Source organism: Leuresthes tenuis, unplaced genomic scaffold, assembly GCF_036924035.1.
Source record: "Leuresthes tenuis unplaced genomic scaffold, fLeuTen1.0.hap1 SCAF_14, whole genome shotgun sequence".
In the NCBI taxonomy this organism is placed as follows: Eukaryota; Metazoa; Chordata; class Actinopteri; order Atheriniformes; family Atherinopsidae; genus Leuresthes; species Leuresthes tenuis.
The window spans coordinates 7865378-7987273 of record NW_027325368.1 but is presented as its reverse complement, the minus strand read 5'-3'; the positions used below and the strand labels follow the sequence as shown (position 1 = coordinate 7987273).

The 121896-nt window shown below is 39.6% G+C and overlaps 3 protein-coding genes across 3 annotated transcripts; 2 read left to right on the top strand and 1 right to left on the bottom strand.

Moving 5' to 3' along the window:
* Positions 1 to 1308: 1308 nt before the first annotated feature.
* On the top strand, positions 1309 to 8791 carry napgb (N-ethylmaleimide-sensitive factor attachment protein, gamma b). Its single transcript, XM_072363891.1, has 12 exons — positions 1309 to 1478; positions 1705 to 1772; positions 1864 to 1948; positions 3294 to 3311; positions 3400 to 3430; positions 3523 to 3632; positions 4327 to 4393; positions 4484 to 4554; positions 5635 to 5713; positions 6098 to 6177; positions 6326 to 6455; positions 8142 to 8791. The coding sequence occupies exons 1-12, from the start codon at positions 1423 to 1425 to the stop codon at positions 8280 to 8282; spliced, it is 936 nt and encodes a 311-aa protein (XP_072219992.1). The 5' UTR covers positions 1309 to 1422; the 3' UTR covers positions 8283 to 8791.
* A 2899-nt stretch (positions 8792 to 11690) lies between these two features.
* On the bottom strand, positions 11691 to 99622 carry LOC140268915 (piezo-type mechanosensitive ion channel component 2). Its single transcript, XM_072363907.1, has 54 exons — positions 99050 to 99622; positions 92686 to 92781; positions 87826 to 87951; positions 80069 to 80111; positions 77189 to 77351; positions 74321 to 74588; positions 71380 to 71593; positions 65370 to 65544; positions 60624 to 60743; positions 59895 to 59930; positions 58985 to 59102; positions 57783 to 57952; positions 56987 to 57217; positions 56387 to 56507; positions 54514 to 54707; positions 53655 to 53803; positions 52038 to 52211; positions 49087 to 49373; positions 45917 to 46077; positions 45029 to 45199; positions 44305 to 44424; positions 42547 to 42747; positions 42259 to 42463; positions 40797 to 40892; positions 40201 to 40366; positions 35970 to 36213; positions 35650 to 35764; positions 35116 to 35272; positions 34034 to 34123; positions 31992 to 32113; positions 31661 to 31729; positions 30405 to 30508; positions 28026 to 28124; positions 26525 to 26645; positions 25609 to 25689; positions 25121 to 25287; positions 24838 to 25031; positions 23925 to 24098; positions 23019 to 23675; positions 22493 to 22751; positions 22109 to 22288; positions 20979 to 21285; positions 20575 to 20707; positions 19815 to 19962; positions 19512 to 19723; positions 19176 to 19334; positions 18107 to 18254; positions 17713 to 17901; positions 17289 to 17396; positions 16874 to 17040; positions 16274 to 16393; positions 15916 to 15989; positions 13603 to 13801; positions 11691 to 13373 (listed from the first exon to the last, which is right to left on the bottom strand). Exons 1-54 carry the CDS (start codon positions 99111 to 99113, stop codon positions 13121 to 13123), a joined length of 8919 nt encoding a protein of 2972 aa, XP_072220008.1. The 5' UTR covers positions 99114 to 99622; the 3' UTR covers positions 11691 to 13120.
* Positions 99623 to 112420: 12798 nt separating this feature from the next.
* On the top strand, positions 112421 to 117751 carry LOC140269210 (cathepsin Z). Its single transcript, XM_072364229.1, has 6 exons — positions 112421 to 112561; positions 114031 to 114194; positions 114338 to 114517; positions 116142 to 116292; positions 117229 to 117394; positions 117564 to 117751. Exons 1-6 carry the CDS (start codon positions 112437 to 112439, stop codon positions 117675 to 117677), a joined length of 900 nt encoding a protein of 299 aa, XP_072220330.1. The 5' UTR covers positions 112421 to 112436; the 3' UTR covers positions 117678 to 117751.
* Positions 117752 to 121896: the final 4145 nt, after the last annotated feature.

Sequence of the window (121896 nt, the reverse complement as noted above, 5' to 3'; positions counted from 1 at the left end):
TAACTAAGAAATCAAAAAGGCTGTTTTCATACATTTGTCTTGAATAAGTGTCATAAACACATGCGTAATTAAAAGCATCATGCTTTACCACATCGTCCAACTTCACCTCTTAAGTCGTGTGAAGGGTTTTGTGGCTTCTTAAAGGAAACACTTGATAATGATGTCTGCTTTGATGTGTTTAACATATTTTACCCTTAGATATGACCCACAACAGGATGCTGTTAAAGGTCATATTTATATATGAACAAAGGAGCTTTATGATCCTTTCAGTTGGACACTTTTTGGAAAAAAAAATATTTCCTTAGTATTTCACAAGAAGTGGACAGTTTTTGAGTGGGAGCTTGTTTGAGTCAGAGGTATTTTGGAGGCAGCTTTTGCAATCATCTTTCTTATCAAGACACTTCCAGTTTATGTCTACATCTCATCCTTGTCGCTGTGTCTACATTTTACATAAGATGTAATGTTATTGAAAAAAAAAAGATTCAGTGGTGTTGAGTTTTTCTTTTATGTCCGAGGAGACTTTTGTGGATGTTGCACATATTTCTGAATATTTCCAAACAGGACAGTGGTCCGCACTCACAGCCAGGAGGTTCCCAGTTTGAAATCTAGCCTGTGCCTCCATGGAGTTCCTCTTGGTACTTACACCTGGAGTCCAGAAACATGCACGTTAGGTTGGTGACCCTGAAATTACCCTAGATTATAGTGTGGTAGATTGTCTCTGTTAGTCTTTTGATGGAGTAGTAATGTGTAAAGGGTAAAATTTAACAGCAAAAAATATATATTTTCTTTTCAGATCATAATGGTACATTTTAGCAATGACAGATGCACATTTCTTCTTTCAGAAGTATATACAAGAAGTCACAAGAATAAACCGATCTTCAAGATACATTCCTGCACCATGACCAATAATAAACGAAAAGAGTTTAATATAAATGTTTGTTTTAATACAAAATAACTCGGAAAAGTAGTTTCTGTTTAAAACACACAGCACCAGTCCACATACTAACACAAACACACACGAAAAAAGAAATTACATAAAAATGCTGATTTTTACCTGAAATATGGGCATGGTAATGAGTTATTGTGCTCAATTATTGGTAGACATGTAAAAGTACATACAGTATTTTAAAAAGCAACATTGGCACATTAAAGATAAAACCATGATAAGGGTTTACAGAGCTGGGTGCTTGTTAACGATATCTTCATAGAAATTTCTGGAAATAAACGTAAACAAATCACAGCTTCCGGTCCACTTGCACTCCAGCCGTTCTGACGTGTTGTTTGTCCTCGGCGGCACCCGTAGGCTGCGACATCAGATGACGTTGCGGCAGAGGGAGGAGCCCCCGTTAATCCAAACATCGACTAAACAACCAGCCTTTTATCGATAACAAGCTCGTTTTATCCTAGAGATTAATCAACAGCATGGCTGCTCAGAAAATAAACGAAGCTCACGAGCACATGGCTAAAGGGGAAAAATGGTGAGTCGCCTTTTTTTTGGTCTGCGCAGGAAAAAAGAAAAACGGGTTTGTGTTACTACTGTTTTTTAAGCTAGCTGTAAGGCCACTGTGGCATTTTCACCAGGAAGCTTATGCGACATAAACAGTCACAGTTGTCCTGTTATGGTTCTCACACACAGATTTGATGGTGAGGCATTTCTCCTCATCAGTGATGAGAGTTTCTGATCATCTGATTCATGTTTTATAGCCTAAAGACAAGTCTGACCAAGTGGAAGCCTGACTATGACAGTGCTGCATCAGAATACGCCAAAGCAGGTAAGGCAGGTCTTTATTACAACTCAAAACTGGAGTGGAGGGTGATCAGAAATCTGACTTTACTGGTGATCGATCTGTGTTTTGTTTGCAGCTGTGTGCTTCAAAAACGCAAAGCAGTATGAGCAAGCAAAGGATGCTTACCTGAAGGAGGCGGAGTACCACACGGAAAATAAGACGTATCCTCTGTTTTCCAGAGCCGCAACTGAACCACGAGTTACAAGAAAGGCTTATACAGCAGTACTGTCTAAAGAAAACAGAGAATAGGTGCAGGGATGTTTAAATATTAAACATGTGCAAAGTAAAACGTTTTGAACAGTTTTAACAAGCTTGAAAGTCAGTATTTGGTCTGAGCTCCTTCTCCAACACAGCCTGAACCCTCTTAGACAAGCTTTCTGTCATTTCTTTAAGGAGTCTTCAGGAATAGTTCTCCGGGCTTCTTGAAGGACATCCCAAAGCTCTTCTTTGGATGTTGGCTGCCTTTTGTTCCATTCTCTGTCAGATTATCCCACACAGCTTCAATAATGTTGAGGTCCGGGCTCTGGGGAGGATTCATCCCTCCCCAGAGCCCGGACCTCAACATTATCCAACATTACCTCAACATTAGTCCACTTGGCATTAGTCATTTGGCATAGCTCAGCCTTTTCTCCCCGTTTCCCTTCCTTAAGAATGGCTTCTTGACAGCCACCCTTCCATGGAGACCATTTCTGATGAGGCCTCAGTGAACAGCAGATGGATCAGCTGAAGGTCCAGATGCATCTCTCAGGACATCACTTTCAGATACTGTTCATCTGCTGTAGATAGTTTTTTTATCTGCCACTTCTTTTGTATTCAGTTGTCCAGTTTCCTGGACACCATACTGAGATATTTTGTGGTAATAGCATTTTCATCTTGTTGGGTTGAAAATACTATTTTCTGTCTGTCAAACTGTGTCATCTTTGGTATTTTTCATAGATTTAACTAAGCAAATGTATAAAAAGTCTTTGTGACTGGATGCTAGTAACAAAGTAACTAAAGATACACTTCTTTCTAAGTTGTCTGTTGTATGAAGACACAGCACTGGTTCATCCTTTGAGTTTGGTGCCTTTTTTGTGCTGGAGTGATTCAAAAATATTCCTCTGAACTTTGTCAGGTACAAGGAGTGAAAATGAATGAAAATGCAGCCAAAATCCAAAGGAGAAACTTTAAAAGACATTCAGAAGTCTCAACTATTGCTCAAGACCACTTTAAAGAGATTACGAGAATATCTGTCATCTTGAAAGCAAAAATGAGTTGATCAAGACTTTGAAACTACTTTATATTGGGCACTTACGGCAAAAGAATTACTGCTTTTTGACTTTTATAAGGAAAACATGCTGCCTTTCTTTGTCATGTATGACACTTGGTTATATTTGTGTTTAGAATTGATTTATAGACACATTTGATGTCCCCTCATGCTCAAGAGCAGATTAATGGATAAGCAAAGTGATGGTTAGTTGTTGCTCTGCTGTACTCTTTCCATTTTTTCCTTAACTTGCTCCTCAGGCTTTTTCATGCTGCAAAGTGAGTATCTTGTTTCATGAACCCGATTCAGAATCAACTGCAAACGTAAAACCACTCGTTTGTCTCTAATTGTCTTCCTTCTCCTCAGGGCCATTGAACAGGCGGGCATGATGATGAAGGTGAGTGCGGCACAGCGAGGACAATATGAGGCAGATGGAGGCAACGCATGTCTCCAGCACAGTTATAAATTGTCTGATTTCTGCTGTGACAGGAACAAAAGAAAATGCCAGAGGCCATCCAGTATATAGAGAAAGCTTGCATGATGTACATGGAGAATGGGACTCCTGACACTGCTGCCATGGCTCTGGACCGGGCGGGAAAGTAATAAATGACACCTTCTTTTCTCTTCTTACTGCCTTTACTGACAGGAGACCTTAAGTTCAGCTGAAGCTCGCTGTTAACATTCTACCGTAAATTCCGGACTATTAGCGCACCTGACTATAAAATCCACCCTCTAATTTTAAAAGACAATCCATTTTGTACTTGTATAGGCCGCACCGGATTATAAGCTGCAGGTGTCCACATTGTAATATGAGATATTTACACAAAAAGATCTCATCTCAGATTGATCGCCTTTAATTTAAAAGCTGCATCATGTGCATTTCTTCGTTTGTTTTCCATGTTTAGGGAGAGAACAAATGACCGATTTACAATAATTTAGCAGTGTAAGTGTGTTTGATTTATCGTACAATTTCGTTGGACCACTGTGAACTGTTTGTTAATTTTATTGGTCTAATGTTACGAGGCAAAATGTTTTTGGCGGCATGAAAAAAAACAACACATTAGCCGCACTGTATTATAAGCCGCGGTGCTCAAAGCCTGGGAAAAAAATAGCGGCTTATAGTCTGGAATATGTGTAATCAATTAGCGGCTGGTTGTGGCACAAGTTTTTTCATGCATGCTGGTACTTGTGTTGCTTATTCTCATGTTATTTATTCCAGCCTTTTATTACTTCTTATTTAATTTCCAATAAAAAAGCTCTTTTCTCTCGACTAATACAAATTTTCCTCCTCAGACTGATTGAGCCTCTCAACTTGGAGAAAGCTGTTGACTTGTATCAGAAGGCAGCTGGTGTCTATGAGGTGAAAACGCCCCCCCACAAACCAGAATAATTAAGCCTTGAACATTTTAATTTTTCATCTAGCTCATGCATCCTTCTTTTCCTTTTGCAGAACGAGGACCGCCTCCGTCAGGCAGTAGAGCTGCTGGGCAAAGCCTCCAGGCTGCTGGTCAGACTAAAAAGGTGAAGGAAATGAAGACTTATGGGTCATTAACACTAAACCTGTCTCTGACTAGTTTAATTTATTTTCATTTCACTCTTTCTCTGCTTGTTTGCTGTAGTTTAAAATGAAAATGTAATCGCTGTCAGATACTGTACGGTCAAACAGTCTTCATCCACCCCTCAATTCTCAATATTTTGCTTCCAAGCAGACTTTCTTGTAATCTTTTAAAGTGTTCTGCAGGATTTTAAAGGTCCCAAAAAGTTTACTGTGGACACTGGCAGCTTTTTAACTACCTCTGTCCAGCCTTTGAACCATTTACAAAGCCAGATAAACAAGCCAAATAATGCGGTTGGAAGAACCCGGATACTCCACACATCCTTCATAGTTCCATGAAGTGGAACTGAAAATCAGTGGCAACAGGTCTTATGGAGGGATGAATCCTCCCCAGAGCCCGGACCTCAACATTATTGAAGCAGTGTGGGATCATCTGACAGAGAACGGAACAGAAGGCAGCCGACATCCAAAGAAGAGCTTTGGGATGTTCTTCAAGAAGCCTGGAGAACTATTCCTGAAGACTACTTAAAGAAATGACTGAAATGAAAGAGGGTTCAGGCTTTGTTGGAGAATAAAGATACAAAATACTGACTTTCAAGTTTATATACCATGATTATATTCATGTTTCCCTGTTTCTGTAAATCACTGCACCCGTTTACTGGCAATATATAAAGAAAAAGAGGGCTGAGTTTTTGCACAGTTCTGTATGGTCACAAGAGATTTTGTCTGCAGCTTTGTAAAAACAGGTGCGTCACCATCATTCAAGACTATTTGAATGAGATGAGATGTCCAGTATGTTCTAAAGCCATAAATTTGTACACATGCACTGCAGCTCTTAAATTTTCCAGATGTTCCAGACGGGGCTCCACAACATTCGCTCCTCACTGATTGTAGACATTTTTCAGATGAATTGTCCAGTTCACAGTGTCCATGTGAATGTAGCATCTAATGTTCTGGAGCATTTAATCACGGGCTGTCCAAGACTTTTGCACAGTACAGTCCACTACCGGTTCCTCATCAAGCTGGCCTCTGGTTTTGTCTTTCAGGCTGGACGACGCTGCAGTCGCCCTGCAGAAAGAGAAGAACATGTACAAAGAGATTGAGAACTTCCCCATGTGTTTCAAGGTGGGTCTGCTTGTTGTTTGGCACCATTATCAAAATTTAATTTATTATCAGAGTCAGTGTAACTATAGGCTGTAGAGCTTCCTTTTAAATTAAATACTGGCTGATTGCTTTATGCTCCTCACTCATCAGTACACCAACAGTGCAGTCTGCCTTGACTCTGAGCTACTGACCAGAGACTGAAAATGCAGTCCTGGAGCAGTTTTAAAGTAAATATCAGCAACTTTTATATGAGTTGTGGTCTCATAAGAAGGAAGACTGGGGAAAAAGACCAGAAAGCCTCTTATTAGCTGAATTTTTATTAAAAGAATTAGGTGAACATCGGCCAAATAATCGGTCCAGATTATTAAAAAACCTTTTTAATGAATTTATGGTCTCATTCCTTAGAAAACTACTGCTCAAGTGCTGATTCATCTTCACAGAGGCGACTACGTGGCAGCTGATAAATGTGTCAGAGAAAGTTACAGGTATGAAGATTCAAAACACAAGAAATCTGCAGCTTCGTCATGCAGAAGCTGCTTCCTGTGTCTTTGTCATTACCTCATGTTCATGTGTTGCACTGCTGCCTCTTAAACTGAGGATCATTACATGAGGTGTTGATTGATCTCCCACCAGTCTGCCTGGCTATAGTGGAAGTGAAGACTCCGTTGCCATGGAGACACTCTTGCAAGGCTACGATGAGCAGGATGAGGACCAGGTCCATCGTGTGTGCAACTCACCTTTACTGAAGTACATGGACAATGATGTGAGTACTATTGACACATGGTTATTAGTTCATAGAGTTTTTTTGATTGTCTTTATATTAAGTAAGTCACAGGGTTTAAAGAGGGTTGTTTTATTAGACAAATACTTTCCCACTTTCCTGTTTCTGTGCTTTGAGGACTACAATTTACACAGAACTGGAGTTACATTAAGTTCCTTCTACCACCTCCCAAGGGACGAGCCTATATTGGCACGAAGGGAGGACGTTACACTGAACTTGCAGGCTTTGTTAGACCACAGTTTCTCATAATTGTGACTTTCATGTTGAGTTTATTTCTTTTAACGTAGCTCAGTCTCTGTTATGCTGAGTGGGGCTGCCAGCCATCAACTATTTCAGTTCCAGAGCCTACACGTGAGATGTCAGGGAGTCGCTATCAATATGCGGGAGAGTTGGAATATTTCCTCCCGTTTGGCGCGCCCCACCTGTCACGTCTATTCCCCACCAGTGGGGCGCGCCCCACACTTTGAGAACCGCGGGTTTAGTATCTCGTACAAATGTCTACATTGAGAGTTGCTTCAAGTCCATTTAAAGGTGTGTCTAGATCACTATTTTCTTGAAGAAATATTGAGAGGCTTCTTTTTAAAATACTCTTAGAAGTGCTACATGCAGGCACCCAATCCCAGCACTTCCTGTCTTGCGTTTCCCTCCCCACAGCTTGGCCTGGTTGCTGTTGTGGCCGTCATTAATGTCATTCAGTAGCATATTCAGTGAGTCCTGCCAAGTCCCAACTGACCCCCATGGTTTCCTTTTTGGAATGAAGGATCAGTGGTCAAATAGCCCTAGTGGGGCACTGGGGCGCCATTTAGCTTCAGCCAGGAGGAGGCGACAACCTGTTTCATAGCAAAGACGATGAAGAGCCAAAAATTATTATGAGCAAAGAAGCTCAGCTGAAAAGCACAGTTTACATTATTTAGCACCTGCACTTAATCACAAAGCGTCTCATTGACGGACAACAGCACAGACTGTTCCACATGTTTCAGATACTGCCCCAAGATGCCAGCTAAATGCTATAACATGTGAGCGTGCCTTTGCAAAGCCCAATGCAGAGTCTGCAGAAGTATCTTCAGATCCTTAGGCAAACCATATCCCTGCAAAATAGAGGGCCAAGGCCAGAAGGTGGACCTCATCCCATGGACGGACTACAACAGGTGACCGAATCCTTGTTCTGCTCTCTTGGAGATCCACTGTGAACGTGTGACCCATTCCTGAACAGGAAAAACAATCATTAACTGTAGTCAAAAACGGCGAGGAGGCAGCTGAATGACGTCGAGAGAAACACGAGACAGGATGGGCTGGGACTAGCAAAGACTAAACTTTCAGAATGAAACGTTTAATCATCCCACCCATCATCATCACCTCCCCTGAAAGAGAGAAATCCAATCCAAACGGGGCTTCATTTATCTTGTACAGTTTTAACAGTGAAAACCTGCTTCATCAGGACAGAATGGGTTTACTTAGCAGCGGTCCGGCAGCAATGAGCAGTAACCCCTTAATTATGGTTAGATGTTTTTTTTTAAACTGATGCCAAACTCTGCTCGTGACTCACATGCAGAAATGTCTCATGAATAACTACAGCAGAACATGTGTCCATGTTGTATCCCATCATGGTAAAAACCAGAGGGATAACATTTTAATCTGAGAGCTAATGTCACATTTTCTTCCTCTCAGTATGCCAAACTCGCCATTTCCCTGCGAGTACCTGGAGGTGGAGGAAAGAAGAAGAAGGCTGCTGCTCCAAAAGGTGACGCCAGTGGGGCGCCAGCTGCTGCGGCAGATGAGGAGGATGACTACGAGGGCGGGCTGTGTTAGCCTTCAGACTCCAGAGTGTCGACTCCACCCATCCGCTGCCACCCTCTGTGTGCGAGTTTGAAAACCCTCTTAGCTCTGACGGCTGCCAGTTTAATCTTTAATGTGCAAGAATTAAAAAACAAAAAGCAATATTGGCACCAACAGTTATAGTAGATGTTGCAGAAGAGTTGACATTAAGCCTTTTGTTCTTCTTTGAGGTGGATCCTCAGCCTGTTGTTTGTACATGTTCTATTATTTCTCATCTCTGTGAAGCTGTACATTTGGCTGTTTTTGTTTGTGGGTAAAAATGTAAGATTACTACAGATGTATTCAAATCAGAGATACTCTAAATATGTATAATGACTTGATCAGTGTGTAAGTGTTTATTTGTACAGAGGTAATTTATTCAGTATTCACAGCTGCAGCCTGTTGAAAATGTTACTGGAGAAATATGCAATCACACTGTGTAAAAGCATGTTTGAGGAGATAAAATGGTTCAATAAAATCAACGCTATAGTTGTCAATGTTAATGCTTTAGAATGATACTTAAATAACACGCGATGACAACTTTTAGCCAAAAGTAGACGATTCCAATTTTGTTCGTCTACCTCGAGGTTTGTGCGACTTTAAACTAAAAAAAAATATAATACTATCCTGGCTGTGTCTTTGTTCTCCAGTTAAATATTTAAAACTGACAAAAAAAGAGACCGTGCAGTGAGGTTTTCAGTGCATTCTCCACGTGATTTCATTGTATATTATTTCCTTTTGTTGGTAATGCGAGAGGCCTACTTTAAGTATAATATTTGGTAAAAAAAGATATTCTAAAGTTAGGCTGCTTAAGGTGAAAAAGGGATTGTTTACATTTTTATTTATGCTGTTGCCCACTTCTTGTATATTCCTCCAAGGTAAAAGTCCAGACTCTGCAAATGCATCAATAAACATTTCCATTGTGTTCCACTTGATGGTTGGTTTGTGTACATTTTCTTAAACGAGTTAGCCGACAGGTTTTCAACATCGGTGAGTCTCGCAGCAGCAGATGTCTACACTAAAATGGCCTCCGACAGACATGTGATGACTGTGTAGCCTCCTAAGATCAATTTATCTTTGATGAGGCTAATGCTTTCTTCCTGTTAAGTGATGTTTAATGCACATGCATTCATGCTATTCCTTTGTGATGCCTCCAATCCTCAATGACTGCAATGCATCTTCATTATGGGAATCTAAGCTGGACTTGTGGGTACATGAGCTGTTCCATTGGTTGCGTCTGGGACTGAGTTTTAAATCCATTTTTTAAAAACAAAATATTTAATCACATTGAGAATTTCAAAAAAGATAAAAAGGTCCAAAACATAACTTTCTCTATGTATTTAAAGCTAATATTGGTTTACAACAAGGAATTCTTTTTTCCTTGGCTCTATTTAACGATCTGGTTCTCAAAGGGTTTTAATGATGGTTTTACAGTTGAGATACCCTCGTTCCTTTAGCATGTGGATTGAAAAAGTTCAAGAGCATAATTTCAGGTATGGAAAATCCAGTTAAATTGGGAACATGAGTCCCATGACTGCAATACAGATACATGTTCTAATCACTGACATCAATGGAGAGTTAATCCATTGATTTATATAGAAACGGGTTCCTGAGGCTGGTTCCTCTAAACTATTCTAGGCTGAAGTCATGTCAAAAAGAAATAAAGTACACCCTAAGGTTTTACTATCAAGACATTTTAAAAACCCATCTGGTCTTCACCAGATTTTAGGATTATGTAAATACAACCTTGGAAGAATAACATTAAATTACATATTACGCAGAGTTATAACACAGACAATTTAAGCCAACATGCCAAAATTAAGCCAACAGGTACAAGATAGCTGTATGTGTGCTGTGATAACAGTCTTTTAGCAGGCTGATTATTGCTGGATATTCTCCTACATATAAATGTCCAATACATTCTGAAATTATGGTTGCAGTTGTTATGACCAGACCTCAAGCTGCTTAAACAAAAGGGAGACACTCAAAGTGTTTAACTGCACAATAAACAATGTTATAAACCCAAATGAGACAAAAAAAAAAAGCAAAATCGAATTTTTATATCACAGGTTGTATAAATAAGTCTATTCAGTTATATGTAGTTTGCAAGAGTGGGAGATATAATGTGTAATAATGTGTCTAACTGAGCTAACATAACAAACCATAGTGGCACAGTACCTGTAGAAGAGGGCAGGGGCTGGTTAGACTGAGTCCAGGACACCAGTAACCAAAAGAATGTGCAAAGTGCTACAGATGTACGAAATCAGACTAATCAACTCCCAGCAGGCGAAACAAAAGCAATTACCACAATCGACCACAAGAGGACTCCTGGGGTCATCACCGAGCACTGTTACTGCTTTCAGGGAACACAGTGGTATGAAACCCGAAGATTATCTCATAAATAATAATAACATAAAAAGGGATAATCTCACTTGTGTGGTTGGTTGACTTCCTGACACATCTGAAAACTCTTCATTAAAAGATAGTTTCAAGTTTGAATCAAAATAAAGCTTTTCATCATCCTTTAACATCTGAAGTGAATGACAAGGTAAGTAAAAAAAAGATGAACATTGTACATTTCATTCATGTTTTTATGTAAGATCATTTAATCTTTCAAATGATCAATAAAAATGGAAAAGGGCCTCAGGCAAAAGTTCGGGTACTCTGCCAGGTCAGTGCCTTGTAACACCTCTTATTAACATACTCCATAAATATATGAAAACAATGTCACCATGACCCCAGCCACCGCTTTGTGACCTACGGTATTAAAGCACACGGTACCATGGAGCAACAGATATCTGGACAAGAAGACAGATGGACAGCTGCAGATGACACCTGAAAGCTCATTTGATAAAGTATGTATATTTGAAGTCTGCTACTAAATTCTGACATTGATAGAAGTAGCCCAAGCACAACGATCAAAAGTGAACATAGCCAGAAAGCCCATTATCACTGGTAGAAATAATTCTTTGCTTAGCACTTTGTGGTAGACGTTGATGTTTTTTAATAGTCTGTTGGAGCCAGAGTTTTAATGACAGCATTGAGGGCTCTAATCTCCAATATTAGCTCAAGATAAGCTATCACTTTTCATTAAATAGTAAAATGTCTCACTGTCACTTTATTATGTTTTCTATGTTCTATTGTGAATAAAATGCCGATTTGAGGTCTGCATATCGTTGTGTTTTGTTTTTATCTACATTTTGCACAGCTTTCCAACTTCTTATCTGTATTGAAGTTGTAATCTAAATAGTGGGATGTTCTTCTTCAAGCTGCAGAGTCCGAGGTTCAGTCAGCTGCAGCTGTTTTCCATCATAACACAGTTGAAACCCTGTAGACGGACACAGATTCTCTGCTTTCACTCACAGTCCTTTTCCACTCGTAAACAGCAGCCTTTCCACAAAACACAATTCCAGATATTTTATTTGCACATCTCTGGACCTTCATGATACCACACCACCTCAACATACAGGTACAATTTCACATTTCATCCCTCCGTGACTTGTCCCCCTAATGTAACCCTTATGTACTGAAAATTAGTCATGGCAATAATGAATTTTTTCACTCATGCTACAATGTCCTCTAATGCATAGTTTGGACCACAGGGCTCCGTTTCTCAGCCCTTTGTGGTTGGAAGTTATTTTTTTTGTGTCTGCTCGTGTCTTCCTCGATGACTGGATGCACGGTCGTTAAGTGTCACAGCGCTTCGATGTGTGAATGTCAAAAACAGAGGCCCAAAAAAGACGATGAAGCGCACGAGTCTACCACCTGATGCACATCATGATGACTCACAAACAGCACTCTGCTGGTCTCGACTCAAGCCAACCTGTAGGTGATTGAGATGATGGATGATTGGCAATAATGTCATTCCCTATGAAGTAAAACTTCCAAAGCGATAAATTTATGTCCCTGTGCACTAAACAAACTCCACATCAGTCTGTGTGAGGGACACCGACAGTATATTTCATGCCAGTTAAATAGTTCTCCCCTTTTCTACAATCTCATGTTCTTTTAGATCCATCAAAGCCTACATATGTTACATACAACACATAGAATGAATATCTGTGAAAACAGCTCTTCCTGAGAAAGATATGTAATCCATATGAGTTTAAGTTCTTCTCATACAAACAAAATAAGGCGAGATTGTCTGATGTTTTCAGGTGTTTTTGTCTTTGGAGTCCTTCTGATATTTAGGAAAAAAAAGTTGACTTTATGTTAAAGTTTCTTGGTCGCAAATGGCCTTTTTTTTTGTGCTCCCATCCTTCAAAATCTTGGAAGAACAAGAGCTCAGTATTGCACCATCCCACGATCCAAATGTTCCAGTTGGAGAAACTCCGTTGTGCACATATTTGTCAGTGGGAAGCCCTTAAAGAGTTATGCCGCAGCCAGTTCGTCTATCTCGCCACCTACCACACAGCCGTGAACATGTTGGAAGCAGGCAGGTGTGAAGAGCAGTGAGGGGTATTTAAAAATGTCCTCCAACAGAAGTGACGGTGCTCTCTATGTCTTAGGAAACTGTCCTACAAGATCTTTAACTGCACATCAGCTGCTTAATTCCCCCCTGGAGGCTGAACTTTTGCCAGATATTTTTAGCACCTGTAAATCTGTGCTCAATTTTCAAAAATGAGTTGTTGCTTTTAATCATTAAATAGTAAAAACACCAGTTTTTAACTCAAAGAAGTGTTTCTTTGTGAAGCTAACACTGTATCACTGCCACCTGAGCTCAACTTAAGAGGACAAAGTTGGTCCTCAGGTGCATTGTGTGCTGAAAAAGTTGCTCAGACCCACAGAGTGACCACGCAGCGTTTCTGAAATGCTCTGACTCAACGTCCCCCTCACTGCGTTTTCTCCCGCGTCCACTTGATCATAGTCTCTGGCGAGCGATAGAGGAAGATAAGTTTGGAGTACATGTCCTCCTCCAGATCCAGCTCCCCCGTCTCTCGGACCAGGAAGATGTCGGTGCAAAGCTTGAGGATGCGGTCCACGTTGGGCAGCTCCTCGAACATGATGGTGTGGGAGATGCCACTGAAGAACTCACGCACAAACTTGCCAATAACGAGAACCACAGAGGCGTACAGGCCCATGATACTTGACAAGAAAAAAAAGAAGATTATTACTCCACAGACTGTTAGGTTTAAAGTAAATTAAGATTGACTGAGAAGGTAAAAGGACTGAATCCTGTTGAGAAGTCATGGTACAATCTTAGGTTACAGACCTGTCACTGTGTGTCAGACAACATATATACATATTGTGAATACAGACACAGGCATTTCAGCGACGTGCTAAGACAAAATCATGTTTATCAATCAGCACGTACCCGTAACCAGCCAGAAAGCCCAAACTGGGTGGACTGACTTGGTCGCTGAATATGTATATCTGCAGGAGTGGCTCGTATTTTTGACTCTTCTTGTCTATGAGACCAGGTTCTACCTGGTTGACAATCCACCACTCTTGTACCTGATCCGATGAATTCTGGGCTCGCATCAAGGTCAGGCTTATGTCAAGCATCTTGTCACCTGCAAAGATCATGAAATAAATAATAAAATATAAATACAAATGCTACTGTTTCGTTAAAAGTTTCTGCACATTTAATTTGAATTTTGTGGACGATATGTTTTGATGATCTACTTCAAGTAAATGTGAAAAGATTAATCTCAAAGATTCATACAAGTAGTTTGAGAGTGATTCATTCATCAGGTGATGATGTCATATGGATATTCTCTCTACTGTCCGGCTCCCAACTCCCCAGGCTGTAGGTCATCAGCAGGGCCCTGAAGGCTATTGCCATCGTCAAAGACTCCTCACACCCCTGTCGCAACCTGTCCGCTGCCCCCCCAACCATCTGATAAGTGCTACAAGATGCTTAAAGCTAACACCTCCAGACTGAGAAATAGCTTCTTTAACAGAACTGTTTCCCTAATACATCCACAACAGAAGACTTCGCCTTTCATACACTAAGCCCTCATGTTCTGATTGCCCCTCAGAGTCCACGAGGATACATGAATAAGGTGACTTATGCCAGGGCTCATATATCACCTCCAGCTTTTGACCCTACAGTCTCTGTTTCATGTTCTGATGTCTTTCCCCAGTTTGAACCTGTGACTTTCTTCTTATTTCTATGAGATTGTTGGTCATCTGAAGTCATCGGGTTCCCCCACTGATGTTTTTTAAGGAGATTGTTTCTGTTTTGGGGCCGTCTGTTCTTGCACTTATTAACAGCAGCCTGTCCTCAGATGTGGTTCCTAATATGTTTAAACGTGCAACTACTGATCAATAAAACTGGCATGGATCCCCCTGTGTTATGCAACCATTTCTTACCAGTTCTGTTTTATAGTCAACAGAAAGCCGTTTTAGATGAAAATTATGGTTTTAAGTCTTGTCATAGCACTGAATCTGTGCTGCTCTCTCATTTAGAGCATTGTGGAGTAGAGTAGTTCAGGTCGTACCTAGCCCAGATAACTTTATGTGTTAGATTAAACAATTTCACATCCTCCTCTGCTCCATTATTATGTGGGGTCCCACAGGGGTCAATACTTGGCCCTTCTCTTTTTTCTCCCTATCTGCTGCCCCTCGAATTCATTCTTAGGGTTCTTAGGTCTGATACTCAGATTCATGTGCCCCTAAAACAAAAGGATTCCTTCTTAATTAAAAGCTTGGCCGCCTCAGAGTTTCTTAAATTCTAATGAAAAGAAGACAGAGGTGATCGTTTTTGGTCCTAGTGTCACCAGTGGGCTTTCTCCACGGGAACCTCTGGCACAGTATGAAAAGCCTTCTGTCACAAACCTGGTTTTAAGATGGACAAGGATTTTAGACTGGACCGTCAGATCAGTACAGTGGTGAAATCCAGCTTCTTCCAGCTGATAAAAGTTTAAATCATTCTGTCAAAGGTCCACTTTAAAACAGCGATCCTTTCTTTCATTACAACTAGACCGGATTACTGAAATTCTCCATGCTGATGCAAGCCAGGCCTCTCTGTCTTGTCCTTACCTGGTCCAGAATGTTGCTGCCCACCTTTGAACTGCAACACGAAAGGGAGTGCACATTACTCCTGTTTTATCCTCGCTGCTTCTCCATTTTGGAGTTCCTTTGTTTGTTTTTAAATTTTTAAACGGTCTTGCCTCGGCGTACCTCTCTGAGCTGCTGCACTTGGACTCCCCTTCCTGGTTGCTCAGATCAGCTGACCAGCTGATGCCGGATGTGCCCAAATTGTGGAATTTGTTGCTGTTACACATTAGAAAGGCTTCTTCTTTGGACATTTTTAAATCTGAGTTTAGTACCCACCTCTTCCACTTGGCTTTCAACCCAGTGTGTGATGTTGATTTTATACTAATTTTATTGTTTTAATTGACGACTTCATTTGTGTCTGCTTTTATTCACGCTTTTATTTGTGTTTTGTCCTTTTATTTATTTATTTCTATCTATTTCATTTAATTTTTATTCCTATGTTCAGCACTTTGGTCAGTGGTTGCTGTTTTAGTGCTTTATAAATAAAGTTGGCTTGGCTTGTTTATTTTCTATTCATATCTTTATATATATCCTTGTTCATATCTGTTCCATCAAAATCCCATCGTGCCTGCAACGACATTAAAGTATATCTCATTGTATCTGTGACAAAGTAAAGGTAGTTTACCCAGCTGCTCGACAGGTGTGGCATCTGAGTCGCTGGGTGCTCGAATGTAGCGAGGGATGATTTCCGTTATGATCCTGCAGACAAAGAGATGCAGTTAGTGCCGAGTTTATGTGTAGTTTCTCCATCTGATGGAGCATATTAGGACATTCTATTCTAAATTCTCTGTTCTGTTGAACATATTTAAGTTTAATGTTTTCATGTTTAATGGTGCTACTTCTGCCTTTAGAACATAAAGTAACACCCCAGAAAGTTGGTTTAAAATTCAACATGTTGTCTTTGTTTAAGTAGCAGACGGAGAAAGTATGTTGCCTGTGGGAAAGGTTAGAGCCAGCAAAGTGTGAAGAGATGATATACTTACACTTTTGATTGGTTTACAGAGCCATTTAGAAGCATTATGAGATCCTGCTTTGTTTCTGGGCTTAGAGGTTTTACGTTCTTTCCAGACGCAGTTTCAGCCTTGGCACCAAGACTTAAATTTCTGAGAAAAAGAGAAACCACCTTACTCGGTGTAAAGACTTTATACCTCACCGACCTTTAGCTTTTCTATTGTGTCTCTATTCTATTGTGTGTTTCAGAAGAACACAAGACAACATGACACACGTTTTGACAGCTGCCAATATTACTGAGAGTTTGGGCACAGTTGGAAGGTTTGCAGGACATGAGAAATAGCAGATCAGGGTCCTTGATGACTGAAAGTGTCACATGTGTCTGAAAGTCTCCAAAATACTGGAAGCGAGTGGAAAGCAGCATAAAAGTGAGCAGAAGAGTATGAAGTAGCACACCTGCTTGGAGTATCTGTACATGTGGTTATAATGTGCACATCTCACGCATTCCACAGATCATGAGTACACATATTTTTAGAGGAATTTAACCCCAATATGCAGTAGAAAAAAAAGAGTGTCAACAAAAAGTTTCATGGAGCTGTGGAGGATGTTTAGTAATATTTGACGTTGCATACCTTTGCACAGACCAGGACACAGTGATAGGGAACTCCTCCGGGGAGCCCAACATATCTATAAGGTTGGCTCTGCTGGGTGGGCTGATGGTCCACAGAGAGTTGGAGCTGCCTTTCAGCTCAGCAATGATCAAGTCCTCTGGAGAGTATCCATCCAACCACTGCAATGCCTATAATCCACAGCACAAAATCAAACAGAATCAATTAAATACTGTCTGATGGGGCAAATCTACACGAATCAACTGTTTAAACATGTCTAAATAAAAGTAAGTCTGTGTAAGATTTGCAGGTTGTTAATATCAGGCAGTTGCACTCTAACTTATTGAATTATTGAGATGTTTCTAATTACAGTGACATATAGTAGTTTTTATCATACAGTAAAGATTGAGTTTAGAAAACCAAACAACTGAAATCTTACATTTGTACCGGCTTCATCAAAGGTGTTAAATGTATCCTTAAAATTGAGAAATTCCTTCTCTGTGACACCTTGCAGTTGTTTCTGCTGAGCGCTCATGGTGAAGATGGGCTGTGAAGAGAAAAATCGCTTTTGAAAGAAGCTAATTTGTTCAGGCTGAAATCACTTCTACCTTCCGTGAACGACCTGTTAACGGAGAACTGGGTTTGTGTTTGTTTTCCTGCAGCCAGAATTATCACATTCATCAAGCTTCTCATTCCACCCACAAACCATCAGCAACACACAAACTTCCACTACACTTAAATACCAACCTGGCCATGTCCCACGTTTCATCACACTGGAGACATTCAGCTTTGTGCACAGCATCTTTGTTTAAGAGTGAAGTCATTTGTAGCAAGTGATCTGATAAAACAAGGAGCACGCTCACCTGAAAGCCGGCCAGTGTAATTTGAACAGAAACATCCAGTGGAGCGTTGACGACTCCAGCAACAGATTTTACAAGGGACATGAAGAGAAGCGGGAACCAGACAATGCAGATCAGCAGCATCACAATCATTCCTCCCATCCCGTACTTCACCACCTTTTTCTTCTTTTGACCTCGCGGCTGGGGGTATCTCTGCAGTGGGGGACAAGTGTGTGAGTGTCCTGAACGCAGGATCTACTATAACTTTATCATTTCTGTCAATGTTATTAGAAACATGTGCTCTTACACCTGTAATATTTCCCAAACTGAAAAAAAGCAAATGTGAAATAAATTTCAGCTTGAATTCCAACATGACACATGTTAATTCCTTTCACACTGATGCCTCATTGACAAACACCTTCTCAGACTCTCTCCAGCATTTGAGGATGAAGATGTGGGCGTAGATGTCCTCCACACAGATCCAGCTGGACAGAGAAAGCGAGGTGTCGGTCCAAACCCAGTCCATCACTGCTCGCAGCTCGGTCAGGAAAGGCACCAGGCGGAAACTGAAAGCCGCAGACATGTTCTAGTTAATCACACACAATGTGTGGCTTACATTCAAACAGATTCACTCTTTTACTCAGAGAATCCAGCTCATTCATTTGTTCATTTGGATCAGAGGAAGCCAGCTTTTTTCTATAAATCAGTAATACAACCAAATATACAGTTTCTTCCCTAAGAAAGTTTGTTATCAGTGATGCTAAAATACTTTTTAGTCCATGCTGGTACAATAGGTACAACAATATATAATACTAATAATACAATAATTTGTTAACTGGAGAAAAACTAAGCTAAAAAAAGAGGAAAAAATCTTAGTGACTTCGGGTTTTTAGTGTCTAAATATTTTAGGAACAAAATCTCTTCCCTAAATCTTTCATTTCATTTATTGTTTATTTGATATGAACAAATTTCTAAACCTCTCAGGAAACCTCTCATCCCCTTCATACTGTAAATATAAAAAACAAAATGCATTTTCTAATATATAACAGCAGCTGAAGATAGATTTATTGCATCTGATTTATTGAAAACAAAAGCTGAAATCTTAAATAAGTCTCTAGAGCCCACTGTGATGTTTTCAGATTGCAACATACAGAGCATGTGGAAGTAATTACACTACTTTACTCTTCTATTTACTGTCTTGGCTTTGTTATTAGAGGGTCCTAAGTTTACACTGATGAGGAAAAATCAGTTTAAATGATTTCAGCCTGATGCTGCAACTTAATATATGAAAAGACGTAAATAATTATAAAATGCAAAGACAAAGCAGAATAATTATTTTCTTTAGCAAACATTTTGGCTACACTTTCTTGATGCATGCTAGGTGCAGTCGTCTCTTGTTACTCTGGGGAGCTGGGAATAAATTCAGCAGCAGCTTGAAGACATGGCGCCTTTGTCCAGCTGGAACAAATCAAAGTTTTCTTGCTCACCCTTGAAACAGAAAAAGGTTGACATAATTGTAGCTCTTGGTGAGGAAATTCCCAAGGACACGGGTGGGATAACCACAGCGGATCTGATAAGCTGACAGCCCGAAGTAGATGCACTTGACAAAATACCACATCTGAGCGACCGTGTTCTCACTGAAACGCCTGTGAGAGGAAGAGCAGAGAGACAGCTGTAAAACTAGACTTTGGTGGCTTCGTCAGATATAAAAGTCAACTGTTCATTTGTTCATATCTTAAACCCGACATGCTGCTGAATATATTTCCATGTTACTTCTTGTATTCAGTACGCTTGATGACTAACAGGTGGGATTGAGTTCTTACTTCTCTGTCATGCCAGGCAGGATAAAGAACATCCAACAGTGGATCCCAAATACCAGGATGACCTGGAAGACGACCTTGCCCACAACCGTCTTTCTGAGGTAGAGAGCCCGGTCCACCACCATGGTGCCGAACTGGATCAGGACCATGACCAGGAAGGGTCCCGGCACCTGATCCTCCGACAGAGACGAAGTAATATCTGCTGTTGAATGTTTCTACAAGAGAAAAAGTACAAGTAAAAGGTTAACCTCTGATTTGTGGGACAAATCAATAAATTTTTCTTCTGCATTTAAATTCAAAACCTACACCAAATGCCCAGAATCCAAACACAATGATGATGAAGTCAACAGTGTCGGCGAGGAACATCAGCACATAGACGTCTGTGACCGCGCTGTACTCTGGATGGATCAAGTTATAGAAGAACTGCCTTATGGGAAGGTAGATCTCCATGAATCTACACAGAGCAGAAGTGGTGTTAGTCACGAGCTGAATTAATTAAGGACTTGCACAAATAAGTGTAACATTGTCTGTTTTTTTCTTCATTTCAAGCTTATGTTTCGAGTGTAAACACCTTTTGAACGCAAAGTGCCTACTGCCTACGAGTCATTTTGATATAATTTACTCCTTTTATCTCAGCATGTCTAGGTGCTGTTGTGTGAATGTTGTTTTTAATGCAGTAAAATCAAACTAAATGTAATTAGTCAGAAAACCACAGGAGAAGGATTTTGGGTTTCAGTTACTGTTCTAGGCACAACATCTCAGAAACCACTAGTTCCATCGTGATTAAATTTAGAAAAATATAACGAGTTTTGATCGTCTGTAGCAGCACTGAATGGCTGGACGGGAATGCTGTAATTAAAGGTCTAAATTTAGATCCATGAAAGGTTTTTTACTGGTGTCTCGCTGATATGATGAGTGTCTTGCATCATTCATCCAGAATACTTGCTGAGCACATTTCTCATCAATGCCATGCCATCATAGTATTTCCTGTATTCTACTGGTGGCCACAAAGCAGTTGGGACAAAAAATAGAGCTGCCGCTGCCATGTTTTTTTTTTTAATTGTACCGCTTTATGACGAAAGCTTTTGCTTTGAAGAGCTGCTCCCTCAGTTTCTCTATGATCATCTGTTTGCGGGTCTTCTGATGGATGCTGGCCTGGCTGCCATCCTTGAGGCTGCTGTTGTGGGAAGTGGTACTTCCTGTGGAAACAATTTACATTTTGAGCTGGAAATGACCCATGAGGAGGCACTGAGTCACTGATGCACCCGATAGAGTGTCAGTCAGAGAAGTGAGGGTTTTTTTTGGTAAAACAAGTACAAAGATAAATAAAATAACATTTTATTTTGTTATGGACACACTGACTTTCCTCATTTTTCTTTTTTTTGTGTCATGAGAAAGTCGTCTTCTTGTATCAACAATCCAACTAAAATGCAGAGGCAGGAAAAATGGAGAATAGAAAAGAGCTTTCACCTCTTTTAGATCTTGCAGAGGAAAGATGAGATCGATGAGAAACATGCGAGCCTCCACTGGAGCTCTTGCGTCGCTGGTAGGTCTGCGGCTGTGGGTATTGCACCTGGACATGTCCTGAATCTATGGAGGTCCCAAAGTTTATAGACCTCAAGGTGTGAGTGGATCCTCTCCTCTCATTAATCAGTGATGAAGCAGGCTCAGACTCCTTCTCACTCTCCACCTTGTCTTTTCCCTCATCTTCAGATTCACTCTGACGGGCGGCCTCCTTCCTTCCTTTGGGGTCGTCCTCGTCCCACAAGCCGTGGCACTGAGGATGAAAACAACAGGCGGTGTCTTATTCTGCAGTCGATCTAAATGAAACACAAGGAGTGCTGCATTGTGGGGAGTTTACAATTACATTCGATGTGAACACAGTCAGGAAAGATGTTACCTTCCACAAAAACTATTTTGTTCATTTATTCAAAGAGTGGGAAATCTATGCAAATATTAGCTTTATCTAACATTGTATATATAAAAATATTCTCTGCTGCCAAAAGATGATATGATGTGGGTCCATCAAAGCTGCTTTTTGTCTGCGCACTTATCAAACACATGTCCCGTTTTCTGTGACGTATTCAAAATGTTCATAAAACATTTGGCAACACAATTTTATAGGTAAGCATAAATTAAACCAACTAACAGTAACACTAACTGGTCAATAAAAAATACTTTTCTTCATGTCAGCAAATTAATCGACAAATAGTAATAATGTGCTAGTCGGTGTCTCTGTCCCTTCTTCTTCTTCTGTTTTTAGCACTCACTGGTTCCTACTAAAGATTAAACCTTTGAAACTATGAAAATACACGTAAATAAGAATACTTGCACAATGTCATATAAAGAAAAATCATAAAATACTTCCTAAAGACACTGTAGTTGTCAACAGAAACAGGGTAATGTAGGTCTTTCCAGCTGTTCTGTAGTGAGTCAACATAAACAGCATAAAAACTTACTCAAACAGCTGTTACTGACTCTTTTCAATGACACCTGGTTTTGCTTTACATAAGAATCCATGGCCATAAAGAAAAAAACTGGATCTCCTTGAACATATATAATCATTTGTGTCATATATCCACATATTTTGACTTGCACACCTTCAGGATGGACCTGTGGAAGAAGAGAGCCAGTAACTGGACCAGGTCATAGTGGACGTAACCATCTTTCTTCTCAACACCGATGATGTTTGGAGGGAAATATGGTTTATTTTTATTAACCTTGCCCTGGTTGAAGGGGAAGAATCCGAACTGGAAGAAGTACTTAATGACAATGGTGACCTGGAGGGAAAACAATGTCAGCATCAATCAGAGAGAGAACTGAATCAGAGAGAGCAATGATGCATTAATCTTTCTGTGTTCTGTGAGAAAATGTGAGTGGTGAACATACCCCTGTCATGTTGGGTTGAATTAGGCTATAAAACACTACTAATGCTAAGTTTACCGTTATTGTTTTTGGAGTTACATGTTCAAGTGTTGGTGTACCTCAGTGTAGATGATGGCAGTCATCCAGTAGCGCTTACTGGGCCGAGGCACAGACAGCATGGCCCAGAGGAAAATTGTGATGGGAAGGACCAGGGTTACACAGGAGGCTGACACCATGTGGTTGATAATGATGACCAGGTAGCAGACAAACTCTGAGTGTGCCACCAGCGTGTTGTAGAGGGCGTAGCACAGCTGCAGGATCAGAGGCTGGCTTTGGTAGAATTTATCCGACTGATCCAGCTCCTCGTCATAGAACATCCTGGACAGATCGATTGATAAAAGTTGTGATACTAAACACGCATTGGTTACTAATTTTTGTCCCACTTTGTTAACTTTGATGAATAAAATCAGTGGAGTTGTTTTTTATATATCAGGTGATGGATACACTGGATACTGTGAAGAGCTCAAATTTAAACATTTTTTAACAAACTATCAGCCATTTCTAAGATGAACCTGTAGCAAAGCATTTGAGACAGCTTGTTTTTGGTTGATCTGAGGCTTCATGCTAAACCAGTTTTAGACTTACTTGTTGAGCAGCAGCTCGCTGGCAGTCAGCTCAGTGGTCATAGAGGGCAGCATGATGTCCGACCTGCTGTCTGAGCGGCTGTCAGATGTCATAACCATGCGCCTCTTCCTGTCTTTGTCACTTTCATCATCGCTAACGTCCAGGCGGTCAAAGCTGACCGCCTTGCTGTAGCTGGGAGGCACGTCAGCGTCAGATGTTTTGGACGCATCAGTATCAGGGGTGTAGAGCACGGCTGTCTGACCCTCAGTCTGCATGAAGTCCCGCTGTCCTCCTTCATATTCACTCTCACTGATAGAGTCGTTCTCCCGAGCAGAGGGGCCAGACTCTGCTTCTTCCAGCTTCGAGGAGGGACCATCATCTGGGCTGAGGCACTCCCATTGAGCCCCTTGTTTTTCCTGCTCCTCTGGTGCCTCCTCTCCCTGCTGTCCCTCCTCACCCTCTTCATGCTCCTGCTCCCCCTTCTCCTCTTCTTCCTCTTTCTGCCTGGGTTCTCCATCACTCCATGACTCTCCCACAGGCCCCTGACTTGCCTCAAACTGTTGCGATTCCCAGGGAACCTGCTGCTTATCTTCCCCTTGATCCTGCTCGTCCTCCACTTCCTCGATGGTGTCTGTGGTGCCCTGTCTGGAGTACAGCATGACGCACTGAGTTGCTTCGCTGCAGAGGACAAACAAACACAAATTGTCCCAACTTGTGTTTAAGTGAATCCACTTTGTACTTTCCAACAATGTTAAACATAGATATCTGAAACCAAATTTGTTTTCCAGCTAAAACCGAACAATTCAACAATAGTCTGACATAAAAGCCAAGCAGTGAATTAGGTGATGATGAAAATGCAAGCAGGGGTGCAGTGATTTTACTGTGAGTGGAAGAGGTGCATATATGGGTGATGAAAAGGCCAGGCACCTGGATATGAAGCTGCTGCCACTGTCCATTGATGAGTTGGACATGTCCATGCTGTACATCTTTCGCAGTTTGGGTCTGGCACGCTCACTGGTTTTGGGAATGTTCTCTGACATTGCATCCAGGTCTTCTAGGGTGGATTGGCGGGAAAACAGTGTGGTGGCCTCAGTGAAGGCACTGACAGGTGGTGAGATGGAATGATCAAGGGAGAAGAATGAGATGGGATGCAGCAGAGTTTGACTGACATCGCTCAGTGATTTGATCATGAAAGTGTATACGTTAACTCAAAGCCAAAAGAGCATCTGCTGAGTTACATCTGAACTATTTACATCTTTGGTTTTGCTGGCCTGTGACGTCTGTTCTGACAAATAATGAATTGATTAAACCAATTCACTTTGTGGTAATCATAACTGTAAATAAGGCATTTAAGAATTTAAGAAGTATTAATGCTTCCTTCCAGAAACCATATGTTCCTTCTGACAAAACCTTGTTAAGAATAGATGTTTCAAGATTAGCAGCTAGTGAAACTTCTGCAGCCAGGAGTCATTAATCCACTGCGACCAAAGACTTTGCTTAAAAAGAAACAAAAAGCTCTGAGTGAATTTAAATGTAACTTAAATGAAATAACATAAAGTAACATATGTCGCATCAGTTTATTAATGCGTTAAATCACCAGAGGAGAAGACAAAACACACTTAGAGAGATAATTAGATAATGTCATTAAAAACAGCTTGTATCAAAGTTTATTAAGATGAAAAACAATGTTAGAAATGCAGTGAAAATTTAGAAATTTCAGTAAATTTGAATTTGCATGTGTGCAAAACACCCTGAACTTAGAGAAGAGTTGCCTTTGTCCTTCAGTCAAATGATTGGAGTTTAACTCCTCATGCTACAGCCACCATCAGGCTCCACGTACCTAGAGATGCTGTCTCTGGAGGCAGTGGAGTCTTGGCTCTCCATCCGGTAGCCTCCTTGCCTCCTTCGTACCTTTGTGGAGCCTGAGGCGGACTCATCCTCACTGAGCTGATCCAAGCTGGCCTGCCTGGACATGTTGAGCCTCATGGCCTTCTGGTAGTAGACGTGGATGCTCTCTCTGGACGGTACATTGCCCTGGAAGAAGCAAAGGAACTTATAGGGAGTGGTGTTCAGAAGGCACATTTTGATCTGCATGTTACACTCCAGCATGTGTGATTGTGTACCTTTTTGACTTCCCGCGTCAGCATGCAGCGCTCGATACGCAGCACTGTGGAGATGTCGATGTACTCCCTGCACATGTCATTCATCCAGTTGGTGAAGCTCTCCACTGTCGTCTGGAAGAGCACCCAGGTGAACTTGATGATGTTGAACACTCGCTTGATGATGTTGTCTGCAGGGGGGGGGGGGGGCAACATCAATGCTGCTATGGAACAGTGCTCCTCAAAAATCTCAACAAACTAATAGTTATAGTACAGATCAATAACTGACACTATCAACCATCAATAGATAGTGGAGAATAAAATAATGGGAACACATTGTGATGCTAAGGCAGCTGTGGAAAAGTATCAAAAGTAAACATCATGCATGGTCTTTATGTTCCTAGTTCAGTGTTTCTACTTGAAAGCTCAGAGCACATTCATGATACAATGCAAAAAAATTGATATTTTGTTTCCAAAATCTTGTGAAACGCTTCTTTGATGAGAAAACCAACCTGGACCACCAGACTTCTTGTTCTCGTCTGTTTTTTCCTGCCCGTCAGACAGCTCTCCCACTTCGATGGCCACATGACCTGCTGAAGCACAGCACAGACAACTTCCCTTTCTTTATCAGCTCCAAACAGAAATAAACACAATTTTAACAGTTATAACTTACAGAAACAATGTTCACCGGCTTAAGCCTTTTCTGAGATACAATCTCATTACATAAACTCTGATTTATTCAGATTTATAGAGGAAAATGTGAACATAAAGATAAAACAAGGTAAAAAATTCAAAATGATCAAATTTTTTGATGCAATAAAGTAAAATGTTTTTAGAGAGGAGATTGTTCGATAAGGGAAAATACTGTCAGCCACAACATGCTTTTCGACACGTTTTAAGGATTTATGGGAATATAGATATATATAATATAGAAATATAAATAAGTTTGGTGTATGATGGTTTCACATAACTGGAGATTTGTGGTTCAGTCTCATTTTAATTGTTCAATTCGATACATTTTTTCTGTAATTACAATTTACACATGAAAACTAATAAAAATCATGATGAAACGTTCCCAATTGGTTACTTAAATACATATATGCAAAATCTGCTCATAGGAGAGTTCAACACTCTACACCCACAAACACACATACATACACACACACAAGCTCATATATAAAACAGGATCTACAGCAGCTTAATCACATCATAATACCAAATGCACTAGAAATACTGTGACTGATGACGTTAATTAATCATTTTAACTATTATGTGCAATCAGATAATAACTATAACACAATGATAATTAATTGAACAGTATGGAACATAATATAAACATTGATCAATGGCAAAATAATGTAATTTGCATTATTGCATAAATGTCCTTTGCTGCAGAGAAAACGCATTAAAAAGCTAAACATCTCTTACCATCTTTCTTGCTTTTCCTGTGTCTCACTCTCTTGGTGTATTTCTTCCAAAATTTGCGTCTGTCTTTGCCTCGGGCCTTCAGAGCAGCTTTGGGGTCTGTGATCCAGGCTTGGTAAAGAAACTGGAGAACAGGAAGCAGCAGTTTGGTTTCAGTGTGAAGATATGAGGCACAAGGGTCACTGAGGGGAATAAGGCCAAACCGTTAATTATACATAAGGTAGTTCAGCACGTTTTATGGTTCGTACATCAGGTCTACTGTATGCTGCTGTAAAGCATTTTCTAAAACTTACCTTGATGCTTTTGAATCGGGTCATATATTTTAACTTGTTACCAGTTTTGATTCCTACTAATCCAGCATTAAAATGAATGTGCAAAAAGCTTCAAGCATCACTTATATCCTTCATACTTAACTTAGACTAATTAGTGTTGAGGTGCTGAACATAAAATCCACGACTGCTTATCTTATCAATTATAATAACCTAGACTTATATCATTATTATATTACACCTGTTATATTGATCTTCATTCCTTATCAATGATTGTTTTAAATACTGTTGTTTGTATATTGGCATCATATCAATATTTATATTATTTAAACTGTTTCACTTCCATTATTCAGACAATCGGTGTGACGGTGAGACTACAAAGTCTACGGCTCATTTTTAACTGTAACAATATTGGCAAAATATAAATGGAGAACTTTCTGGCAATTGAAATTGAAATATACTCATAAAACATCAATAAAATATTAATATTTTACTCTTTTAATACCAGAATTATTATCAACACTGGTATATCACAACACCTCTAATGTTGTATAACCTTGTGAACATAAACCCACAAAGATATTTTTGCACCTTTATTCCAGGTTGTTTAAAGAGAACTCAACCCCTAAATGTCCGTAAGAATAATTAGAATTTATGTTGTTCTTTTTAAATGATTTAGATATTAAACGTCTCAACATATATTCACTTTGAGCTTTGCATACTTAAACATAGTGGTAGAGATGGCTCAGGCATGTTTACGTTAACAAATTTGATATAAAATTCAGTAAAGTTACTGAAAAATGTGCCCTACCAAAAAGAAAAGAGCGGAATGGAACGTAGAAAGATATAGAAAAATACAGCTGTGTGGAAGGTAACGTCTTTCTGTTATTCCCAGAATAATCTGTTGAATGCTGAATATGCAGGGTACAATAATTATTTTACATCTTCCCAGAACAGAAGATGGCATGGAAAAGGCCAGGAAACACCAACACATTTCCAAATTTTGTCTAAATAAAACTTGAGTCATGCAAAAGAAAAAAAAGTCAGACAGCAACAACAAACAGCACAAAAGCATTTCTATTCCAGGTCAAATTTGATGCTACACATCTTCTGTTAAGATGAACCATGTGTACACCAAACAAGAGCTGGAATGACAGTTAGCTGTGGTATTAGTAGTTATTTGAGCGGGCAGAAGTTTACAGAGAAAGCAAGCCGTGTTAGATGAGTGTGAGTACCTTGCCTGCCTTGACTACATACTGCAGTACAGTTTTAGGCAGCTTAATGATAGACCTGGGTAAAGCCAGGACAGCGGAGACAAACTTCCCGACCGCTCGCTAAAGATAGGGAGAACAGAGAGGGAGAGGATTAGTGGAGTAAGACTGTTTCAAACTGTTAGAGGAGGTTAACTGTTAGGAGACAGTGAACAAGATGATTCAAAACACAAGTAATGGTCATCTCAGTTTCTCTAAACGCAGAACTAATCAAAAATCAGCCATTCTGCAAAGCAAAAATGCAGAAAAAGATAAGATTTTACAGTACAGCAAAGAAAGTCTAGAGATTAAACTCAGTGAGGCACTCTAGTATATAAAAAGATCTGCAATTACTTTTATTATTCTGCTTTCACTCATTCTTGGGTGTGATGGGGTGAGTGTCAGGGTTTTGGAGACGAGTTGAGGAATATGTCTGCGAAATCGTCTGCAGTTGTGGTTGCAACATGATGAAATAAAGGCCGTCGGCAGTCTTGTGGTAGACTCCACTCAAGCGTTATGTGCTGTGTTATGTCTTCAAGTGGAAATGAAACCTCAACAGAACAACATTTACTTGCCAAAAGGAAGAAATTTTCCCTCTGTGTGTTTTCAATACCAAGAACTGCGTCCTACAAACCTCTTCACAAGAAAGATGTAAGATTTTCTGAAATGCAATAAAACTCGAGTTTTAGACACAAATTTCAAAAAATTATTTTCATTGTCTTCACAGGTCAATTATTCTGTATTTAAAAAATTGAACCACATCCAGAATTTGATGCCAGCAACACAAAGAAAGACTAGTAAGTTCTTAGGAGCTAGGGGTTCTGAGAGGTTCTAGAGTTAGCAGATTAAATGGTGACAGGTGGCCTTCAGGCAGTCTACATCTGTCTCTTGTTGAAGATGTATGAAGCAACATGAAGAGAAGACTCACACATAATGACCACGGACTGCTGAGCAGCTGAAATCTTGCATTCAGCAGGGACAGAAACAGATATCTCTGAAAAACTGCAACGACTGGCATCCTTAGTTTCCAGGAGTGTCAGGATTGAGTATATAAGAAGCTCCCACCAAAGGCTTTTTCCAATCCCAGTTTTTCCTCTTCATCCCCACCAGTGGGCCCTAACCTTCAGTTTTGCAGAGGTAAGCTGCCCATTTTCTTTTGGAGATCAAGGAGCTTTAATCATCTATCCATCCAAATGGCCAACAACACTCATATTCAAGGGCTGTTGGATCCCTACTCCGAGACGCTAAAAGTTAAGGAGCATCTTACTCCTTCAATATAAAGGGGTGGTGCCCCGTGGTAGAGCCACGGTAAGGAATTGGGATTGGAAGGATGAGTTGTGCCAAACTTGGAAAAAAAAGTCTAAACCACTGTTAGACGCATGTGACCATCGAGCCCTCAGGTAGCACTGCATGAGAAACCGCCATGTTGGCTTGGGAGCACCTTAGAAAACCATTTTCACACAATACAGTTAGCTGCTGCATCAAAAAATGTAACCTGTGACTGTATTAAATAAGAAGGATGCCAGACATCAGCTCTGTGCAGAAACATTGCTGAGTTCTCTGGACGTGTGGCCATTTCAGATGGACAGAAAGACACGTGTTCTGTGGTCAGAAGAGTCAAACTGATGACCAATTCTATGTGCCAAAGATGAGAAAGACCATGCAGACAATATGTATCAAGGTAGCACTGATACAGAGGACTGTGCAGCAGTGATGTGCTCTCCCAGGAGGTTTGTTGTTTTATCAGCAACAGTGGCAGAGCTCATTCTGCACAACTTCCAAAAAGATGTATTATGTGTGCTTGACTGGCATTCCTGCAGTACACATCTATCTCTTATTGGAAATGTATGGAGCATCATGAGGTGGAGGAGAATCAGACAACAACCACTACGAACTGTTGAGCAGGTGAAATCTTGTACTCAGTAAGAATGGACTCAGATTTCTCTAAAAAAGCTGCAACAACTGGTATCTTCACTTCCTTAATGACTAAAAAAGCATAAGGAAAAGAAGGGCTGATGTAAGACAAAGATAAACAGGCCTAGGTCCCAAAGCGTGGTGCTGATGTGAAGTTTTTGATTTGTTCATATGTTGAACATACAATGAAGTTGTGGTGAAAATGTTTTATATCGCTGTCACAGTACATTCTGATCAGCATATGTGAAAAAGTTCTGTATTTAGATACAGCAAAAGAACTGGAAGAAAATTAACAGTATTTCTCTTTGAAGGAGCACATAATCACCCACTCCACCTCAGCTGTTTTTTAAGGATAAAAGCTTAAAACCCAGTTAAAACCAAACTGACTGGGCTGAGAGCTGACTGACAGACTTCTCCTTCCGGTTTGAAACCAAAGGATTAATGATCCACCTGAAATGCCGACTTCTTTGGTGGCTCGTCGTCTTTTTTCTCCTCCTCGTCCTCTTCCTCCTCACTGTCCGTTTCAAACAAGTAGTAGTCTCCACTTCTAACCACTGAGGGGCAGAGGGCAAAATGTTGTCATATGCTGTCTGAGGCTGAGGTTGTTAAACTTTTTCATGACAATAAATCAATGATCAGAGAAGATACACTTGAAGAAAGGAGGATGTAGGAAAATCAAACCACTTACCATTAATTCTATATAATTCACTACTTACTAAACATTTAAATGTATCTATGGTTAGTAATGATACAGACAAGCTTTTAGAAACATGATAAGATTAAAAATACAGAAAACACAGCACATCAAAGTTTTACTATGATGTCTATATAATTGAAGAATGACTCCTTTTTCAGTATGCACAGTCGCCTTTAAGCTACTTCAAATGACTCCAGACTACAGCAGTTAAGTGTCAGTCGCCATAGGATAGATAAGGCTGACTTATGTCCTTGAACAGAACCGCAGTGGGCAGGAAATGAGGGAGGATGCTGGGAAATGGAGACGAAACATCAAATGACAAAGAGATAAAATAATTTGAAAATGTCATGTGGGGGTGGAGTGAGACATGAGTTCAAACCAAACAGGCAACCATTGCAACATCTTGGAGAAATGCTGATATTTTTTCTTTAACATAAACTTCCTTATGTGATCACTGGTCCAATTGCTGTTTTTTTTCTTCTGTTTAACACCTGTTTGGTGATCATGTCTACTGACAAAGAATGAACAAACCCTTCCACCTTTATTCCAGAACGAGAAACAAAGGCAGGCCGACTTCATGTCTTTGCTTGAAAATGCTGCACAACAGAGTGATTCTCTACTGTGGGCTCTTCAGGAGAGACCAATGATGGAGTTCTAAACCATGTCAAGCACAAACCTCCAGCCATTAGTCCTTTTCTTTCCTCACTGTCTCATTGTGTCTATTTAAGGCAACCATGCTCTGCGCCAATTCTCACATTGTTTTATGGATCTTCATAAAACTGAAGTGCCTCTCCACACATGCAGTGCAAAGTTATACACATGAGCTATAGGTTGCAAGGGCCCTTAAATAGAGACAGAAAAGGATTAAAGTCTGGAGGGAGCAGGGCTACTGTGTGATGGCGCCTTCGGAGCCCAGGAGCAGTATGGGAATCCTCAGCGTTCTGGTCAAGGACAAAAGGGCCGATAAGAGTGGAGGAAGAGAAAAAAGAGGGTTTGGGGGTCAACCTACTGGAAGCATGGTCAACCCAAGGCCTCCACCACTGCTTTTTTTTGGTCTTGGCTTTCGTTCGCTGTGCTCCTAAAATTTCACAAATACATCAGTGCAACACTTTAAGAAATCAATTCTCTTCAAACTTCCAATCATATTTCCACTACATGAAGCTGCTCTTTTAGCTCAAATAGTAACATTATTACACAACATGGCTGCATCTCTGTTATCAATACGCATGAATCAGCGATACATTCATGCCCACCTTCTTTGAGCACCACAAGCTATCAAACAACTTCCACCTCAACTTTTTTAACATGGCTGCCGCAGGCTCCAGCAAGCTTTATCATACCGTCATCGTCCTCCTCCTCAGGTTGGACGACTGTCTGTCCTTCCCCAGACTCCTGCGCCAGGCTCAGCATTTTCTCCTTGCCCCTCTTAAACTTTTGCTGCCTCACCTTAATGCGATCCATCCTGATTAGATCAGAGAGATGGTGAAGAAACACAAAGTATCGACACAGAAGGACATCATAACAGACTGACTATAAACATCCTGAGGCCTCATGTGGAAATGAAAGAATGTTACATTACAGGGGAGTGCTCATTAGAGAGGGTGAGTGGGTATGATCAGAGCTCATGAGTAGCCCCTGAGCTACCTATAAGTCGTGGAAATACATTGCTTTTTTATGGTATGATGTACTAAGAGCTGGCTTCCAGGAAATGATAAAGTCTGAGCCAGGAAATGCTTTTAAACCACAACAATCATGTTTACTTAATTATGGACTAAATTTGACCTAATAAGGCTCATGAAAGATATCTAAGTAGATATAAGCATACTCTTTTAGTGTAGATTATTGTCAGAAAATCCCATGAAAAACATACAATGAACTGACTCTACCAGCAAGAAGTGCCAGTGAAGCTAAAGTCTCCGATCCTCTGTGCCAGAGAGTTCAGTGGCGGCCCAACAAGACAAGGAGGAAACCAAATATTTGGCTGGAACACGCATTTTCTTTGAGTTACAGTAAGAACAGTATGTTACAGGAATGATCATTGTCCATATTGTAATATAATAATGTACCATAATTCTGGACATTCCCTGTCTGATTTTCTAAAAACACACCAGCATGCAATCTGAAATCAGGCCCAATGACGACATTATGTCCGCTTTGTTTGGTTCAGTGGGATCTTGGTTGCATTGGTGAGAGTAGCACTCCTCTTACCAGTACTGTGTTTCACTCCAGTACTGTAAATGAGTGCATTAATTCATCAGCTATGACTATTTCAGCTCAGATCTGAGACCTGTGGACAGAGAATTAAAAGCTCCACCATGAACAGATGCTTGGCAAATTTTACTGTGCGGTATTTATAGTTTTATAACAACAGTTCAAAAGATGCTCTGACCATTTCAAGGAATTTATGAGTGCACTTGTTTTTTACTCCGTGTGTGGGCTCGACACTGATAGCATACTCAGGACACAGAGAAATTAACTACGATTTTCCACAGCAAAGGAAAACAGCACGATACACCATTAGTATGTGGTTCATTCTTTCCAGAGGTGTCCAAATGTAGATCACGACTCTATCTTGATAGATGCTAAACGCTGCGCATGTGGACACAGAGCACTGACAGATCGCAACAAAACATAAAAAAAAAAAAAGAGTATCAGCCAATGAGAAACCTCCAACATTCAGCTGGCTGATTAGTGCTGTAAGTCTGACTCTGCTGTTGCGGTCCAGCCAAAAACATGTCAGTGAAGCACACGCTCCTTCTTAGCATAAGCACACATGCTGAGTTTATTTCTATGCCTTCCCACATTTACAGCGTTCTGCTCTCCATATAAACAGGGCGTCTCAGAAGGGTTAATGCAGCAGTCAAAACAAGACTCGACAGATATTTGAGTTGCATTTAAGCTCTCATAAAAGTGAAACATTTGTAGCAGGTTTTCAAATGAGAGCACAAACGCTCAGGAGGTCAAAGAATTCAGAGCTAACTGACATTTTTGGTGACAATCTTTCATGGGATCTACTGACATTTTATTTGGAATGAAAGAAAAACAGCCAAATATAGTCAGTAATGAGCAGTTTCTAAGAAAGAAAACGGATAAATGCATCAAAAAATTAAACCCCAATAGCAGAAGTACTGATCAGGAGTGCAATGCAAAGAATGGTTTTAAATTCTAAGATGTAGAAGAATACTAAAAAAGGATGTTTATCTTCATAAATATGATGTTTCAACCAAAATCCAAAGAGTCAGCTGCTGTAACATCTTAAGTTATATGTGTTGCTATTAATCTATTATGAAAATAAATGTTGTGTAAGAGCAAGTGCTGTACACACATGGTAACCACAGACACCGTGTTGCGTAACATGAGGGTTAAACACTGAGAGTCTCACTGTCTCTTCAGCTGCTCCACAGATTTGCACTCCTCCTCCAGTCGGGCTTTCACCGCCTTCACGATGGTGGCCTGGAAAAGCTCCGCTCCCCTGAAACGCACAAACGCACAGCAGTAAAGTCTTAATCCTACGATTTTCACTCTACATCACCCTAAAACATGACTGTACCTAATTGTGCCTTATACCTTAATTTACCAAACTCATCGTGTATGTTTGAAATATTTCACCTCACAAATACTTAAAGAGCTCCAAAAACCTCCAAAATGTGTTTGCTTAGTTAGCATCACCAGGTTTTTGTTTCTTCCCTGCCAGAGGGAACCTGAATCTTAATAGCTTTCACACTTCATCATGAGAGCATTCTTGTTTCTGAAATAATTTCACATTGGTCAGACACACACGCAATGTAGCATTTGTACGTAAGAAAAAAATTGAATTACTGAGATGGTCCCCTGAAATCTTACTGGTGGTGGACTAACACAAACAAATAATCATGCTGGGAGTAAATTACTCCTGCATGTAGAAGTTCAGTTAGGCGCTTAATGTATGCCCCACATTTCCCATACCAGGTTTTGACAGAAAAAGCAAGTATCCAAAAGAAGAAAGAGCTAGTAAGAGCAAAAAATAAGCACAAGAGATAGTGTGTATCATTTGTAAAATAAATCATCCAGCATATACAAAACGTTAAGAGCTGTAAAGCTTTCCAGTTCAACGCTCGAAATGTAACTTATTCACTGCCAGCTAAACTGTTATGAAATTAAACAGCTCCACCTCAAAAAGCAACATTCTAACAAACTGTGAAGGAACATATCGTCACCTATCATAGCAGAGCTGGACACACGCTGGTAAATATATAAATACATAAATGAATTCCACTATCATGCTTGTAAACTAGGACAAGGAGCCCAGTTAAACGCCCCAGAACAGCTAAAATCATCCTCACTTAGATCAATGCAGCCATTCGACGAATCGCTGCAATTCTATGCAACTAACATTGTCATTTGTGATGAAAGCAAAGTGCTTCCAGCGTCAGCGTGCAACCCTTCAGTATAAACCATCTTTGTGCGACAGGCCTCGTCGATTACCGGGATGCGAGGACCTGTGACGCTCTGATATCTGCCACCACGTGGAGGAAGTAGTAGCTCATGAAGACTCGTCTCTGCACCAGCAGGAAGGCGAAGCAGATGCTGTCCCAGATGATGCCCGCCTCGTCCTTGGGCAGCTCACAGTACTTGCCAGCGTCTGGAACACACATATTAAACAGCAACTTATTCATTTGTTTGTACAAACTGATTGCAGTTCCTCCCTCTGAGTTTGAACCGCTGTATAGTTACTCTAAAAAAAAAAAATCATCACCAACACAACACAGAAATTTTCAGTTTAACAGCGATGACTTCTGATGCTAAGGGACATTTATGAGAGTGATTTACACAGACTCTCAGGACTGTGTAGACACCGTATTACGGTTTTACTGCTTATTGCTGCAGCATTTTTTTATTCATTGTGAATTAGTTTAATTATAATAAAGACTACACTGAATTCATAACACCAACTGGATGTCAGTGGAGGATAAAATGGAGTTTTTTCTTCATGCTGGACTCAAAATTAAAGCGACTCACCTGTAGCCTGATCTGTTTTTTGATTGTAACCCTTGATGGTGCACGCCAGACTGAACACCTGGATCAACCAACACTGGTTCTTCATCAGTGAGCTGATGTAGCCACAGGCCAAAATCTGCAAACAAGACTCCTTTATTATTATTACTGCTTATATATTTCATTTTATGACCAAACTAACACCCAGTTCACTAAGCCTTAACTATCAGTTAAAGTTTTATGATAGCATATATATAATTAAGAATAAAACATCTTAAACAGCTTTACTGCACACGTGAGCATTTTATCAACCCTTTAAATCGATTAATCAAAAGATTACTCACTGACAAAATGTTCTTCATAGTGATCACAAAGATGTTGTAGGCGATCAGGAAGTCCCAGTAGTGGAGGATCTTTTTGATTGGCTTCAGCAACAGCTCGCCCCCAAAGAGCAAGAAGTAGAAGCAGGCCACCAGGTAACCCATACAGAAGATGCTGATACGTGTGGTTCCGGTGAAGAAGATGATGGTGAGGACAAACCAGAATAAGTAGCTGAACATGATGACTTTCAGCATGTCAAGGTAGGACCTGGAGAGGAAGAAAGCTACAGGTGACTGGAAACTAATAACCAACTGGCCCTTTATAAAAATGTTACATTTTAAATCAATAAAAAAAATTAAAAACTGCAGTTAAAGGCTCTAAAGGAATGGGAAAATCTTCCAAATCAAGCATTTACACTTTATTTCACAATGTTTTTTCCCCAAGTAAACCCTGAGACTACACTCGTTTTATCAATGCATATATTGTAGCAGCTTGTTAATCGGCAGCACTATCAAACATTTTCTTACTGTGAACGGACAATGAACTGATCTCCAAAAGGCATCGAAACATCGAAAACATGCAGGGGTCATGAGGACTGGAACTGAGAAACACTGGCCTACTTCAAGAGGCATAACCTGAATGATTCTCTACGGCCCTCCTCCATACTAAACAAAACCAAACCTAGAAAGAGCAGTTAATTACGGGCATCTCCAAGAGAAAACTGGAAGACTTTGGCTACTTCAAAAAGTGTTTACAAGCCGTGAATCTTGAAACATGGGGGTGTTACTACATCTTGAACAAGTAGGATACCCAAACTTTTGTTAGGGCCCATTTAGTTACTTCAAAATTGTGAAAGCTGGAAATAAGAAGGTGCCTAAAGCATTAAAGAATCTTTTAACGAGATAATCTTTCACTTTGCCACCATGGAACAAAAAGACCAAAGTTAGTATTTTACTCCTGATAACTCTTAATGAAGCTTTGTTTTTCCCAGGCTGTCAAGCCTTCCACATTATTCATAACATCGCTGCTTTGGTCCAACGGTCTTCCAGTTTTCTTTCTCAACCTGCCAATCAGTCTGCTTTCCATCCTTTTAAAATCTAATTTCTGTGTGTAGCCTATCCCATCTCCTCCCTAACTCGCCCTTCTCCACTTGCCCAAGATAGAGTCTGGAGGAAGCCCACCACCAGCGTCTAGACTCTGGGCCTATTTTTGATAATCCATCATGTCGTGTTCCACTGTGATGCAGCCTCAGAGTCTAACAGCCAAACTTTTGTGTCATTTGGTCTCTTCTCGTATATTTATATCATACATTAAGAACGATTACGGAAGGCTGATTTCATACAACAACCCTCAAACATGCTCACTTACAAGCTAAGATGACGGGAGGACAACACACACAACGCATGCTTCACTGTTTTTGTGGTGCAAAGAAACTGTCCTGTTAGAAGAAAATAGGCACCACCCACTCATATTTTTTACCTTTGCGGTAAAAAAGGCTGACATTTCAGGCACACAGAGCTGTGTTGAGAATAGCCTATTGACTTACAAGCTTATCCACATTTCACGCCTGGAATTTCAGGCATCTCTCAGTATGCTATGGTGTGAATAAATCTTAATATTCAAACCAACAACAGAACCAACACCAAAATTCATGCACAAACCCGTGTGTTTGAGTTAATTGAAAGCCGTTGGGTTTAAACCTTTAAATAAAAATAATTTTGTCAAACACCTGAGCTAAAGATAAAGAATAAGCTTTTATCCTCCATTTAATGGAGAGACACGCATTTATATTTACATAAAGATCAAAGTTCATGAGTTGATTTTAGTGCCGCGGTGCTGGAAGTAGACGCTGCGCACCCCTGGCAGCTACTAATACAGGTGAGGATGCATTTACCACTCCCAGTGATAAAAGTCTAAACAACACCGCAGTTCATTCTGGTGCTGTGTGTATAATGTCCTCATCAATCACCCAGAGTGCATCACTTAGCGTCAGGGCACCGGTAAGAGTCTGATCAGCGAATGGGAAAAAGAGCTGTAACCCAATGCTGTCACATGTACACCAATGCATGTTCTGTGTGTCTAACATGTTAAAAGCATGTAAATGCCTCCTGCGTTACTATGTAAGAGGCCGTTAGAGTGATGTGTGGAGCGAAAACCTGGAATGTAACATGCATTAACCACAACAACAGCAGCACTGTTTAGGAAGCGGCTCTGATGAAGTGGGTTTGGATCGGACGACACGTTGATGGGCCGGAACAGCTGAGTGAGTGTCCTTTTTCATCAGGGGGGAGAAAATACCTTTTCCATACTTGAAAGCTATTTATTGAGTTAGAGTACAGGGCAAAAGCGTCTGAGTCACGGAGTGACGGACAGAGTGTTTTTGTGGATTATGGATTTCTCCCCCACCCTGTATCCGTAATTCGATCTTGGAGGGAAACGATGGAATAAGTGCAGAGCTGCTGTGGCGCGGACAGACGGGCTGTGCTGCTCTTTCTCTACTTGGGCTTGTTGATGGACACAGAGTGCGTTAATAAAAGACTTGTCCACTTTGCACATCAAAACAGTGGAATGTGAAGAGCACGTAATCAATGACTGTGGACAGGTCAGGATGCTCTCACCGTCTTTCTCACTTGCTCTCTACTCCTCTGTCTCAGATTCGCTTTTTTTTACGTGCTAAGTCAGTGTCTATCTCGGGATCTGAATATCGAACGACAGAATCCTAAATTATACAAACAGTGGGTATTTAAGAACATCTCTCACAAAGCCACTGACATGAGCCGGTGTTATCTGTCAGTTTATTTCTTACCATTACTTGTTCAGAAAAGGAGATTTGCTGACTGTTCATATTCACCACCACGCTACTTACATACTTACATACCATCTAGACAAGAAAGGGGTGCACAAGCAGCTCATCCCAGCGTTTATTGTTATTACTGGGACCCAGACTGGCTTTTATAATTCAAAATTCAGAAAGGAGTGTTGAATGTGCAGCCACTTATTACTACTGTTTGTGGACTGTCTATCCATGCATTAACTTTTAAAGCTCTTTCAATCTGCGGTGTTTTTTAAACACAGGCACAATTATCCCAGTTTGACAGAAATACGTGGACATAAAACAAGTTTGAGTACTTATCTCACAAATAAGTAGACAATAATAAAACACTGTTGGCAGTAACAAACAGTAGACAGACCATCTGTGTCATTAATGCAGTGGAAAGTTCCACAAAACTATTACTTTGACACTTTTTTGGGCTTTCTTTTACAGTGTATAAATCAACTGTTTCTCACACACACATGGATGGACAAGAAGAAGCCTGTGAGGTGAAACCTAAACATGAACATCAATGTCTTGTTGAGAGGCACCAACAGGAGATTGCCTTTTTACCAAAAAAAATTAGTTGAATTCAAGAGTTGAGTTTCTAGAAACTCTGTGGGGAGGTGGAGTTTGTGCAGAAGTGTGATCCAAATTTTGCATCAATTTCTTTAAGATTGCGACATAAGTTATAGAGTTTGGTCTATGTTTTGTTTTTGGAAGCACAATAGATATACAGGCAGGAAATATAGAATGAAAACATGCAACAAAGGGCACCGGATGCCCAAATCACCACAACTAGCTCCTTCCGCTGTAGAGGAGCAGCAACTCTAATCTCAGCCTCTCTGGGATGACAGAACTCCTCATCGTATACCTAAAGGCGAGCGCAGCCACCTTCAGAAGAAGCTCATTTCCACTGAATGTATTCAGGATCACACTCTTTCAGTCCCTCCTGACAGCTTATGACCGACCATACTGTAGGTGAGGGTTGGAATAAATCAATAATAAATAAACTAGTTCATCATTTTCAAATCCTTTCATTTTTCAAGCTAATATCTGACTAATGAAATTGTGTTATGCAGCTTTAAATACGTTACCACCACAACTCTTCAATCAAATAGTCTTAATAGCTCAGAGAGTCTGGAACATGTTACGGTTTGACTTCATTGCTGGCATTTCATATAATTAGACATCAATTACGCTGTCTCACTCACTTCCTTTCTACTTCAGTGTGTTGTCCTATTTGCTAATGGTTACCGAGCCAAGAACTGAAACCATAATGACTGTCTGGCAACTGTTATAAGTGAGACTACTTGAAAAAAAATCATTTAAAAATGGGATGAACTCAAATGCTATATAATTAATATGAATCTTAAAAGCATATTTGGAGCACCTCCTGCTGAGGTGTGAATGAAGCAGCGAGTCAGTGTGAGCTGCAGCACCTGCAGTGGATGAAGTCGGGTACGGGGTTGTGAACACTGAAGGAGGCTGCGTCCAGGTCTCTGCAGATCTCCACATTGTCGCCGGCCATGAGGCGGACCGCTGCCTTGTTCTCATCCTCAAAAACCTGCCGCTGGAGCGAGGCACAGAGCAGCAGCATGAAGTCGTCTGGGAAGAGAGGAGAGGAGAGCTTTTGTAACCAAGATATCCAGATGAAACAATCAATATACATTTAGCTCAAAAGGACATTACGTCTCAATCATGTTTCTTTTTCTCTACAAGCAAAATTTACTCTGCTCTCAAAAATTGGAGCTAATTTATTTGAGTGTTTCCATTTCAAGAAACGTTATACTTTTGCTGTAGTCTACAACAGTTAGGAAGGAATTACAGCAGTTTTTAAACCCAATAATTTAATTACTGCTTTAAATACAAAACATGATAAACTTGGGAAGTTTAAATCAGCTCCATCTCAAAAGCACTAAAAGGCTACTTACACACAAATGCATGAGTAATACTGACATATTTATAGGATAAATAACACTTTAACAGTCACATAAAGCACATTAGTTTATAATAAAAAAAAGTTTAAAAAACGTACAGATGAGGAACAATGGATTGGGGCTCATGTAGAAGTCTGGGACATAGAGCCACTTGATCACATTGGAGTTCGTAGTGGTGCTCCTCCAGGGATAGTCTGAAACGAAAACATTATCATAAGACATGCATATAAACACTAGAAAAATGTCAGTTGTTTTTGTGGAGCACCTTTAAAGGCAGGACTGACAATGGCAGCCTTAACATGGTAAGAAACACACAAAAAGTGTTTCACAAAGACAGCCACTCATGCCTTTCAAACATCAGACACAATTTAATCCAGAAACTTTATCTACAAGTGACCAACAATGAGACTTAAATCACCTCAAAGCAACACAAACTAACGGCCAGATTTATTATCATGTGCCTCGCACAAAATCTGATTTGCTGTTAATTAAATTACCGTCTGCATTAATTATCGAGGCACAGTAGGAAATTCGCACCTTAAGGCATGGATACAGTGATCTTTGCACCGGTGACTGTGGAACACTGGAGGAAAATCTAAGAGGACCTGGGATCTCTACTAAGAAGGAGTTAAAAAAAAACTCTTCATGTTTCGTTCCTTCTACAGATGGAGGGCAATTTCACACATTTTCTGCAATTATGTTTATGTTGAAATGTCTTCATATATCATATATTAGAATATAAAATATGTTGGAATATACTGATTGTCACTAAGTCCAAGGGTTTTTTCCTTATTACTGATATTTGGCAACAGATAAGGCTTCAGCACTGATGTGTGCTGTCCATACTGAACCATAAAATACCAAAACAAGCATGCACTTAAACTGAGGAAGTCTTGCAACAATCGTGGAATTAATTATTCATAATAAACCTGATAAACTGAGAGTTTTGATCTGAGCCTTGCATCGCATCTTAGATATTTGAACAGATTCCCTTAGTTGTGACTCTGATTCGTCAGAATGAGCTGTTGTTTGAAAATCAGCCTAATTTTAGAAAATCAACCACAGAAATCTGGGCATAAGTCTGTAAATTACTGATGAATATAAAATGACCTGGCAGAAATGTGTAAGTTATCATTAAGTAATTTACTACTGGCAAAAATACCAAAAACTGGCTGTTGTCAGCTTCTAAGAGTGGACAATATTTGTTACGTTTAACATTTGATAAAATATTTTATTACTTAACTGACTAAATAAATTAATTACAGTTTTTTAAAAAAAACAATAAAATAATCAATATTTGGTTAAAATATTGTGTTCCAATGAGGTGTGAATAAACAAAAGATATCACATCATGGAAATGACAGTCAATAAAAGATCAATCGAGTCATTTTTAAAAATATATCACCACTTTAAGAGACACATACGTGGGATAGAGTTTGACCAGTCGGGCATCTAAAACTTAACACAGGACCAAATACTTTCTTTGAGGGACTGAATAAGTGAATTACTCGAACTGCCTGGTTAGCGCGAGTACAATCTGACTTCATCGAACACACAAACCTTTACAGGCTGCAGGAGGGATCCCGATGCAGACGAAGTACTGGAAAGCGAGCATGCAGGACAAGAAGAAGCAGTACTTGGACCAGATCTCAGCGATGGCTTTCCTTCTACGTCTATACATGACGGCTATCAAGGCGAGGGCGTGCAGCATGGCGTAGAAGTCCATACGCTGTCCGATGACATTGACCACCAACAGCAGGCAAGTCTGAGGGACACAAGAATAACAAGAAGTGACGGAGCAGGGTGCGACGAGACGTGCACTTCTGACGACTTTATGACAATCTCTACCTCAAGCCCAAACTTGTAGAAGAAGTAGTTGATGAAGTATTTGATGAAGCAGATGATGCCGATGTCCAGGTGTTGGCGTGTGATGTCATGGAAGATAATTCTAGCAGCAGGAGGCGACAGTTTGTTCCTCAGCCTGAAGTATTCCTGATGGCGGTAGATGGTCACCTCAAATGCCAACAGAGCCAGCATCAGGAGGTTGTTCTGCACAGAGAGGGAATCATTACTATAAATATATTATATTTTAACTTTAAAAAATGCTTTCATGGTGGGTTTTGACAGATGTTTATCTTAAACAGGAGCAAATTAGCTAGAGGCTAAAATGCAGAAAGTGTTGGACTCCTGAAAGACCAAATAATTATTTAAAATAATAAATATAACAATAAATAAGGATTTGGTGAGTATGAAATATGAAATACTTTTTAAATGCAGGTTAATTTGGCAACATCTGATAGATATTGGTCATATTCTTATTACATTTAACATTAGTTTAAATGTAATTCTAGTAATATTTTTTCACAAAATTCATAATAGAAATACAAAAAAAAATCTCTTTATTGTATTCAAATGTTCAGAACTTGACTGGTTCCGTTAAAATACATTTTTAGAAACTTTTCATACTCTTTTTACACTTTTTTCCATTCACTGGTCAACTTTGGGATATTTTGTATCACGTTATACATTTTCTGAAATACACATTTCAGTGTATTACGACACTTAATCACTTCATGCAAATCAGCATCTATCAGCTTTTGTTCTCTATTTCCTTGTTTTAGTTTGATCTAAAGTTTGACGTAATCTGTTGTTCTGCTCTTAAGTTAACTTTATTTCCTCTTTTAATTTTATAAAAGCTTGTTCCATTGTCTGCAGTCCTGCTTCCTGATTGTGCTTCACGCCTGGATTCTGTAAACCATTTCAGCCCTCAGCATTTATACTTGCTTTGATCACTGCTAGATTGTTGTATTATATTATTGGCCTCATTTCATGTAATTCTCTCTCTTGCCCGGCCGTGCATGTGGATTGTTTTGGAGTGAGTGATTCCAGCCTATTGTGGCCTTCAATTAATGCTTTGATTTTTTTGTTAAAGCAGACTCTTGTCCTCCGTCTGCTGGCCTCCTGCCCGCAAACCTGCATTTGGGTTTCAGATCACACACACTTGACAGTCAGTACGTATTTACTTGGATGAGGCCTCATTGCGTATATATGCATATCAAATACTGCATATTTAAGCCTACAATTTCAGAACACTTATAGTAGAAGCAAAGCAACACAACATTTTGTGGTGAAATGGATTATTTAAAATGATTCTCCATATTAAAGCTTCACTCATGATCAGTGTGCTTTGACACATTCTTTCTCCAAGATTTTCAAACAAAACAACTTCTATCCATTAAAAGTGTCTTAAAAAGTGACTACTGGATCGTATTTACATGTAATCAAACCTTTATAGATAATACATTTCTAGGAATTTTATTATATTTTTTATTTTCCTTCCTGGGATATAATTAATTGATTTCGTACGATTTGTGTAAATTAGAATTTTTGAAAAAATATATAGACCGGTCTCTGCGATATCCACAGTTTGTTAAAAAGTGATAATAATATCACATTAATCTAATTTTGGAACCCTGCACCATCAGAGGTATATTTTTTATGCCTAAAAACTTCCTCAGTGATTTATCTTAAAGTCACAGAACTGACCCACCACCATGTAAAAGTGTAAAAGTTATATATATATAAAAATATATTTTCTGTCCTCACCCTGAGGTAGCCCAGCAGGTCGTCTGACTTCTTCAGGCCGACCCAGTTGGCTGGATCGCCGCCCTTATACAGCAGAGACTTCTCCATCTCATCCCTTTTCTCACCCTTGTAACTGATTGGCTGCAGACAGACAGCAAGTGTGGTTACCTCTGATGAAATCCAAACTTTTTATAGAAGATTTCAACTGCTAAATTACACCAAAATATTGATGTAATGTAAGTGCACTTAATAAATAAAGCACGTATTTTTGTTTTTTTTTTAAACCTGGACCTTATTTCTGGCATAAAATAAGCTCATCTACTCACTGATAACAGTTTGGTGAAAGTCGGCATCCTTCGGACACTATTTACATCACTCGAGATCCGCGTATATCCATATTAGGGGGTGAACAGGGCATTGACAATACAGCCTCTAGATAAGGCATTATCTGTCTTTATTTCACCAATACTTTTAGTACTATCCCAGTAGACATGTGTGTAGAAAGCTCCAGATAACAACAACACGGCACGGATCTCCAGTGATCTAAATAGTGTCCAAAGGACGCTAACTTTCACCAAACTGTTATCGGTGAGAAGATGAATGTATTTTATGCCAGAAATAAGGTCCAGGTTTAAAAAAAAAAAAAGAACTTCCCCTTTAAGTTTTAGCGAGAAATCTTTCAAAACAATTAAACAATGATTGGATTGTGACAATGCAGGCAGTTATAAAGAACAGTGATATTTACAATAGAGCAGTTGAACGGTGGGGGTTGTATCGTCTTCAGCTGATACAACATTTTACACACAATGATGACACATGTCCAGACAGTGCAAACACTGGAAGCAAGGGGTCGATACTGGCTGAAGGGCAGCGCAAAGGCCCAGCACACCAGGAACACATAGTTGAGCAAAGACACCTGCACAAGCGACAAAACAGGTGATGAGGACACAAAAACCCCACCTATATTCTCCTTATCAGAAATATTGGACTTCTACATCTTTTGGTATGACAAATACACTGCACAGAACTTAAAAAAACAAGTGAGAAAGAAATTAGAATAATAACAACACAAAGTCAATCAAAGAAATGCAAACAACAAATTAAAGTGAGTTTTTTTAAGATGAGCTCATGCAGGATAAGTTAGAAAAGCTGCAGAAATTTGACCAGACGTCTCCAGAATGTAATCTGGCTGGTCTGCAGTATGGGAAACCCTTAAAGTTCATTTAAAATTAGATCAGGTTGGCTTACTGTGACAAGAAATCCTCTTTCTTTAATATATATGATAAATAAAATCCCTCCAAAGTACCCGTCATACATACAGAAGCTCAGGAGGATTTTTGTCTTTGCTGTCCACAGATAATTTGACAAAAAACATTTGATTACTTCTGTATCAGTGTCGTGCCACATTTAACTGCCCCTCCTGCTGTATCAGTTTTTTTTTTACTGATTTTAGATGACGTTTGTAAAAAGCTGATAATTCAAGGATGCCACAAAGAAGTGACAGAAGCATCTGGAACGATAACCACCTGTGAGCAGCTGCAAGGCTGGTCTGTTAAATATTTAAGTGGCTTCACTCCCTATTGCTGCAGCCACTGAGGTGAATCAGAGCTCTCCTCTTCCAGGACTCTCATACCTCTTTGACAGAGACCAGAATGATGTAGCAGGCTACGATCTTGATTATGTTGATCTCCAGCAGCCACCAAATGAACAGCTGCAGTTTGTGGAAGTACTCCAGGAACTTGAGGAAGAGCACAGTCAGGCGGTCGACCACAAGGTGCCACTTATTCTTTAAATCTGTAGAAAAAAAAGACATGAAAACCAGATCCACTTCAATGGAGCATCAAACCAACTGAAGAGGAGTAATGGAAAGTGTTTCCAGGTTTAAGCTCTTAATTACATGAGTTTGTCCCGTCTTTAAAGACGACTGTCTGTGCACAGAGGGAAGAAAAACTCGGGGGGGTGTTTTGTATTTAGTGTTGTGTGTTAACTTGAAGTCCGATAAATATTAGTCTTATGTTCATTAGACCTGTCCAAAACTATTAAAGGCAAATAAAAGGACCTTACTGTAACTGTGGTTAACACATTTCTATCATAATCACTCAAACCCTTACAGGTATGAATTTATCTGAGGCTTTTCTGGAAAACCTTAACCAGCCCACTAAAACCTTTTATTTCTCAGCCTCTGAAGAAACATAAGACATGCAACTAAAACGTGCCTTGGAAGGATTGAGGAGATGATGACGTGATGAACTCCATGACAAGCTTGAAAGAATACTAAGCAGAACTCTGATTAAATAAATAAATACCTAAATAAGCCTGAGAATGGTTTGATACAGTTATAAAAAACACATCTTTCAAGGACAACATTTATTTCAGGGGAATTTAAGACATATCTGTACCAAATTTACTCATCAGGGCTGGCATTAAGCTGGCACAGCTCAACTCAACTCATGACATCTTTTTTTAGGGCTTCCTTAACCAAGATTTCAAGCAAACTGAGCCAACACTTAATGGTGATGTAAAAGCATTAAACAACTCTAGATACAGGAAAGTTTGTGTCCTGAGTCAGCTTCACACGGTGCTGCTGTGATAAACAGATGATCCGGCCCACAATCAGGGGATGCTGTCTGTGGTGGAAAGTGGAGTCCGATAGAGTTAAGCTGTACCAGGCATGAAAAAACCCTCTCTGACCAACCGGATAATAACACTCCTTCCTTTGAAAAGAGAAGACGAAAAAATAACAAAAGAGCAAGGAAATAAATTTCCCCGAATCACTCGCTTTAATACTGACTGAAATTAAATTTCACAAAGTAGCAGCTTTATAATTTATCTGCACATGTAGTCAGATAAATCGTATATATCTGTTTTGCTTGGGGTGGGATTTAAACAACAAGAGTAACTACAGCAAAAGGAGAAATATCAACACTTCCACATTTGTTTCACATGTTGTTCACGGGGCTGTTAAAGATTTTTGTCCAACAAGCAGAGATTAAAATGAACATGCTTTAAAAAATGAATTACAAGCAAATTCCAAACTGTTGTTTTAATGACTTGAGGATTAGGACTTAATATTTGGCTTTATATTCTCATAAAGAATATAAAAACTAAAACCCCAGTGTGGCGGTGGGTGTATACCTTTACAGAGGCCACATTATCTGGGTTTTAATAGAGGCCTCGTTGTTTGGATAAGAAACTCTGAGAGAGCATTTAGCACATATAGCACCCAGATCGTTATGAACTAAGAGGTCCTGCAAGGCTGTGTTTTATTACCTATTTTATTCTCTGTGTATATACATTACATTTTAATTTAAGACCAGCCGGACTGTCCTTAAGTTTAGTTTGTCTGAGCAGGAGCGTGAAAGTGAGCACTTGAGCTACAAGCTGTGTCAGAACAAAAGATTAGAAAATAAATCTGCTGAACCCCAAAATCTGCTAAACGGACACTTTTTTACCACTTCTCTTGCAATGATTAATGACCGGCTAGTGAGAGTGCGGCCGGCTGACACCTAATGCGACTGAGACTTGGCCTTTAAAAACTCTATGCATCACAGTTCTGAGCAGACTGGAGTGCTACAGGCTGAGAGAGATTTGAAAGAAATTCTCTTCACACTGAAAGCTGAATACACAAACTGCCACAACATGACGAGACATCTGAGTCTCAGCTGCTCTGCACATACAAAGAGGGGAGTAAACATGGCCAGCAGGGTAGGGAGCAAAACAACAGACTTAACGTTGAAGACAAAATCTTGCCCAAGACACTGAAACTTTGTGATCTACTACTCAGCCAACTGCATGATGAGTAAAAGCATGCAACAGCCACATATCTGTGTGATTACATCACCGACAGCACATGTCTCAAGTAGGTGCTGCACCCACTGTCCTTTTGGTATAGAGGGGAAAGTAATTACACCCCATTCAGTTTGTATTTACAACCCTACTTACAAAAAGGTTGAGACACTGTTCAATGATTTCTAAAACTCATAAACTAATATCTTATTCAAAATAGAGACTCTGTCAAATGCTGAAAAATGAAGTTAAGGTTAAGGTTAATTAACAAAAGAACATCTTTGAGAGGTTGTCTCTCAGAAGTAAAGATTAGCAGAGGTTTAACAATCTGCCAAAAACTGCGTCGAATAATTGTGAAGCAATTTCACAATATCGTTCCTCAACAATAACATGAATACTTTGAATATTCCATCATCTGCAGGACACAATGTCACCTAAAGATTCAGAGGATCAGGAGACATCTCTGTGCACAGGGGACATGGGCAAAAATTAGGGTTGAATGCCTGTGATTTTTGGTCTCTAAGGCAGCACAAAAGAATCCCCTGAATCAAGACTACATACAGAAGTTAAAATAAAGACTGACGAATAGGTTAAATAATATGTGTACTCACACTAAATATTGACTTCAAAGCTCATCAGCAATGAAAAATCTCTGTTTTTTCCCTTTTTATACTGTATTTATGTTGATATTTGCACTGCACTGCACCTATTTCCTGGCAAAGCATAAAGAACTGGCGGGTGGCTCAAGACTGTTGCCCGATACTATATCTCTAGCTTGGATAGGACTGACAGGCCAAACCAAACTAAATGGCAGTCGATTATTCTTCAAAATTGATTTATCATAAACAGCCTGTCATAGTTTATCATCCTTTATCACGCAGAAATCCTTAATATTTTATCAGTGATCACTTAAGAAAGGCTCCATAAAACGGAACAATCATGACTGTAAGTTGCTGGCTTCGATGCTTCTTGTACTGTTAATGTCAAAGTTTATGGACCTGTTGTGCTGGTCACTACCTGAGCTCTGCTCGGTGCTTGGCTCTGGCTCGGTCCCAGCGCTGCAGCGGTGGCTCTCCTCTGTGCTGGACTGCCGCTGGTCAGAGAAGCTCTTGGGCTTCTCACCTGTCATATCGGTGTCATCCATCACCACCACCAGGGTCGTCTCCCTCTCTTTCTCAGAGTCCCACCCCCTTTGATCCTCCTGCTTTTCCTGCAGCTCCTCCTTCTCTTTGGGCAGCACTGCGTCCACCGAGCTGGCGCTGAGCATGGTGAGGTCGGCCAGGCTGCCATCCTGGTCCACCAGTCTGAGGATGTGGGCAGGTTTTACACAATAAGACACATGTGCACATATGCAGATCTGTATTAATATACTTATGAGGACCTTCACTGTTTTGTTTGATTACCAGAGACATTTTTGTGTCTTTCTCGGGTCATTTTCAGAATTAGTATAATATAAGCACCTAAAAAAACTTCTTTATCGAACGGTTCCACCAGATGTGATAACATTTTTGGGTCTTCTTTTTTTGTCAAGAATCTAATACATGCTTGCAGTAAATATTGATTCAACGATCAACTTTTCGCAACAGAAAATGTTGATGCTACTTGCTGACTTGATTAGAAAAAGGTAAAGTTGCACTTTCGTTGCTCATCACTCACATTAGCTGAAGAGGATGGGCTGCTTCCTCTGTGTTTCACCATCAGTGGGTGTTTTATCGTGAAAATCAACTTTTCTGCTCTTATTTTAATGTCAACACTGTTTGCAACCACAGCACCCAAACTCCAGTTCATTTAAGGGAGATTAGATTTTTCTGCAGAATCCTTTAAAGAGCTACCAGACTGAATGATCAGTGTTTCTTTTTGTTTGTTTTTTACTTCCTTAAGTTGGTTTAATGCAGAGCTGTGTAATGGCTGCCATTTTATTCCACTGGCTTCTAAGAAGATCAAAGCTGTTTTACTCCATCCAACTGCTTGCCCTTTGATTAAAACCTTAAGACTAAGTAACTGGCATCTGATTTTAAAAGGCCCATCCAATGGAAATCGATTTTTTTTTATCTTGTTAACTTGTCCATGTGGTGTTTTTCTGTTAGAAGACAAACCATGAGAAAAATTAGCGGTTTTCTGGATGAGCATTTTCCCTTTTAAGGATTCATATGTTACAAACTACAAAATCTATCTTGTAGGATGGGAAATGATGATCTTGACCAGTGCTTATCTAACATTGCTAATTGTTTGCTAACATAGTCAAGCAAAGTAGTTGAGTGTTGAAGTGGAGGAGAGTAAGCAGCTGCAGCGAGGAGAGCTGTGGAGGCTGGATTATTTCCCAGATTCGCACAGGCTTTAAGGGGGATCATTAAAAAGACTTTCTTAATTGTAAATTTGATGAGTAGAGATCAGTTTTAAAGAGTTTAAAAAGCTTCAGTTTCAAGAAACCCATCCTCACAAGTATATAAATACACGGATTCATTCACATGGTCCAGGTGATTGTCAAGAGGCACCAATACAAACGCTCAGATGGGACTCATCAGCCCTGTCTGCTAACTGAACAACAGAGCAGCATTTCATCAGGCATTGAAACTGAAAAGCAGTGCACATTCCTTCTGCATTCTTTAAAATAATGTATGTTATTTCATGATTAGGTAGGTCATTTTCTTCTTGCAGCAGATAAACAGTAGCTGGAGGGAGGCAGTAACCCTTTCAGGTCTTCTCAGGCAATGGAGTGCGGTCAAAGTTGGGGTTTGGTTTACATGAACTGGCTGCATATCAAGGCAAGCATTCTGCTGTCCAGAGATCACACTTACTTGCTCGGCTGAGTGGTAATTTTGTCTTTGATGCTGCTCAGGACAATAAAGTTACACAGAGATCAATATGAACAGTGAGGAGGAGAGCTAACATAAGCAAGCGGAAACTTATGTATGCATTGGTAAATGTACAGAAACTGGCCACAAGACTCCAGTGGTTTGGGGGAGTTCTTTCAGGAAGGGTGTAATTTTCTGGGGTTCAGTGCACAGATGGGGTGTCATTGACAAGATACTGAAAGGGATGAAGAAGTTCTTGCTGATTCAAACATGCTTGAGAAAGAAGTCGTCTCTCAGAGGGAAAAGGATTTCATTTGAAAAAGCACCGGGTTTAGAGAGAGCGTAAAAGATCTGGAAAGCAACCAAATAAATCCAACAAGAGGTGGCTACAAGCAAAACGGAAAACTGGAAAACCTGAAATGAAAATCAATCATGTCACATAAAAAAGTCCAGAAGTAAAACATTTCAGTAGAATATCAGTGTACAACACCTTTATTGTAAAGAAAAAAAACAAGGTGAGAGGGAGAGTGTGGGGGGCTGAGGAAGTCTCTGAGACTCAGAGGTGGACTGGGATGGTGATGGATGCCACAGAAAGCGAGCAGATACCCACCTATTCATGATCAAAAAGACACGCCCATTGACTTTGGCGTGGCTGTGAGAGAAGGGTGGCAGAGGAGAGATGGCAGCTGAGCTCAGCACAACGATGGAAAACTCAAAACACAACAATTAAATAAAGAACCCGTGCCACAGACTGAGAGATGTTGATGTTATGACACAGCAGAACGAGGACAGGTCTGTGATGAGAACAGCGGTTATAAGGGATGTTTAGAGTGTAATTAAAAGGAGACATTCATCTAACATGCATTCATTTCTATTTGTCAGTAAAATCTATGGAAAATATCAGTGTCGTATTTGAACTGTTTCTCTTTTTCATAGATTCATGTGGTAACATATTTCATCCCAGAGGTAGGGGGGTAACATTAGAGAATGAACATATGACTTGTCACGTGAAGTGAAGTCTCAAAGTCACAAAGGTTTACTAATAACCTCCATGTAGGGTCAGTTGTCAGTTTAAATTTCAGCCGTATGAACATAAAAGATGCCAGTACATATAGGAAATTCAGATTCTCAATGGTAGCTGGAATCAGAGAAGACAAGCATCATGTGCCTCACCTGTAAATAGTGCTTTGCTCTTTCGCCACCACAGCCTGGAGGTCTGTGAGCTGGAGAAAGCGGTCGTGGAAATAGTGCAGGTGGAGAATGCACACCAGCAGGAAGGAGGTGGGAATGAACACCCTGGTGAACAGCATGCTCAAAGAAAACCTCTCCAAGCCCAGGTCCTTCAAGCTGCGTCAATGAAAGAAATTTCAGAAAACAGGAGATTTGAATATTTTACAGTTTAGTGATGATTTTGATAAATAAAGGTAATTAATGTTTGCTCCACATCAAAAGTCAACGGGAAAGAGCTTTAGAGTGATCGGTCTCTGTTTCTTGGCTGCCTTCTGAGGTCACATTTCATGTAAAGATGCTTCTGGGTGAAAGAGTGTAGTCGATCTCTGACTCCAGCTGCAGTCGGAGAAAGCCTCTGTCGCAGTTCAAGCACTGATATCTAACTGAGATCTGATTAGTGGAGAGGCAGTACTTTTGCATGTGTTGATCTCATATCTAAAAAATGGAGTTGCTTCAGAGCAGGTTAGGTTTCCAGCATCAGTTGCCATGGTAATACACTCCTGTAAGAAACGAACCAGCTTCGTGATGCTGAAAAATCCAGAGTTGAACCTGAGGTTATAAGCCACTAAACCAGCTTTCGTAGTAAGGTTCTTGGCTTTTTGCTTGGATTTTATTCTCTTTTGTGTTTCCAACTCCATTTTTCCCTCTTGTATGCTTGTTTGTCTTCTTCCCATGTGTGCTGTGGGATGGTCTCCAGCTCCCTGGCAGTTACCCTCCACACCTGACTTCCATTATCCTGTCAAACTGCGGTAAATCAACCTGTTGTTAACAGACTGGCTCAAACAATGATCCGTCAATGAGTGGAGTAAAGACCGAGGGTGATATACGGCAAAAACACTTGTTTCTCTGTGAAGGTACTGATTTTTTTTCTTTTTTGCCTTTTTGTATTCTGCCCTGTTTTAAGACAACAACGAGGAGCTCTCTTTCTATGCTGCGTCCCTCTTGGTACGGTCATGCAATGAATTTAAATCATACAGACAGGCTTTTGTTCGAAGAAACCCTACATTTTGTTGGCATTTTGGTGCAGTTTGGCTTCCGTCTGCATTGTCTGTGTTTGTTTTGAGTTTTAATACAGAAGATCAACATGGCATTCAGCCTAACTCTTATAATCATAACAGCCCTAGCACAAGAGGAATGAGAGGCATTAGAGGAAGGGGACATAACAACTCTAACAGTTTTCATAGTTTGGTCTGATCATCAACAGATGGAGCAGCAAAGTGTTACTCACTCCCTAAGTACACTATTACTGGAATTGGTATTTCATTAGTCCATTGTAAATGAGTAAATCAATGAATGTATCTGCTCAGAAAAGAACAAACAAACTTAAGAATAATCAAATTGAAGAAATCAAGTGATAATTGACTATTGCAAAGAACAGCAACTAATGCCTAATGTATGCTTTTAATAATCCCTTTTTACTAAAATGTGAACAAATGTTGGCCAGTGCTCAAGCTCTATAGGTGGTGCGGCTGCTGTAAACTGTCTTCTGTGATCCAGCTGTTCCCATGTGGGCAGCGAAACCAGGAGGGAGTCAGTAAGATGTTTCTCAGTGGAGCTCACCTCTCATTCTTTACATGCAGCATTCCCGACCAGAAGTGCTCTGATCCCTGAAACTGGAAGGTGTAGACCACGGTGAGGACCAGCATGGTGTACATAACCACTGACATCCAGAAGTACTTCAGGATCCTCCTCCACCACTCATAGTGCACCTAGGAAACAATGATTATAATAACTGCATTTTAAAGGCATCATTATCAGCTTGGATTGAAATATAGTGCACAGAGGACATCTTGTTTATGTTAACTTTCTAGTTTCATCTTGTGTGGAGTTATTAAACAGCAGATAATTCACTTTGTGTTACTTTACGTACTGTATACAACATGCTCCAAAATGTGGTGTGTTTGTCAAAGTTTGTACTTGTTTATGCGCTTATGAGTCGCAGCTTCCTGAGTTGTGCATGTTCACGAGTCACCATTTTCACCTCCCCTGCCCCCGCAGCAGGCCAAAAGGAATTTCACCATTCAACAACACTTCAGCCAAATCCTCTCATTCTCAAGAGGTCGCTTACCCAAATACCCAAAGAGAGAAGAAAGTTCTCTACCATTCTGCCTCTGAAGAAATTAAAAACCATTTGGAGTTACGATGAGTGTAGAATTAATCTAGAGGTACCCAAGATTAAGAATGAAATGACTGGAAATCATCATTCCAGGATAAAGCTGCCTTATTGTCATGGAAATGTGCACAGATTTGTGGCATAACAGCAGCCATTAAAGTGATGTTTCGGACTTCAATGAGCATTGAGTGTTATGCTACCTTTAAACAAGAAAATACTGAATTTATATGAAGTTAAGTGAGAGACAGAATTGATGACAATATAGTTCAAGTAGTCTAACTTGTTGTTTTCTGGTGTGTGTGGTACCTGGTAGAGCGCCACACAGGAAAGGAACATCATCATGTAGATGATCTTGTACATGACAATGGTTCCCTCAAAGCTGACGATGAAGAACATGCCACCGCAGATGTAGATCCAGTACTTGATCAACAGAGACATCACCATGTTCCCGAGAACCTGTACGATGTCCTGCTCTCCTCCCTCCTCAGACTCCTTTTCCTCTATAAAATAAAGCATATTTATCAACAGCTTTTGATATCAACCAAGTTAACCATCAACCAAGGTGCCTGGATGATTGTTTTTATTACACACCTCTAGGTGCAATAAGCACACTTATTGTCCAATGAAACCCTAAAAGCAATGATGGTTGTTTTAACCCTAAATCCAAAAATCAGTTGTGTCCATGTCAAATGTTGAAATTTAAACATTTTACTATTTCAAGAGAAATATCTCAGAAAGGTCGGGACGCGGGCAACAAAAAGACTAATTAGGTTAATTGGCAACAGGTCAGTAACATTATTTCATATAAAAGAGCACCTTAGAAAGGCAGAGTCTCTCAAAAGTAAAGATGCTCTCAGGAGGTAATTTTTAAAAAAACAAGCAGGATTCTGTCATCGAAATCCCTGCGTGGGCTCAGAGACACTTCCAGAAATCATTGCCTATGATCACAGTTCACCGTGCAATCCACAAAATGCAGATTGAAGCACTATGATCCAAAGCAGAGGCCACATGTGAACATGATTCAGAAACACTGCCGCTTTCTCTTGGCCTCAGCTCATTTAAATTGGACTGAGGCAAAGTGGAAAACTGTTCTGTAATCAGACGAATCAAAATTTGAAATTCTTTTTGGAAATAATGGACAATGTGTCCTCCGGACTAAAAAGGAGAAGGACCATCTGGCTTGTTATCGGAGTTCAAAAGCCTGCAAATTGTACATCTGGAAAAGGCACCTTCAGTGCTGAAAGGTTTATACAGAGCAACATTTGCTCCTATTCAGATGACGTCTTTTTCTGAGAGGGCATTTTTCAGTAAGACCAAGCGAAACCACATACTGCATCTATTACAGCAGCATGACTTCATAATAGAAGAGTCCAGGTGACCTGCCTGCTGTCCAGGTGGTTAAACCTGCCTGTTTAACCACTTGAAAACATTTGGAGCATCTGTAGCTCAGGAGGAAGAGCAGTCGGAAGGTCGGTGGTTCAACTCTGGCTTCACCGAGCTACATGTTGAAGCGTCCTTGGGCAAGACACTGAACCCCACGTTGCCTCCCAATGTATCATAGGGGTATGAATGATTAGAAAAGCACGTAGTTATGAATCTTAAGATGTGCTGTATGAGTGTGAGTGGGGTGAATGCGACATGTAGTGAAGCTTTGAGTGGTCAGTTAGACTAAAAAAGCGCTGTACAAGTCCATTTACCATTTACCATCGTAAAATGCGACAAAATGTTGAACAGTTAGTATCATATATCAGCTTGGATTGAAATATAGTGCACAGAGGACATCTTGTTTATGTTAACAGACACAGTTATTTACAGACACAGTGGGGAAAATGGACCTGTCCCAACTTTTTTTTACATGGGCTGCCGTCATCAAATTAAAGATGAGCTAATATTTTTCTACTACTTAGAAAAACGTCTCACTTTTGATAACTGGAATTTTTTTAATCCTATATTGTGAATAAAATAACGTCTCATAAGCTCTTTAAATATTTGAATTCTGTATTTATTTACATTTTATACAGTATCCCAGTTGGGGTTGTGTAACATTGTACTGGTTAGCACTTACGGAAGTGACTGGAAGTACATTTTTTAATTCAAATGGTTAAAGCAGTTTGATTCTTACTAATAAACCAAAAGGCAAATTAGAAACAAAATAAGTTGAATTAAGTGTAAGACTTACCCTTCTTCTTCTGATCCTCCACATAAACGTCTGAGAGACCCGCACTGTCTTCTTTTTGCTTTTCTTGTCTCTCTGTAAGCGTTTGTCGTAGCAGCAACCAGAAGCTGAGCAGGCACAGCATCTACACGCAATAAATAAAATGTTAATAGATGGATTGCAAGCAAGAAAAGAAAAGCTGAACTAAAACATTCAGTCAGTCAGCTTCCTTACACTCACTGAGAGCAAATAATGGGTGGTCAAAAAAACACATATATTGTTTATACAGTTAATCAGAAATGAGTTTATACACTTTAATTGGATTTTCCAAACCCAAAAGCATGTTTTGTATTCATCTGGCACCTTAGACTAAACATTATAAAATGAGTTTGACTGAGGTATGAAATATAATTGCATCCTCATTCAACAAAAGGATCAAAAATAGGATAAACACACATGCACTGTTTATTAAAACAGAAACACATAAAAAAAACATAGGCTCAAATTCAGTAGCTGCGAACATTGAAGTCTTAGAGCTATTCCAAAACATGTCACTACACTGACAATTGTTGAGAATTGGTGAGACAATTGTTACTCAAAGTGCTGTTAATTAAACTCCCAGACCTTAGATGAAAGTGAGTGGAACGGGTTATTCTTCTTGACAAAAAATCCTGAGACGGGCTTCATGTTCTCAAAACTCCAAATGTACTGCAGCACTATCAGCAAGTTGCCATAGGCCACCATGAAGGGCGAGGACAACATGGCGTAACGCCTCCGGTCCCTCACCATCCACAGCGCGCAGGACCAGATGAGGAAGATGAACGTCAGCCAGCTGACGTATGTGATGCTCCACGCCTGCAGAAGACAAACGGCAAAACATTTTTGAATGAATGCACCTGAAACAAAAACACACTGATGTGAACAGCAGCCGTCAAACTTTGTTCCATAGCTTTATCGGTTTCTTTTAATGCATTTTTATGAGCTAAAATCAGGCCTTTTTTGTCCTTTGTGGTGAAGAGTGAACAATTTCAAGTTCTTATTTTCATAAATAAAACAGAAACCCACAGTCTATCACACAGTCATCAGATCATAATGATGTCACACAAAGTGTCTGTTAGAGTATCTCACGTTATATCCACCACATATGCAGATATAGAAAGTGGCCAGTACAGCTACTTTCTCCTGTGGGCTGGTTCCACTGGAGCAGAGTGGGTTTGAAAAATTATTCAATAAATGCTGATCAAGCAAGCTAAAAGAGTTTAAGTTGTTCTAAACAGAAAGCATGAATTTATCATCAGTTTGGTCAATTTTACCACCGTTTTCTTGGGGTCAATACCGTTTTCGGTCCTACTTTAACGTCAAAATAAGTTACACAAATGCAGCATAAGTCAGCTCTGTACGTCACATCTGCAGGACTCACCATCATGGCTATGAGAGCGCAGATGTAGCTCTGTTTCATGATGAAGTGGAAGACTTTGACCATTGCACCAACTCCTTTTTTCTTTATCTCATTCTCCTCATCCTCAGACTCCTTCAACACAGAGTCCTCCGGCGGCAAACACACTTCATACACACACTCCTCTTTCTTCTCTGTTTGGACAGAAAAAAACTCCTCATGAGAGTAGTTACAGCAGGTCCAGATAAACTGACTTTCATTTGCTGGTTTATAAAAGTTTGGAAAGACTGAATCTAACGCCGTAAACCAGCTCATCTTGTTACGGTTCAATGTTTTGTGTGGAAACTTTGGGCCACCAGCTTAAACATTGCATAAACATTCTTCAGTCATTACAGCACTCCCTGCAGCAGAGCCATATGATAACCCTTGGAACTTTGCCTAAATTGCTTATCTATGGTATAACCACAGTAAATTAAGAGCTGCTCTAGAGCAACATGGTGTAAATTATTGATTTTGGTCTCTTTTGAAACACTATTTCTTTTCCTAAACTCTAAGCGTTACTGAGACTGAATTACAGATGTTTGAACACATTGAAAGGAAAAATTTATTTTATCCATCCAAACTTCTGAGTAAACAGATGCTCATAGATGACTGTAGCTGTGACCTCTTATTTAGAAAACACAATCAGATCACAGCCTACGTTCTTAACCTGTCCAAGTCCAAATTTGACAACAAAAGCACAAAAATGAGAGCTTTTTACAGACCAGGCCCCCTGGTTCTTAGACTCATGCGAGATGTCAGTCCATAGTTAATATTGCTGGCTTGATACTTAAAATGAATACGTGAGTGATGAGGCGCAGCTGCCTACTACATAATGATGCAACAGCAATCTGTGGGAATATGTATCGAGGAAGTTTTGGGGAGGTTAAAAGTTTTCCTGAACTGGGTTGTCAGGACCTTTCTCAATGTAAAAAGACTTTGCCATTGCCATTAGACTTATTAGCTGAGTTACCTCCAGTTTGTGACTTTTGTTCTTATTGAACCTGTCTTTATCGGATCACAAGAATATCAGCTTTCCAACCATTTACCTACTATTTCTGTGTATGAAGCAAAAATGCCTCAGAAAAAACTTCAATAAAATACCCGTAGCCTTTCTATATATTCCTGTGTGGTTTTATGATTCCTCTCAGTTTTGCTAATGTCATGGCAGACGGTGAACAGCTCACCTGTACTGTCGCTGCGCTGGTCCATTTTATACTGGGGTGTGGAGTATAAGTCCAGACAGACTGGCCCATTCTCAGTCGTGACGAAGTCAAAAGACGTCCCGTTTGAGGTGGGAATAACCTGCAGATCATCGTCAGAACATACAAATAAACCTCTGTACACAAGATCTGTAATGGGATCAAGCTGTTCTATAACATTCTGCCCCACAAAGGCAAAAAAGAGTAACTTAACTGATTAAATGATCTCGTTACTGGGAGATTAACTGTGATTTTTGTTTATTTCAGTTACTATGCTTTGGCTTTGTTGGGCAATTAAGCAACTTTTCACACTGCACTTTATCTGATTTAAATAAGTACAACCTGCCTTATAAAAGCATTTCAAACCATGAAAATTAAACGCTTTATAATTTATTTGAAAATATAGGAAATAGAAGCTGCAGAGCGACAAGAAAAGTTCACATACACTCAGTCACACTTTAAACAACAGCTGCTGTAAGTACATCTACATGCAGAAGTTTAGAAAAAAGAAAAGTCAGTTACTTAATTAGGCAAAAACAAGAATGCTGAAACCTCAGATCAAGCTTTTTTTTTTTAACAGAATTAATGGTAATTATGGTGCAATCTCATCAAAACTTATTTTTCTGTGCTTGCATGAACACAAACATTGATTGTGGTTGAGACCTTTCTCCTGAAAAAATATAAACCAGCTCTTTAAAAGTTTAATCAGCATTCATCAGATGTGTTTTCTAAGCTTTATTGGGCTGAGACATCGGTGAGCTTTGAGGAATCAGCTTTAACAAAGCCCTGTTTTATGAGGATGCAGTGTGAAAAGCACCCTGCAGGTATCCCTTCCCTTGCAGCAAGACTGAGGGATAAAGATAAAGATTTAAGAATGCATCCAGAGCAGCCGCACCTCAGTTGTACTGATGCCATCCTGGGTGGAGAGGAGCTAGGAGGAGAAGAGAGCATACAAGGCAAGGTGTGTTATCGATGAGCAGCTGGAATCAAAAGAGGTCTTTTTCTTAGCAGTCGCTGATAAGCAGGAACAAAGCCGAGCAGTGCTACTCTGTAAATTGAGCCCATCACTCATCTGTGTCTGCACACACTAAAAGCTTTTAGACCACAGGAGGTGGCCGCAGGAGACGGGCTACGGTCCTTGATACAAGAACAAGGCCAGAGTGTGTGTGTGTGTGTGTGTGTGTGTGTGAGAGAGAGAGAGTGTGGGAGAGATGATGGTTTGGCCTGAAATCATTCCAGGGACGAGTCTATTATGAAGCTTGTGAGAACAATTAACTGCTACAGTTTTGTTTAGAGAGTTGGTTTCCTGTTTATCTGGAAACTGCGACCTCAACAAAATGTTGCTGGCTTGCTTCATTATGAGAGATAATAACATTTATCAGCTCTAACTTTGGTACATGGAGGGGAGTCATTTGGGTTTTTAGCTGCCATTGGCATTCAGATCACTTTAAGGTTGTTTAGATCTCCAATACTTTTCTAAACTGTCCTGCTTAAGCTTATAATCTTTCACAGTTGGATACTACATAGGAATTGTACGGTGATATGTCAGTTAAATCATGTTTACTTCATGACCTGTCCAATAATCAATACAGCATTGCTCAAGAGTGCATTAACCCTGACGTACATTTTTCTCATCTGTGCCCTGCCGTGATTCCCACCACAGCTGCCTCTTCCTGTTGGCTGAGTTATTCCCTCTGTTTCCGCACTCCTCCTCCTCCTCACACATATCGTCGTCCTTGTCGTCCTGAGAAAACACAGATAGACAGTTTGGCGTTTCATGTGTATCTTCCACGCTGATCTCAGGGCTCAGTCCACTATTGTGCAACTGAGATGATACTCTCAAGAGTCATGGTTGTCATCGGCTCTCGTTTAACACTGTTTTGCAGTTGGAGTGCAGAATCTGAGGGGGAGTTGGTAACCTTTAAAAGGAGGAAGTGATGAGTATTATCTTGGCAGGGCCTATGTGTTTCAAATACCAAAACAAAATGAAAAAGAGCACATAATGTAATCCACTCACTGGCCCCGTCAGAGAAATTTTCTCCTTCGGTTTGTAATAAAACGGAAGAATTTGTAAGACTGCGCAGTTTTATATATTTTAGGAGCAGGACACAATAATGCTGTGCTTGATCATGAACAAAATAAAAATGTTCGAGCTACTTAAAAGAGAAGCACTCTTTTTAAGTGTTTGGTTTTCGGCATTGAGCATGAGTTTCTCTTAATAAAATACATTCCCACACTGAAAGTTTATGTGGAAATCGGGGGGTGGACAGTGGTGCCCGGATCCCCACTTCCTGGGACAGAGAGTTTTGTTCCTCAACATTTCTCTATAAACATTTATGAATAATCAGAACTAATAGACTGCCAAAAAACAAACAAAAAAAACTGAATCTAACTAAGAAAATAGGTAAGAGCTTCCCTTTGGAGGAGTGATTAGCATGTTTCAGCCGGTAAGCAGCTACCCAACCGTAACTGATGCAGTGAGAGGCTGATCAATCCTTAAGCAACCGTGTAGGAGGATGCATCCTGTGGTTGTGGAAAAGTTGTCACTATGTTTCTGAAGGTTCAAGCTTTTAGTCTGAATCAAGAGAAACAAAATGAAGGAGATTGCCAAAACTAATAAAACTGGAGTAAGAACTGTCCAACACTACGTTAATGGTGAGTGGTGAAGCATCATCTTTGACAAATAAATGTGGTCTGAAGTAAATCTTTCATGATTGTTATCTGAGATCAATTCAAAATTAGGTGAAATCAAACAGAAGAAAATGGTAGAAGTCATGGAGACTCACACACTCAACATGAAGAGAATTCAAGCTATTGGTACTCAACAGCTAAGGAGCATGAGGATTGGGATTTGGATCAATGGAAAAAGATTGTGTGGTCTGACGAGTGCAGATTTATCCTGTAGTGTGAACTAATGGGCACATCGGAGTAAGAAGAGCGGTGATGAAGTGTTGCAACCATCATGCCTGAGGGGGCAGCGTTATGATCTGAGGTTGGTCCGGTCTGGGTTCAGCAATGTTATTTGTCCGAAAAGAAAAAAAAGAGGCAACCAAAATATTTTTTTCTACCCTTACAATGTCAGGACTTATTGAGCTCAAATTGTAAAAGAGTAGTTATGGGAGCAAGAGACATCATTTTCACAAATGGATGTGGATCACCACAGAGTCCAGAAATGAACCTCATTAAGAATCTTTGGGACTTTTTGGAGAAGACTTTATGTGACGGTGTGATTCCCCCATCATCAATACAAGATCTTAGTGATAAATTAATGCAACAAATGAATGTTGTCACTTTGCATAAGCTTATTGAATCAATACCAGTGCAAATATGTGTTGTTATCAAAGTTAATAGGGTTCCAACACAATATTAAAGTGTGGCATTTTCTCTGACCAGGCAGTGTATAATAGGTATTTTAAGTATCTATGCAGATTAACAGATTACAGATGAAATCTGTATCTCCCCCTCCAATGCATCACCGCAGTTTGGTCCACTGTTTGTGAAGATGTCGTGTTGCATTCACTGTGCCTGGAAAGTGGGAGGTTGGAACTCTTTGTTCTCGATCCCCCCCCAAGACCTTCACATTTGGCTGGTTCATGACAAAGAATTAAAGGTGTTCACCTGGCTTTCCAACTCCCACCTAATACTTACTGAATAAGTAGAAGATGGATAGGAAAATAGTTTGGTACAATTACCAGAAATTTATTGACGATATAGGATTAAAAAGTCAGTCACATTTACTTTTCTTTTTTTCCCCCCTTTGTCCCAGCAATCTCTAACTAAGGTTTCCACCAATGGCAGCTGTAAATACCTGAAGAAGAATTACTGTTTTCATTATTGGTTCTTGGTTTGAGGCTACCTTGTTTATAGCAGTGGTTAGGATGGTAAATTATTGAAAAAATTGCAATTGTACGTTTGTGGATTCAACATAATTGGTTAATAAAACCAACATCACGCATCACGCAACATCAGTTTACAACTGATAAACTGCAAATGAAAATAACTGGGAAATGGTCACAGAGCATCCTCCATGCCTTGTCTTTTTGGCAGAGATGAGGTCCATCATAATCCCGCATCTCAGCCATCGAACAAACCTGTCAGCTGATGATTGAAGTACTAATAACTTTTTATTATTAGCCTTTAATCTAAAGTGTAAGAGTAGGTAAAAACATACACACCCTTCTGTGGAAAGATCAATAATGCATACAGCCCTACAGGTTTGCAGGGAAGTATTGACCCCTCTATAAAAACACTAATCTATAACTCCATTAGAGGACAGAGGAGCTGAGCCTCGAGCTCTGTGGTGAAGGAGGACAGGGGTGGGTTTTCTTGAATGTCGCCATATCGCACGATGTTTCACTCACAGCAGAAAAGCAGTAAAGTTTCTCTCAAGTAAAAGTGAAATCTACAAAGATTAAGTTCCATTAGATCAAATCTGAACGGGTGAATTCACCCAAACAAAAGTTTAATGTCTTTCCTCCAGTAAAATGATGCAGCAGAGCCAAAAGAATTAACTTAAGATGCTTAATTACTCCATACAGCTGAGGAATCAGCAGATGATTCTATGTTATTCCATAAAAACTATTATTCTTATATGCAAGTTATGTGATATGTAGTTAATATAGAAATTTATATTATACATACTGCAAAGAAAACATCAAATACTTTATCACTTGGGTGGACAGACGCTCTAAATTCAAGCTAAATAAGATGATGAGTGACCGTGCAGTTGTGTTCAGTCTGTTGTACAGGACACCTGGAGTTAAGATTTTCCTCATTATCACAGTTCCTTAATATAAAACCAGTTCCACAAAACACCCTTAATGTTTGTGCTTAAGATATTCTTGAAAAGTATTTAAGGTTTTCTCCTTATCTTGACCTTATACTTCAGAAATCCCTTGAAATTAGTAAAAAACCTTAACAACAACTGTATCCTAACTACAGCATGGCAGTGTCTGTGTTCTCTGACAAAGAGAAATTACTGGATACACTGAACAACAAACGATGGATTTTACAATATAGATTAGACTTACACACAATTCACGATTTGTCTGATCGTTTACAGTTGGATCTACTCTCTGTAGCTGTGCTCTTTCAGCCTCTCTTCAGTTAATGATCGCCGTATGGTTTATGCCGGGAGATGTATCCACTCAATTTTTGGTGAGTGATTTCATGTCCGTGTGGCACATTTGCTGAGTGCTGAACAAAGTGGTTAATTTCAGTCTAAACAAGAGGAGGAGACACACTTGCCTTCCGAGAAGTGTGTGTAACAGCACACACATCAGGATTCAGGAGTTCATACATCACGTAGATCAATTTATTAACAGAAAGAAAATTAACTAACAAATTTGGCTGTCCAGTTTCCATCTTCTACTTCTTCCAAACTATTTATGTGCTGCTTATGTGAGATGATAACAGCAATAACAGTTATGCCAAGTGTTGGTGCAGGGAAAAAGGAAAACTGACTAAATCGCATGTTCACAACACGTTTTCTCATTTAAGGACACTTTTTAAGAGATTCTGTGCAAAATCCTGAAGTGAGTGCCTCAGATTAGGAAGGATTAATCTTTAAGTGTCAACATCATAGAGAAAACCTAAGGTGCGTTGTGTTCCTCGTGTAGCAGCTGCTCGCAGATGTAAATCAAATTTGACCTGGACAGTACACACAACCCATCATCTGTGCTGCCACAATTCATCATCCCCTGACAATCCTACAAATTTGAAACAGTTGTGTCTGTTTGTTATGCAACACCCCAACAGAGCTCTGTAACACAGCAACACTGTGCCAAAATGTCTTCTCCTTTCAGGCTTTGTCAAAATCAGATCCACAGTCTCTAAGATGACACATACTGTAAGCTACACATGACAGAGAGAGCCATCCACGATCGATTGTCCTGGAATCTTTCACCAGTACAGTTTCTCTGATCTTGAGGCCAACTGGCTGCCAGTCTAATCCAATCTGAAGCTATTTCAGCTCGCAGTCTAGAATTGACTTAGTACAGAATGTGGATAAGATACATCTCAGATGCCCACTGACTGTTTGCATCCACTTTCAGCTCATCCAATATCCAATACCAGGAGGTAGATGTGAATGAACAGATTTTGGGCAGTTTTTGGGAGAGTAAAATCAGACATAGATGAGTGAATGACATTTTTTTTTTGTAAATTAAAGACAGTTAGAGCATTGAATCAGTCAGTAAAAATCTGAACTGAAGTCCTTGACTTACAACAACAAGAAGTGTTTAAACATCTAATATCTATATATCTAATATAAACATGATAATTGGCATAATGAACTACAAATATCACACTGTTGCACTAAAAAAAGGCGTCATGGAGTCATGTTGTGTGCATGTCTGTTTGTGGTCCTCACCATCAGCTGGTCGATGGGCTCCTGCAGCCAGAGGCGGATGAGCGTAGCCAGGGTGTAATAGAGAATCAGCAGCATGATGGGATTGACAAAGTGGTACCACTTACGCTCCGGGTGCACAATGAGCTTCCATGTGTAGGAGCAGTTGCTCTGAACAACGGGGGAGATACCAAATACACTGTGGAGACAAACAGACAGGTATGTAAGTAAAGGAACAGGAGAAAAGGTTTCAGTAGAGAAAACACATGTATTAAATTTAGCTTTTTCCACTTAAGGAAAATCTAAAAATGAAGAAGACTGACGTGAAAGTCAGTTAATTCAGAATTGTTAAAACTGTTAGAGATTTATAACTGTTCCCTACACCTGACTTAAAAGCTTTCAACAAGTTACACCTCATCTATGAAATGCACTTCCCCCGTTTTCATGCTGCTCCATAAAGCAGCTGAAGACTTTTTATTTCAGTAAGCTTTCAGTTTAAAAGGGATTTTATGTAATTTTATTGTATTTACTGTGATACACTTTGTAATATGAGCAAGGTGCTATATAAAATGGACCTACTTACTTACATGTAATGATAACAAATTAAAAATGTGATTACAATGAGGTTAACATACACTTCTGCTTGAAATATTAGACATTTGATATTTGTCTGAAAACCTGTTTCTCACAATGATTTGGCTTTGGTGTAGAGGACAGCAGGCTTCCCATTAATTGCAAGATCAGTGGTTTAATCCTCAGTTTCCTTCCCCCCTTTCTGTTTGCTACGACCCATGGCCTGTTCTTGTCCCAGTAAAGATTTGACTTTGTAGTTTCCTGACTGAGTATATTCAATTCAATTCAATTAATTTTTATCTATAAAGTGCCAAATCACAGCAAATGTCATCTCAAGGCACTTCAAAGAAGGATGCGGATATGTATTGTACATGTGGACGTGTGTGGACCTCTGTGCTAAGAAAGAGGCCCTGAGCTGCACTCTAGTTCCCAGGGTAGAAAGAGGTATCTAACCTGGCTTGGAAAGATCTCCAATTTCCAAATATTTAATACACATAGAGGCCAAATCATTAAAAACCAACTTCTGAATACTGCATAGGGCTTGTCCCAGCAGATCCACAGATGTCACAGAGCAGATATGGGGACGTCCCTTTCAAGTATCTTTGTAATGTTCTTCAGGTAGACCCTGAGCAGTTTTTGTCAGTTTGGTGGGAAACGCTGCTGCCATATAGGTGTAAGTTTGATTTCCAACAATGTTAAGGTGGACTGTACGTGCCCAAGCAGCATCCACATAAATGCCTGGACCCAAATGTTCCTATTCAAACATCATCTTGTGAACACCACTACTGCTGATGAACATATTGTGAAAAATGGATGAAGGTAAGTAGTTTAGTTGACAGTTTCTCATCTAAGAGAGGTTTTGCGCACTCAGAGTAGTTAAGCTTACTTAGGTGTTCACTTTTAAAACCTCTACATAAAAACTAAATCTTTGATAAAAGATCAATTAATCAAACAGCAAACGAAGACTTCCTCAGCTCAGGAAATTGAAGGCACTCTGGAGGATGTAATTCCTGACGAACATCTTCAGACGTCGGAATTTGAACAATACAGTGAGTCTAAGAGTTTGTTTGTACAAAACAAAAGATGTCATAAGGTTCACTTCTTTTCCGCCTGAGCAGAACAAAGTTCATCTGCGCAGGAAATCTACTGACGTACGTGTTACAATTACTCAAGTTTAGAAGCCCCCTGGGTCTTTTCTTTTAAGCCATGTGGAGAAGTGACCACCCTCCTGATCCCAGCAAACTTCCTGTTTCTTCTTACAGCTGGGGAAGGCCTGATGGTCACATGACTGGGGACTTCCATTGTAAGTGGGGGAGGCAGGAAGTGCCATGGAAGCCAGGAATCTCAACGGTCTCACTCAGCACCAGACCCACAGCAAGGCCGAGTCACTGTCAACAAGGACAATTAGGCCAGGCAGTGGCATATTGTCCAATGGGGGATGCACATATTTAAGGCCTGAGAGCTTGGCTCTAACTCCCTGAAGGTGTGCACGGAGGAAACGGGGCAGAGTACAGAAGAATGTGTTACTTTAAACATCACACCGTGCCTCAGTTTTTATACAGAGTTAGACAAAAATACCTCAGAGCAGTGGAAAGTCAACATGAACGTGTGAGAAGGGAGATGATGAAATAGTATAGAGAGCGACCACACAAAAATCAGAGCCATGGCAAACTTTCCAAATTAAGGCCTCTAAACACACAAATGAAGCGCTTCTTTCAAAAATGAGGAGTCTGCTGTTTTCCACCTACACTCCAAGCAAAGCAAAGTTGACAAGCTGACTATTCCTCTATGATCTGACTTTTTTTGGTAATACTTAAACTTGTTTGATGAACGTCCATGTAAACAAATTATCTTTAATATCAGTGCATTCCGTTCCCCACCTTTAAAACTCAGTAGTACATTTGAGGTCCAAATATGTGAAAAGATTGGCTGAATGAAAGTAAGTTTTAGGACACCAGATGAGGAAAAAAGTAGCAAGTATGACACAGAATTTTATTTTTACGTAGTTAATCACCTAATTTTTCTTGAGGCTCACTACATTTACATGTGCAGGTGAGCTGAGCGACAGTTAAAGCTCAGTCGGGCCATTTAATTGAACTTTTTTATCACAGCATACAAGAAAAGGAGGAAAACCGACTTATTGATTAAAGTGTGTCAGACTCCATCAGGTGGCAATAAGCCCACTTTCAGCTTGTTAGTATTGGGTGTTTTCTGGCTGGCAGCAAATTGGTACCTTGTGAAGGAGTTAATTGGATAACTTTACAGTGCAGTAAATTTCTTATTTGCTATAGGTTTTATTGTTTTTACTTACAAATCACATGCACACTATCTCTTGTGGTTATTCTGTTGTTACCTACCTGTCCTATTGAAAGTGTGATCACTGTTCAGTATGCCAGGCTGACTTTGACAACTTTGACTGAGTACAGAGTGCGTAGTGCATTTATGTATGTTTTAACACAGATTCTTGGTCCATTCTGACTAACAAAGAAGCGGTTTGGTTCTTGTTGGCACATGAGTTCTTTTCGGGGACCAAAAGTCCAGCAGCAAATCGTCTCAGCACCAGTTTCATGCTTCATTAAAGAAATTGTTTGTTTTCAGAGCTCAAGCACATGCCAACTCCTGTCAGTGACATCACAATGCTTGCTCCAATCAGGTCGACATCTGCTCTCATTTGCAACCGTTCCAAATAAATCTATTTTTTATCAATTTAACCGTCAATTTAGAAACTGTCAAAAACGTTGGTTTCTGTTGGTCAAATAAACCTTTTTGGGAAACTCCTACTTATATCTTACACCTTCTGTTCACAGTCAGCACAGCTGCACAGTTTGAACAACAGAGGTTCATATGAGACTGTTGTTTAATGAAAAAAACTTCCAAAGCAACTCTGTATTAACCACCTTATCTGCCATCGGAGGCAGGAGAGGGATGCGGAAGGCACGAGGTTTGTTCAAGGCAGCTTCACTTATACACAGCTGTAAATAGCCTCGATCCTGACACACAGCAGCAAAGCTTTTAAATGAGAACGAGGGAGATCGATAAAACCCTGCAACACCAAGGGCACCGAGACACCGGCTACACTGACACAGCTACCGTGCAGCTGGTGAGGCCTGAAAGACACATCGTCATACAAGTTAATAGAACAGCAACACAGTGTTCAGTGTTTTTCACTGTGTGTGCTTCTATTCCATATTCAACCATTTGCATTTTTACCCAATGTTTGAATTTTCAGTTGAGTAAACTTGTCATTTTTACTTCTAATGCAGACATCACGGAAAATGTTTTGGGACTTTTAAACAGTTTTCTGTTTTGATTTTGATGGTTTACTGTGGATAAATCGACTTTAATGTTACAGCAGTCAGATTTGGCTCTTTTTAATATGTTTGTTTTTTAAGACTAGAAGACACGACTGAAACAAGCAGTGAACACCATGAAGGAGCACCTCCACCTTGGAACTGCTGCGGCTTGAATGAGTTATTCAGTTGTTGTTGCGTACACCTACACCTTACTGTTTCACAATGTTATTTATATATATATATATAAATTAAATACAAATACATATTTTCTTTTATTAAAGCTGGAACAGAATTCTAAGTTGTCAGTCAAACAAGATGAACTTTGTCTGATTGTTACCTTTAATTAAAAAAACGCTTTAACAGAAGAATTTAATTAACTTTTTATCAAATCAAAAACACTTAGGTTTAAGGATTTAAATTATATGCAGAGCAAGAAACCAATCATTGCTCCACAATATTCAGAATTTTTTCCAAAAAAAAACACCCAAATGTGATGAATTGAGAGGAAGTTACATGTTCATTAAAGCAGCTGTAAGAACTAATGCTAAACAGCACAACATTACAGTAAAGTGTGTGGAACAAGAGGAAATAAAACAATGTTTATCACTTCATAAGAACTGTTTAAAACCAATATGATAAGAAAAAATCAGAAAGAAGTGGCCAAGTAAGAAAACTGTGGTTATTTGTCTCATCCTGATCATATTTATATTATTATTGTTACTATTATTATATTAGTTATAGCAGATCTGCCTGTTTAAGCATGTATGAAGGTTTTTCTTGTCTCTTTTTTGATAAAAGAGTCTCAATAAGTGGAAACTTCAACTGAAAACATCACCAGACTACTGATATTAAACTATCTGAATTTGTTTTGTATTTCATTTTATTTGAGATTATTTGTTTGAAATAAACAAACTAAGATTCACCTGTATTATAATTTCAAGTTCGCTGGATGAAAGAGATAAAATCAAAAATCAAAAAGTTTCTGGATGAAGTTTAGCCGTTCAGCATGCATTAGTTTCATTCAAATGATGATGATGAATGAGGCCAATCCAAAGTGGAAACAATAACCCGACATATCAAGAAGAATCACACTGCCAGCAGGTGGAAAATGAGAGCAAAACTGAATTATTACCAGTCTAAATGCAAACAAAAAATCTGATATTAGCTAATCCTTTTCGATGGAATTTGGCCTTTTTGATGATATTTGACATATTGTTGTGTTATCATTAGGTAAAAACAAAGTCACATAAAACCAAAAAAAGTTTGAGAACTAATTCTTTTACACATTTTACTTCACATGTAAAATGTCTTTGACCAACCCAATTAAATCTAATGAGATCAAACCCTTGTATATACAGTATCCATTAAGTTGGAACAGCAGATTTGCTGAATGCTAAAAGAGTTTTTAGCTGTTTTTAGTGTACAGAGTCAGCTCTCACTTTAACTGTGACTAACATATGTTGGCAAGATGGTACAACAATGTGGCTTTAATCCAACCACAGCGTTTCACCGCTGCAACCGCAGACCGCTGATTGCCTTCTTCCTCATGCATAATAAAAGACATTGGTTGCACTGAGGAGCATTAAAGCTCTGCTTCTCATGCTGATGTGCTGTGAGTGAGTAGGAAACGTCTACCCTCCAGCTAGGGTTGACGATTCCTTTGCCTTCTTGTTTGTAACAATAGTAAATATTTACTAACATCTAAACAAATTTGCCTCGATGCAACGCAATAAATATATTTGAGTCAGAGCAGATCTGGCTGCTGACCTCGCTCATCACAGCATGTGTTTTCACTTTATCAAGAAGGCAGACAGCATTAGTATGAGATTATGCTGTTTAATTAAACACATTCAGCGGTATATCAAAGTGGAAAGTGGGACGGGAGACACTGAACGTTTACTTTTGTCACTGCTGTGGAGGCAACAGCTTATAGCTTCTTTAAGGTTTGATTAATCTCAGTCTGTCCCAGTAAAGTGCATCAACAAAGTCCAAAGTGTAGAAAATAATCTTGGTACTCTACATCTGCTCTAAAGAAGTGGTGGCCCAAAATGATGACTTCGTAGGAAGCTATGTTGCACGATACAGATAAGGTCTTTGATCTACAAGGGTTAGATAGCTCAATGTTTGGTGCAGTGTGCGGTTCTGGAGACAGAGTCCACGCGTCTGACCTGACGAAGTCGTCACGTGGTGAGATCGCCTCCTGAAAGAACTGGAACTGGTATAGGTAGAGCACGATGAGGTGTCCGGCGCTGAAAATGGCCATGAGAACGCACATGCAGCTAAAGATGAGCGTGTTGACGGTCCGGCAGAAGGACCACCAGGTGCACAGGAATAGGAAGATGGAGAAGTAAACGAAAGAGGTCAACGACGGGAGCATGATCCCTGCAAACACAAAAACAAAGGTCAATTTGAACAGCCAAGACTCTAGATATATATACATCTTTGTTTTAGACCACAGAGCTCCAGATTGGCAGGAACCATGAGCAGAGGATGTTAGGAAAGTTGGAAATCTGAGAAAAAGGATTTTGTAGCCATTGTGGGATTGTGGAAGTGGTTTGTACATAAATCGGAGTAGTGACAGGACGCTTAAAATCAGAGAACAGATCTACTTAGTGAAGCCACAACCGAGTCAAATCAGAAGGTAAAATGCAACTCAAACACAGTTGAGAGAAGAAAGAACACAGACTTTAAAGAAAAGAAAAGCCTCTCTTTACATTCTTTGCTCTTCTTTGAAAGAAAACAACTCCCCAGTTAACTCTGAGTTATAAAACTTTTTTGAGAGCCTAAAATCACACCTGCAGTAAGAGCTAACATAGCAAAGAGCCTGCCAAGATAGATTCTCTCACAATCATGACTGTGCTAATCTCACAGAAACCAGCCACTTCACAGCACTTTCACAGCACTGCAGAGCAGGTCTATCTATAACTGTACAAAACTATAGAAAAGAAAACGCTGCCCATTCCAGCAGAAACCTATAATTAAATTAACAGCCACATTAAATCAGTTATTCTCAGCCTGGGGGTTCAAACAGTTCAAACCAGATTCTTTTGGAGGAGAAATAAATGCACATATCAAACATAAAGTGACACATTTTTGACAGGAAAAATGGCTTATATAATAAAAACCACCTTTTTTCTCATGAATAAATCCCCGTTCCCATGATGAGAGTATCTTTCCAATAGAGTTTATGGGTGACTCTGTGAGAACTGTAAGCAACAACAACAAAAGTGGCTACGTTTACATGTGCAGCCACATATTAACCTGATAATAATCTTAATAAACAGCTTAATCCAATCACCTTAATCCAAAGAAGATCAAAATAAGGAAAAATCTAATTGTATACACCTGAATCGCAATATGAGTCTTATGGTATCTGTCAACACACACCGATGCTTCACAGTGAATGCCTTCATTAATTATAGGACTCGTTTTCATTGATCGGGTTACTTATTTCTGTCACAAGATCTGGCAACACCAACTCCAGCAGCAGCGTCGGTGCAGAATCGGATGGCTGTGTGTAAAAAGAAGACACAATCTTAGGGATAGAGAGAAATCTGAGTCTTACTTAGTCTGACTGAGGCTCTGCTGTCTTATTTAGAATAAAATGAATTGCCATTTAAAATATAGACTTAAACTAATAATCAGAGATGGTGAGATGAGATGAGATAAGGAGATCAAATCACTGTCCATCTCATCCTGCCAGCCTGTTCTGGAGCTCTCACTGTTGGCTGGGGGCTGCTCAGGATAACAAAAGGCTGTATTAACATCATTTATGCCATGGATGATGTTGAGGTGTTGGTGGTGGGGGGAAAAGAAATGGCAATATCATCTTTCATTTGGCCACTGGTCATTTTATCAGCACCCTTTTCTTCTCCACTTTCTTTATCTCAATAAAGACAGAGGCGGGCACTTCCAAGCACATCCTCAAGCACGATACACATGCTCACCTCATTATTATAACATGTCACCTTTACAGCCTGACCCAACTTTTGTTACAACTAATTAGGTTCATTCACTACACGTCAGTGACATGATTGGGTATAAAAGGAGCACCTTAGAGAGGCCGAGTTTCTCAGACGTAAAGATAAGCAGAGGTTTAGCAATCTGAAAAAAAAAACTGCATCTTTCCTTTTATGTTCCTCAACATAAAAGTAAAGACTGAATTTTTCATCATTTACAGATCACAGTATCAAAAGATTTTGAGACTCTGGAGACCTCTTTCCATGCAAGGGATACAGCTAAAAATCAATATTAGATATCTGTGCTCTTCAGGGCCTCAGGCAGCACTGTATTAAAAACAGACATGATGCTGTCATGGAAATCGCTGCATGGCCTCAGGAACACTTCCCGAAATCATTGCCTGTGAACACAGTTCACCGTGTAATGCACAAATAAAGCTTAAAGCTCTATCATGCAAAGAAGAAGACACATGTGACCATGATCCAGAAACACAGCTGTCTTCTCTGGACCAAAGCTCATTTAAAAATCAACTGAGGCAAAGTGCAAAACTGTTCTGTGGTCAGAGGAATCAACATTAGATTTTTTTGAGGGGAAATCATGGATGCCACATCCTCTGTACTAACGAGGAGAGAAACCATCGAGTGCATGGCTCAAAAGCATGCATCTTTGATGGTATGGAGGCACATCAGTGCCTATTAAACTGGAAACTTGCACATCTGGAAAGGCAAAATCAATGTTATATATATATATATATATATATATATATATATAAAATATAGAAGTGTAAATCTATAGAAGTATAGAAAAGATGGAAACTGATAAAACATCTGCTGCTGTCAGCTACAGAGGAGGTGGAGACACAGGCCCAGGGCAGTAAAGTGCTGAGCAAAGCTGCCTGAGCAGTTAAACGGACTATATACTTTATAATTATAATTATATTGTGCAGCATTCTGTTTATACAAGTCATAGATTTTGGTTGATGAAATTCATTGCCCGTTTTGTTACACAAGTAATATTTTCAATTTTGATCCACCGTTAACTGGAATGTATCACTGCCTCGTTGTTAAAAAAAAACATTCAATAAAATGTTGAGATATGCTCTAAACTTTTTCACTTTACTTAAAAAAAACAGAAACAGAAAAAACTCACCTGTCATGCCCAACAAGATGGTGACCACAACCTTCCCCGCAGTGGTAATCAAATTCCCGATGATCTCCTTCACTTTAGATGCTACTTCGGCCACCAGCCGCAGAATCTTCATCTTTGTGCTCTCTTTCTCTTCCTCCTCCTCCTCGTCCTCATCCTCCTCTTCCTCATACAGCTCCTCGTTGTCCTCATCCTCCTCAGCCTCATACCCCGCTTCAAGGTCCTCTTCCAGTAAGATGTTGTCATCCAGGCTCAGCTTCTCCTCTTCTTCCTTAAAGGTGCATCACAATAAAACCACAATAGTTTAGTATTCAAAGACAATTGGGGCCGTTTGAAGGTCAGAGCTCTCCATGGTGCTGAAGACTGTTTCCTACAGGTAGCGTTAGCATAACAATCCACCTGCATCCTCCACTATTTTACAAAGGTCTTTCCTGTGAGCGTATTCCAGCATGTAACAGAACATATCTGATTATATTTGTGGTCTGCATGAATGCTTGAGACATAACCAGCAGTCCTTTGCAAATGTTTTCCTCTGGAACCACATGTTGGCTCGAGTTTGATTCCAGTCAGTTCTTCCTTGGCTGCTATATCAAACCAACTGTCTCCCTCTTCTCCTTTAGCCTCAGTAAATGGGAAACATAAGAACAAGTAAGCCATTCAATTCAGCATGTACGGCACTAGACAACCTGAGGAGCAGGTGGTATAAATCGTGCTTTGACCAAAATAATCATTTCAGCTCCGATGGCTCACAAACAAAAGCACAAACCCCAATTTCTGGTCTTTCTCAGTGGTGGGAAGTTGTGCCATCTGTGCCAGCATGAGCAATCGAACCGAAAGTGAATGTGGATTTAATTAAGACTGAGTCATAAAATGAAGGACTTGCCAGGGAAGGGGGGCTGTTTTCCAAGTCATCAACTCTCACACAGAAGTCTATATTCCAACTCCTGCTCTCTGTAGCAGAGACCACTCTAAAAAAAGCCTCAAAATGAAAATAAACATAATCAGTCAGGTTGATCGCTGAACTTTGTGTTTGCATACATGAAATGTCAACGAGTGTAAGGGTGTAAGGAACAGCTGACAAACTCAGAGTCTGGAAAACAACGTGTTCTTTCTGAGGGTGACAATTTACCTTGAACTGTGGAAGGTTCATAAGGGTTTAGATATTTTCTAAGATGTTTCAATAATTACTGAGTGTAGATTCTTAGTCACCCTGGTCACAGAAGCCTTTAAGATGAGAGGTGAAAAGCCCTCATGAAACCAAGGAAAAAAGTTGAGTTCTATTCAAGCACTTAGGGTCAACAAAAGGGTGCAACTAATACTTACTCTTTTGCATCACATCCACAGTTGCAAATAAAATTACATATATCATAAAAGCACTTATTACCACTTCAGTTACACTGCACTACAGATTTAAAGTGACATTGCCTTATTGTTTCGACTGCATACTGCATAAAATGTACATTTGTCTCCTCAACGTCACTGATTTATTGTGCAAAAGAACCTTTCTATAAACATTTTAATTTGTTAGTTTGCATTTTAGGTGCAAGGTATTTTCTGAACATTTTAAGCAAATTGCACTTGGGGACAAAATTAACCATTTAAAAAAAACTGTTCGGACCGTGTAAATGAACCTAAGATCTTTCAGTTGGTGACAAGATGTTTACTCTAGGATGTGGCCTACAGAGGTTTTGGAGAGACATACTTCAAATAGCCTGAGACATTTCCTATTTATGTTTATAAAAAAACGATTGTCGTAGTTTTTTGGGGTAGTTTTTTGGTCTACAGGTCAGTTTTATCTATCATAACACACATCCGTCAGGATGTGTCACAAATTCAAGTTCTCTGATTGTCTACGTTAAACATTGCAGAAACCATAATTCCAGCTGTCATGTCAATTTCTTTCAAGGTATCCCATCTTTTGGCTTATCACTTTCCCACACATGGCATTCTTAAACAAAAGGAGTGTGGTTAAACAGGTATAGTTTCTTATATATGGGTTGATATCAGCCTATAGATAAGAAACTAATAGAAAAACAGCCCAGAAACTACCACTACCTCTCTGTGGACAAGCCATGACTGGTTAGTATCCACCTACATGCTACACAGTTTCATGATAGCCAAAATTATTAGACTAGTTAATTGTTTTTGACAGGACAGTGGGCCTGAGTGTGAGCTGCTAGCTGTTGTGCAGTCATGTAAAATCAATCAATTTAATTTATTTTCGTCAAAAAGCTGCTGCTGAGAGTTTTGGAGCCTCCATGTGTGATGTTGCAATCAGTAAATGTGTGTTTCTCTGAAGAAAAAGCAAGCCGTGTCCAGCCTTGCAGCCCTGAGTGCAAGTGTACACCCAGTTGTTATGCCAGTGCCAATTGGAGTCAATAAATACCCACTACTGCTCCAGAATGATTTGAAACAAAACTCGATGCCCATTAAACACTTACTTATCGCAAAAAACAGATCTTAGCAGGTGGCTGTGGGCTTTTTGAGCAGTTTAAAAAAAGGGCCACTGTTGATGTTTGCAAAAACTAAACTGGAAAACCTCTTTCTGCTGTGAAGCATGCTGTGGTTAATAATCATCATCAACAGGAAGTAATTAAAATGTACAACAACCAAGAAGAAAAAATGCGATACTGTGACAGTTTTAGCCTCTCTTTAAGGTACAGAGTCAAGAAATATGACGCTATCCATGCAATTTAGCAAGGAAACTTGCAGTGTTGTTCACTGCTTTTCTCAGTTTTGTTTCATGTTATATAAATTATGGGGTTTATTTAAAACACAGCTACTTCTACTATATCAATAACCAAAAGGTATATTCCTAAATGTAATCACTGGGACAGACAGGCACTGCTCGCCAGCACAAATTAAACTCACTTGCTCCTCTGCCTCGAAGTCTTCGTTGTACTGGGCCATGTCCTCAGGCGGCCTCTTCTGGACCAGACTGCGACACAGGAGCCAGATGGCCAAGCCGACCACGAACATGCCAATGTCAGGGATGAACACTCGGATGCCATTCCCTGCATCTGCACCAATCACGCTGTGGACACACGAAAAACAGAGGAAAACTAATATCAGAAAGCAGATGCTTGTTTCCTGAAAACTCAATTAATCCAAATATCTCTACAAAATTTGGATTTGGAGCAATTCTTGCAGACTAGGATCCCAAAAAATTATGGAAATTGGCCATGGTACAACCCACTAAACTATTCACGGACAGTCACTTTTGATATAAAGAAGGTTTTCTTAGAAACCAGGCTAGTGTAGTGGTATGATTGCTACTTTTCATGTGGGAGACCTGGATTCAAATCCCCTGCATGAAAGGTCCTACCTCCAGTAGGGGTCCTTAGGCAAGACCCCCTTACTCTATCTGTAAGTTGCTTTGGATAAAAGTGTCTGCTAAATGTATAAACATCATCATCATTTTGTTAATTTGGCCCAGGAATAAATGGGATATCTGTGACACAGCACGCTGTTGGTCTTAAAATGCAACATCATTTGAAAATGTATGGACTGACCTGTAAGTTGTTATTTCATATAATTTCTCTTCGATGTATTGAAGTGCCGTCTAATTCATGGGAACAAATATTATTGCAGCAATTATATATTTCAGAAAACACCAACCCCTCACATGAATTCATGGGAATCTGGAGTTTTCCGTTACTTAATTGTTCTTTTAATATGTGTTGTGTTGAATGCTTCAGCTTTTATATGGAGCACCACCCTCTCTAATGAAATCAGGCAGGCGGGTTTTTAAGTGTATTGCCATTAACAAGTGAGTGAAATTCCATTCAAACAAAAAGACCCTGAGAAAGTGTGTTGTTTACTTTTTTTTAAAACTCAGCAGTGAAAAACATGTTTACTCCCTTGAAGACAGCTTCATTTGTTTATAATAAGGGAGCTGGCACAATTTTGGCTTTTTCTATCTAAATCAACTGAAACAAACTAAAATAAGATTTTTAAAAAAGGTACTAGTGACGTGACCTGAAGTCTCTGAGCAGCACTTCAAATCACATTCACCTGAGTTCTGGTTTACTCAACCTGTGCTTTTCATTAATCAAGAAAAATAAAACACTGTTTGAGCAGATGGACCTTTTGTGGCATTTGTTACTTGTCAGCTCACCTGTAAATAGCTAAATGTTTGCTCAGACAGGAAGTTAAACAGTTAAGGCAGCTTGTTGTCATTAGAGACACAGTAACATTAATCCAGTGTGATGCTTTTATGCTGCCTGGGGATAGGTTTTATGAGGTGTCATGATTGCATGTTTAATTAAACCAATAAAAAAATGTCTTTGAAATGGCTAACAGGTTTCAAAACCTTTAAAACTCTTTTACATCGAAACTAATTTCTATTCCTGTTTTACAACAATCATACTGCATCCTGTGTTTGGCCACCTACTGTAAGTGTTTTCTTGACATTTCAAACCAAGCTCCAAGTGTAATTAAGCAGCTCACAATAAACAAAACAGGCAGCAGAGAAAAAGCCAAATGTTTGGCCCTGGCTGTAAAGCAACTGGTCATTTCAAGTAGAACCGATCTGACTCTGGCCTTGAGTGGATGTTAAGCTTGTAAAAGTAACAAGTTGAAAACAGAGTGCTAATCATCGTTATGGAAAACGCACACTCTGAGAAACGGTTGGGCTCTGGCTGCTGTTGGAGAGTTTAATTTAATCAAGGACGTCTGTTTCCATCTGCTTTATTGTTGAGAAGCTTCATGCATCCTCACGTGGATGAAAGAGATGGAAACCATCAGAGCCAAAAACAGAAAGGTTGAGCCAGCAACTTTAATGACTCCCACTTTCCTTTACTTATCATGTGAGGGAATTACAGTTACATTAGTATGCTAAAACCTGTCTTCATTGCCTCACGCTGCATGAATAATAAGCTATCGCTTCAGTGAAAACTACCTATACAAAGTCTGCAAAATATGTTGGACACCACGTAAATATTTGGTGTTTCTAAAGGATTTAGGTCAGTCAACACAGGTAGAAAAAACACACAGACAGCTGTGAACCCTCTGTGGACTCCCATATATGAGACTTGATCTACATTTTTCTCCACACAGGCAGTGAGACGCAGCAAATGCAGCAGTAAATTTTGTAGATGCACTGTATATGATCCTCAACACAAACGGGTAAATGCAGGTGAGATAAAAATGTTTATGACCCTACTTCCGCCACTTACTCTTTAGTATACTATCCACTGAGGGCTGTTGAGTACTGGAAAAAGGACGTGGCTGAGTTTAGACATTCCCGTACTCAGGAAACCACGTCTAATATGATCACAGGCATGTGTGGAGACAGACACAAACACAAGAGCTTTGAAAAATAGCCCTGTCGGCTCTTTGGGTTTAGCTGTCATCAAATATCCACACAGGGACCGGTTAGGAGCATTTAAAAAGCTTGTCAGATGACGAGCCGGTGCACGTAAAAGCAAAAAGTGGTTGCAATATTTATGATGCTTTACACAGTCAGTGGAGAATTAGAGCTGCATGAGCGATGTTGTATAAGTGATGTAAAAATGTCCACTTTTGAAGGTTCTCTGCTGTTGATCGTGAATAAAGAAGTCTGATTTTGCAGCTCAGATTGCTGCTGCTCCCTTTCACCAGTTGACAGTCAACGAGTCAAACTGCTTAAGAGATTTATGATGCAGTCACAGCTTTTCAGCAGAGGAATGAAGGAGATTTCTCTGAGGCTGCCAAGTATCAAGCTTATTGTCAAAATAGAGAATTTGTTCGTCTGACTAAGTATTCTCTCACCTCTCAAAGCCAATTTGTCGTATGGACGTCTCCCACGCCGAACCTGGACAGAAACATAAAAGGTGTATTTAATGAATGCAGTTATTGTCTGTTTGGCAAAGACTCGCACCTTAATGCGACAGCATTAAACAACATTATTATCATTGTCAGTAAAACATGCACAGCAGTGTTACAGGTGGTCCAGCAACACAAAACTTTAAAAAGAAATAAAAGAGTAAGAACAAAAGAGATTTTCTCTTGTATGACTCATTAGTTACAGGTGACTGCTCCTTATGAGTCAAAATGACTAAAAGAGAAACATCCAGAAGGTAAATGTTTGGTCTGTGGGTTCTGAGGTTTGTTTCTTTAAATCTCCTGGTTTAGTTTCGTTATTCTTGGTTTTATTATGTTCATTGCTTTTGTTTTAAGCCTGTTCTACGTCTTGCTAGTATTTGCCTTACATAAGGGTATCCTGGTTAACTTCATCATCTGGTTTATTTTCTAGAGTCTGTTTCTTTGTTGTTTTTTGTCAGTTAGTTGTGTTTCCTCCAGGTGTTACCCCCTTTGTCCCATTTCCTAATTTGCACACACTCGATTCCTGTCCTTGACTGCTCCCCCTGCATCTCAGTCCCTCCCACCAGAAAAGTCGGCAAACGACACGAGGAGAAGCTGAAGTTATGGGCATTTAAGAGAATGACATTTCTTTCCTTCAGATTGTCACTTGTAAACTCTGTTTCGATGCAGCCTGCTCCTATTCAATCATTCCTGTCAGATGAGCATAAAATCTGTCTGTGACAGTTTATATATTTACTATTAAGATCATTTACAATGTGGAATGAATATGCCACGCCCCCTTCAGGTGTTGAAAAGGATACACCTGTTCATTCAAGCCTCTTTTCTCCTTCAAAATATGTGGCTGTGGATTACTTTCAGGTCAGAGATCTTCTCATAAACAAATCCGATGAGCCACAGTTTTACTACGATTACCACACATTTCTGCATACTTCCCTCTGAAAGCGTTCTCCTCGATTAATTTTTGCTTAGCGTCAGATCGTCTTCCCTCCTGTTTCTTTTTTCTCCCCCACTTGATTAGGATTTCCGTTTTTCTGCTCCTGCAGCACCATCGGTTCATTAAGTCATTGAAATACATTTTTGGCTTTCACCTTTTGCCTTATATATGCCCGTATATATATACCTGCTGGCTGTTAGTCCTGCATCCTTCAACCACACAGTATGACAGTATGACCAGAGGGGCCATCTTTTCTGGATGAAACAAGAATATTGTACATTTTTATGATGAAGTAATCTTTTAAATAAATGTATATCATATTTAGGTGAAAAAAATGTATATTTTATTCTGAGTTCTGCAATCTAAATAAAAAAAAACAAGAAATAAACATTAGATAAGGATTGTGTTTCCACAGCTTGGACTGCATTGATTCGTTCAGTTCTTCAGAGACTTCCAGATAGTTCCAGATTGTTTGATTAATTATTCTACAGCCAGAGAAAACGTAACATCAGTTCATCAGCCGTTTTGTATGAGGTGCTGAACTGTTCAGGGGTGAGTTATCTGTCTTACAAAGTGCAGTGAGGAGAGTTAAACACTGATAAAAGATAAATAGTCTCACTAATCTATCTGCTGTGTCACCAGCATGCATGTCACAGCCTTTTTCAGATCTTAAATTCAAGAGTGGATAAAGAATAGTTCATTTGGACGATGGTTCGGTGTCTACAGAGGATTGACAAAACAAGGAACAAAAGCTTAGTGCAAAAATTACACTGAAACCCAGAAAAAATAACAAAATACCATTTTAATAATCTCATAATTAAGACCAAAAAAAACACATTTTCAGTCAAAATGAAAATGTAAAAAGTCATCTAAATTAGGAACGTATTAGGAAATACAAGGAAACAAACAGGATTCAGCTCCAGCTGCAAAAAAAAATACTGAAAATGTTGATACTGAAGTTTATTATTGTCAGAGTCGATGGTGCAGGAAGGGAGGAACCAGATGCAGACTTCAATAAATCAAAAAGGTTTATTCCATAAACAAAGGTAAGGCAAGAACAGAAGGTGCGGCTGAGCCGGTTATCAAAAATACTAGACTGTGAATAAATACCAGACTATGAAAAACAATGGCTGTGAAAACTATGGCTATGAATTAACAAGACTATGCCACTGTGACTATGAGGCAAACGCAGACGTAGCAGTCGTGGCGTGAGTGTGGAAGGTGAAGTGAGGATTTTGCAATGGGTGAGAGGAACCAGGAAAATATATACTGTGGGGAGGTGATTGGTGATGATGTGCAGCTGTGAAACAGAAAACAGGTGACTTGAGTGAACTAAGTGACGGGGGAAAAAAACATGACAAGAAATTAACATGGAAACATGAGGAACCTGAAAACATAACAAATAGCCTGAAAACAAGAATGTCAAAACATAAACCGTGACAATTATATCCCTGTGACAAACAACCCTGAGAAAAGTTTCACCGCTGCAGATGTTCTCTGTCCAAATTCCTTATTTTTCTATCTGAAATCAAAAGACTATCTCAAATTTAAAAACCTCAGTCTCAGGTGGCTGAAAAAGAGGGAACAAGTCAGTGGGTGGGCGAAATTTAAAAGGACAAAAACATCTGTGAAGGGAGGAGGCCACATGACTCAGGCCTGACATAAAACACTTGACCCACTGTCTGAGTGAACTGTTAAGACTTATCTGGCCGCCTCCACACAGCCACTCCCACCTTTAAGAGCTCAGTGAAAGAGGACAAACAGACAGAGTCCTCGGTGGTGAAAATGAACCTATCTGGAATGGCTAAAAAGCCAAAACAAATGTCACTACTTACCACGTTGTGATGCATTATAATATAGCTACGGGACATCAACTATAGATTCACCTCCATCATTAATTAATGGACAGTTTAACCGCAGTGGCAAGAGATGAAAATGTATTAAGGGTTGAACATACAAAACTACTAAATCAGGGGCCAAAACAATTAAGAAAGCACAACATTTAACTGGCGCAAACAAAGAATGATGCTGTCTGTTGTGGATCCATTCATTACATTTATTTTGCAGACCCTTGTGTAAAGAGCAATTTGAGGTCTACACTCTTTCACATGTGGATTAAAGAAGCAAAGGAGTCATACAACAAATAAAATGTCAAACAAATAAATTGTCAATCTGTTTTACTACCTCTGGGGGGGGGGGTTAAAAAGAACTTTACTGCTTGTTAAACATTTATTCAGATTTTAATATATTTCAAACAGGTTGTTGCTGCTAAAATTATGCTGTACCGATTCCAAATCTGCCGGTCCATTGCGTTTGTCAACTTTCAACCGCCCAACTGTGGCTGATTCACTCTATTTCCCACCCAATATAAAAACATAACTGAGAGCACAAAAGCTCGGCTCCACAAGTATAAAACAGCAAAGAGCAGAGAGCAAAACATCCACAAACCAGAAATCTAAAGATACACATTACTCTCTTTGGTGTAGGCAGACCAAACCTGAGCTGAAAATCAGCTAAATCAATAAATGATCAAACGAAAACAAATGAAATTAAATAAGAAATGAATTGTTTAACCAGAGAACAGGAGTAATATTAAGAAAAAAATGCAAACATCTAAGATTACAGTCTGAAATGCTCTCTAATCTTTTGAGAATTGAATCAAAGATTAATATTCTTCAGGATTAAAGGTCTAAATTTTCTAAACAACTTAAAGTTGGATCAATCTCATCACAAAACCGAAGCCACCACCAGGATACAGAGAATGACACATAAATGTAAATGTTGCACCAGTGCCATCTGTCACATGACCTGCTGTACCATAAATCCCCGGTGACCTTCGTCAGCACGTTCTTCTTCTCTTAAATACATTAAAACTGCAACATTGAGGTAATTCTGGGGTAAATTTGATTAAAAATCTAATTTAAATAAGGCCTTTACTGCATCTGTCTGTTGGTTAATCGAGCGTTTTATGGGGCAGTGAAGAGATAAGGCTCCTATAAAAGAAAACAACAAAAAGCTTTGTTTTCATTTCTTCTCTCAAGAATTCAGGATTTTTCTTCCCCCACAAATCTAATAGTTAATCTCAGAGATTATCTAAGACCAAACAACCTTATTTTAATCTACATTAGCCAATACACTGTCATATTGGTCCATTGGATTTGTTAATACCTGTATAAAACTTATCAGCCAATGGTCTCGTAATGCAGTGCAATGCTTTTTTAACTACTTTTGGAATCCTTAGCTCCAAAATCTTCAGCACCTGATTAAAAGGATGGTTCGTGATCTTAAATAACAGGGAAAACTTACCACAAGCACACAAACACAAGCAAAAATAGATTGGAGAGAAAGTCTATCCATTCAACTCAGTAAATATCTGTGTTGCCAGCAGGCTGTAGCACAAACTCTGCATGGTGCTGTTTTTGATTAAAGTCAAGATAACTCAGTTTATGGCACATTACAAATGTTGACAACAGTGCAGTAAACAAAATGGATAAAGAGGAAGCAGAGAACATATAAGAACACAAGTTTAAAAACTCTGAGCAGAAAAACAGATTCAGATTAAGTCTTTAAAACAAACAGCTACCATTTGTGTTTATCTTTATGAATGTGATCATAAAAAGCAACAGCAAGAAAGTGGGCTGTGTTAAGGAAAAGTTAATGTACATGTTTGCATGACACAAGAAAAAAACAATTACTGTGTCCACACAGATCCAGACCTATAACATGCATCTAAACATGTTGGGTCCAACCGGACAAAATCAAAGCTTTCAAAACTGGATCCAAACACCCAGATAATGTAGTCAGGGCTCAAATCACGCTGCAAATCTTATGCGCTGCAATGCATGCATGTGCATGGTCCAAAATTCCATCTTTTAGCATCTTTTAGTGTGAGTGTATATCAATACAGATAAATTTCCAATAAAGTTGCTCTCATTCACATATTTTTTAGTCGGACGACTAAACGCATCAGATATTGTCACTGACAATCAGCCCATTAAGGCTGAGTGTCAACTTTAGGTCACTTAAAGCATTTCCAGACTGTCACTCTGCTCTAATAAAATCCTCATTTTATAACTGCAGCATCATCTGAAAAAATCAGCATGAAAGTAACTTAAAGAAAAGGTCACATATTTCAGTTTAACTCTAAGAAGGACAACTTGATTTGGAGTAGCTGTTTCAGTGCGTGAGAGATGCGACTGAAAAGGCACAATCAGCTCAGGATACAAGTTTGGATCTCAGAACAACTTTACTGTCCTCAACAAGCTAAAGTAACCATGATGAAAGGCAGAGCCATAAATATGTACTGAGGGAGATAAAGTCTGCTGATGATCGCCCACAGAGGCAATAAAGTCCAAATGATATCTTCAAACAGATACCCAGAGACTGCAATCAAATCACAAATCTGTTTTAGTGATTCCTGAGTCCAAACATCTGCAGCATGTAACTTCACCCTTCACCCATCCAAACCTGCAGGTGTGAGAGGACACCCATCCTGTGTGTGACATCACGCTCGACAAATGCCAGAGGTAAAATGAGGCCAGTCCAATCTACCGCATGACAAGGGGAATATTGTGTAAAACAGGCTGAGCTCAGCATGGAGACTTCTGGAAGAGGGAGTGCGACTTTCTGTCTGTTGAGGCAAGGCCCCATTTCACCCCAGCTGGGCACCAAAAATACCTGTCCTCAGACTTTATGTGAGCATCATAAAACACCCCTTGTGCTTTCTGGACTGTTGACCTCAGTGCAGCATTTCTCTGCACTCTCTTCTATCTCTGGGGCCTAATACCTGTTACGCCTCTCCACAGACGGAGGAATTTTTCAGAATTTCAACATGTCATAGCATACAGTGTAATCACATAGCCACAAAAAGCTCAGAAAACGCCTCACATCTTCCAAACAGCTGGAAGCATGTGTACAGATAAGAGGGGCAGAGACTGCCATGAAAAAGTTGTTCAACAGGCTATTGAGCCCCTCTGAGCTGCTGATAATATATCACCATGAGATGTGGTCCAAATCAAAACAGTTCCTTTTCGTTTTAACCTACACCAGATGGGTGGGTATTGCCACTAAGGATAATGTCTGCCAAAAATTACAGTAAAATATCTCAAAGTCGGAGAAGTGTATTGTCTCTGTGGACAATTTAGCTGACATGAATTGTAGCAAACGCCACCCATCTGGTGCTCCTTCGTGGTTAATGCAAACTGTTTGTAAATGCAGTTCCCCCCGTGTCGACTCAGCACACAGGAATGACGGATGACTCCAAAGGAAGCCCGCCCCGGCTCATCTGGTGACCAGTCGCTGACCTGCCCTAACAGCTGGAGGTGTGAGCTCTTTTGGAAATATACTCAACTCAGCTTACTGCTCTAATGGTGTATTTGGCCGCAAGAAAACAGAAGAAATTATTTGAAGTTATCCAGGGGAAGGTTGGCCGCTTGATGGTGAGGAGGTCTCCCTGTTTATGCTTGGCTGCCAAAAGGGAAAGGGTGTCAAGTGGGCTAAATACCTGATATAGAAATCTGAGATAAGGCACTCTCTCAGAATTTAGGCGGCAGTTTAAGAGGATAAGAGTAATGTCTAACTTCCTGTTGAAGCCAAAAATAAAAATTGGTTTATTTTAGCTTCATCCTGAAAACACGCAGAAAAGTCATCCATCAGATCACTAAACACAAAGACAAAAGTTAAAGTAGATTAATTACATTTCTTAACCTAACCTGCCAGGGTTTGAGCCACAAAAAACTGCAGTCTCTGAGAATCTAGCAATTAAGATCTCCATGAGAGCATATTTAGTCTACCCTCTCTGAACAGCTCTGTGTGTTTCTGCCTGAGGCGATAAGGTTCGTTCTGCTTTCTGAGTTGGCCGCGATTCAACTGAGGAAGGCAAGCTGCTTCCATTTGAAAGAACAAGTCATTAGACCACAAGGTCAGGGTCTGTCCCGTCTAGACATATTCAAATTTTACAATTTGATACCAAGTTTCATGAGAAGCCCAGAGCCAACTATTAACACCTTCCCAACGGTGAGTGAGCAACTTACAGTATTTGCTTTACTGGCATCTTTTTGCCATATGGAGCAAGAAAGATTATTAAGTCGAGGAATGTGTTGGGAGTCGTAAATCTTCATGATGTGACAAAATCCAAGAAAGACTAAAAGGGATATTTATAGAAATCGTGAATCATATTTACTCACATATCACGTGACGTCACTTAGATTCTTGCATAAAAAAGATTCCCTCAGGCTGTGAAAATGCATCTCTGATGACTCCGCTGAGGTCAGAGGTGAAGCTCAGATAACGACCCGTGTGATAGGACGCCAAGTCTGACAAGAACATGTGGAATAACAAGAGTGTCCCCCCCTCCTCCCCCATCTGAATAAATCTGTGCAGGACTGAGTAGTCTTTACAGTTATATTTGAGCTTCATTCATATTCCTTCGCTGTAAATCTGAATGAACACTGCAGCTACGTCTTAGCTTGTGTGCACGCCCTAACAAACACACTGGGGCCTCTTGGCTTCAGAGAACTGGGTGTTGCTTATATTCTCTTCCAGGATTAATCTAAAGTGTAAACTTAATAACGTTTTAATAATCTGACTTTTCTAAAAACAAATATATTGCTTCTTGTATGTCTTCTGTGCTTTCAGAAGGTAAGAACAACTGACTGTGACCTAAGCAATCAGCTCCTGTTCTTTGACCTTTTAAGCATGCTGATTGCTCTGCACACAGCAAACCTCAGTAGCCTCAAAGCCATGGCTATAAAGGCTGCAGTGTACTCACAGTTGAAGTTGGAGGAGATGGAGTTGCTGGCCAAGAGGCTGTTGACGGTAATCTGATAGATGATGTGGAGCAGCAGGAAGGACATACTGGTGAAGCAGAGGGACTGCAGCAGACGCCCTGTGTGGCCTAAAGGGGGAGAACAACAACAGTGAGTTAAACAACACTCAGTTTAAGAACTTCCACATGTTATTCCCTCTGTTGGTGCACTGATATACAGAAAAAGTCTTGTTTTTGTAGACAAAAAGAACTTTGTCTGACGCAGAGTATTGCTCGTTCAAAAATGTCTTGGTATTTCTGAGCTCTTACACTGTAGCTATCTTAGGACAGATCAAAGGAGTGTATTTGAAAACAGACAGCTGTTTCCTTATTGCGTATCATATTGATTTTGATGTGCTACGTGGTCAAAAGCCGTTTCGAATGAGCTGGAACAGCGGTGAGGGTGACTGGGAGACCAACCAAGAGTGATTTTCTGCAGTTCACAATCCATATCCTGGCTAAGAACTGGCACCACCGCCACTGAGCAAAGCTCATTTCAGTCGAAAAGTCAAACAAACACTTTGGTGGACCATGAGACCTTTAAGTCTCTGATGCATCCCAGTAGGAGCAGAACTAATCTTCATACATGACTCTCTTCTTTGGTTTCATATTCACAAATAATAACTTGGCCGTTTGAAGCCACAAGAACATAAAGGCGTTGACTGAGCCGGCGTATTCCTTTAATGCAGGTAAAGGATACAGCTGTGGGAACACAGCGGAGGATGAGAGCAGGCTGGGGAGCTGCCACAGCTGTTCAACACATGGCTGTTTTATAGAGCACCTACAGGTATTTGGAATAATTTCAGGGGTTGTTATGGTGATAATTCTCTAAAGTAGGATATCCCAGATAGATTCTTACCATAAAAATTAAAATGTTAATTTTCCTCTGTTCTAAAATTCTCAGTCTTTATCTGTAAAATGACAAACAACAGCAGTGCTTTCAACCTTGTTATGCTAAATTGTCATACATATCTACATTGTCTGGTCCGGTCGTTAATAACGGTGCAACATCTCATTACATTTACTGCATCCTTGTGGGGAACACATTAACAATTTTACTGTAGCGTGGCACAATATCCTGGCTAAAGTGAGGCACTACCGCTGAGCTCCAGGTCGCTAGGGGCTAACCTTATCGCAACGTGTGCAACAACACACCACGTCAGCTTATTAAATGTTAAATTGAAAACAATTCGTGCAAATTTCCCATTGCAATTCCCTGAGCTTTCATAATGAGGGAAAAGAACGCTTGTAACTATGAAGAAATGAGGAGTTTTAGCAAACGTCTGTGTCCAAATTGGTCCTAAAGCTGTTCCCCCTTTTTTTTCCTATTTGTAATAGAACATTTTTGTTGTCTGACAGCAATCTGTGTCTGGCGACGCTCATCTTGAATAAGTATTTCGCTTTGCTATTCAGTTTGAAAACGCTCTCCCGAGTGAATTTTATATGAATCTAAAATAGAGGGCATTGTTCAGATTTAATAGTTGCCCCTTTTCCATCATCAATAGGAGAATTGCACCCATTTGACATCACTTAGACCTGATATGGCCTCACGGTCCAAATGCCAATTAAATGCCAATGCAATTTTTATCGTAATGAGGACGTCTGTGCCTGACTTAACAAGGCAGGGGGAGAAAAGCGTCTTAGGTCTCAAAATAGTACGGTGACAAATTGGGTTTTCAAAAAGTCAAACTATGAGATGCTTTAAAGCCGAACACTCACTACTGGAAATCTACAAGCTAAACTTTATAAATCACCCATAACATCAAATATTTATACAGATTCATCCAACAGAGTTTGACGACTCCCCTATGTGAATTTGTCACGTCAGTTTCCATTGAGCGGAGCATATAGCACGTACCTCAGGGGCTCTTAAAATCATCCCAGACCGTATGAGAACAATAGTTTACATTTTGTTAAGCTCTACTGACGATTCAATTCCTTGAAAGGGATAAAAAGCCAAATACTGCAATTACAATATTAGAGAGTAAATCCCAAACAACAACAAGTTGCATGAGATACCGTTTGTCACATCCTTGGGCACGCTGGCTTTTTCAAGCAAATTACACCCAATGAATTATTCATGTCTAAAATGTGTTTTCTGTCAATTTAAGAGATTTAACAGTCCTTTAAGATCAGAGGACAGAACGAAACAAAACAAAGGACTGCATCCCTTTCCTTATTCCATCTAAAATAACTACAAAAGAGTAGAGTTTGCCACTTTTCTGTGCAATAGCATACATATTTCTAAAGTTTGTGCTGTCTGTGTATATTGTCTGAATACCTTGTTGAAAATGTTGTGGTCACTGCCAAACAGAGAGCTGTTAGTCTCAAGAGGTTGCTTTTTAACAATCCTACAACTTAAATGACAGGAATTTGAAATTACTGTAAATGGTGAGTGGTATATCATATCCCGAACTCCTTCATCTTCAGTTATCTAACAAATATATGAGGAATCCCGTAACTGAGGTGGTGTTGGCTGTAACTTCCTCATACTGTGTCTGTCAGCCGGCAGCCCCCTCGCTGATGACAGACAGCTGAGGCCGACAGATGGAACACAAGTCCTGGCAGGTTACGCTACAAGAATATCTCACACTATCTGATTCCTGTGGCACTTTACTTCTCTTCTTTTGTGATCTGGATCCTGTACATGATCGCTCCAACAATGCAGATGTCTGAGAAAATGTCATGTAAACATGAGCGTGTGAAAATGTAATCATCCTCAGGCTGAACTTTTCTTTAATAAAGGCTAACAAAGATAACAGTATTTTCTTTCTGTCTGTGGTGGAGGCGGTGTATGTAAAACTGTGACATGTGTCCATTTGGATTGGCTCTCTTATTTTGTAGCTTTAAGCAATATCATTTATAAATTAGTAGCATATGGTCATTTAAATTTGTTTAAGGTCAGTGAGTAATTTCTCATTTCAATTTTACTAAACACTTTGTCAGCTGATAATTCATTTACCTGAAAAGACCTCTCTATGGAAACACAATGTTTCTATTAGCATTACTTCATCTCACTTTGATCTATACAATACATTTAGTAATCACAAGTCAAATAAGTTCCCAAAGTATGATTATTAATCCTTGTTAGACTAAAGCCAGATAAGCAGAAAGTTCACAGAGTCAAATCTGTCTAAAACCAACATCTCATATCACCATAATGATTCATCCTAGCACAAGCAGTGTCTGGATAAATCGTAGCAACAGTGGACAGAAGCAGCTGAAAATGTCACTTTTACAGGAAAATCACTGTTAAACTCCTGAGCTTTTCTTTGCACAATAACAGTGTAGCTGATATGAAGTCAGCGTCACAGAAGGACCTCTGCAAGTCCTTCTGGAGTTACAGCTTTCTCATAAGAATAAAATAAATTAAAAGTCATTTTAAAAACTATTGGGGATGGGAGCACTTTAAATTGATATGTAGTTAGACAGAGAGCAGAAGCTTCAGGCAAAGTAAACAACACATTTGGTTGCCACCTGATTAATGAAAAGCTGTGCATGTGCGAAAGGGGCTGAAAAAACTATACCACAGTTTGAATAAAAGGACCTTTCACACAAAATTTTTTTACTAAGGCCACAATTATGAATTATTATCAATTACAAGAACATTTGAGACAGGAAAATTTCATATCAGTAAAGAATGACCGTGTTTATCGCAAAGGCCATCAGGTAGGTGAACAACCAGCTTTACTATACGTCTCCTCTTTAACTATTGATGAGACTGTAAGTGGTCCACTTTCTCCGCTTCTACCTCTCACTTTCTTCTCGTTTAACTTCCTGATTGGTATTTCAGCTGGAGACGAGCAGACGGATCTTGGACTGCTCCAGCCACCATTACGGGTTTATGTATTATTAAACAATGCATGTGGTCTTCTACAGGAACCTATATTGTTATTGCAGAGATCTGAGAGGTGTGCTGTGTTGTAATTTGCGGTGAATGGGGCGCATGAAGGCGCGGCTGACGTTTGGCGGCTGCAATCCCACACTCATCATCTCTAAGGAGAACAGCCACCTCAGTCGCTTGACAGAAACCACAGAGGTCCATTGTAATTAAGAATACTTTGAGGGATGAATGGCTTCTACATAAACATGAAAGAATGATATAGAGGGTAGTTTTACAGCCTTAAGAGTGGCTTTCATCTATTGCACTCATTTCCAATACCATTCTATAACGGCTTAATCCAATTCAGGGTGGTTCTAAGACCAAAAAGTTGAAATATGAAGCTTCAACTCAACCCTTGCATTGTCTGAATTAACTCATAGTACTTGTAAAACGCACACAGATCATGGATTTACGAAATAAAACCAACTCAAAGTATCAAAGAGCAACTTTTATATCCCTCGGTCAGTAACTGAAGTGGTTAGCTGCTCAGAACTGTCTTTTTTCAGCTAAAAACATTTTACAGGGTCTTTTTGGTTTCATAGCATAGCATGAGTTCTTGGTTTTTATCATTTATATGGGAATTATCTGCCCAAATAAACCAAACCTAAGCCTACAATGTCAATTCTTATCAAGCGAATCTCAGATCTGGCTCTGATGGATCGCTTTCTATCTCAGATCTGGCTAACAGTGGATCGTTTTTATTATTACAGATGGACTCATGCCTGCACTAACTGATATTACCTTTCATGAACTGAACCATGTGCCAAATCCACCGTCATCACAAGGAAATTCAAGTCTCCTGGAGAAGGGCTGGTTTGCATTACAGAGGACAACATTCAAACCAAAAGTTTTTGGGAGGCAGTCAACTTCTCCGGGTGGTGGACAAAGTCAAAGCCATCGAAAATGAGAAGCTTCAAACAGAGTTGTATTGTAGCTCTTACCCTGCATTGTTGTGCTTGTGGGCTCTGCGAAGAGTGGAATAAGCAGGAGGTAGATGAGGTAGACGAAGGACAGGACATTGTACCTGAACAGGCAAGCTGCAGGAAAAAAAAAAAGAAAAAAAAAATCAACCCAAAATCATGATAAACAACAACATTTTCTTCAAATACCACCAGTTTCTTTGAGTCTTTAAATAAAAGGCAGAGGCTGGCAGTGTGATCATCACTGGGATCAACTTAACACAAACTGAGAAAAAACACATGGTTAAAGTCATTAAAATGTTCCCAGTGGAGAAAAGCTGCTTGTGGTAATTAAACACCAGAACATTCCTCTGACTAAACTTTACAATCAGAAGCCTAATTATCTCTTCATCTGGCCTCCATCACAAAAAACAAACCTGCCGTTAATTCAGTTACTCAGGAAACTGACATTTGTTTTAAAGTACAATAATCACCTGACAGTGGTTGGCTGTTAAGAGACACAATTAACTGCCTGAAGTTAGATCGGCACGTGAAGATTTAATTCACAAGAATCCCATACTATTTCATGTTCTTTATAAATAAAAATAACAAAATTTTGCCAAAGACACGTCACAAACTAAAAGATGGCATCAGCCATAATGCCAATAATCAGTCAATAGTTTATCAAGTACCAAGATAATGTTTTTATTTCTATCATTAAGTAAATATTGAAATGAAACAAGACAAATGCATGCGAGCGCTGACTTTTTGATGAGTAAAGGTTAAATTCATAAATCTAATAGCAGTTATCTTATCTCTTCGATTTGTGACATTCTTTTAAATAATCATGAACCACTTTAATTATAAAATAAAATGGCAATCAAAATAATCTTTCCAGCTTTGCTCCATTGTGATTTTAGTTAGTGTGTCACCACATGACACCAGATTATGTAACTTCCTCCAACTACTCTTTCCCGAACACTCCTCCTGCATATATACACTGTATCCACACCTATAACAGAAGTCTTTTAGGCTTCTCGATGAGAGTTAAAATTCTTAAGTGCAAATGTGACTTCTAACAAATGCTAATTGATCTATTGATCTTTAACACACCTCGTTTCTCATGTACTATCGACCACCTTGCCTGATCAGGGCTTTTAGTGGTTAAACAGCTCCCACTGCCTCCTGAGTAACTGTCAATTAATGCGTCCAAAACGAACCGCTCTGCCTACACATAAAGCACATCCTCAATTATTTAGCAACCCAAGCACTACGGCATTAAAGAGGAAGTTCATTTTTTTAAATCCTGGACCTTATTTCTTATTTCATACAATACATTCATCTACTCACCGATAACAGCTTGGTGAAAGTCGCCCTTCGGACGCTATTTAGATCACTCGAGATCCGTGTATATCCATATATAACAGGAGTGAACGGGGCAGAGACAATACAGCCTCTAAATAAGGCATTATCTGTCTTTATTTCACCAATACTTTAAGATGAATGAACAAATGAATGAACGTGTATCATTGCACTGTTAGATCATGTCGTCAAAATCTGATAAATATTCTGCCTTGTTGCACAAAACTAGCAGTTGTGAAGATAGCCGACCGTCACAGAGCAAGGAGTAAATAAGCTGTGCTGCAGCAGCAGTTTTTAAAAAAACCAAACTTCCCCTTTAAAATTATCTTAAGAATCATAGTTTCAATAACAAGTTAAATCAAGAAGTAACCACAAAATATGGGGTTAACTGCAATATAGCCTTTAAACTTTTATACGTCAGGAAGCGAGGAGGAAAGTACACAGTGACTGTGTGTAAAATGTGGACACTGAGTCTGACTTTCCAAATTTCTCTTTGCAGTTATATCAACAAGCTCAGAGTTTACAACCCGGTCGGCCGCAGGAGTTATCGTCTAAGTCAGACATCAGCAGCTACTGCTGTGTGCAGGACTACTGAAAAATTACACTTAACTGCAGAAAATGGTGCTTGTATTTATCTTTGCACAGTCAATGGACCTATTCATTGACATCTGACTTGGCTCAGACTTTTCCCTTGGAGGAGAAGTAAGTGCACCTCCTGGTTTTGGCGGTGCTCAGACAGACCAATGAAAACTAACAAAAATTAATAAATGTCATGGGGCTTGCCGTCTTTGGGCAAATCACAAACATCTGTAGAATATCTCTGTGATTATTCACGCATGCATAAATGGTTGACAAGCCAGATTAACAAACCAAAAATATAAATATAATTAAAAAAATATGTTTTTTGAGTATTGTTAGGGGGGTTTTGTTGTTGTTGTTTTGGGTTTTTTGCAGACACAAGTAGGTAAAATGGGTTTTCAGGCTTGAGGAAGGAATGATTCAGAATCACAGTGCACCATTTCTATCCTCCACCCACTTTATTTTCATTAAATGTAGCATCAAATTAGACCTAGATCTGCCAGATGTGGCAGAGTAATTCATCTAAACATGTCTGTATCTATACTGATTATTGTGACAGATAATGTCTGTATCTACAGGTTCTGCTCCTGCTGTAATAGCGCACAGACAATTGACCGTAGCCTTCTTGACCATTTGCCCTTGCTCTATGACTCACCATCTGAGGATTTCACACAGAGAATGAGAATAAACTGCCATTGTTTCAGACATCAGATTACTGTAAAAATCCCCATTCGAGGCTGAATCAGTCTTTTGTCCCAATTAAAGAAATATGTGTCAACTCAGAAGAACCAAAAACATGAAAACTTAATGATAGAAGATAAGGCAATGCAGTGCCAGGCTAACTCAAGCACTAGGAGATAACACAGGAATTTAAACCTTTCAGGCAAAGTAATAAAAGAACATTCCACATCACCTTTTTTTCTTTCAAGCATGACACTTTCTGGGGAAGTAATATCAGCTATCAAAGCTCAATTTCAAAGAGCAGCTAATTTCTTTAACTTATATGAAATTAGTATAAATTAGTAATCATTCTATCTGAGAAGCTTGGGTTTTTTATGAAAGATTTTCTGAAACGAGGGAGTGAAAATAAAATTTTGACCACCTTTAATTGGCTAATGTTGCACTTCAGCTGTAAACTAAATAATTAATCTTTTATGACAATTGTTGCCAATTTTGCTTTAAATGCTTTAATCCATTTGATGGATCATTTTGTTTCTTTCCATTTTAAATAAAATGCCAACGCAGACTCGCTAACAAGCTAGCTAGCATCAATGGCTTGCTGGCTACGTAACAAATGCTAAAAGCTAACTTATAGCCACATTGTGATCAAACAAAGTGTGTAACTTACTGCGACGGGTGCTGTATTTATTATTACATTTCAAATTATTTACAGTTTAAACTGGACCGCTACAGTAAAACTAGCTTACTTTAAACTGTTAGTTTGGTTATGTAACAGACTGAGGGAGTCAGTTGTAATTTATTTTCAAACAGAAGCCAATGTAACAAAAGTTACAGGTCAAACAAATGCTAACAAAACCAGTGTAAGACTTTTCTGCTCATTCCAGATTTCCAGAAGTATTCTTGAACAAGGGCTTGTTTTAAAGGTTTGTTGAGAGTTCAAAAGTTCAAAACTTAATAACAGTAGCTTCTTATAAGTGTTAACCTGCCATAAAATACATCAACAATGATGATTTGACAGTAATATGACTAAAACAAAGGCTATTTGTTTCCTTCCCATAATTCACCTAAAATCTGAGCTTTCACATTCTTGACTAAGATCTTGACTCTGACAAATTCTTTGACTTTGGCTATTTTGTAATAGTCTTTATTTTTCAAAATCAATACACAAATTCTGATCAATTTGAAAATTTTATTGAGGTTTTGATCACTCTGTCTGCCTAGAGATCTGCAAACTGCGCACGTATGGATTCGTGTTTGTAAAAATTCAATGCATCATAACTCCACTGACACTCACAGCAGCTAAGCATCTGCATGTCGCCTTCCGTTTGTGTTTGCTTCAGTGTTGGACTCAACGCAGCTGACTTGCTGTACATTCTCACGACAGGTTCAATATCAGACGAGACATTTGGGAAAGTGCATGCTCACAATTATGTTCACACTCCGAACTCTGCCAGTAAACACATAAACAGTGGACTGTTTGATCAGTAAAACCATAGCTGTGTGCAAATGTGTGTGTGTGTCGGTTGAGGGGATTGTGTACACATGGGCCCAGCAGTTGTGCGCGTTTCAATAGAGGTGCTGTCAGATGGCCAACAGGAAACACTGACTATGTAACGTCAGCAGACAAGTCTGTCACTAGGACATGAAAACCAATAGTTTGCAACATACATTACAGACATGTACATATACAATAAGGGTAACATAGGTGTTGGGGGCACGATAACATCTGCTGTGCAGCAGTTTGTTTCATATCTGTTTATATAGCACTGAGAGGAAAATAAGTACACTTTTTATTCTATTTTCCAAAAACATAAAACTGAGAGCTCAAAGCAGAACAGAAGACAAAAAAAAAAAACCTGATACCCTAAATAATAACACAAAAAATCAATGCTAATAAGAGAAACTCCATTTTTCATGTTTCTGGACACATTCCCCTCTTTCCATTTTACATTTCCTCCATCCTGTCAGTTACCATGTACAGCTGCTCATTGGCACTTTGAAAAAACATAAAATATTAAAGGTATGTTTACGATAAGAGGGAAAGAAATTCTTCTCTCCCTTGCAACCGCATTATTAATTCATACTGTTAAAACGACTTTCCACGAATTAATGGAGACAACGCATGGCCTCACAATTGCTTTTGGAAATAAGGGGCGCGTCGGCCTGTCAAGCAATGCATTATGGTGCTACTGAGTGGGTCTTATCTATAGAAAGCATGCTGTTAGCTTTAAAACTAGACCACACTGGAGCAGACACCACACTGGAACCTCAGTGGCACTTTGACGCTAATCATTTTTCACTTGTGGCCTACCACAGGATTACAGCAGTAATTAAACTGCATCTACACAAAAGAGTCTGCATCCAAGGTGCAGCCATACCTCGAGCAACATCTGGACACACTCAAATTAGTGTCTGAGCTGCTAAAAGTCCAAAAAAAGAGAAGAAAAAAAGGAGTCACTATGAGTCATCTCCAACACAGCATAGCAAAGGAGTGAAACAATTCAACTGACACAGTAATGTCTAATTCTAAGGAGCACTTTTAACAAAGTTATACAAGAGACAAACAAACTCCTGCACAGTTATTCAGAGGAATGTGAAACAGCAGGAAAAACACTGTCAGTGCAATGTAAATGTTAATTAATAACAGTAACGCTGTCAGCTGCTGTATCACTAACTATGCTGGTGATTCATGAGCAGCAAACAAACAAAAACCACAAAGATATAACTCATCAAAATCATGCAGGCGTGGTAGTAAGATTAGTGTTAACACAGTGCAGTAACTCAGCCACTTGTGCTGCTTCTGTGCACTATAATTTAGTTTCCGGTTTCACTCAAACACAACAGATGAAAATAGGAACGAGCAATAGTGATATGCCTTTGGTATTGGCAACCATAATGAAAACAAATCTGTGTTTCTGTGATTCGAGTATTTCAAAGATGCACTTAATGACACCCTTCTAACTGAAACATAAACACCATCCTTTTGACAAGCATTTTGCAGTGAATGGACACTGAGATGTCTGCTTAACTTAATCCAATAAAAGGTGACATCCAGGTGGAGGACAGTGCTGGTGAGTGACGCCTGTGCTCTGCAATCTGTCTGCAATAGCTGGTGTATGACAGTGCAGTGTTTTTGTCTGGAGCGTTGGTGAGGGATGAAGCTACCTCATCGTCAGGTCAAATACAATTTTGCAGCTCACTGCAGATCATAAAATGTTATACTCGCACATACTCGCAGACTGTCCTGTGGTAGCTACAGAACTTTGCATATCAGTGAAAATCTCTTGAGCCAACAATCATTTCTTCATACGCTGCCATATAATGTGAATCTTGTCTGTTACGAATAGACAGAACACTGGTTCATCCCTGGAGTTAAGATTCATAGGTGAGTGCTTAACGTCTTAAACAAAAAAACGCATTCTTCTGAAAGTGGTTGGGTACAAAGACTGGACTGAAAATTAGTGAAAAAGCAGCCAATGTCCAAAGAAAAACTTGAACTTGAAAACTACTGCTCAAGACCACTTTCAAAGATTCAAGACGTCTGGCTCCTTGGAAGCAAAATATAAAGAAATGGGGTCTTGATCAAGACGTGCACATAAGCTACTGTATTTCAGCCTGAAAAGATGAAAAAGGTAAAAACATGTTGCTACAATGTAAAACTGATGAATGAACTTTATGGGTAGCTATCAAATAGCTGATTAATTGATTAAACATCCAACCCCACGTGGCGCACGTACAACATAATTAAGATGCGTAAAAATTGTGGATTTGAGAGAAAACTCACCAGCTGCCAGGCACAACGGCAGCAGTAGCCTGAAGATCAGCCCGCACACCACTTCAGAGGCCATGGCTCTGGGTAGTCCACGTTGAATCCAGGTAAAAGAAGCCGAAGATTGTCCCTCTAAGGTTTCTCTCGCATCCCACTCTCTTGGGCTCTGTCAAATCCCAGCTGGCTCCTCCGATCGGCCACATCGGCTCTCCCCTGTTGACACCTGGAATCCGGCCATTCCACAGTGGGAGACAGCGCATTCAGCGAGGTTCGCCCCAGCAGGTAGGTCGCTGGTAAATAATGTCACCATGATAGTTTAGTTGTTCAAATGAGTCTGAGACATGTTGGCACTGCTCAAACTGAGCAGCAGCGGACTCAGGTGCGCAAAGAGCCGCGCGGGGAAGGCGCGTGAAAAAGCCAGAGAAAGGAGCCAATAAGTCCTCAAATCTAATTAATCTCCCTTTTTAACAACAAAAACCCATTAAGAAGTAGCTGTTAAACTGCCAAACTGTCTTCACAGCACTTCTCTATTGTGGATCGTTTAAAGAAGACACAGAAAAACCGGATAAGCCGACACCTCTGTTTGGAGCCCCCCTCAGTGAAATTTGACTTTCTGACTTCTGGTGTGGACTGGATTCACCAACAGGAGGATACAGAATGAGGCTGAGAGTGACACCGGGCTCAGCCAATCAGAAGTGTGCGCCTGGTTTGACGGTCCAGCCCCCTGAGATAATTGGAACCAAGGGGTGGGACGCGAAGAAGGATGGAGTATAAAAAGGTAAGGGCTTTCACAGCGCCGCAGAGCATGTGTGCTTTCAGAAAATGTTGTTCCTGGAGCTTTATATTCAAAGCATCAAAGAGCAAAGCAGAACGACTTCTTCCAGGAGGACTTTATGAACTTCACTCATCATTAGATTCTGCTGTATATTCGAGAGAAACAGCGACGTACTCTGGTGTGAAACCAGCCTGTGCACAACAGGACAACCACTGAAATATTTAGGAAGGATGAGGCAAAACATCCTTTCTGCATATAATTTATTTCTAATGGTTAAGCAGACATTTATCCTGATTTAAACATCAACACGGACTGTTGTGATCTTTTTTGTTGTTTTTTTCACCTAAAAACACCCAAAATATTTGCAGCTCTGAAGTTTAATTGAATTACTGTGGCGTCTGCTGTTAGAGGAATGACAAGCAGAGGAAGTGAATAGTGGCAGCTGCATATGTTTTATTGCAGGAGACGAAAATCTGATTAATTGTGATGTTGTTTGAGGTTTCTCTGTGAGGTTATTTTGTCTTTTGCAGTCCTCAGACTTCTGTTTTACTGGAGGCTTCTTCCTGCTGAAATTGCTTCTTGTAGGAAATTGTTTGGTTTCTTTAAAAAGAAAAACTGTAAAGTCTTGACGATGTAAAGTGATCTGAGGTGGCTGATGTTGTATTTGGCCGTGGCTCCAGTTCTCCACCTGAGTTTGCCTTCTGAGTTTTCTGAGAAAATGGAATCATGTGATCAGAGGGATTGGAAATATATTTTGAAGCAGGTTTTGCTTTGGGAGATTCCCAGATGAAAAAAGAGTAAAGTATTTTATCTAAACTTACAACAATAAAGCAATAAACCTATTTGTTGTTTTTGTTTTTTTTTAAACGAGAAGACTACTTTAGTGCTATCATGAAGCGTTGAGCTGAAGCCAGAAGGAAATCGGTTTAGTTTAGACTCCAAACGAGAGGAAACAGCAAGGCTCTCTGAAAACTCCAAACATCAAAGTGTGGCTCGCAGCACCCTTGCAGCTCACATTTGGTAAATCTGTACTACACTGACATATAAAAACATCAACCTTGTGGTCAAAGTGAGTGAGTGTGGTAGCCATCACAGAGAAGCCGCATAAATAGACTGCTTTTCATAAAAAAATATACAGAACTATAGCTGCATGCAGCTTATTTTAATGCTTATCTGCAAGCCTTGGTGGCATAAGCAGGAACGTCTTTTTTTATCCTAGAGGGGCAAAATGCTTCTAAAAAAAGCTTTTTTTTTATCTCTCCACAAATTAGGAAAACACCTGACGAACATGTTGGAGTGAAAATCACTTGACTCAAGTCTTTATTTGAAAAAAAATCTAATACAATATAGCAACTGTTAAAACTGAGAAACTTTATTGTTATTTGAAAACATATATGCTCACAGATCATTTAATACCAGCCATATTATTCATGAATATTTGGACAGGAGCGGGTTTAATACTGCGTCGCAAGATAGCAAAATGTTTTCCTTCTCTTGTTTGATGAAGGACTTCAGCTGTTCAGGGTCTCGTTTGCAGAGTTTTTAGTCTCACATTTCTCCAAATGTTTTCACTGGATGGCAGGTCTGGACTGCACAAGCCAGTTTATCATCTGGACTCTTTTACTACAGAGTCATTTAAAAATTCATGCAGAACGGGATTTGGTGTTGTCTTGCTGAAATAACCAAGGATTTCCCTAAAAAGGTGTCTGGATAGCAGCATGTGTTGGCATATGTTAGTTACTCCGGGATACTTTAGAGTCCCCAAAAAACATTTGATCCCTGAACCATAATAGAAGCCAGACAAAGTGTTCCTACTGAGAAAATCAAGTAACTAAGAATATTACAGAAATAAAGAAACTGATGACCCATTTTAATGTCAATTTAACTTCAACATAGAGGCTCATAAACTAGATAAAAGACCCAATTTCTGCTCACATCAGGTTACTCCTAAAAATCAGCATTTATCAAAGAGATCTGTTTTTTCTGTGGAAATGGACATATTTTGATATTTTGCTGATGCCATATGTGATGATATTTGTTTAATCCACAAAAAAACATGAAGCTTTTCTGACAAAAAGGTTGAAGTTAAGACCATCTTTTTACACTTATTGTCTCTTCTGAGCTGGATGGAAGTGATGAAGATTGAGATTTCTGATTAACTCAGCTGAAGGACCCATGGCTGCAGGATCTGCTGAAAGTAGGGCGTAAACTGGGTGAAGAAGGGTCACCTTGATGTGACACTGCAATGACAGCTGACATCAGCATCTGACTGGTGGAACGGAAGAGTGGAGATATTCTTTATTGGCTGACGGAGTAGAAAAAGGAAAATGTGGTTGTCTTCCTGACCGAGCTTTGAGGGCCAGACTCATCAAATCATTCAACAGTCCATTGTTTCCTGTGGATCAGTGCACTGTCATCACAGGAGACTTTCATCAGGATACGAACGTTTCAGTCAGGTGTTTTTTCCTCTTGCTGAATACATCTAACAGAGAATGATTACGTACTTACATTCATCATGTTTCTCCATCATTACTTAAGAATTTAGGCATTAGTGACTCATAGAATATACCAAAACCTAAAAAGCCATCAATAAAGCTGCCTGGACAAGCTCCACTGTATACTGAGAGCCAGTGCTGACTCACACAGCATTTGTTTGAGTTCAATTTTAGTATAACCACAAGAAACTGAAAGTCATTTTCTCCTCATTTCAAACAATTAACAATCAAGCTTTTCAGTAGCAGAACATCTCAGGCATGTTTTGTCTTCTGTATCTAAAAAAGAATTAGACAATTAGAAAATGGTTTGATAGTTCTCGACACCATGAAAAGTACTGGAGAGCTTTTATAGCTCCACAAATATCTGTAGAATCTGCAGACTTTGACCTGAGGTTGTTTGTCATCACTTTTTAAGAACAAGTTGATCAGAAGTGAACTTGTCTAAACTCTGCAGTGCATCATCAACTCAAGAATAAAACCAATAAATATATCAAGTGTTCTTTGATCTGTTTTATGACTCTATTGACAAGGAAATGATCCACAATGCTGTTTTCTCTAAAGTGCATAATGCAGAAGGAGAGCAAGAGCAAGGGAAGGATCCAAATGACCCTCCTGTGCCTCTACGTGGAAAAAGCTGGGGCACTTAATGCGGCAAAGGTCCTGCTTGTGAAGTGATGAATCATCGTTTGGCCTAATCAAAAGAACTGATTCAGTTTATGAAAGTAGAAAAATAAACAGATAAGGGAAGGAAAAGCTGCTTGCTGTTCCCCTCTGCCCTGAAGCTCCACTTTTCACCGGAGGTCCAGACCGGCTGGATGTTGTGCTGCAGCCGTCATGTGGGAGCAGTTGGAGTCGCCTACCAGGCTGCTGAACTGCAGCCAGCAATAATCAATAACCAACCTCAAAACATGTCAGGCCTTGATTTGTTTGTGTTGTTTGAAGTCCAGACCTGCTGATCTAATCCCTCAGACGGATGCAAATCTTAAGTAACATTCGTCTTTGATCCATTATTCATCTGATTCTTGGGAGGGAATTATCGATAAATTCTCTGGGTCAAATGGACTCAGCAGAGGAGCTTCAGGTTAAGTTGCTTCTGACCAACCTGTCTCATATTTTCTGAATTATTGTCCAACAACAAGAAGATGGTTTATGTTTCTGAAAGCTGAAGCCTTTTGCTTTCCAAGCCTCCATATGGTTGCTGTGTTTTATAGTCTCATAATTTAGAGGCAGTGAAAGAAATATGCTGAATGATCTTTTCTGGTTGAATTTATTCTCACACACTAAAGCAGCTGCATTTAAGCTAAATTATGCTTTGAACATAATACACATAATTACAAGCAAGTCCAGATGTTGAGCAGTTTTATCACCAAACCAGCATGCCATGAATGAGCTGATGTTGATGATAAAAGTTATAAGACTGACCTGATGCCAACACCAAAGGAAAAATCTGAATAGACATAGAGAGAGAGCAGAATCAGTTTGAGATTTTTTTGACAGTCCAACCCAGTCATTTCAGTAAAAAATCTAAGTAATATATGATGTCGAAAGCATCTAAAATGACTCCGTCCTCCATGTCAGCCAGAAGGGAGAGAAGGAATAGCACCTGGAGAAACTGAAGAGTGACTGACGTGGTGTTTTGGAAAGCCAAGCTAAGATCCTGGCAGGACGTGTGGGGGATTTTTCTGAGGTTTCAGAGGCGGGATGAATCAGACGAACAGAGACCAACAGTTTTTGTTGGTTGTTTTTTTCATGGTTTTACTTTACATCAAAACTAACAAACTCGTGGCTCAGGATGGACATCTCCAATAACTGCTGTTTGTTCCAAGTTTGAAAGCTGTCATGTGGAAGTGGCAAATGATCAGCAGCTATTCACGAAATAAAGCAACAGGAGAAACTGAATTCACTGCAAGACTGAGATCTGCAGTACTGTGCAGAAATTTGAGACCACCCCCATTTCTTGATGACTAATGTCAATCAACTGAAGGTCCAGATGCATCTCTCAGGTCCTGTGTCAGGATTTTTTCCTCTTTCTTAATGACATCACTTTCAGATACGGTTCATCTGCTGTAGATAGGTTTTTGGGCCTGACATTTCTTCTTTTGTCCTCCACTTGTTCAGTTTCCTCAAAAGTACACTCTCCATATCATGCTGAGATACGAAAGTTTTAAGCAAAGTTTTGCTGGTGCAGAAATGTTACTTTAAGTCTGTTGAACTGTGTTGTCTTTGGTGTTTTTCACAGATGCAACTAAAGAAATGGGAACAGATGATGTGTCTTTATGACAGACTTCCGGTAACAAAGTGACTAAAGATACAATCTAAAATTGGTTCTTTGCCAGGATTTCTGTTTTGTCGACACAACGCTGGTTCATCCCTTGAGTTAGGTGCCTTTCTTATGCTTGGATGATTCCAAGTTAGGTGACTTAAACAAACAAACCAAAAAATGTTCAAGAACAAGGACTGAAGTCCCTAATTTCTGTTTATCTGCTGCTCAGCCAGTCATGTTTTTAATCTTGAATCAGTGTTGGTGCAGTTATTTTTAGGGTTTTAGAATTAAGTAAATATACTATCTTACCGGGACAGACTTTGTAGCTCTCTTCATCCACAGTCGGTCAGGAGTTTACTTTTTCCAAATGCGTGCAGAAGTTTGGACATTAGTACTACAGCAGAGCTGATAATTAACATATACATTATACTAATGTGTCTTGACTTGGTTTTATTGTTCGTCTTGCCTTTATGTTGCTGTAACCCATGTCTTCTTGGATCATGGAGTATATCAGAAATGCAAACAGGATTGGAATTTTGTTATCCTTTGAGCAGCAAAACTCAGTTGGATCTTTACAGAAAATGATTTAAAAAATAAACAAAAATACATGCAGAGGCCTCGTAGCACATTAAATGGCACTGTTTAATAAGAGACACGAATACATCATCATGAATTCATACTCGCAGCTGTCAGTCGGCACCATCAGCAGCAGCAGGAAGACACTCACAGCGAGCTTTGCTATCTTCCTCACATGTGAATCAGCTCTGTTCAGGAATCTCAGATGGGATGAACTGATAAAGTCTGTCTCCGCCATTGAATTTTAAACACGTTTTGGCATTGTAGGGAACGTCCAGCCACAGACAAAAGAATTGAAAGTGTCTCACACAAAACCCCCTCTGCTGAGTCAGAACATAGATACTAAGAGACACAAGTTATTATGAAACTGAATGAAATTGAATAATAACAAGGACCTCCTGCTGAAGAAGCCTTAAACTGATCACACGCCATTGTTTCAACACGATGTTATGAAGCCAATGAAATACATAAGAATGCCAAAGACACTTCCAATCCAACTTTATTCACAAAGCACCATAAAAACAACAGAGTTGACACAAAGTGCTGTACAGTCAAATATAAATTTCAAAATATACTTAAAACACAACATTAAAATACATATAAGAGCAAACATAAAACAGCAGAAAAAGAAAAATAACAACTTGAAATAAGAGTTCAAAAACTCACATTGTGGTAAAAGCTAAAGAGATTTAGAAACAGGCAAAAAATTAACCTGCCTAACATCTGAAGACAGTATTTAAACTGGGCGAGTTGGAAATTCAACCAGCAATCCGCCTCTTGTCCAGAATATTAGACAAAAACTACCTGAACAACTTGGTGAGGAAGAGGAGGATGAGCATGAAAAGAACTTTAAATCCCCACATAGATAACTTTCATTAAAGTATTGGTCGAGGATGTCTCCTCTAACGAGACAGATTCAGCTGTCCACATACTTTGTTCAAATTTATACTTTTATTACTTCTTAAGCAGGTAGTTCAAATTCCTGCTGTGGCTCCATAAGAGCAGTTTAATGAGGAGACAACACATGATAACAGACATCAAAGAGTTTGGAACTTTTCTAGGTTGACTGTTACTTTTTGGAAAAAGGTCAACTTGCTTTAATCATATCACATAATTACAGGAATTTCTTTTGTTTCCCCACAAAAGTGGCTCTTCGAAGCTCGGTCTGTCAGAAATATTCTTACCAAAATATAAAATTACATGTAAGGAGAGTGTGTATTGATCATCTCTTTCATCTAATGGCTCAGGAACTGTACTTTAATAAAATATTCATGTGATCAGGGGAAATTTCTATAAATACAGATTTTTATTTTTTCCTTTTTTAATTTCACTGGAGATCTCACATTGCCCGCCTGAAGCAGCATTTGCCAAGAAGAAAGCAGAGGTAATTAGATTAATGTCCAAATTGCTTCAATATTGATCCATGAGTGAAATCTAAACTATGCGTGCTCAATGTTTACATGGATGCACTTTCCATGCACTCTAAAGGTTTAAGTGGGCTTTTTAGCATCTTTCTGTGGTGGATGTGGGCAGATTATGTCTTTAGGAATGTGGACAGATATATGTATATATGTATATTTGTCCTGTGTAAAAACCTTGTTACTCCAGTTTGGGTCGAGCCGATGTTTTGAAAGAGTCAACTTCCGTTATCACGGTAATCTAACTGCAAAGAAGCAGTTTTTATAAGTTGTTGGAAGTGTGAATTAACACAAGTGAATGCAAGGGGTGAGCAATACAAAAGTGAAGATGTTAAACATGGTAGTATACGGTAACTATGACTAAATACAAAGTACATTCAGTGCTTTTAGGGGGGTTGTTAGTATTTGATCATCAAACTACGGAACAAATTGAGATTTTCCTGCAATTATGTCCCTTTAAACATATTCTGTAAGGCTTATAATCAATTTCATGGGAATATTAAAACATTTTATTGCATGAAATAAGAACTTGCGCTGTGTTTTATTGCTGATCACTTTCAGTACGATTCAGAGTCCTGTCATCTCCAGAACCAGATGGACAAGAGGATGAGGACTTTGTGGCGTGGTGTGGAAACAGTTATCTCACCTTGAATGCAAACAAGACAAAGGAGATGACTGTGGATTTTAGGAGGACCCCCAACTCCTATTTTCAACCTCAAGTGGAGGTGGCTCTGTGCTGAGGACTGCTCTGGAGCCCCCGGAGCTGATTATGCAAAGAATAATGTGGTAGAAGGTGCTCAAAACAACACACCCTCCATATAACATAGTGATCAAACAGCAATGTGTGTTCAGTCTGAGGCTTCTGCAGCTACACTGGAACAAAGCATGTTACAGGAGGCCATTCCTGCCCAATAACTTCATACATTGATTAGTTATACTGCAAAATGAATGCAATTAAAGTGATTATTCTAAACTTTTCCTTAACAATGTTACTTAGTCCTTTGTAATAATAGTTACTTGTGTTGTTATTGATTAAATCATTTCAGAGAAGACTGAATGACACATCAGGACTGCATTACCTTCAACCTTAAATATCAATATTAACCTGCATCACTTACCAACAAGGCACCTAACTTTTATAAAGTCAAGACAAATGGACAGAGCTCAAGCTGCTTAACTGCAACAACTACATGACAATTTTCTTATTTCTTTGTGTGCAGCAGACTGGCTCTTTGAGCTATCTTATTATTGTAAACTGATGCAGGATAATGGCCCTCCTTAGATGATGATTGAAGTTTGTTTAGCGTGTCATTAGGGCTTTTATCGCCCCTGCTTCAAAAAGCAGGAAGAAGCTCATGTTAATGCACATATCCAGGATATCGGCCTCATCATAAAGGACTCACATGTTGACAGATTGTTTGTAGCATCGCATTACATCCTGAAAAATTTACAGCACACAAACTGAAACGCTCTCTTATGCTGTAAGGCTATGTATAATTAAGGCCTGTTTGTGCTTTTGAAGGTGTACCAAAGCACGGAAGAGTGCGGCTTTTAACATGACAGTGATGATCTGAGAGGTTAAAGGTCAGCAGAGCTTTATTCCTCTGGTCCTCATGCAGACAACCGTCTGTGTGTTTGAAAACACAAACATTTCTCAGGGTGTGTAGCGTGTCTGCTGTCAGAGGAAACACACAGTAATTCCCTTTATGAAGAGGAATGTTGAGTGTGTCTGCTATTAGAACTGAAGCTTCATCCAACAGTATTCAGTAAAATTGCATTTTTTCAACTGTATACTCGGCAACTGTCTTAACTTTCATCTAGCAACCACTCAGTTTGTTTGGTACATGTTTAAGAAGCTTTAAATCTAGAGCATAAATCATTCGAGGTTAGCGACTCCTTCTGGGAACATTCAACCTACCCGTCCTCTCTGTACATCTGTCATAATTTTCTGATGCTCAGAGTTGTAATTCGGTGTTTGTTTTGTGATGAAGGACTGTTTATATTTCTATGTGACCAGCTGTATCTCAGCCTCTCTCAAAGGTTTCCACTGTTTTGCAACATTTCTCAGAATAAACTCAGTCATAACTCTGAAAATGATGTTTTCAGCTCGGGGTTGCATGGGACATTCCAAAAAACAATAGCAAAGTAATCTTAATTCCAATATTAAACGCAGCCAAAGTAATACTTCCAGTCTGAAATGAAGACTATTCCTTGTATAATACCCTTAGATTTATACTATAGTTGCACTTATTGCAAGCAGTATTTCACTATTGCTTAGTATTGTTTAGTCAGATGGTTTACAACTTATTTGATGTGCATGCAACAGTTAGAAAATGCTCTTTAATTTAAACATGAATCTGTTTAAATGCTGTTACATGTTGCTACGTATATATATAAGCACTCAAACATTTGCTTGTTTTGTAAGCTGTATGTTTCATTTCATTCCTCATTTCAGACTCCATTTGAATAAAAATACACTTTATTCATTGATAATGACAACACATGTTATCACTTCACCTCTCTCAAGCATACATCAAACAAAATGATGTATATATAAATAAAATGGAAGGAGCCAACATTCAATGCACTAATTACATAATAGCTTAGAGGTGTGCGCTTTATAATGTGGCTGTAATCAGTATGAGGAAGAGGACTTCTGTATATTTGACTACTTTCTGAATTGCTTTTCTTCTCTCTGTACTGGCAGGTGTTTTCTGTAATAATTAAACAAAAACTTTAATCTATTTTATTAGTTATGTTTATAGCTGTTCAATGAGGGGAAGGTCTAAGAAATAGAATTGTAACTTTTCCTGTTCAGTGTCATCGAATAGTAACAGACAGCAGTCAGTTTGTCCTCAATACGAACCCATCAAGCGGCCCTAAAACATGTGTGGTCCAGGGCTGTAGAAAGGCCACATCATGAAATGATTCTTACATGTCTGTACAATATTATGACTGGCTGAACCACAGGCTAAAAGAGCCATGTTAGTCGTTGTGTTGTAACAGTGTAACACAACCAGGACATCTGCAAATCATCCCCAGAGAGGTCAGCCACATGTGAATACCTCTCATCAACGCCAACATGTTTCAAGCTGCATCCCAAACTGCTGCTCCCATCATGTAAAGACACAACCGAGCTGTGACTTGGAAGAACAAATGTTTTCATCTTTTTAAGTGACAAAAAAGAACTGCTGAAACAAAACAAATGCTAATATCGTTCAGGAAATAAATCTATTTAGAAAGAAGTGGTGCTTTTGCTTTATTCTGCTCTGTGTGTGTAATTTAAATAGATTATAATAAATAATAAATTATAACACAGCTGAAGCAGGAATGTTTCCTAAAGTGTGAAATGTTTTCTGAAGGAAACCTACAAATGAATGTGTTGGATACAAGATGAGAGTGAAGCCTCTGACATTTATACAGTTAAGTCATGGCTGATGACCGGGCAGAGATCATGACACACAAAGTTTACAGAACATACACAACTTCTTTTTTCTGCTGAACAACTTTTAAATGAGCTGCTTGTCATTACTGTCAGGACAAAGTCCACAAATAGATGGACTGCACAGTGAACAACAGCTCGTGAGTGATTTATCGATCGTTCCTCTTGAGGGTTCATTAGGATCCTAATGCTGATGTAATCTTTAATAATTTGAAGTACAAATAACAGCGCTTCCCCATCACAAAAACAGGCCACGCTGAAGCTCATCCTGTAACATAATAACCTTGTGAAGAGCTGCATCTTCTCCGTGATAACCCAAACCAATCATCTGTGCTGCATTAGGTGTAATGTGATTGTAAGTATGTTATTTAAAAGTTTCCTGCTGAGTAAAGAAAAATTATTGAGCCCAACCACTTATTTTATTTGTATGAAGTTAACTTATTGATCGCTCTGAGGAAGAGAAAAAATATCCACTATGAAAGCTTTAAAGCAATTAATCAATTATCAGATTTTACAAAGAAATTGTAACTATGTTTTCATTCTGGCCTGCATTACAGAAAGGGTATTGTCCAAAGTACTGTTATACACACTATAGTATGTTTAGAGGAAGAAAACTCTTTATGTGGTGAGAAACTAAGCACACACTAGAGGTCCTGGACACACACAGGTGGTGCAATTATCATAGACAATCTATGAAACAATAAGCATGAAAAACAGATCAACCAATAAGATATATATTTTATAGTTATTATGGGCTTTGTACGTGATCAGAAGGATTTTAAAAGGGAAGCAGTTTAGAGAGGCCTACACAGGAGAAATCTGTTCTTGGCACAAGAACTATGCCAGCAGCATTTTGGATCAACTGAGGGGTTTAAATGGAGCTTGGGCAGCAAGCAAAGATAGCACTGCAGCATAGAGGAGATGAATGAGTGGACCAGTTTTTCAGCATTACAGGATGCTCCGTGTTTGAGCCATATTACATCCATGAAAGAAAAATGCTCCGGAGACATGTTTCACATGTGAAAAAAGGCTAATCTCGATCAAAAATTACTCCAAGGTTCCTCACAGAGTAGAACTGGAAGCCAAGGTAAAGCAGTCCAGAGTAACTAACTGACTGGCAAGAGATTCTCATAGTTTTTCAGGGCCAAAAAAAACTACCTCAGTTAATATAATTTACCTCTCCAACGTTTAGCATTGTTTCTCAGGAAGTTGTGACAAACATTGTTCAGGAAAAATGTTAAATTCTGGACCAGTGGAGGATTAACTGAAGTTTTTCTTTTGCATGTGAGCAATGGTGAGAAGGTGGCCTTAGAAGCACAACATGTGCACTATAAATCGAACTCAATAGTGGATTCATGGACGAGGGGGTTAACAGCAGGCATTTGAAAGCATAAAATCCCAAAATGTAGATAATAAAAATAGAATTAAAGGTAAATTCTGCTTTGTTTTCTGTATCATGGATTACTGGATCGCTTCAATAGAGCACAGCACTCAGAAAGTTAAGAGCAACACCAAATGTCTGGAGCCTAACAAAGCAAATCAGGACAAATTCATGTTTTCACAAGTGCAAAAAAAAAAAACTTGTGAAGAACAAGAACAAGTGAAAAATTGTTTACACACAGCTCACTTGGAGCACCTGGAGTTCTGATGCCTGAGGGCAGTCATCCATTTTGACCCACAGAAAATGCATAATTTCTCCTATTCAAATAGATGACATGCTCTGACAAGATGTTGTAATGTTCACAGCTGAATAGACGACAATATTCTTTTTCTCTTTAAATTGTGGCAGAGTGAGAGAAAAACATGTAAAATACTGAATTACAGTACCTGACTGTTCATCAGATGGAAGAATCTCTCTCAGTTTTTACTTGAGTAAAAGTAGCAATCACACAGTATGAAAAAAAATTAATTTGGTACATGTATTAAGTATTGTCTTTAAAATGCGTGAGGTAAAAATCACAATACCACAATGAAAAGTATTTTAAAAAACTGTATAAAGCAAAGACATGTGCATAAAGATAGATAGAATGTATGAAAGGTGGCTCATTTCAGAATTATTTATATTTAATTGTGACTTTCTATTAATGTGCGTTAACATAGTAATTGGGAAACTAATTCTGAATACTTGATATGCGTCCGGGTTGTTACTTTTTTCATCATAAAGCATTCATTTCTATTAATAATCTGAAATTACAAAGTATTATTTGGTATCAAAAACTGTGAGAACACATTGTTGATCCTGAGAAAACAGAAACCAATACATAAATAGATTTTGTCTATGATTTCTATGTTGACTGTCATAAAACAACAGCTACTTCTGCGTGTTGAATGAACCTCACCTTCTCAAAATGCAGGATTGTGCTATTCCCTGGATGACCAGAAGGGGGCGGCCTATGATCAGGCTACAGCGTTAGATGAGGGGGAGGCGCCAACATGGCTTCTCTCAACATCGGCTTGCTGCTGCTCTGCTTAGCATTTTTAATACAAATCGGTTCCTCGAGATTTTTATCCGAGCCTTGTTACAAGCCGATCGACGACGACAGACCGGACTCGGTCAAGTAAGTGAGAAGAACATTTACATAATGAGCGCTGACAGTGATCAGTTTAATGAAGTGGGCTTCCGGTTGTTTAACGCCAACGGTACTGTTTGTGTACTGAGTATTTACGTGTAATATTATAGTCATAACCTACCTCAAAGTAGTGATTTGGCTTTTTGGCTTTTTAGATTTTGTTTTCATTTATATATTTATATGATGTGTTGTCCGATTTATTTTATATTCAAACATCCTTGCAGTCAGTTTTGTTTTTGCATTATAATGTAAAGACGTATAGAAAGCGCATTCATGTATATATATTATGTCCCCAACACTGTTGCATGAATAAAACATGCAGAAATTTACTGCTGTAGCTGCTCAAACTGGATCTACTTGATATGGAATAAGAAATCTGATGCATCATGAGGTGATTAATGGGACAAGAGAGAATAAAAGACAGCTCAGAGAGACATGAATCTTTATGTTTTATGGAGGAGTTTAAAATGGAAATAAATCTTTAATATAGACGTCCCTTCCTAATAATACCGGGAGACACAAATATTTAAAAATGTATCATATTTTATGATGTTATTTCAAATTAAAATGTAATCTGCCGTTACCTGCTGTCAGGTTGACGAAAAGGTGACAATGTTTCTCTTTGCAATGTAGTGAAATAGGTGTATAGAGTAGAATAGTAGCATAAAGTTGTACTTTTCACAGAAATATGAAATGATTAACACAGAACCTTAAAGCTGTCATTTAAACATTTCCCCATCGCTCTGGAGCACTCTGATACTATCATATAGTTAATTACAGGGACCTTGTTATACATCAAAATAACGCAGAATATTACCTGAAAATCTGAATCTTATTTAACTTGAATGACTTGTTAAGTCTGGAGAATTCCTTCATTTTCCTGTGTTTGGACCAGTCCACATTAGATATTTACATAGAATTACTCAGCCGGGGGCTTAAATGGTTAATTTATTGGAAGCAGCGACTCAAAAGCATCTGAGGGATTGTCCCTAACTCCTTTTCACTCCTCTGAGATGTTTAAAAGCACTGGCAGCAGGGTTTCATGTACAAAATAAGACGGGGAAGAGAACCCTTTATTATAAATTGATTTACCTCTTGATGCTAGAAACAAACACGTTTAATTTAACCTGATATTTACAAAGTGAAAGGTTAGTTTTATTAGCAGCGGAGATAAAAGCTTTTACTCAACACATGATCAAGGCAACAGGAAGTTGCATCAGATGACCTTCAAATTTTGACTATCGTGTTCACTATTTTCACTATCGCTCAGGTTACTACAGTTTGGGACTCACCACTCAATATCCTGCTGACTTAGGAGCGCCTGAACTGATAATCAATCACAGCCGGTGCGCCTCTTACAGATGAAGACGCAGCGCTGATAAGAGATAAACTGAGTGTGTGTAGGTGCCTGAACAGTCACAGCGACACACGTAATTCATCTTATTTCTATGTTGCAGGACAAAGGCCCGGCCGCACGAGTACACAAAAGTGTCAGATCTTCCTCCATCGTGGGACTGGAGGAACATAGATGGGAAGAATTATGTGAGCGTCACAAGGAACCAACACATCCCCCAGTACTGTGGGTCCTGCTGGGCCATGGGAGCCACCAGCGCACTGGCAGGTAACCATGACAACAGAGGGATGGAGGTGACGGCACACTAGATAAAGCAGAGGAATGGATTTAGAAAAATGAATGTAAAACATATATAGTTTTACAAGGACTTTGTTTTTTCCCGTGACAGCTGCTGTTCTTGCTTTGTTCAGATCGCATTAACATCAAGCGTGGCGGAGCGTGGCCTTCAGCCTACCTCTCTGTCCAGAACGTGATAGACTGCGGGGGGGCGGGCTCCTGCTATGGAGGAGATCACCTGAGAGTCTACGCGTATGCACACGCACGAGGGATTCCTGATGAAACCTGCAACAACTACCAAGCAATAAATCAAAGTAAGAAATGCATTTTTAAATCCTGTTTTTCTTCCCAAATGTTCTTATTGTTGACCTAAATGACCAAAAGTGTCATTTGGAGAAAAGGCACATGTGATATTTTTGGCAGATGGGCTTCTAACTTTGTGGCAACAGTTCGGGGAACATTTTATCTAATGAGAAGAGGTCTTCCCAGTACATGAGTCTGCACAGAGACCTTAAACTGAGGCCTTATTATCCATCATCAGTGCCTGATCTCATTGATGTTCTCCATAAAAATGCTGCATACAGGCTCCAAAATCCTCAGAGAGTTTAGGTAGTTAAAGCAGTAGATTAAGAAAAGATCAAATCTGGAGAAGTGCTGAATTCTCAACTTAAAGTGTCTTGGAGTGCTGCAGAATCAGCTTCCTTTAGACATTTTAAGGGCGGATAAATATTTAAAGGGCAGGTACGTTGCTGTATTTAAACGGGTGAAAACTACACGGATAGTGTGTGCATCCATTACAGGCAGTTGGGACCCATTTACGGCTGGTGTTAACACATGTCTTTGGTGATCTGAGCTCCAAGTGCAGATATGAACGCACTCAGGCCACATTAAAGATGGATCGGAACCTGATCCCTCAGTCCTGACTGACCATGTGTGTTTATTATAGTGAAAATGAATGCGTCCTTGTCCAGATACTTACCTGAAATACCTCTAAGCGCTCCTCAAATGAGATGACAGCATGGACTGACTGTATATGTGTCAGTTTTTGGTCCGTTTTTCATTAATAGTAGAGTTTGTTTGGAGGTGGAGTAAGACCCACCTCTTCAAGCCGTCACTGTCTGCTTGTTTGGTTACAGAGCACTCACATATCAGGGTCTGTTTTAATCAAGCTGAACGTCTGAGTGTTTGAACACATCCTCAGTGAAGCACAGGTGAATTACAGGTTGTACAGCTAGTTTTACAGCTGGCAGGGTTTCCTTCACAATGCTGCACAGAGATTGGTTCTGAATAAAAAACTGCGAGAAGTTTAATCGTCTCTGTTTGTGTCTTTAGTCAGGTTGGTGCACCAAGTTCTCCAATATCAAAAGTCAACTCGTGTACCTTCAGATTCATATCAAAGCTAATTATAATGTCTGATCTCACAAATAACTGGTTGTAATTTAGGATTCTGTGTGTTTTCAACAGCTGGTTGTTGTCGGAGCCAACGTGCTTATTTCCATAGAGTGCAGGGAGGTGAGATCCATCACAAGAGGTCACGTGGCGGCACAGATTTATGTCAGGTGTGAACAGGGTCCTCCGTCACGGTGGCTCTGCATCGCTATCCCACAAACACTTTGAGAACAGAGGTGTCACTCGATCTTATGTGTCCCCGCAGGGGCGTTAGACCACAAAAAAGATGAGACAAAAAGTGCTTCAGATGGAAATGCACTGCTGCTACTGGCTTTGTGTGTGTGCTCTGAGAGAGGGGAGCAGCCAGGAGGAAACAGCTGACCAGCTGACGTAACCTCATTAGTCTTTCAGCAACATCTGCAGATTACAGAAGGAGCGATCACTGAGAAGGTGTTTTTAACTTTGTAGTCTGCAGCTGCCCTCAAACTGAAACGTGTTACGTTGCTGCTCAAATGAAGCATTAATCACAGGAAACCCCTCTGGTTTCAGGGTGCCAGCAGTTCAACCAGTGTGGAACGTGCTCGTTCTTTGAGTCCTGCGCTGTCGTGAAGAACTACACCGTGTGGAAAGTGGGAGACTATGGAGAAGTTTCCGGAAGGGACGACATGAAAGCAGAAATCTACACCAACGGGCCCATCAGGTAGAGGAAACGGTCCTCCAGAGTCATTTACCAGTTTTCATCCATTTGTTTGCTTCCTCTCTGAGAAGAAGGACGAAAACAGTGCGACTCTTCATCTGTGTGAAGTTTTTTATTAGTACATTTTAAATATCACAGAGAAGCAGTTTCACCTTGAATGCTCTGGCTTTATTTAGCTGAACAGTGAATTGTTCTCTTCCTCTCCCTGTGTACGTATAGTTTCACCAGCTTTTATTCTCTCTAAACGAGGGTCCAACATCCACAGCTTTATGGTGTCTCTGAATTCATTCATGCAGTGTTAACAAGGTCTTTAAAACTTTTTAAAGTGTCATGATTCATGGTTCGAGTTAGGAGGGAAACGCAGGACTTAAAGGAGGAGAAGGTTAGATAATGGGGATTTTTCTTTCTGAATTGACAAATAACAGAGTGAGAATTAACTGGGCCCCAAACATTGAAAACCAAGGAGCTTATATAGTGTGATGGGTGATAAGGCGAGTGGATCCAGGTGAGGAACAAGAACAGGGAACAACACGGTGATGAAGTGACAAGAGACGTCTGGGGGCGACAACAGAGAAACCCAAAGTGTAGAAACTGACTCGAACAAAAACTGAAGGCTGAACAGAATCCAAAAGAACTTAAGCAGATACCAACTGAACGTAAACGGGGAAGAAAAAAACTCACAGACCGTGACATTAAAAAACAGCAGGATTCAACTTTCAAACACGCATCTTTTCAGATGTAAGGATTCAAAAATCAGCCTGTCAGAAAAGATGATTTCAAGGCAGATTTATGTGTCAGAGGCACTTTGAAGAGGTAAAAGTAGGAGTTACACAAACATCCTTCTGGGGATTCAAAGTAAAAGACTGTTTGCAAAACTTTTGCCTGCAAACTTTCAAAACTGCATGAGACACATTTGAGTAACTTGCCTTTATCTCGCAGCTGTGCTCTGATGGCAACCGACGGCCTGGAGGAATACTCGGGGGGCGTCTTCTCAGAGTTTCACCCCCTCTCTTTGCCGAACCACATCGTGTCCGTGGCGGGCTGGGGCGTAGACGAAGAAGGGACCGAGTACTGGATCGTCAGGAACTCCTGGGGAGAGTTCTGGGTCGGTTCTCTGTTTCCTGCCTCCATTCATCAGCTCTGTAGCTACTCTTTGCTCCCCCTGAAGCTATAAATTCACTACCACAGATTTATTTATTTTTCTATGCTGTGATGAGAAAGGAAGTATTTTTAGGAAAGATGCTTTCTTAGATGTTTTGTTTCCTTGCTTCCAGGGAGAACACGGCTGGGCGAGGATCGTTACCAGCGACTATAAGAAAGGAAAAGGCAACTGGTTCAACCTGGGTATTGAGAAGAACTGTGCATACGGAGACCCTGTCGTTACATAGATGCTGCATTTAACTCGTGTCATGTTTGACCTTTGGAAATAACTATTAAAGGAAATAGTTCTCAACTGAGAAAAGCTGTCACAGTTGATTTAAAGTGTTTTTTTAAGGAAGATATCGTCTGAATAGGGGGAGTATGATATTTAAAAATCCAGTTTTGAGCTTGAGGTAACTGCTGTTTCCTCAACTTAGATCCATTATCACACACTTCCCAGCGACAGGCGAGCTGAGTCACTGGCATTTAAATTCTCTGTTGTGAAGAAGTGTGTGCGGGTCTCAGGAGAAGAGCGCTGGCAGTTAGATGTTTCCTCTGACACACCAAGAAACATCTGCACAGAAGAGATTTACGCAGAAATGATCTTTTGTGTGTGGTGTGGGAGGTTGTGTCCTCTCTGCTGGGAGACCCGGGAAGCTTTAGCAGCCATTTTACAATTTAAAAGGAACATTCAGGGGAGCTTTTCAGAATTTAAAGTGTGGGTCACTGAAACATTGAACAATAAAGGAGTTAACAGAACACCATGGGGGGGGGGGTCTGAGTCAACAAAATGTTGATCTTTATTGGTTCTTCAGTGGCCAAGAACGTAGAAAAAACTGTTTATCATACCATCAGACTGATGATGACAACAGGAGTGCTAAAAGAGACTCTCCATCGAGCTCAGCCCATGAGCGCAGTTGTATAACGTTCCCCGTGACTCTGGGGGGAACATTTTAAAAATAACCCTGCAGATTTCTTCAGTCAGTGAGCTGTTTTATGGAAAACGTAGGATCCAGTGTTCTTAGGAGTTATTCTCATACTGAGGAATAAGGCGATGACAGCTCATCTTCTGCTGCATGGATTGATTTGCTTTGTGTGTTGTCTTTATTTCACTTGACTCCGATCATCCAAGTGTCAGTTTTGGCCCTCATTATGAGTTAATTCGCCCAAATCTTTGAAGTCTTGGTTCGTAAGAGCTTCTGCCTGGTGGTTTGAGGATCTAAATATCTCAATATCCAGCTACCTGCTGCTATATAGTCATTTCTAAAAGGTAAATTACCTTAGCACGATCACTGCAGTGCTGAGGTGGGTATACCCTCTACTTTAGGGTTTCACCTTCAAATTCTAGACCCCATCCAGATTTTCTGTGATTAAATTCCAGGCCTTGAAAATAAAATCTATCTTAAAGTTAGCAAACAAAAAGAGTCTTTTATTGTTTAGACTGCAGGAACCGACAAGAACATCTTCCCAAGTGAGCCCACATATGTTTTATTCATCAATTATCTTCAACACTTGTGACTGATCTCATACAGTTACATTACTCAACCACTTTGAAGCAAAGAGAGGAAACTAAAGTACTTTTGATTGCCAGGAGAAAGCCTCTTCTCTCTGAAAAGAACATGGCAGCACAGCATAGGTTTGTAAAGTTACAGCTGAACAAACCACATAACTTCTGGAATAATGTCTTTTGGACAGATGAGACCACAGTGATGTTTGGTCATAATGCACAGCAGCACATTTGGAGGAAACCAAACACAGCATATCAGCACAAACACCTCATACCAGCTGTCAAACTGTTTTTAAGAGAGCTGTGCAGAAACAAATACCCACAAACAAAGAGGAGTGGGCCAAAAAAGGAAATAGTTCTCAACTGAGAAAAGCTGTCACTGTTGATTGAAAGTGTTTTTTTAAGGAAGATATCGTCTGAATAGGGGGAATATGATATTTAAAACACCGGATCGATAAATGGTTCCATAAACTGCTCCCAAATCCAGTTTTGAGCTTGAGGTAACTGCTGTTCCCTCAACTTAGATCCATTATCTCACACTTCCCAGCGACAGGCGAGCTGAGTCACTGGCATTTAAATTCTCTGTTGTGAAGAAGTGTGTGCGGGTCTCAGGAGAAGAGCGCTGGCAGTTAGACAGATGTTTCCTCTGACACACCAAGAAACATCTGCACAGAAGAGATTTACGCAGAAATGATCTTTTGTGTGTGGTGTGGGAGGTTGTGTCCTCTGAGTCACATCTAGATACATGAGATTGGTGTACTTTCTTTCCACATAACTGTATAAAAAAAGAGAGGCTCGCTTGTTCCTGATGCTCTTCAGACTTTGAATCCCTGCTGCAGCACCAGGATGTTTAGACTGGCTGCTGTTGTTGCTTCTGGCAAGCACATGTCATGACATTCTGACCAATCTAACAGCCAGTGATATTGGATATTGTGACTGTACAGCACTGAGTGTACTTTATCCCAGCCAGAGCTGCTGATGAGCTGAAGCCTATCCCAGCTACCATCAGGCGAGGGTACATCCTGAGCAGGTCACCAGTCCATCACAGGGCATGTCCAAAAGCATCTTTATAGATAGATAGATAAAGAAAGGTAGGGATAAAGATTTAGATTGAGATGAGAGAGATGGTTAGAAATACAGATGAGGAGATAGACAGAGGTAAAGATAAAGAGATGGTTGAAAATATACACAGAGAAACAGAGATTGGCTCTTAAAAGTGCCGTTGGTTTTGTAGTGTGGGTGTAGTATGAGTTGTGTGTTGTCGTGTATCGTGTGTTGGATGTAGCTGCAGAGAGAACAGAGAAAGTTAATGTAGTTACAAAATACTAAATAAATAAATACATATAATTCAAAATAAATATATATTTCTACACAAAATCTCAAAACATTTTCAGTGGCTATAAGAGGCATTTTGCATACTCTACACCTTTCTTTTTTTTCTCTCACCAGGACCACTGCTGAGTGGAGAAAAAAGATGTTATCAAATATGTAACGCTGATTCTACTTACTGCTCTTTTGTCATCTGAAAATGTAATCCTGATTAACCTAGACACAATCATTTACTACACAGTCATGTCTATATTAATATTGAAAGGTTTGAAATGTTTATCCGAATAAATTAATTGTAATTTTCCGGTAAAACACTGGTTGTCCACTTCCTGTAACACTGTTAAAAGCGCGTAATACTGTCCAGGGTTTCCTCACTGAGATTTAAAGGGCAGGCTAAAACAATGTTGTCATTACAGGTACATTCATGCAGGTTTGGAGCAGGGCATGTGAACGGAGGTGAGCGGGAAAAAAATCGCTCCTCTTCGCTCCCACCGCTCAAAGTCACACCAAAACGCCCCGCTCACCGAAATAAAAATGTATTCGCTCCGGTGAAATCGCTCCACGGTCGCTGAAATTTTAAAGAAGGAGCAATTAATCCAGGGACATGCAATCACATTCTAGTCTTTAAAAAGGTTGATGCTTTTTATGATGCTTCCTTTCACCTGATGGAAATTAAGCATTGCGCTGGTTTATGTTGAACGTTAGCTAGCCAGCAAGCCTCATTTCACCAGAAAAAAACTGTCAAATTTATAAATTTATGTTGCTGACTAAGTCCAAACTACCAGTCTTTTAATCATTGGCCAAATGTATAAACTATGCGTGTCATGGCAAAGAACGGCATCATTAATGACATTTCTGTCACACAGGCAGCAGAACATAATGAGCACACAATCTACCAGGGTCATAGTCTGATGCAATGGGTCGATCCCCGGAAACTGCTGAAGCGCGAAGTAAAGTAATATCCATCTTACAGTAAAATACTGCTTATCCTAAACATAAAAGCTTTCATTTCTAACTGTGCTGGCTTTAAAAGCTGCAAATAAAACGTACATAAAATGTACTGAGAGTCATGGAATTGTAGTGTAAACTGACGTAACAAACCAATGAAATTACGATTTTTCTTGGAAAACAAACAAAAATATTTCTTAGCAATGGCCGTCTCTGCAGTATCGTTAATGATCAGGAGTATATTTGTATTTTATTTTGACCCGAAAGAACCACGAAAACGCTCTTATTTTGTGTTATATGTGCGCCTACACATGAAAACATTGCGCTTCCAGGACCTATTAATTATCTAATAATTAGAGAAAGACAAGACATTAAAAACACATAAATGCATAATCAGAGACACCACCAGACAGCTGTAAAATATATGGTACCAGCACGAAAGATGCTTGCTATTGAAATGCATTCATTTTAAAGTCGTGCTGAGGGGCACGAAAACCAATTATTAAACCATGGCAGGGAGCGCGAATTTGAAAGTTTAATTTTGTGACAGTTTCTCGAACTGCCGTGAGACTGGGTTGTTATGTAAACCATCTGGCTTCGCGCACAGCGACGCTGTTGGTTAGCAGCGAGAATATGCTGTGTTGCAGCCATGGTGTCTCACGCGTGGACTTCAGCAACGCCTT

Bases quoted from the DNA above. Each gene is read 5' to 3' on its own strand.
- LOC140269210 (XM_072364229.1), top strand. From the start codon at position 112,437: ATGGCTTCTCTCAACATCGGCTTGCTGCTGCTCTGCTTAGCATTTTTA. The intron at 112,562-114,030 runs GTAAGTGAGAAG...TCTATGTTGCAG, and splicing joins GACAGACCGGACTCGGTCAA to GACAAAGGCCCGGCCGCACG. The intron at 114,195-114,337 runs GTAACCATGACA...TGCTTTGTTCAG, and splicing joins AGCCACCAGCGCACTGGCAG to ATCGCATTAACATCAAGCGT.
- LOC140268915 (XM_072363907.1), bottom strand. From the start codon at position 99,113: ATGGCCTCTGAAGTGGTGTGCGGGCTGATCTTCAGGCTACTGCTGCCG. The intron at 56,508-56,986 runs GTCTGGGAGTTT...TATTGCGTGTAG, and splicing joins TCCACTCACTTTCATCTAAG to ATGCTGTGCCTGCTCAGCTT. The intron at 28,125-30,404 runs GTGGATCATTAA...CCCTATCTTTAG, and splicing joins CAAAGAAGTCGGCATTTCAG to CGAGCGGTCGGGAAGTTTGT.
- napgb (XM_072363891.1), top strand. From the start codon at position 1,423: ATGGCTGCTCAGAAAATAAACGAAGCTCACGAGCACATGGCTAAAGGG. The intron at 4,555-5,634 runs GTGAAGGAAATG...TTTGTCTTTCAG, and splicing joins CTGCTGGTCAGACTAAAAAG to GCTGGACGACGCTGCAGTCG. The intron at 6,456-8,141 runs GTGAGTACTATT...TCTTCCTCTCAG, and splicing joins TGAAGTACATGGACAATGAT to TATGCCAAACTCGCCATTTC.